The sequence below is a fragment of the Salmo salar genome, chromosome 11, assembly GCF_965601325.2.
Source record: "Salmo salar chromosome 11, fSalSal1, whole genome shotgun sequence".
Taxonomy (NCBI): Eukaryota; Metazoa; Chordata; class Actinopteri; order Salmoniformes; family Salmonidae; genus Salmo; species Salmo salar.
This window is the reverse complement of record NC_138301.1, coordinates 96,513,213-96,657,391: the sequence shown is the minus strand read 5'-3', so window position 1 is coordinate 96,657,391 and position 144,179 is coordinate 96,513,213. Positions and strand designations below refer to the sequence as shown.

Genomic DNA, 144,179 nt, shown 5'->3' with positions numbered 1-144,179 from the left:
TTAAAATCTGATGAATTTCTAAATATTTCTAAAAACATAATTCCACTATGGGGTATTGTGCGTAGGCCAGTGACACAAAATCGCAATTTAATCAATTTCAAACACAACAAATTGTGGAAAAAGTAAAGTGGTGTGAATACTTTTTGAAGGCACTGTATACTGTAAGGCACTGTATACTGTACATGTGTGCACGCATTACTTTGCACACACACATCCCAGGTCTTTCACGTACATCCACACACTCTCCTGGTTCCAACCAGCTGCAAAATCCTCCTGAACCACATGCAATTCACTTAACTATCTTGGGTGGTTTCCACATGGTTTCTTCCCTCAATTTTTTCATCCTCTTCCCCCAGCCATATTTCTTGTGGGTCTAGAGCAGTAAAGATTTACTAGGGGTGCTCCAGCTCTCTCTCTGACCATGCTAGGGTTTCCTGTGGTGTGAGGACACAAGCCACGGGACTGACAGGTGTCAGGCGTGTTACACACACACGCGCACAAACGCGCACATGTACGCCTGTACATGCCCATTCACACACACATGCCTGGACATGCCCACCATCCCTTGCACACACGTGCACACACACACACACACACACACACACATCAGTGGAGGCTGGTTGGAGGAGCTATGGGAGGACGGGCTCATTGTAATGGCTGGAATGGAATAAATGGAACAGTATAAAACACATCAAACATATGGAAGGCACATGTTTGACTCCGTTCCATTTATTCCATTCCAGCCATTACTATTAGCCCATCCTTCTCTAGCTCCTCTCACCAGCCTCCACTGACACACACCAATACATATTCAACCACACATACATGTACACACACTAATGGTATTGGCATTATGCTTGCTTGCATCGACGGGATGTCTGTGGGTGGAGGTTACTTGACTGCCATAAGCTGTCACTTCTGCAGAGACAATGCGCTCACACACACACACACACACACACACACACACACACACACACACACACACACACACACACACACACACACACACACACACACACACACACACACACACACACACACACACACACACACACACAAACAAACAAACACACATGAAGCCAGCTGTTAGGAGCCTGTGATGGACTAGCATCGGCGTGTAAACAGGGGAGTGGAAATCTGCTGCTTGCTAACATGGAGCGCTTCCAATCGGGAAATCAGAGAGAGGTTTACACACAGCACGCAGACAAGCCCAGACATGCCTCTCACACACACTGTAGCCTGTGTGGAGCAATGACTTTGCAAACAGACAGACACACAGACACGTGCGCAGGCGCACACAAGCACGCACACACACACACCGTTCTAGCGCCCGTCTGATCCCGAGCCCAATGAGTCACTGGGCTCATTATTAGCCATGTGCTGTCGGACACCTGCCAAGCTGATCAGATCTCACTGGATTCTACAGACTCTAGCTCTGACCCTGAAAGACTGCAGCATTTTATAATGAGTTCACAACCACAGAATAACAATGGAATAACTTTGAAGCTTGGGGAACTGTGCCATCGTGGCATCTCTATCAACATACCAACACAGTAGGGATCATTTATTCCTTATCAGTTTATTTCTTATCAGAGGACCTAGGAGAGAGTTTTAAGACCTCCGTATCTCTATATTTAGACAAGATTGAATAGACTGATCTAGTCCTGCTGATCTAGTACTGCTCTAGTCCTAATGTACAGGTATTATTAGCTGTGAATTTAGCTTCCACTAGACTTGGTATATGATAATAATGGCAGATTTACTGAGACACAGATACACACACACAGATACACACACAGATACACACACTGAACAATGCTTACTACTGCAGCTGCCAGAACCAGCTAGCGGTCAGAGGTACACAGCTGTGCAGACTATTTATAAAGGCCAAATTCCACCTCCCTAAAATCCACTGCAAGAGCTGGGGGAGAGAGGGGGAGAAAAATACATCCTATTTCGGGAATGCTGCTGATTGAAGCATTAGCTGTCCTCAATTTCCCTGATAACAAATGGGGAAAATTACATTACAGACATGGTCCGAGAAGAGCTCTCCCCAGTTCCCACCATGCCTGTCGCTGTGAGCCCACGTTTGGGATTTCTGGGATACGGAATCTCCATTCCCTTATGAACGCAGGCTCAACTTTCACTCCCTCTGCATCCCTCAGCTCGTGTCAAGGGCTGTGACTCAAATGAATCATTTGCATCTTTGGGGCTCGACTCAGCGACCATATGATTAGCATGTTTGAGAGTTGACTCAGAAGCCAAATAAAGCAAGATACTGGCTTAGAGTGAATAGTGAGATTTGATGATGTGGGGAAGATACTATCAGCTAGAGAAAAAGGAGGGGGGGTGATTTTACAGAAGGAGGATTCATAGGAGGAAGAAGTTCAGGTGTGTTATTGACAGGGTGGGGTTACATTGACAATGTGTGTGGGGTGTGGGAGGTGGGTGGGTTGGTGGGTTGGTGGGCATGCCTTATAAGGCAGGGTGGGTGGTACACAGTAGCTACTGTATGTTCTGGGGTAGGATGGTTAGAATCCAGGCGAGTAAATGTAAATGAATGGGGAAAGTGAGTAAGGAGAAGTACACTGAGATGTGACGTTTACAGAGGTTTTAGTGATGAATGGAGGATGTGAATGAGGTGGGTAAGTTGTTTTGGCCTGTGTGAGACAGAGATGAGAGCCAGTGGGCTACAGTAGGCCCTGAGTTTGTCCAGTCAGTCAGAGAAACAGACAGACCGACATGTGTGGTAATAAATAATCCAGGATATAGTGGTCTTACCTTCTACCAGCTCTCACAATCTCATGTCAGAATTAGACATTCATCCACGTTTCTCAAACATCAAATTTTGAAGTGTTTAAAGTTAAGTTAAGGCATTAACTCTGAATTTTTAAGGTTAGGATTAAGTTCAGGCATTAAATCCAAATTCTTATGGTTAGGCATTAACTCCGAATGGTTAAGGTTTGGGACAGGCTTAAAACAAAAATACACAAAAAAATGTATATCGCTGGATTTGAACTTGCAACCTTTGGAATCAGAGGCATATGCTTACACCCATCCATCATCCCTGTCCACAATGCCCTATCAAAACCAAAATCTACTTGAAGGTAACAGCGCTCACTGTTGCCCCTATTTGCCGGTTTCCACGTCATCTTCTGAAGTCCTCAGACATGGATGGACGTTGAATACTGACTTGTATCACGGATGACCTGGCTGCTTACCTTCGGCCTCGCGGGGGCTCCAGTGTCCAGAGGGGGCGCAGGGTCGTGGGGACGAGGAGTTGGATGCATACTGCATCAGTACCCGGCCCTCTGTGCATTTATCACACACTGATCCCACTTCTCTAGGAAACCAACAGACAGGCACACCAACCAACTTAGATACAGTTTATATGGAAACACACTCACTTAGATACAGTTTATATGGAAACACACTCACTTAGATACAGTTTATATGGAAACACACTCACTTAGATACAGTTTATATGGAAACACACTCACTTAGATACAGTTTATATGGAAACACACTCACTTAGATACAGTTTATATGGAAACACACTCACTTAGATACAGTTTATATGGAAACACACTCAGATACAGTCCAATTGGATTGGCCCTCATTTAAATACAGGCCATATAGACATGCAGGTACTACTCACTTATATACAGTCAAATAGAGAGGTGTTAATTTAGATGTGATCCAAACAGACAGTCAACCCATTTATCCAAAATATCTCCAGGTCCTTTGCAGAGTGGAGGTCAATGCAAAAATATCCCCATTGTGCTGCCTGCCCCATTCGTCAAGCTAATTTCACCTGTTGTAGAAGTGGCTGGAAATAGGCGGGAACCACTCCAGGGTAATGGCGGCATGCTCTTGCTCCACCACTTGGGGTGCCATGGGCACAGGGGGTGGCTTGGACTCAGGCTGCCACGTCTGGTAGATCAGGTCCAGGTAGCAGTGCATCCGGGCAACTTGGTTGGAGGTGAAAGAGTTCGTACAGTCGTCATCTACGTGGAAGAGATCAGATCAGAAACAGTTTAATATGATGGCTTGTAGATTATGTATTAACGTAAACTAAGTGGGATTTAGAATGTATTTTCTTTTAGAGCAGGTTAAAGGTAAAAGGTTGAATTAACCAATAGGGGAAGGTTAGGGAAGCACTAAGAAGTAATGTACATTTATACATACAGTAGATAGAAAAACAGGGCCTGGTATATACATAGTCTGTAGCAATGTTATTAAGAGAAGAGATATTCTTAAAGTCTCTACAGGTCCATGACCTGAACATACATTAGAATATATCGAGTGAGTTTTTCCAATGCAATGTCCTTGCTACATTCCACACCTGCCAAGGCACACATATGTGACACTCGGGTTCGGCATACTGTATGGTTGGACATTCCTACAGATGTAGAATTTCAATTTGAGACAGTTTGCTACAGCAGGAAAATAATCCTGCAGCAACAGGAAATGTGAATGATTATGTGGATAATAGGGGTTGATACATTTCTGAAATTTCAAAGTGGAAATAACAAACTTCAGAATACTTTTAAAACCTCAAATAAACTACAAGTTGTACATTTGCTGCATTGCAGGGAAGTTCTCCTGCAACAGGGTGATCAAATTAAGATCCTACATCTGTTTGTGCTCTGTGTTTATTTCTGATTGAGGGTTATCCCTAGTTACCACAGCCACAAAGTCGCTATATCGTAAACAATCATAAAAACAAAAAGTAGGTTTTTGGTCTTCATTTAAGGTTAGGGGTTAGGCATAAGGTTAACAGTTTGGTTCAGGTTAGTGTTAGGTTCAAAATCAGATTTTAAGAAGAGAAATTGTAGAAATAGGCGAGGTTTAGCGATAATTATGACTTTGTGGCCGTGGTAACTAGTGACAACCCTGAGTTAGGGAGTGCAGCGTGTGATGGGTTTTTGGACGATCTGGACATGTTTGTATGGCGTGTGTGTGTGTGTGTGTGTGTGTGTTTGTGCATGCGTACATCGTGTGTGTGTGCCTGTTCATCTGTGTCATAAAGTGTGCACTTGTTTGTATGTGTGTTTATGAATGTGAGTGCATGAGTATGTGTGCGTGTGTGTGTGCGTGCATGTGCGTGTTTCTGTGCTTGTATGTGAGCTGTGCAATCTCACCTGCATAGCTCATGTAGTTGTTGTACGGTGTGTTTGTGAAGTGTCGACGCCCGCAGGTGTCGTTGCCAGGCTCAGGGTCTCTGCAGTGCTTGTACTTGGGAGTGGGGTTAGTGTCTTCACACAGATCTCCTGTCTCCAATGAGGGCTCAGTCTCCAGACATGCATCGTTACACGACTCAATCTCTGAGATCCCCCGGAACACGTGGTACAGCCCAAGACTGTGGCCGATCTCATGGATCATGGTGTGGTTGTGACCAAATGTGCCGTAGAAGGAGGGGTTCAGAACAATGCCACCTACAAATGGAGAGCAGACACAGACAAACACCTATTCACACTAGAAAGTACTGGAAGCTGGAGTGGGATTGAGACAATGCATTATTCATCGACCCACACAGCTTCATTATCACCTTCCTCCCTGTCAGAGCGGAGGTAGAGAGACTGCAATTACTCCCAATCAACAATGTGAGGCTGTTGAGCAGGAGGTGTGTGTGTGTGTGTGTGTGTGTGTGTGTGTGTGTGTGTGTGTGTGTGTGTGTGTGTGTGTGTGTGTGTGTGTGTGTGTGTGTGTGTGTGTGTGTGTGTGTGTGTGTGTGTGTGTGTGTGTGTGTGTGTGTGTGTGTGTGTGTGTGTGTTTACCCAAATGTGTTAAGGCTTCTTTGTCCCACGGCCAAGTGGCGACTCCAGCCAAGTCTTCATCAGACGAGTTGGCAAAGAAGACGTTCAGGTGAGTAGAGCCATCCAGATTCAGGATCTCTTTCAGCTCCTTTACATCCAGATATGCTCTGGAGACCAGAGAGATAGACAGAAAGAGAGAGATACTTAAACAATGTACTGTAGTTCCTAGGAAAGAGAGCCAGTTCATTTCACATCACAATAGTGCCTGAGAGCAAAGACTTCAGATTTACAATGGGCCCTGGAGCAAAGTTATTTCCTATTTCTGAAGAAGAATTTTAACATTTCTGACAACAATAGACCCTTAAGAAAAGAGGTAGCTAGATCATTCCTGGAGCTGAGACAGGCTTCAGATCAGATTGAAACAGAATTTAGGTAGGTAGTCTAGAGCCCACCTTGAGCAGATCTGATTAAGATGTGTTTACCGTGCTTGGCTAATACTATGCAAGAGGTGGACATGGAATATCATATGAGAACACATAATCCACCCCATGAAACTGTCAGTCCCCTTCTCTCTGCCCATGTCAAAAGCCCTTATTCAATTACCAAGATCTTGGTCTTGGCAAATCCTATTGAGAAGATCAGTGAAGTCTTAAAGGAGAGAGTAATATGTTGCAAATGTGAGTTTTTTCAGTCCATAGTTGTCCGCTGTTTTTGTGAAGACAAGGGCAACTGGAGGTGAAGTAAAAAACATCGCTCTCTGATTTATCATCACGAATCAGATTGACAAACATGCAGTAGAACAAGTTGCATTTCACGTTTTGACCCTTATTTCACCCATGTTTGAGTTTCTTGTTTGTAAGAATCACAAAATATACACCTTCTATAATGTCTGGTTCTAAACCATGGCGTTATAGGCGACCAGCCAAAGAGAAAAACATTTATATCTACAGGGGGAGACGACGGCAGAAAATTGACCTGCTATATTTTATGTAATTACATGAACGATTAATTTGAGAGAGCCCTAGCAGCTTCACATGGCTAGTAAAGCAAGTCTGGAACCAACAGGACCCTGAACAGCTTCTACCCCCAAGCCACAAGACTGCTAAATAGTTAGTTAAACAGTTAACCAATAGCTACCCGGACTATCTGTATTGACCGTTTTTGTACTAACTCTTTTGACTCATCACATTCACTGCTGTTACTGTTTATTATCTATCCTGTTGCCTAGTCACTTTATCTCTACCTATATGTACATATCTACCTCAATTATCTCGTACCCCTGCACATCAACTCTGTACTGGTATCCCATGTATATAGGCAAGTTATCATTACTCATTGTGTATTTATTCCTTGTGCAATTATTTTTCTATTATTTCCCAAAAATTCTCTCCGCATAGTTGGGAAGGACCCAGAAGTAAGCATTTTACACCTGTTGTTTACGAAGCATGTGACAAATTCACAAAGCGAAGAAGAGGAAGGGAGGTCTCAGAATCAGGGAGAGAATCCATGAGTTGGGAAGGAGGGCAACAGAGCACGAGGGTGAAGCAGGCAGCCATAAACGTGAACAACAAACATGACAAATGAGGACATCGTAAAAGGAAGAAGAAGAAAAAAAAGTGCCCGTAAAAAGTTGCAGTAAAAACCATTGGTGTCAGGCCGGCCAAGGTACAGTACAGTATGTCATCCTCCTTAGTGGATAAAAATATAGCCTGAACTACCATCCATAGCACTGGAGGAGTGGAGGACACTGGAGTGTCATAAAGTATAATTGGAGTGACTGATCGTGGCAGATGACATGTTAGGATATGGTTTGTCAAGCGTCGGGACAGAATAATGAAGGCTTTATAGGAGGTTGGGCCAAACCAAGAGGTGCAGATAGGGGAAGTACATGTCGTTATGGCACACCACAGCTGTTAGAGTGTGGTACAGGAGGACAAGCTGTACCCTTCTGCTCCCTTTGACGTCAATGGACATCTTTTACAAAAGATCTGTAGCTACATCTGATTGAGGGTTTCACATATCAATAACTGTACTGTCTACCAGCAATATAAAAAAAAACGAGTTCTTCAGGGGCTGGTCAAGTATGTCAGTATTGTTAATTGAATTACTGTACGCACTTAAACTGTTTCACAACCCCCTGCTGCTGATGATCTGGCTCTTCCAGGACCAGCAGGTGAGGAAGGATAAGGATGCTGTGTTAGTTTAGTTCCTGTCACAGGGGCTGGGCCAGGTATGTTTGGAATAAAGGAGCGGCATAGTGGAAAAGTCCTCCATGGCCTATGGGAGAGCAGAGGCGCGCACAGGGCCCAGACCTACAGAGAGCACATGATATAATGTCCCTCTCCCTAATAATTTCAGGAATTTCATTATTTCCTCTGAAAATATTTGTCCGGCTTTTTGGCCGCCGTGCATGAGGGGGGAAAAGGATCAGGGGGGTTTAATGGGGAGATGAGTAAGTCAGCGACAGATAAAAGCAGTACTACTGTAGATCAGAACCCATCTGATCTGAGTTCAATTAGGTTTAATGCACTGGCTTCGTTACAACAACACAACACACATCAGATGTGGACTGGATGGACGGATGCAGGCTGTGGCCTTGGCTGGCGCACAAACAGCAGGGTTTAGCATGACTGCATAAAAACAGGCCAGGCTGCATGTGTGTCTGTCAGGTTGCATGGATTTGCACTCTTCTGTGTGTATACATATGTGATTAGATTTGTAGGAAAGTAATTGACTGCTTGATGTAGTGGGAGGCTGTTGAGAAAGGGGAGAGAGCAGTGGCTGTCTGACATCACTTTAGCCAGTGTCGTCCCTGGGAGTGAGTATGCCAGTCTTGGACCAGTCATGCGATCGACTTTGTCTCTCTCCCTCTCTAACACGCTCTCTCACTTCCCTGTCTCTCCCCCTCTCTCTTCTGCGTTCTCCCTCCTTCCGGTTCTTCCTCTTTCCATCCGCCTTCCCTGTCTCCATTCCCTGGACTCAAGTCCCTTCTCTAAGGATGTCCTGTCTCTGGTATAACCCAAATTAGGACCTGAGGGTCAGTCTCACCCCCCTCAGCGCTCCTCTCCCCTCATCGCTTACCCTTAACCCTTACCCTTCATCCTCTATCCCTCGCCTCTAGCCCCTCGTCTTGCACTTTCATAAGAGACGAGCCACACAAGAGAGATAGAATTTTCCATTCATTTGAACACTCCACTTTGCATGCATGCCCTGGGAAGAGAATCTAGATTTTAGAAAGAGATGTTGCGAGAAGACCCTCAGAGAGAAGAGGCGAGAGGAGAAAAGAAGGAAAATGTAACTTCACTAAATTCAGACGTCAGCAGGCATCTGTTCCGAGGCAGTCCGGGGTGTGATGAGCGCTCAAACTGCTGTGTTAATGCTTGTATATCTGATACATATTAAATGGAGGATTATGACTTCATCCATTTACACCCATATATAATTCATATAAGCCCATAAATGTGCCTCGTATACATATGTCTGGGGCTGCTGAGTGTGAAACGCTGTGGTGAGTTGGCAGTGTTACAGCCAAGAAATCCTCAGCTCTCCTGTCATCGGCTCGGTCAACACCACAGATCCTAAAGCCATCATTCATCCCTGCCTTTATTACCACACTCATGCTCTTTTTCTCCATCAATATATATATATATATTTTTCACCTTCCAAAGAAGACACAACATACATAAGACCAAGTGTTGACACTCGGATTTCAAAGGTTGGACACCCGAGCTAGACAACTGGGATTTCCACAGTTACAGAGTTACAGTACAGTACTGAGTATATAGGGCCTGAGCCTAGAAACACATTATATAATTTCCAGTGCTTGTAGTTCTTCTGTTTATAACCAACACTCTTAATAGTGTTGGTGGTGTGTCCATACCAACCAATCATGACCATAAACTTGGGTTTCAGAGGTGGTGGGACAGCCTTCAAAATGTGTTGTCATTGTCGGGTAAATTTCAACATGACAGTTTTCCATGTGACTGCCACTGTACGACATTTCTGTACCATCTCAACCATGTAAATTATAATCAACTCCTGATTGGGAGTTTTTCCAAATCAAATCAACTATGGTGGTGATAGCAATAACAGTACTTCAACTGTCTTTCCTAACTCTTCAGTTGAGGTAGATGGAAAAGGCCAATCTTAAACTTTTACTCAACACCTCTCCGCCCCACACCCTGACCCCAATGACCCTATTGACATCCATCACCCCCCTCTGTGGCCCACCCTCCCTACCTCACCCCACCTCAGCATCCCACCCAGTACCGGCTGATGACATGTGGGGACGAACACAGGTGAACTCAGTCTGGGCCGGGGTCAACCAACCAACAGGTGCATTTACAAAGGTGTTACGGCTTTCAAGGGAGAGTGCTAACAGCTAGTTTTATGCCCTGGGGTGAATGGTGAAACCATTAACATGGGCCTGGTTTATGAGCTGCAGGGCTTAGAAGACAGATTGTAAAGCACCCAACTCAATGGTCCTGGGAGAATACACTCATTGAGAAAGACAGGAGGGAGTGGGCTGGGCTGGGGTGAGAGAGTGTGTGTGTGAGTGTGTGTGTGTGTGTGTGTGTGTGTGTGTGTGTGTGTGTGTGTGTGTGTGTGTGTGTGTGTGTGTGTGTGTGTGTGTGTGTGTGTGTGTGTGTGTGTGTGTGTGTAACCATTAACCTGCCACTGTGCCAGGGAGAGAGACAGTGACATGCAGAGAGAGGCCAAGCGGGAACAAATTGTTCTTCATCCCTGACGAAGCTGGGCCAGAGGCATGACGGCTTCCTTTCTCACCCTGTGTAGATCCTGTGCAACAGGTATGTCAGTAAATCTAGATAGAACCATTTACGTGGAAGGAAAGAAATGTCTATAGGATGTAGCATATTGAGATTGTGTGCTGTACATTTTTTTAATTAAACTGAGTTGAGATCGAATGTCTCTTTTTAGTGTTTCAAACACAAACATCCGCTTATTTCTCGAAGAGAGCTGTCAGTGTCCAGACCATGTTGTCCTCTTACTCTCCGCAAAGGATACTTTCTGTTGTTTTACCTCAGAAATTCACATACCGTTAAGCACAGTACCAGACATAAGTAAGAATGTCATCCCATGAAAAATATTGGCATAACCGTAAAACAGCATAACAACAAAGGCCTGTGAAAACAATGAAAAATATTTCCTTCGGCGAGAGGGGAGTGTTAAGTATTATCGCTGGTATTTCCAGAGGAACCTCTGTCTGTGGACTGCAGAGAAGAGTAGCTAGCACAAGCGGCCTACCACAGTCCCCTGCTAGCCAGATTCCTAAACACACTAAGTGGTAACAGGCATGAGGGCTACAAAAATAAACGCAGGACCTCACAGCCATTGTTCCCTTGCGTATGTGGCGCGCTGTTCATCCAGAATTCCACAATTAAAGAGGAATGTTGAATAATGTTTGTAGTGTGGCCCTCCACATACCACAATCAAACCAAAATAAGCAAGCACTTGGGGAGCTTCTCTTTATCAACTTAAGAATTCTCTCTCTCTCTCTCTTACTTAATTTCTCTCAATCTCTCTTATCCCCCCTTTCAACAGCCCATCTTTCATACGTCTGCTGGGATATTTGAATGGTAGGGACTGTAAGCGTGTGCCAATAGCTGATTTCTAAGAGAAGCCGTCTTGGCTGATTGTTGATGAATGACTTTGTAATGATGACTGAAACGGAGGGGAGAGAAGAGATGGCAAACCCACCTGCTTTTGCTTTCTGATGTCACCTCACACAAAGTTGTTTAGCAGCCGTTTTAAATACAGAGAGAGTGCCAGCGAGACAGTGCTTCCAGGCCTGAGCAATGAGAATGATAGAAAACAGCCTAGTGCCTTGATTCTGGCTACATCAGAAAGACACAAATAATCCTCACAATAACCCTATTTGGAGCTTTTTTCAACCCCCCTCTCTTTAGCATGACGGTGTCCAAAATCATTTATGAGCATCTGACATTGGTCGATTTTTTTTCCAGGCAGCAAGAGAACTTCAAGACCACAAGGACCCCCTACAACTGCCACAAAATGTCTCTGGCCTCTGTGCTTGAGTGTCACGCCTGCCAAGAAAAATCCAATCCTTTACTACTGGAGCCCCTCAAGGTCCATGACAAAAAGCAGTTCCAGAGAGAACCAGAGACTGTTTTTCTCAATGCTGCTCAATCATCCTCTGTGGTACAGAGTAGGAATCCTGCAGATACTGGCAGGTACTAGATCAGTGGAGGCCTCTGCATCTCCTCCCAGTAACCCTATCAAACTGTTCATCGCCACAAGCCTGCAGTAATCAAACTTCAAAATGATTTTCTGAGGTAAAAAAAAAATCCTATGATTTTTCTGTAACATTCTTGCAGAGGCTTAAAGAGAAGAGCAGTAACGGTGCAGAGAAGTGTTTCCCCCCTTCCAAGGGAGATGTACTTCCCCTGCAAAAATGTCTCTTGGGTGTTTCCTGGATAGAGTAGTACTACGTTGCAATGAGTCCCTAGTGCTGCTAGCAAAGTGATGCTGGTCATTCTCCTCTGACCTCTAATTACCCCTTCTGGTCTTTCTAGAGTGTAATTGTTTCCAATCTCACTTGTTTCCAATCAATCTAGCTTAATTAGGGCAGCAGAGGATAGACGGAGAGGAGCGAGAGAGAGAGAAAAGAAGTTGAAAAATGAAGAGAGAAAAAAATCCATCTGGGCACTCCCAGGGTCACTACAGTGTGTTTCGTTGGTTTGGCCCCCCAAGTGTAGGATGCAGATTGAGTCTGTCTTAAAGCCAGATTGGACTAGCGTCCCCAGAGGACACCCTGCTGGGCCACACATACCGCCGGGGGTAGAGTTACACTCTGCTCACAGAGGGCCAGCCAGGAGACAGTGGAACTGACAGACTGTGTATCAAAACCTCACATCAGTGTCCTGACTGACTGTGTAATGAGAAGATGTGTGCAGTTATGTGAGTCACTCCAGACAGTGTGTATGTATGACAACATCAAGGACAATGGATCATAGCAGTGAAAAATAACAGCGTTGGTGAGGGTAGCATGCACAGAACGCCATGTCAGGTACATATATATAGTACTTGATAGTACTTATGATTGAACAATTTTCAGACACAAAATTGTTGACTAGACCCTGAAAAACGGGCAAATCCTAACTTGAAGATCAAATGTACAGTACATACAAATCTCCTTTTGACATCATTTCATGGTTTGTGAGAAACCTTGACTCCAACTTTGGAGCCAGGCTATATCTTTGTTTAGGACTCATCAAGCAGCGACAAAGACAAAGACAAAGACAGAGAGCTGACCTGTGTGGAGAGGAGCGGTTGAAGCAGGTCTTGGTCACATCCGTCACATTGGGGTTACAGCAGTCTCCGTTGTCGTAGAAGAAGTTGTCCCAATTACACTCGGGGTCGCACACCCCGTTGCCCTGTTTGGACTGAGGGCAGTGGCTGCGGTGCCTGATACAGTCGCCTGCGTCTAAACCCGTCAGCGTGTGGTTGCACTCTGGGTCGCACGCCTCGTCTCCCACTTTGCTGATGTCACAGTTGGCCAGGACCAGACGGTGGCGCAGCGAGGAGTTGGTGACGTTGTGGACGCTCAGCTCCCAGGTGATGTTGTAGACGGCAAAGGCGTTGTTGAGTTGCTGGTGCTGCAGGTGGATCTGACGAGGCGTGACAGTGGGCTGGCGCCGAGCGTCGTCCCACACGTTGACCACGCGGTAACGCACCGTCTTGGACTTCCGGAAGGTCCAGGTGCGGTTGTAGTTGGTCACCACTTCCACGTTGTCGCAGACAGTTTGACCACAGGGCGGGGGTTCCAGTGTGGTGTCCAGGGACCCTCCAGTTCCACCTTCTCCTACCCCTACTCCAGCCTGACCCACCCTGCTGCTACCCTCCTCTGGCTGGGGGAAGCTCCCATCCTTTACCGTCAGCCACTTCCGGGCAGGGTGTTCAAAGGTCTCCCTGATCACCAGCTGAGGTGCATCTTGAGGATTTTCATGACCCTGCATGTCCCTGATTATCTGCCTCTGTCCCCGGGCCTCCCTCCACAGACTTACCCTCTCCACAGTCCCCCGGTAGTTATGGTTCAGAGCGTTCCCGCCCACCATCAGCACCTTGCACTTCTTGGTCAGATGGCTGAAGACATTGCCCGACTGTTCACGGCTGACGCCCACCTGGGCGCCGTTGACGTAGAGCTTCATGTAGAGGCCGTCGTAGGTGACTGCCAGGTGGGCCCAGGTGTTGGGCAGGTAGCGGGCGTTGGAGTGGACGGAGGTGACCTTGTGGGCACGGTCCGTCTTTAGGGAGAAGAAGAAGCGTGGGTCACGGTTGCCCTGCTCGCTGACTGCCCGGATGCCCAGCAGCCAACCCCGGTCGCTGGAGGCGTAGAAACATTTATCGTACAGACCTGGGAGAGAGCAGAGAGAGCGGGACAGTCAGTTAACATCAGATAGAGAGACAGAGAGATATGGTAAGACAAATAGAGAGACAGAGGAGAGAAAAAGAGACAAAGAAGCTTTGACTTTCAGAAAGGTCCTTACTACATCACCTTAAATTAATTTAAAGAGAACAACACTCAATCAAGATAGAAAGAGAGCGAGAAAGAGTGAGGGTGTTAGATAACTCACTGATCACCTCTAGTACAGCAGAGAGAGAGCAGAGCTCAACACTACAGCAGTCAGTGGTGGAGTGGTGAGTAAAAGTAAAGATACCTTAATAGAAAATGACTCAAGCAAAAGTGAAAGTCACCCAGAAAAATACTACTAGAGTAAAAAGCTAAAAGTATCTGTTTTTAAATATACTTCAGTGTAGTGGTGGAAAAAGTACTCAGTTGTCATACTTGAGTAAAAGCACAACGTAAAAGTAAATGCCATACGTCAAATTTCTTATATTAAGCAAACCAGAAGGCACGATTTTCTTGTTTTTATTTTATTTACAGACAGACAGGGGCAAACTCGTACGCTCAGACATAATTTACAAACTCAGTATTTGTGTTAAGTGAGTCCGCAGGTTAGAGTCAGTAGGGATGACAACTTGTTATATTGATAGTTGTGTGAATTGGACCATATTGCAGTCCTGCCTGAACATTTGAAATGTAATGAGAGGAGGGAAAATGTATGGGAGTAAAAAGTACATATTTTATAAGGAATGCAGTGGAGTAAAAATAAAAGTTGTAAAATATTGAAATAGTAAAGTATAGATGTCACGTCCTGACCAGTAAAGGGGTTATTTGTCATTGTAGTTTGGTCAGGGTGTGGCAGGGGGTGTTTGTTTTGTGTGTTTCGGTGTTTTTTGGTTTGGGTTCTATGTTTTCTATTTCTATGTTTAAATCTAGTTTTCTATTTCTATGTTGGGGTTTTGGTAGGACCTCCAATTAGAGGCAGCTGGTTGTCATTGCCTCTAATTGGAGGCCATATTTAGTTGGGGTTTGTTTCTCTTGTGTTTTGTGGGTGGTTATTTTCCTGTATAGCCTGTGTTGCCTTACGGAACTGTTTTCGTCGTTTGTTTATTTCGTTTAAGTGTTCACGTTACTTCTAATAAAGAAGGCGAGCACTTTACCTGCTGCTCCTTGGTCCTATCCTTACGACGCCCATGACAGAACCACCCACCAAACAAAGACCAAGCAGCAGGGATTGGAGCACCGAGGAGAAGGATGGACGTGGGAGGCAGAACGACCTTTCTGGGAGAGGAAATTAAGGGAGCTACATGAGGCCGAGAGGCATCCCCCCCCAAAAAAATTGGGGGGGCACACGGGGAGTTCGGCAAAGTCAGGATGGAGACCTGAGCCAACTCCCCGTGCTTATTATGGGGAGCGATGGATCAAGCAAGCACCTTGTTATGCGGAGATACGCACTGTGTCGCCCATATGCACGCACAGTCCGGTGCGGTCAATAAGGGCTCCGCAGAGTTGCCGGGCGAGAGTTGGCCGGCAGCCAGGGAGAAGTGTGCCGGCGCAGCGCATCTGGATGCACCAGTGCATCTCCTCGGTCCAGTTTACCCTGTTCCTGCTCCCCGCACTATCCCTGAGGTGCATGTTACTAGTCTGGTGCCTCCAAAGCCAGCCCCACGCACCAGGCCTCCAGTGCGCCTGCCCAGTCCAGTACGTCCTGTTCCTGCTCCCTGCACTCGCCCTCCAGTGCGCCTCCATAACCCGGTACAGCCAGTGCCTGCTGTGAGCACTCGGCCATTAGTACGTCCTGTTCCTGCTCCCTGCACTCACCCTCCAGTGCGCCTCCATAACCCGGTACAGCCAGTGCCTGCTGTGAGCACTCGTTCTCCAGCAACCCTCCTCAGCCCTGAGCCTCCAGCGATGCTCCTCAGCCCTGAGCCTCCAGCGACGCTCCTCAGCCCTGAGCCTCCAGCGACGCTCCTCAGCCCTGAGCCTCCAGCGACGCTCCCCAGCGACGCTCCCCAGCCCGGAGCCTCCAGCGACGCTCCCCAGCCCAGAGCCTCCAGCGACGCTCCCCAGCCCAGAGCCTCCAGCGACGCTCCCCAGCCCGGAGCCTCCAGAGACGCTCCCCAGCCCGGAGCCTCCAGAGACGCTCCCCAGCCCGGAGCCTCCAGCGACGCTCCTCAGCTCGGAGTCTCCAGCGACGCTCCTCAGCCTAGAGTCTTCTGAACGGGAGCTACGCCCAGAGCCAGAGCCACCTGCGTAGTGGGAGGATTGGGAGGGGGGGGGGGGGGGGGGGGTGTAGCACAGGGACCGTTGTTGATGGTGGCCACCCTCCCTTTAAGTTTGGGTTTGTTTTTGTGGGGTTTTTGTTTTTGAGGTGCATTCGGGGTCTGCACCTTTGGGGGGTGGGTACTGTCACGTCCTGACCAGTAAAGGGGTTATTTGTCATTGTAGTTTGGTCAGGGCATGGCAGGGGGTGTTTGTTTTGTGTGTTTCGGTGTTTTTGGTTTAGGTTCAAGGTTTTCTATTTCTATGTTTAAATCTAGTTTTCTATTTCTATGTTGGGGTTTTGGTAGGACCTCCAATTAGAGGCAGCTGGTTGTCATTGCCTCTAATTGGAGGCCATATTTAGTTGGGGTTTGTTTTTCTTGTGTTTTGTGGGTGGTTATTTTCCTGTATAGCCTGTGTTGCCTTACGGAACTGTTTTCGTCGTTTGTTTATTTTGTTTAAGTGTTCACGTTACTTCTAATAAAGAAGATGAGCACTTTACCTGCTGCGCCTTGGTCCTATCCTTACGACACCCATGACAACAGATACCCCAAAAAATTACTTAAGTATTACTTCAAAGTGTTTTTCGTTAGTTACTTTACACCACTATCATTTGTATTCTTAGTTATTAACATTTCAAGTTGTCTCTGGGGCCTCACGGCCCTAGAGCTAGTTTTTCAGGCTGTCTCCTGAACAACATCAACCTAGGAGGTCTGCTTCGAGTCACCCATAGCCAATTCTTAATGTGAATTTTGAACTGTAAAATGCATACGCTGGACTGTCTTATAATTCATCCAACAAAATGTCAAATGCATCTGTGTGTCATGTAATCACATTCTCTCATTCTTCAGATGTAGGCCAGACATTAACAATATGGTACAGATTATGTAGTAGATGTACTGACACGATACATTTGAAGATAGCGTTGAAATAATGTCCTGGAAATTGGGTTAAGGTGCATGCAGTATTTAGCTTGGGAGACCCATAGAAACTCTTACAAGAAAGATTTTATGAGCATTGAGGCCATTTCAACATTTCGGGGGAGCCAGAAAAGGTTGTTTTCTGCAAAAGCCTTGTTATGCTAGACGCACCAAAACAACTTTTTCCTGTTGCACTTGGAAAGCAGGTCAGCTTCAGCATGGTAATGTGCTTTCACTTCTTAGGTGATCTCTGAATGCTGTGTGTGTGTGTGTGTCCTCACAACAAAAAAACACGTACAATTTGCAGTTTTACATGTAAGAAAACTCCAACTGTGAAAATATCACTTTCACATGTGGAATTGCAGATTCAAATGTGGGGTTGAAATAATGTATTCTCCTCACATGTGATAAGATGGAACAGTGGACAGAATACATTTTTGGGGGGCAGGTTAATGGATCACATTCAAATGGCGACATAGTTCTGCTGTATGAAGGTCACTGCCTGTTAAAGGGACAATCCTTAGTTGCTACATTCATTTTTGGACTTATAAATTAATGATATGTACCTACTGATTCTTGAAGAATATATTGTATAAATGCATCATGAGCTTAGTTTAACTGTTGTACCCCATCAGAACCCCAAATTCAAAGTTGTTTTACTCCAATGTTTGTAAACAAATTGTAAATGTAAGCAACTACTGTATAGCCTAAAAAAAAAGTAAACCGAGAATTTTGATGTCATGGATGTCGGTCCTTGCATCTATAGCGTAGTCTATGGATTTGAGAATGATTGAATTTCTCCAGACCCATCCCTCAGCTTTTTACTTAAACTGTGGCGGGGAGTACAATTTGTTAATGTTTAAATGAAGGATTGCCACTTTAAGCACCTTTAATAGAGTAATAGTGTTATTATATGGTACAATCCTCTAGTGATTGAGTTATTTTTGTGACCTTAATATCAAGCAAACTTCTGAAGTCGAGAACAAAGTTCTTAGTATTGTAAACAAAAAGAATGATATTGAAAGCAAAACATAAACCCAAAAGTAAAAAATAGCCAAACAAAATATAGCAAGGAAATAACTTCCAAATGTGAGAACAAATGAATTATAAATGGTTAAGAAAAATATATCATCTGAAAATGTTTTTATAATAATGCAATTTTCCCTGTCTTTCGTTATGTTACCCTATGTTACCCCTTTTGCTGCCTTTTTTCCAGTTGCAAAATTTGGTATGTTAATTCCAGCAACATTACCACCCTACGTCCCACTGCTGGTTTGTCTCTGAAGCTAAGCAGGGTTGGTCCTGGTCTATCCCTGCATGGGAGACCAGATGTACCTGGAAGTGGTGAAAAAAATCTATGTGAAATGTGAAATTTCATGTGTCCGAAAACCACATCTGACTCATGTGAACATTAAAAATCCCATCAGATTTTAAAAAAAATATTATTATTTATTTTTTTAAATGTACCCCTTTTCGTGATATTCATTTAGTCGTTACAGTCTTGTCCCATCGCTGCAACTCCCGAACGGACTCGGGAGAGGCGAAGGTCGAGAGCCATGCGTCCTTCCGAAACACAACCCTGCCAAGCCGCACTGCTTCTTAACACACTGCTTGCATAACCCGGAAGACAGCCGCACCAATGTGTCGGAGGAAACACAATACAACTGGTGACCGTGTCAGCGTGCTAAGCCCGGCCTGCCACAGAAGTCGCTAGAGTGCGATGAGACAAGGACATCCCAGCCGGCCAAACCCTCCCTAACCAGGATGACGCTGGGCCAATTGTGCGTTGCCTCATGGGTCTCCAGTTCGTGGCCAGCTGCGACACAAACCCGGATCTGTAGTGACGCCTCAAGCACTGCGATGCAGTGCCCTAGACCGCTGTGCCACTCAGGAGGCCCCATCAGAATTGTTCACGTAATTTGTTCACACGTGTCCGAAAACACATTATTTTTTTCACATGGGTATGTGTACGTGTGCGTACAGTACGTGTGTGAACACAATGTGTGTGTGCCTATGCACATTCACCAGAGAACTCTGATATGCCTAACACCTAGCTAAGCTCCTCAAGCATGAGGAAGTACAGTACATGTGCTCACAAATAATTTTTGTGGAGAAGCGGGATCCACCCCTGGCAGGAGCATATGTTTCTCACATGTACAAACACGGGGGGAAGCAGTACTCCGAATCCTGCGAGGGGCCCTGTGGAAGTCAGTGCCGACAATTTTTTTTCTCATGAGTATGCCTTATTTTTATGACAGCATCTTGGATGACTCTCATTCATATTCCATTTGCCCAGTTCTCTATATATTTCTCTATTGCTTCTCCTTCCTTTTGGAAGAAATTAAGTCAACTACTCACCACATTTTATATACTGCAGTGCTAGCTAGCTGTAGCTTATGCTTTCAGTACTAGATGAATTCTCTGATCCTTTGATTGGGTGGACAACATGTCAGTTCATGCTGCAAGAGCTCTGATAGGCTGGAGGACGTCCTCCGGAAGTTGTCATAATTACTGTGTAAGTCTATGGAAGGGGGTGAGAACCATGAGCCTCCTAGGTTTTGTATTGAAGTCATTGTACCCAGAGGAGGACGGAAGCTAGCTGTCCTCCGGCCACCCCAGGGTGCTACCCTACAGTGTGCTGTTAAGGCTACTGTAGACCTTATTTGCAAAATAGTGTGTTTTAATCAATTATTTGGTTGTGTGATTATATTTAGTGTAGTTTAACTAAAAATGATAACTTTTTTAATGTTTTACAATTTACATTTTTATGAAATTCACTGAGGAGGATGGTCCTCCCCTTCCTCCTCTGAGGAGCCTCCACTGCCATCCACATAATGAAGTAAAGAGATCTGAGCCGATTTCAGGTATTTTTAAACCAATGTGAACCAAGTAGAAGTGTCTAATGCAAACCAATACAATCCAATGCAACCCAATGCAATCCACAGTATTCACATGGCAATGGGTTGTATGGGTTACCTTCAGACGAGTCCCGGGGCACTAGTGGGAGTCTTTGTGCAAAACGGAGAACACCATCGTGTTCGTGAGAGTCTTCCCTTTCCATAGACTGGTCATGCATGCCAAACCGTTTGGAAGTTACAGACATTTTCGTGAGAAGAACAATTTTGGGGATGTCTCATGGTCTGACAAACACTGCTGTGGCTCGGCCACCTTCCACCAGAACGCCAACATAGGCGGATGCGGTGGATTGAGACGCAGCCCATGCAAAAAGTGTATCTGATATCTCTAGCTTAAACTGGCAGATTTTGATAGGGATTTTTTTATGATCTTACTTAGATTGACGCACCAGTGCTTCAATAGACTCTTAAGGATTTTTCACGTTTTTCATCAGCTGTACATACATACAGTAAGAGTCAGGGGGGATATTCTAATCGCAAAGCCATTCAAATAGCATGGTGGGGTTCAACGTCAAGGTCAGCCGTATTGAGTGTGACGTCCTTACTATTTCCACTACAGTGGAAGGAAAAAAAACCTCCATCTGTCAGCTAGCGCACTCAAGGCTAAAAGGTGTTCTGAAATGTGTGTAAGGCTCCTAGTGTAAACAGCTGTCATAATTCTGCCAACCTCAATTCATCTAATATAGTACACTTTTCCAGACCCAACCTGCTCTGTGGTTGGATAGGGCACACAACCACACACACACACACACACACACACACTCACACACACACACACTGACGCTACGGCTAAAAGCCATTCGTGTCAGGTTCAAAGTCAACCTTGCTTGAACTTGCGATTTGTCTTCCCCCAAAGCAAACACACTCAGATACAGAAAAAAAGAGAGAGAAAACGTCAGAGAAATCTGATGAAAAGCAGGGAGAAAGGGAACAATGGCCTTTGCGTGTGCTTTTGAAATGTTTGGGCTCTGAAAGTCGGGGAAAGGGACTTTGTGTACGGACACAGTGAAGTGAGCGTCACACTGGGTATTTGACATGTTGGAAATTTCCACTGATACTTTAGACTCTAAACACAATAGACATCCCACAGGTGAAAACCCTTTAACCACCAGAAAAATTACAGTCAATTACAAGTCAATTACAATTTGCTCTATAACTAACTTGAGACATCTTTCAACAATGTAATTAACTTGAAACCTTTTCATTACATTTAATGATTAAAAAGAGAATGCAAATGATCTCTTATGTGCCAAAACTATACAGTAACAGACAGCTTGGGGAAAATACCATGGTAATTTCACAGCATTTTCCAGCCTTAGATTACCTCAACAGAAACCCTAAACCTCATCCTTAAGTTTCCTACTACAGTCTGAAATCAAGAGATGAGCGACTACATGTAGCCCTTTGCTGTATGTCCTGTGGCTTTCCTCTAACGTATTATAAAACTATAAATCTAGAGTGAGTATTAAAGTTTAATACTCAACTATCTCATTAACCAAAGTGTTTTTATGTAATCTTAGATGGTATATGTCATTAGTTATATATGATCTAACATCTAAAAGCTGCATAGCACTTAAGTGCCTCTCTGCTTTGTTATCAAATGATGCATCTGCCAACATGGGTATTTATTGTTTACAGCTGGTCATGGAAGAGAAACTCTGATCCAATGTCTTGCTGTTTATTTCCCTTCCTCTGATGTGAGACAGGCCTGCATGACCTGGATAAAAGGGCAGAAAGGTCAGAAGTAAAGTTCATCTCACATTAGGACACGGAACATGACATGCTAATGTGTGACGTGAACTGCCATGAGGATGTAAAGTGCATGGTAGCATTCAGTCAAGTTGAACTGTAATTTAAGGGTCCCCTTCCTCATTAAAGACCATCTTTGAGTAACTTTCAAAAGTGGGACGAATTGTTACAACATGTCAACATGTCACAATAGGGAGAAGACAACGTTACAGATTCTTTGACTGGAGGGTTAGCCCGAAGAGGCTACGCTAAAGCAACAGCACTCATCCTCCTTTGTAAAACGAAAGGCTGCTCAGTGACAGGTGTTGGTGGCGTTTGCGTGTATTTGAACGAGTGCCCAAATCAAATCGGCCAGCCAGTGGAGTTGTAACACTGAGCTATTCCATTATTGCTACCCTGGGATCCTGAGTAAAAAGAATGGTTCTTTTTTTTCCCTTTTTTGATGGTCCTTTCTACTTCCTGTGTGCGCATGCTCATTTTGTCAACGCTGTTCAAGGTCCTGAATCGTGTTGCTCTGCTGGAGTCATTCTCCTGCAGTTCCATCGACCAAATCTGCATTACAAATGACAATGTGTGTGTGTGTGTGTGTGTGTGTGTGATACAGGTCAGTTTTACATGCCCAGCATTCCTGTTTGATACCAGTAAGCAGACTGCAGTGGGTACATCTCCTCATGTCAGTAAGCAGTGAGTTCTTCTGGCAAGTGCCCATCCCATAAATGCCTCTCTGTGTCTCAGAGCCAATGTTACATACTAGCTACCACAAACAAACAGGCATTACTAAATACATTGCATTCTGTAAACACGTCAGCAATGGTGGGCCATACACATGCCAGCAATGCAACATACGTACATGGTGGGCCCTGAGTCTTGGAACTCTTGCTTGCTGTGTAAGTGGTTTGGACTAGGACCTGAGTATTCCACTAGCCCTTGTTTTAGGCCATAGAGTCAATAAATCAAATCAAATGAAATGAAATGAATGTGCCAAATACAACAGGTGTAGACCTTACCATGAAATGCATACTTACAAGCCCTTAACAAACAATGTATAGTTTTTTTTAAGTAAGTAAGACCAGAAAGGAACCACAGATGTATGTTTATCAAACAGGAGTTATCTCTGGTCCTCAAGCTGTCACTTTGTTGGCACTCAGAGGTCTCACTGTGTGTGTTTTACTGTAAACAATAAGTAAATACCCCAGTACTGTACTGTACTACTCATCTCCCCTCACTTATGAAACGGCGAGATGACAAGCTCAATAAAAAAACAACAGCAGTGTCGTGATAAAAAGCGGGGCAAAAACAACAACAAGGCTGAAACAGCTGTAGAAAACAAGCCAGGCCTGGGTCAAAACAACAGGATGGGACTGCTTTAGGCCTGGGATTGTTGGGAGGTCTCAATTGGATTTAAAAGATTAGGCATCACAACATTTGCTCGATAGGGCATTTCTTATTTTCCTTCAAAAGCAAATTTTTCCAACCACACTGATCTTAATGCCACGAGAGCAAACAATAAAACTGAATGTATAAGATAGGCTAAGATGGGTAATACATGTGACATGCCCTGAGCAGACTGCATGTCCTGGTTGGGCTAAGACATTTATCTGAGTCACAGAGCTCTCAATAGATTCCCTGAAGAGTTGAAATGCCTAAAGTGAATTTAATAAGGGGCTGGCTTAAGCAGCCCCCACCACCAGGCCAAACCTAGTACACATATACTGTATACACACATACACACACACACACACAATAAACGTGCACATATGCATGTACGCCCCCCCCCCCACACACACACACACACACACACGGATGGACCAGGAGTATTAGTATTTTATTAGGACCCCCATTAGGTGTTACCAAGGCAGCAGCTACTCTTCCTGGGGCTCAAACAGAGATAAAACATTACATCAAACAAAACATTGTGCATTATACACATTTACATTGCTCCATTTTTACATTACAATACTATATTACATTGCTAAGAATAGTGTGTGAGTGTGTATTTTAGAGTGTGTGAGGTGTTCTTTTATCAATTTTTTTTAAATCAGATTTTTCTGCTAGCTTGAGTTACCTGAGGTGGAAGAGAGTTTCACATAGTCATGGCTCTATAAAGTACCATGCGTTTCCTAGCCTCTGTTCTGGACTTGGGGGCTGTGAAGAGACCTCTGGTATCTTGTTTGGTATGTATGAGTGCTTGAGCTGTGTGTTAACCGAATAAAAAGACAGTTTGATACTTTAAATACGTCAATACCTCTCACAAAGAGCAGTAGTGATGCAGTCAATCTCTCCTCTACTTTGAGCCAGATAAGATTGATTTGCATGTTGTTGATATTAACTGTCCTTGTAGACCTACATTTAAGTGCTGCTCTGTTCTGGGCCAACTGTAATTTCTCTGTGTGTGTGTGTGTGTGTGTGTAAAACCTTTTGGAGATCCCTTCTCAATGGTAAGTGCCTCACAAGGGGTCGCAGACAGTAAGTAGTATGCATCTGCACACATGCAATCAGTTGTGTTTGCAACGCTCCCTGTTGGCAGCCAATGGGATCGAATCTCATACAAATATACATCAGAAGCAGTGGCACAGACACTGAAATATATAAACATTATATACATTGGAAGAAAATGTCGTCTAAGACTTGGCATTGTGGATTTCAGAATGACATGACTGTAACCAGTACGGTGTCTGCTATAGTCTGTTCGGTAGTAGCTCACAACATTCACAGGGTAAGTTGTGCGTGGATGAAGCAGGTCACTGTCTCCCTCCCATCCCTTTACAATGCTAAAACCAGTCTTTAGACTGTTCTGCTAAGACCACCCAATCCAACAGTCGGTTTCATTTTTTATTAATGTAAGAGTCAACTAATGTTATGCGCAAATGTCGAGGTTTGAGGAATCCCAGACGCAGCTAATAGCGCGTCCCTCCGCGCAATGGGGAAAACCCTGGAACTCTATTCCTGTCTCGTAACCTCAGCAGCCAATCCAGAAGTGTCGATTTGGGAGGCACTTTGGATTGCGGCACGGACGGTGCCCTAGACACATCAGAATAAAAATGGATCTCTCTAGCTCTCTCATTTTGCCTGCTGTGACGTTCCCACAGATTCAAAGTTTTGAGCATTACATCATAGTTTAAAATAGCCAGACGTCTCATAAAAAATACAATTTCTACGCACGATGACATCACCTGTCAATCAAGTGATGCGGAATAAATGGAAATATCAAATAACCTTGAAATAAGCTAAAATGGTGATAGACCACCCAATATTTGAGTAATTTTGCTCATGAGAGTTTAAATGAGGAACATTTCGAAAAATATACCAGGTTATTTATATTTATATAAAATGCATTCATTAAGACCGAAAATATTAGCTGAATGATCATACACAAGTAGGCTAATGCGTGCGTCTACACAAAATCTCTCAAAGGCTATTGCACTTTTCAAGGTATTACATCACATTACATTGGCGTGGGTCAGTTGTGAGATGAACTCACTCTCAACTCAGTTACGACTGCATGATGTTTTACTGTGACAACCGTGCATGGTTTGAGCTAAAACAACATGCATGATAAAATAATAGCCTACACAGCTAAATATGGGTCATGCCATTCAATTGGTTTATTAACATATATTAGCCTACTTTACTGCTTAATGTGTACGAGGTAATAACATATATATATTTCACACTTAACTTTGAAATATGCTGTTGAATTTTAGGGCGCATAGACTAGTAAAATCATTCTGATCATTAATTAATTTGTGAACTGAGACAGTTGTTTAGGCTACCTGCAATCACCGTAGGAGATCGTTGACCTCCCTCTGGTTTGATCCACATCTCCAGAGTAAAATTCCCTCTCGGTATCTCCACGCCCGGTTTAAGCCGAAGTTGGTCTCCCCTGCCGGTAAAATAAACAGCTTTCACCCGACTTGGAGAGTTCTCCTCCGCCTGAGAGGAGCGCCGAAGCTGGCGAGGCACCCGTCGTTCCATGCCGGGCAAGGAGCGTTTGCCCCGCGGCAGACGTGTGGCACAAGCCCCTGGGAAGGTGGCTCTCGCCTCCCTGATACGCACCAAGTCCCTTTTGGATCTCCCCTTTCTCCGGACAGTCCCGCACTCTGATCCAAAACATAAGATGAGTATCACCAGGCAAGGCAGCCAGGGAAAAGTCAAAAGTTTCATTTTCAGGAGAAGGGGTGATAAAAATATATAAAGAGCAATGAATAGATATAAATTCGACAAGTATAAAAATCGTAGGTCCACAATGCTCCTCTATAAAAATCTTCCCGAGTTTCTCTTTCTGTTTTTTTTTCTTTACAGCTGCTTGTCAAACCGTAGAATCAGACTAAATAAACCCATGAAGCGATACTGTAATATCCCCCTTATTGGCTAATGTTAAGCCACGACCCCCTTTCCTTGCCCGCGTTTAAGCAAAAGTAAGACTCTTCTGGAGAGATTGAAGGGACACAGGAATATTTGATTCATGCAGGTGTTCTACTGTGCCTTTTCAATGGGTCTCATTAAGCCAAAGGGATGACTAATAAGTAATCAATCAGAGGGGATCCGGTTGATTATGCCCCCCATCACTCCTTGGATTGTAAGAGTTAGCCTAGTCGCAGAAACCCACAGTTGTCCGCCAAACGCTTGTTACACCTTTTTGTTTCCTTATCCCACCAGTAAAGGAAAACAGTATGCAAAATGCCACATATTACATTCTAAATAAAAGTCATAATAAACCGACCTGTCATTATTTTATTAAAGAAAAAATAAACATTCCTTGACTTGTTTTTTGATATTCAAAAGTTGAAATGCACAAAATGATCTTGTAAGGCGAGAGAGAGAGCTGCAAAAGTAAGAAGCATCGCGATCCTCATTCATTTGCCTGAAGCAGAGAGACACTTGGAGAGAGAGACAGCACTGGGCGTCCGCTTTAAAGCACTTTCTCAAGTCTTTTTAAGAGCGTGGAAATCATGTTTCGAACGTTCCGGGCTTTTTTTTTTGTTGCCAAAGTGGGAAGTCAGACCGGTACTCAGTGGCGGCAATTCCATTTCTCCATGGGACACAGTGATGGGACGCTGTTTACGGAGTTTTGAAAGCGTATGTGTATCCCTCTAGCGGCTACAATTTTCTACAATTTTACCTGATTCTGAGACAAAACAGACGTAGACTGGAAAGTGACAGGCCATCCAGCAGTTCCATTGTTGCGGTTGGATCACATTCCGATACGATTTCCTATCTAAAATACATGAACCCAATGTTGATTGTCATGTCTTATTAGCTATTAAATGGTCAGCAGTAATCAATACAATTGTGTAACTAACCAGGATTGGAAAATATAGAGTAGGTTAGGCCAGGGGGCTGAAGTCAGATTTGGCAATACACAGCAAAGGCATAAAAAAACCTAACACTCAGAATTCCATTTGAATATCCCACTTGTAGCCTACAGTAACCTATGTCTGTGGTAAAATATTGTGCATCACTAAAACAAAACTGTTGATGTTCAGCACTCCCACCAGCAAAACTGCATTGTAATGCGTCCCTAGTTGGAAATAGAAATTCTCATCACAAATTTTGACAGAAATGTAATGCTTTACAGCACCCTTTCATGGCTTTTCCCTGAGACAGTCAGGAATATTCATGTTTCCCCTTTTGTCCCCCTGTGGGTTCTTTGGTATAAATGTATGCTTGGAGAACTGGACATTTCCACCTACCATAAAGTAAGAGGGAACAAACATTACATATTTGCCTAGCCCAAGCCATATTGTGTTGTGACTTTGTCGTGGCAAGATGGCCACATATTTCCATTTGTGCCTTAGGAAGGGGAAATAACATATGGTAACGGTAAGAGAGAGCACAACCCTGGGAGAAGGTTTCAAGTGGACCACAAAGTGTTAAGTTGAAACCTCAGCCAAAGAAAAGGGATAATGTTCTACTTTTCCAACCCCCATACAGTAGATACACTCATTCTTCTAAGGTCTGGCTGTCTAGTGACCTCTACTGACCTCATAAATACAGTCTTGTTCTGTGTTGGTCTGGGTCTTGGCCTGCAACACCTAGTCTATCTCTCGGTCAAGTCCCACAAGATTGGCACTTACATTGCACTGCAATTATACCGAGCACACCAACAGTTAGAGTAGTGATGTGTGCATACTACTTCCTCTTATGTCTGGGTCAGGAGATTCAAAACTCTGAGTGATCTTAATTCCTGTACTCAACTCTCCTCTCACAGGTACACTATGTACCAACTGGAGAAAACAGCTGCAGTGTGCATTAAGGTATGACAATTGCTCTCAATTTTACTATAACCTGCACGCTTCTAGTGCAGTGTCACTCACATTCAAATCAGCCAATTGTTTCTACGGCCTGGAGATTATACAGGGATGATAGTGTAACAGTGTAGGTTCCGTCCCCCTCTTCGCCCCAACCCGGGCTCGAACCAGGGACCCTTGCACACATCAACAACTGACACCCACGAAGCATCGTTACCCATCGCGCCACAAAAGCCACGGCCCTTGCAACGCAAGGGGAAACCCTACTTCAAGTCTCAGAGCGAGTGACGTCACTGATTGAAATGCTATTAGCGCGCACCACCGCTAACTAACTAGCCATTTCACATCGGTTACAATAGCATTCCATTTTAACCCATGACCAGTGATGCTGCGTGTCATTGTGCCCACCATTTATTCTAAGTCTTCTGGTAAACTGAAATTAGCAACCCTGGCCTGCAATAACCCTCTTACATGAATGGCAGCTTAGGTCAACCCTGGGTCAGGGTTGGAAATAAGAGCAATGGGGGGGTGGAGGGTGCTGTTCTGGATATTGCCACTACAATGGATATTCTGGATATTGCTCCTACAAAAAAACAGGAGATGCTTTCATGTATCCAGAGCATTATGTCAGAGTGATGAGCATCGTGCCATTTAAAGCAATTGTGTAATGCTGGTTTTATATTGCGTAATCATTTTTGTGTCTTGAAAAAGCATATTAGGAGATCATTTGCAATTTCTGTGTGCCTGCTTTGCCAGAATTCCAGATTATTCATGTCAGCATTGACCATTGGTGCCCTTCACCTTGATGCAATGATCAAAACACACCCGTTTGAATTATACAATGAGAACTGGTGCAGATACAGATGTAGGATCTTCATTCGAGCCAGTTTGCTACAGTAGGAAAACAATCCTGCAGCAACAGGAAATTTGAATTATGTGGATTCTAATTAATGAAAAAAAAAATGTGTAGGGGTTGATTAATTTTTCGTTAGAGAAAATCAAGTCTTACATTTTAAAGTGGAAATTACAAACTTTAGAAGCTTTTTTAAGCCTTGAATACACTACAAGCTTGAATTTCCTGCGGTGCAGGAAAATTCTCAGCAACAGAGGAGTGATCTGTACTGTAGTTTCTCTTCTGTACTGCAACATCCATGAGATGCCAGAATAATAAAAGACGGTTAACTGATGCAGTTAGGATTACCATTTAACTTCCAATGCATGCAAAGGCATTTGGGTTTTTCTCTCTGGCCACTCGTTATGGACAGATTACAGTTTAATACTTGCATGAGCAGAACAATCTGGGAGGGGAGTGACAGCTTGGAGAGAGGCAGCATGAGCAGCGGTATGCATGTGCTTGGAGTGAGGGGAGGACCCTGTTCTCCAACAGCAAAAGTGTGTGTGTCAACTGACTGAAGTCAAACAGAAAAAAAACACTGTCCACTATAATCCATTAATGCACTGGGCTTAATCTGCCACTGTGGTAAAGTGCAAACCTAAATGCTCTCTCCTCTATTTTTTTGTATGATCCAGAAAAGGAAAAAACATACATCACACTGACAACACTAGGGAAAGAAGTGGTGAGAATGTCATTCCATGACATACAGTGCATGCACAGTACATTTGGATAATGTTATGTCAGTTGTAAAATGGTAGTTAGCTATGAAATGAAAACCATCACGCATAGATTATTTCCAGAAAACATTTGGTTATTTCTGGGGAGCAGGTAAATGGCAATTCCGTGCCATAAACTATACTACTGTATGTATTACATAGTAACGAAAATAACAATTTCACATGTACAAAAATACAACCATAAATCATATCTAATATTTTTTCATGCTTATGACATCTCTCAGTTAAGCACGCTTAGCATCTTAGGGGAGACAGTTCAGCAGGGCATTTCAATTTACTACAAATATATGACTTGCCCATGGCATGATATGTGACCATTGGTATGGATTAAATTCTTGGAAGAGTCTTGACACAAGTAAGAGATCATATACATTGCACTGCTACATTAGACTTGATTTGGTGACGCCAATACACCAAAACAGGTGTAAGCAACTAGATTCAGCCGCGGGTCGCTTTATGTCGAAGCGGATGGTCAGGGGGCCGGAACATAATTATAATAATTTTCAGAAGGACAACCATCTCTGCAGCACTCCAATAATCAGGCCTTTATGGTAGAGTGGCTGGACGGAAGCCTCTCCTCAGTAAAAGGCACATGACAGCCCGCTTGAAGTTTGCCAAATGGCACCTAAAATACTCTCAGACCATGAGAAATAATGTTCTCTGGTCTGATGAAACCAAGATTGAACTCTTTGGCCTGAATGTCAAGCGTCACATCTGGAGGAAACCTGGCACCATCCCTACGGTGAAGCATGGTGGTGGCAGCATCATGCTGTGGGGATGTTTTTCAGATGCAGGGACTGGAGACTAGTCAGGATCGAGGGAAAGATGAATGGAGCCAAGTACAGCGAGATCCTTGATGAAAACCTGCTCTAGACCGCTCAGGACCTCAGACTGGGGTGAAGGTTCACCTTCCAACAGGACAACAACCCTAAGCACACAGCCAAGACAACGTAGGAGTGGCTTCGGGACAAGTCTCTGAATGCCCTTGAGTTGCCCAGCCAGAGCCCAGACTTGAACCCAATCGAACGTCCCTGGAGAGACCTGAAAATAGCTGTGCATCCAACCTGACAGAGCTTGAGAGGATCTCAAATACAGGTTTGTCAAGCTTGTAGCGACATACCCAAGAAGACTCAAGGCTGTAATCGCTGCCAAAGGTGCTTCAACAAAGTACTGAGTAAGGGGTTTGAATACTCATGTAAATGTGATTTTTCAACCCCCCAAAATCATACATTTGCTAAAATAAAAAATGTTTTGCTTTGTCATTATGAGGTATTAAAATAATTTCATCCATTTTAGAATAAAGCTGTAACGTAACAAAATGTGGGAAAAGTCATGGGTCTGAAAACTTTCCGAATGAGAGAGCACATGTTTATCTCCAGAGGTTAAATTAATAAAAATTACTATAAAACGTGATCATTAAAGTAACAAGGTTGACCTTAAGAGGGTTGACAATTTCATCTTAAATCAGCCATTACTCCCCTTGTGACAGGGGGAATGGAAGCTTATTGTGTGCAACAGGTAGGAGCAATTCAATGTAAGCTTCCAGTAACAAAATGAAACTTGTTAAAACATTGCTAGCAATCTATCTATGGGTAAGGTGTTATGCCCGACGCACTCAGTTTTCCACCATAAAACACTAGAAAATTGCCAAAATGAGTAGAACCAGCTCACCTGCTTTAATTAACACTATTATTTGACTATTAGTTGTTCAATGTTTCTTTTGAAAAATTATTTAAAAAGGAATAGTTTCACCATATTAAAACAAGAGTTCAGTTCATGTAACAGGGTTGACTTTAAACCTGAGGGACAAATGTAAATGAATCACATGAAATAAATAACAATCTTCAGAAGTGACATTGTCAAAACAACAAAATAACTAGGGCTTTACAATAACGAAGAAAACATGGGATTTTTTGGGGGTTAAGTGAGTTAATATCATCATAGAAGTCGGACAAACATGACGTAGGAAATGCCAAAATGGGGATTTTCAAAGAAAACAACGTATTTCTTTTTATTAAACACACTACTACTGGAAGTTAGTATGGTTTACTTTAGTAAGAAAGTAGATCTATGGGATCCAACTGTTAAATTAAGGGCTCTATTCAATCAGATCCACTTTAGCTCATAGCGGTTGTTTTTGCGGTGTCAGAGGTGGAACTGCATTAGGGCTGTAAAATTCACAAGCGGCTCATGTCATTACAGAATGTTAAACATAGGTGAAATAAATCATAAATGAATAATTCACTTTTGACAAAATTACTCTGCCCAAAAGGCACTCTATTTGTGGAATGACCATCTTGCAGTACAAGAAGTGTTCAGGAAAAGTCACTTTTCAGTGACCGTAATTGTGTCTGGTGTGGAGAAAGTTTTAATACCTAATTTTGTGATTACTCATTCATTACTTTACTTTATCATGACATTTCCTATGACTCTATCACCCTCGTCATACGCCAAGAGTCCTGGGGGATGCCCACCGCAGCCATTTCAACCCTTCACTTGTACCAATTCCTCATTCTTTCCCCGCAAACTCCTCCGGTCCTTTCCTTATATTTCCTTATCCAAGAGCTACATTATTAGCATTAGCCTCCAGCCTCAGAGCGACGTTGATTGCGTTGTCTCTCTCCCTCTCACCTTGGCTGCCACAGAGAGAATCCTTGACATCTACACTCATCACATTACATCTCTCCTATTTCCTGCTCACATCCAAACAAGCCCTTCAATTAACCTTTCGCCAAGCCCCGCCCCCCTTGATTACTGTTGCAACCTTGGACAACATTTCCCGGGAAGCCCAATTCAACCACTGCCGAAATCCCCTCCCAATGATCTCAAACTGTGTTTTTAATACACGTTGGAATTAAACACATACTATCCCTTGCTAAAAAGAAAACTCTTGGTTATGTTGTGGTGGACTGTCATTACAATTGCTTCAATGGAACCTGGTAAAATTATGTTTGTAGTGCGGCTAGCCACTGAATGGCTCTGAATTCACTGTCAGCATGCAGTCAAAGCTATAACCACTTTAGGAGCAAACTAGTGCTCTCAAATAGTATACTGATGTTAACAGCAGATGAGTTATATTCATAACATCGCTAACATACATTGAGAAAACAAGTTATATTAAGTGGCAATCTATCTAGTGTTAGCAACAATTGATGGTTAATCAGATTGAGAGCAGGCGAACCAGATAAGCTTGCAAACAATGTAACAAAAGTATAATTTCAGATTCCGAAAATACTCCAACAGGCCCTGCATTTTAGGAATCACAGTAGCAAATACAGGTAGCCTAGCGGTTGGAGCGTTGGGCCAGTAACCAAACTGTTGCTAGTTTGAATCACTGAGCTGACAAGGTGACAAATTTGTCGATGTGCCCTTGAGCAAGGCACTTAACCCTAATTGCTGTAAAGGCAGACCCTGGCTGTGACCCTACTCTCCAAGGGTGTGTCAGGGGGAGTTGGGATATGCAAAAAATACATTTGTGAAATAGGATAAATAAAAGCACCCACCTAACTATTATCATCATCCTGGTGCATTGTTAAATTATTTAGCTATTCAAGCATTTTTTTTTTTTTTAACACTCAGTTTTTGCCATATCCCTCACTGGCTTTCATACAATTGAAATGTGAACTTGTCCGAGGTGTTGGACTCGAGGACAGTTGCTATTCATTGGAGAGCTGCAGTTGGTTGCCCAAAAGTCTGGGGCGGGGTTTAGCGAAGGATCAGTTGGGCAGCTTTTGGCAGCAAATTGCAACAACTCATCCTAAAGGTTAATGGAAAAATCCACAAAAAAACAATCTTTTGGTATTTTTTTATTAGCCCACAAAATGTTTTCCATGTCAGTAGTCAAGTTTAAGACATTGGACTTTCAAGAAGCAAAGTGTCATTTGCCACAACATGATGATGCGTTTTTCAACATCGGACTAATTAACAAAATACCAAAATATAGTTAAAAAAAATATATATATATTTTCTGCTTAGTCACTCACTAACTCAATTTGACGGAAACAAAATCAGGTTTGACAACATCTTTTACAAACTCAACATTTCCTATTTTGTCCTCTGCTCACCAGATCACAACGCCAGCATAATATGCTGAGGCAAACATTGTTATTATTCCTATACCCAATGTGACTATTTTCTTGTTAGGTTACACTTAATGTTATAGCCTCCACACACACCATCATACTCATTTTGCCATCCCTTAACTTTTGAAATGCACTTTCATTACAAGCACTATTAGATTGCTATGTGCCCCATCATTGGGTACTTACTTAATCAAAACCAATTCTGGAAACTGACCAACCAACACACAAAGTGTCATTTCAGTCCAAATCAACTCTGCAGAAATGAATTGAAGCTGGCAGTTGAAGTGGAGAATCACACCCACTTTGTAACTTCACAATGTGGCCCATATACTTTCCTTTAATCACTCACTGGTACTGAAGCATGACTGATGCATAAAACACTCCTTCACTCCTTTAACTTATAGCAGAGAGAGAGAAAAAGAGAAAACGAGAGAGAGACAGAAAAAGGGACAGATACAAACAGAAAGGGGAGAGGAGAGGGAAAGAGAGGTACCACCAAGGACACACAAGACGTTAAAAGAGAGGCAATGCAGACAGAAAGAGAGAGAGATCCTTCAAAAGATCAGCTGGCGAACGGTTGAGCTCCGCGAGGTGTTTGGGTGCGAAAGGAGGGTGATCACAAGGGTGATCATCTTTTCCCTCCCCAGCCCCAGGTCACCTCTGCTCCTAGACACAATCAACACTGAAACAACAATCTAATCAGGATCACAAGACCCAACAGCTGGCACCCTCACCTCTTGCCAGGCTGCCCTAATATCCAACACATGATAGACACAATCCTATGCAATCCAATGAGCTCCATCAGTTCAGCCATCAGTTATCTCGCAAGCCAGTGCCATGAGAGGACAGATTGAACCCCTATTGCATCAGAAGTGGGGTGGTCTTGACTGGAGGGCAAAGATTAGGCTCAGAATGTAACTGAGAGGAGTAGAGATTCTGGGTTGGAGTACTGGTGTTGTACCCTTGAGGGAAATTGTTTAACCTCAGTAACCAGACATGCAAATTAGATGAATTTATGATTTGTTTAAACTGGTGGCAAAGGACGTTTAGGGATAAACCTAACACCAGGGTCGGGGTCAATTCCACTAATTAAATTATAATTAAATTCTCTCTCCCTGTAAATTCCATTTAATTCAATTCAAATTCCAGGTCAGTCTTTGAATTCAGATGTACAGTAATTCAGTTCCTTTGAATTCCAATGTTAGATAATTCCAATAATTAAATTCCCAATTCAATATTATCCCCAACAATTCAACAAATGCAAATTCAGACTTTCAGGCTGATCTTGTCACTATTCAGACAGACATCCTAGCTATACTGGAAATATAGGAATAGAAATTTAAATAATTCAAAACAAACCCTACCCTTACCGAAAAAACAGGCTTCTGGCAAATAGTTGTGGCAAATTCAGTATGAATATGCAGATTAAAATCAAGTTTCTGGGTATTAACAACATTGACATGTTGTATCTACATGAACCAAATCACATTTAACTTTAAATGAACTTGCTTCTCACAGAGAACTAAACATACTTAATGTACTAAATATACTAAACAACATGTACTGCATTCAATGTCTTATCAGATAAAAAATAAATCCAATACAACTTGAAATCATAAACATTCTTGTGAAGACGAGATTAAAAGTTCATTTACAAAATGTAAATATTTAAAACAACAAAAACTAAATCAAACCCAGTACAGAACTATTGTCTTTTTGAGGGTGGCGGCTCTGTGGAAGTCCTTCGTCCAAAGCTTCTTGGATGCATGCTATGAAACAATCAGAAAACACAAAACAAAAGCAAAATGAGGATACTGAACACATTTTCTATTTTGGCATCTTAAAAGGTTGACTCGGTGACTAATTGGCTTTGGAAAAATGAGGTCAGACTGTTAAAGTTGCCTTGATGTTGCTATACTTCTTACAGAAACTGGCATTCTAGATATTTTTCAGCAAGGGAAACAATGTTTCTGCCTTGTATAAATACTATATAAACAAATGAGGTATATAGCATAAACTGGGACTTAGGCCTACTAAATGTACCTTTAAACTGTTCCTAGAGAGCCATATTATACAAGATGTTTCTCCAGCTTAGTCTCAACACAAATTATGATATTCAATCTAGACTAGGGACTTACCTATTAGACAACTGTCTCCTAATGATTATCTCTTCTTCCTCAGTCAGGTGTATAAGGCCTGGGTGGAAGAAAAGCAACATAACATTGAGTTATGCCTAGTATGGCAATTCATTATTTTTAACTTACATCTCGAAGCCATGCATGCAAGATGCCTTGACCTGGTGCACACACATTTCTCTGTCCTCTGATTGACACCTTCAATCTGTCTTTTTACATTGTAACTGACTGCTTCTAGAAAGACAGAAAGAGCAATACATGATGAAGATGAGCTAGCTATTTGTTTAAAGCAATGAAATATCTAATTCTTACAAAGAATGAATGTATGGGCTACATTTATGAGAATAATACATGCATTTGCTTACTTTATCAAGCTTGAAGAAAATCACTGATTTATCACTCAAAAAGTTTTATGAGCGAGTGCACCACAAACATCTTTCCAGGTTGTTGATGCCATCCTCCTCCCAATACAGCTTCTTCCAACACCACGGGGAGGGAAGGGTATACAACTGCAAAAGTTTTGCTTTTAAGTCAAGTCAGCTCATATTGTTGCTACCTTAGTTGTGCTAACTAACATGCAACTGAACAGTGACACTAGCATATTTACATGCATATTGGTATTAAAAGACTACAACGTATTCACCTAAAAATATAAGTAGCAAATCATTAGTTAGCTAGCTAGCTAGCTATCACATTAATTGTGCAAAAATATGCTAGCTAACGTTAGCCAGCTAGCTAAGCACTAGCCAGTCAGCAGCACTGACAGATTGAAACTGGTATCAACAAAATGTGTTTCACTCTATCCCATAAAACATGACATTGCTAACTTGGCATCAATTAGCTAATAATTTTTAAGTTTGGGTTCCATTTTCTAACAGATTTTTCGAATCCCCCTGATTGGTAGTCAATGGTTACTGGTCTTGGAACTCGTGTTCAGCAGAAACGGCGTCTGGTAAACTGTTTGTCACTCGTGTCAATAAATAGTTGCCATATGTTTGCCATAGATTCAAATACAATCTTGAGAGAATTGTTTGCCAGAAAAGAACCTCTGGTCAATACATATTATTGTTGCCAAATGTTTGCCACACATTCAACACTTGTGGCAAACATTCGAAAACCTCTGGCAACATTTTGTTACACACTATTTAGTTTGCATCAAATTTGCCACATACTTTCGGAATGTTTGCAGCAACAAATTAATTTTTGTAAGGGTACATACAGTACATTTGTTATACTATGTGCATTAATTCTATTAAATCGGAAATGTAAAAATATTGAATTCCAATTCAGTTCCAGAGATGAAATGTTTTTACATTTCCAATACAAAAAGGTTCAAACAGTCTCATTCCAATTCAATTCCAATTTCTTAACTTGAAATTGTATAAATTTGAATTTAATTCAAGGTAAAATCTCCACTTCATGAGTGAATAAAATAATTGAATTGGAATTGACCCCAAGTTGACGGTTATGCTTCAAGATCTTGTGTATCGAATTCTACAAGGAACGTCAAATTATCATTATCACCAACTCTATCCTTGATCAATACTGCTTTGAAGATATCTAAAGTGACATCATCGTCTTCAAATAGAACTAACGTGTTTCTAGTAATCAAACTACAACTTTACCACTGCCGTAGGGCTCTGTGGGATACAATAACTCTTGAGGACTTGCCCTCGGTTTAACATTTTTGGGTAAGGGGCGCAGAGTCAAACTATGGCCCAGTCCACAGCACACACGCATCTGCCACTGCTCCTGCCCCATACTACGTCTCGTCTGGTCAATAGAGCACATCCATATGGAGATGGTTAAAACCCTCATTAGTCGGCTTACTTTAAATACAGTCACAGTAACGCTTGTCCATAAAAGCACAAAGCAAAGTGGTTTCTGCGGCGGCATTAACCAGGTCGAGGCATCAAACCCCTGTTCGCTCGAGTGATGGCTGAAACCTGACTGCATTCCAAGAAATGAGAAGGAAGGTTTCTGGATCTTTTTTGTTGTTGTAGCCTGGGTGAGGAAGGATGGAAAACTTTAAAAAAAAATGTATGATGGTATGGTCCATTGGAAGAATAATGACTTGGTTTTATTAAAAACATACAGTATTGCGAAAGTCTAGCTTGAGGGTATAAACAAGAATGGTAATTTCTGAGTCTGTGCCTAAAAACTAAACGAGGATCCAACATTGTTTTATTGTTTGAGCTTTTTCGTGATATCCAATTGGTCTTGTCCCATCCCGCACTGCTTCTTGACACACTGCTCACTTAACCGGGAAGCCAGCCACACCAATGTGTCGGAGGAAAGGCTGTACTACTAGCAACATGAGTCAGCGTGTGCCCGGCCCACCACAAGGAGTCGCTAGAGTGCAATGAGACATCCCAGCTGGCCAAACCCTCCCCTAACCCGGACGACGCTGGGCCAATTGTGCGCCACCTCATTGGTCTCCCGGTTGCGGCTGGCTGCGACACAGCCTGGGATCGAACCAGGGTCTGTAGAGACGCCACTAGCATTGCGATGCACTGCCTTAGACGGCCGCGCCACTTGGGAGGCCCCAAACAATGGTACATTCTGGAGAAGCCTACAGAGAACACTGGATTATGTTACATGCCAAAACCATCTTCAATGTGACATTTTGCCTGTATTGAACAGGACCCTAACTTGACTCCATTTGAAAATGGTTTTGAAAAATGTATGATGGTATGGTCCATTGGAAGAATAATGACTTGGTTTTATTAAAAACATACAGTATTGCGAAAGTCTAGCTTGAGGGTATAAACAAGAATGGTAATTTCTGAGTCTGTGCCTAAAAACTAAACGAGGATCCAACATTGTTTTATTGTTTGAGCTTTTTCGTGATATCCAATTGGTCTTGTCCCATCCCGCACTGCTTCTTGACACACTGCTCACTTAACCGGGAAGCCAGCCACACCAATGTGTCGGAGGAAAGGCTGTACTACTAGCAACATGAGTCAGCGTGTGCCCGGCCCACCACAAGGAGTCGCTAGAGTGCAATGAGACATCCCAGCTGGCCAAACCCTCCCCTAACCCGGACGACGCTGGGCCAATTGTGCGCCACCTCATTGGTCTCCCGGTTGCGGCTGGCTGCGACACAGCCTGGGATCGAACCAGGGTCTGTAGAGACGCCACTAGCATTGCGATGCACTGCCTTAGACGGCCGCGCCACTTGGGAGGCCCCAAACAATGGTACATTCTGGAGAAGCCTACAGAGAACACTGGATTATGTTACATGCCAAAACCATCTTCAATGTGACATTTTGCCTGTATTGAACAGGACCCTAACTTGACTCCATTTGAAAATGGTTTTGAAGTTAGAGATATGTGTCTACAAGTGAAGCTTTCCAGCTAAAGTATGTTAGTTTGACGGTTGGATAATGGTTCCCAAAAGTGTTTGAGTGACATTTGCTGGGCCTTTTGATTCAGACCTTAAAAGTTCTGATCTGTTTGGTGGGCAGATGATTTGAAAAAGTGGCTTTACCACTCACTTTAAAATATACAATCTGCAAACAGGAGAAAGTTTGCAGAGCTATTGAGAGGCTTTACAATCAAACAGCACTCCTGATTTTAATGGTGTTTGTGAGTGTGCTCTTTGACAGTTCATTTGTCACCTTATTGCCTCTCTTTGGATGTGACCTTTCCTCTTAATAATTCTTGCCAAACCAATATTATACAGCCATAAACGTCGGGAAACTTTACAACATAAAAGATACCAAACTATGTATTTGCATTGATTTGGCAAAAATTACCAATTGCCACTGACATACAGTATGGAACGAGCTGTCCAGGGCTGTTGGAAAAGCTATTGGATAAATCAGGTTAGACAACGGCAACCTGAATATCCTGTCAGAAAACAGATTCATTAAAGTGATCGCTTGGCTTTTTTCTTTTTTCTTTTTCTTGGCGTTAACACAGACAATTGAGAGATGTTTCCACTCTCTGCAGAGGTCAGCCACCTGTGCGCATGTTTCAGTCTATATGTGTGTGTGTCTAGGTGTGTGTGTTCACATGCATTTCCACACATGTGTATGTATATTTGTATGTGTGTGACAGGAAGAAAGAGAGTGCATATGTACAGTATGAACATCTGTCAAAGCAAGCATGTCCATGTGTGCATATGGCAAATGCAATGTGTGACTATCTGTTTGCACAGTCTACCAGCAGTAGTTAGTAAATCAGTCGCTGTCAAAAGTAGAATGAGTTCAACACAGGAACCTACAGTATTAGCAAGTCAATACACATGGATCAAAAGAATCCATTGTGTGTGCATCACAAAGACCAACACTTATCCAAGTGTTCCTTTGAATACATTCAAGGGTTATTTCACAATATCTTTGACAGGCAGGAAATGTTTACCTTCAAACTAACAATTAAAGAGTAATTGAATGTCAACTATTAACAAAGCATCCGATTCTGAGAATGGCGCCAGAGCGAGCGGCATCTGTGTGTTTACGTGGCTGCGTTTGAACAAGTCGTACTACAGAGCCGGCTGTGGGGGTGTGTTTTACCTGTAAGCAATAAATGGAAATACCTAACCAGAGAAGGTAGAAATGGGTAAATGTGCACGGCAGATTGCAGTGTGTGTGTGTGTGTGTGTGTGCGTACAACATCTGCAACATAAAAGAAGAACAGAAAGATTTCCACCAAGCCACCTGAGAGCTCAGAGTATCAAACTAATTCAGTCAAGTCAATCTCCCTGGTTTGTTATGTAAGCCTGTGTATTCTTAATGGTCAGAGGTTTGGAACCAGGCCTAGACCCAGATGCCTGCATCGGTTGTGTACCCACGGTATTCTCGCTAGTAGGCTGTGTTTGTTTATGTGTAAGCATATGCATATTTGGAAGGAGGTGGAACATATAGCATGCAGTGAGAAACACTATCAGAGGGAAGGGTTAAACAGTGAAAACAATGTCTTACTTACTCAGAGGTATTTATTACAGCCTTGCATCCAAACCATGACAAATCATAGGTCTGATACCACTTGAAGTGTTTTGTGACTACAATTTACCTTTGAACAAATTGACAATGGTAATGTTAAAGGCGCTAACCTTAATTTATTTTTCTGTTGTGCCACAGAATGAAATGCACCAATCAATGCCGTACCCAAAACACTAACATACATACAAACATAGTTCCATTTAAGCCAATCAATGTGCAGCGCACTTAGTATGTGTTTGCCTCATTCAGATGCTTTCTCTGGTGAAATAGATTCAGCCTCTTATGAAAAACAGATAGACATGAGTGACAAATCATTTGTATTTTTAGTTTCTTGATTTTTTCATTTTTGGGGGGGAGCCTAGCTTCTTTGACATCCATGAATACGTGCCACTTTGTAGGCTGAATGTATTTACACTTATGTTTTTTGTAATAGATGTCCCTTTCCATTCAAATTGCGGGAGCACAGTGCACTGTTCAGATGCTGAACATATTTTGGAGGAGACAAATGTGTGCCGGTAACATACTTTTTGAAGTGATTTGTTTGACAATAAGATAAAAACATCTTGACTGGTTGTGTTCATGACACATTAAAAGGTAATACATTTTTACAGTGGAATTACAGCGCCTTCAGAAAGTATTCATACCCCTTGACTTATTCCACATTTTGTGTTACAGCCTGAATTAAAAATTGAATAAAAAAAAAAAAGATTCTCACACACATTACCCCAAAGTGACAAAGTGAAGAAAAAAAAAATTATACATTTTTGCACATTTATTGAAAATGAAATACAGAAATATCTAATTTACATAAGTATTCACACCCCTGAGTCAATACTTTGTAGAAGCACCTTTGGCAGTAATTACAGCTGTGAGTTTTTCTGGGTAAGTCTCTAAAAGCTTTCCACACCTGGATTGGGCAACATTTGTCCATTATTCTTTTCAAAATTCTTCAAGCTCTGTCAAATTGGTTGTTGATAATTGCTAAATAACCATTTTCAGGTCTTGCCATAGATTTTCAAGTAGATTTAATTCAAAACTGTAACTCGACTCAAGAACATTCACTGTCTTCTTGGTAAGCATCTCCGGTGTAGATTTGGCCTTGTGTTTTAGGTTATTGTTCTGCTGAAAGGTGAAGACATCTCCCAGTGTCTGGTGGAAAGCAGACTGCAACAGGTTTTCCTAAAGGAATGTGCCTGTGCTTAGCTCCATTATGTTTATTTTTTATCCTAAAAAACTCCCCAGTTATTAACTATTACAAGCATACCCATAACATGATGCAGCCACAACTATGCTTGAAAACATGGAGTGTTACTCAGTAATTTGATTTGCCCTAAATATGTATTCAGGACAAAGTTAATAGTTTTGACACATTTTTTGCAGTATTACTTGTTGCAAACAGGATGAATATTTTGGAATATTTGTACTCTGTACAGGCTTCCTTCTTTTCACTGTGTCAATTAGGTTAGTATTGTGGAGTAACTACAATGGGGTACTCTAACTGTTTTAAAATCACCATTGGTCTCATGATGAAATCCCGAGTGGTGTCCTTCCTCTCTGGCAAATGAGTTAGGAAGGTCACATGTACAGTGGCTTGCAAAAGTATTCACCCCATTTGGTATGTTTCCTATTTTTTTGCCTTACAACCTGGAATTAAAATAGTTTTTTGGGGGGGTTGTATCACTTGATTTACACAACATTACACTACCACTTTGAAGATGCAAAATATTTTTTATTGTGAAACAAACAAGAAATAAGCCACATAAACAGAAAACTTAAGCATGCATACAAAGTCAATACGTTGTAGAGCCACCTTTTGCAGCAATTACAGCTGCAAGTTTCTTGGGGTACATCATGCCACTGGGATTTTTGCCCATTATTCAAGGCAAAATTGCTCCAGCTCTTTCAAGTTGGATGGGTTCTGCTGGTGTACAGCAATCTTTAAGTCATACCACAGATTCTCAATTGGATTGAGGTCTGGGCTTTGACTAGGCCATTCCAAGACATTTAAATGTTTCCCCTTTAACCACGCGAGTGTTGCTTTAGCAGTATGCTTAGGGTCATTGTCCTGCTGAAGGTGAACCTCCGTCCCAGTCTCAAATCTCTGGAAGACTGAAAAAGGTTTCCCTCAAGAATTTCCCCGTATTTAGCGCCATCCATCATTCCTTCAATTCTGACCAGTTTCCCAGTCCCTGCCGATGAAAAACATCCCCACAGCATGAGGCTGCCACCACCATGCTTCACTGTAGGGATAGTGTTCTTGGGGTGATGAGAGGTGTTAGGTTTGCGGCAGGCATTGATTGGTGCATTTTTTTGTTGCCAAAAAAGCTACATTTTAGTCTCATCTGACCAGAGTACCTTCTTCCATATGTTTGGGGAGTCTCCCACATGCCTTTCGGCAAACACCAAACATGTTTGCTAATTTTTTTCTTTAAGCAATGGCTTTTTTTCTGGCCACTCTTCTGTAAAGCCCAGCTCTGTGGAGTGTACGGCTTAAAGTGGTATTATGGACAGATACACCAATCTCTGCTGTGGAGCTTGCAGCTCCTTCAGGGTTATATTTGGTCTCTTTGTTGCCTCTCTGTTCAATGCCCTCCATGCCTGGTCTGTGAGTTTTGGTGGGCGGCCCTCTCATGGCAGGTTTGTTGTGGTGCCATATACTTAAAAAAATGTAATAATGGATTTAATGGTGCTCCGTGGGATGTTAAAAGTTTCTGATATTTTTTTATAACCCAATCCTGATCTGTACTTCTCCACAACTTTGCCCCTGACCTGTTTGGAGAGGTCCTTGGTCTTCATGGTGCCGCTTGCTTGGTGGTGACCCTTGCATAGTGGTGTTGCAGACTCTGGGGCCTTTCAGAACAGGTGTATATAAATACGGAGTTCATTTGACAGATCATGTGACACTTAAATAACGTCCACCTGTATGCAATCTAACTAATTATGTGACTTCTGAAGGTAATTGGTTGCACCAGATCTTATTTAGGAGCTTCATAGCAAAGGGGGTGAATACATACAGTTGAAGTCAGAAGTTTACATACACTTAGGTTGGAGTCATTGAAACTCGTTTCTCAACCACTCCACAAATGTCTTAACAAACTATAGTTTTAGCAAGTCGGTTAGGACATCTACTTTGTGCATGACACAAGTAATTTTTCCAACAATTGTTTACAGACAGATTATTTGACTTATAATTCACTGTATCACAATTCCAGTGGGTCAGAGGTTTACGTACACTAAGTTGACTGTGCCTTTAAACAGCTTGGAAAATTCCAGAAAATGATGTCATGGCTTTAGAATCTTCTGATTGGCTCATTGACACAATTTGAGTCAATTGGAGGTGTACCGTTGGATGTATTTCAAGGCCTACCTTCAGACTCAGTGCCTCTTTGCTTGACATCATGGGAAAATCAAAATAAATCAGCCAAGACCTCAGAAAAAGAATTGGTAGACTTCTACAAGTCTGGTTAATCCTTGGGAGCAATTTCCAAACGCCTGAAGGTACCACGTTCATCTGTACAAGTAATAGTACACAAGTATAAACACCATGGGACCACGCAGCCGTTATACTGCTCAGGAAGGAGACGCGTACGGTCTCCTAGAGATGAACGTACTTTGGTGAGAAAAGTTCGAATCAATCCCAGAACAACAGCAAAGGACCATGTAAAGATGCTTGAGGAAACAGGTACAAAATTATCTATATCCACAGTAAAACGAGTCCGATAGACATAACCTGAAAGGCCGCTCAGCAAGGAAGAAGACACTACTCCAAAACCGCCATAAAAAAGCCAGACTATGGCTTGCAACTGCACATGGGGACAAAGATTGTACTTTTTGGAGAAATGTCCTCTGGTCTGATGAAACAAAAATAGATCTGTTTGGCCATAATGACCATTGTTCTGTTTGGAGGAAAAAGGGGGAGGCTTGCAAGCCGAAGAACATCATCCCAACCGTGAAGCACGGGGGTGACAGCATCATGTTGTGGGGGTGCTTTGCTGCAGAAGGGACTGGTGCACTTCACAAAATAGATGGCATCATGAGGCAGGAAAATTATGTGGATATATTGAAGCAACATCTCAAGACATTAGTCAGGAAGTTAAAGCTTGGTCGCAAATCGATCTTCCAAATGGACAATGACCCCAACCATACTTCCAAAGTTGTGCCAAAATGGCTTAAGGACAACAAAGTCAAGGTATTGGAGTGGCCATCACAAAGTCCTGACCTCAATCCTATAGAAGATTTTGTGGGCACAACTGAAAAAGCTAGTGCGAGCAAGGAGGCCTACAAACCTGACTCAGTTACACCAGCTCTGTCAGGAGGAATGGGGCAAAATTCAGCCAATTTATTGTGGGAAGCTTGTGGAAGGCTACCCGAAGCGTTTGACCCAAGTTAAACAATTTAAAGGCAATGCTACCAAATACGAATTGAGTGTATGTAAACTTCTGACCCACTGGGAATGTGATGAAAGAAATAAAAGCTCAAATAAATCATTCTCTCTGCTATTATTCTGACATTTCACATTCTTAAAATAAAGTGGGGATCCTAACGGACCTAAAACAGGGAATTTTTACCAGGATTAAATGTCAGGAATTGTGAAAAACTTAGTTTAATTGTATTTGGCTAAGGTGTATGTAAACCACCGACTTCAACTGTATACTCATGGTCCTTCGATTCTCTACAACCCTACCTCTATTTTTCATGGTCCTTCGATTCTCTACAACCCTACCTCTATTTTTCATGGTCCTTCAATTCTCTACAACCCTACCCCTATTTTTCATGGTCCTTCGATTCTCTACAACCCTACCCCTATTTTTCATGGTCCTTCGATTCTCTACAACCCTACCCCTATTTTTCAAGGTCCTCCGATTCTCTACAACCCTACCCCTATTTTTCAAGGTCCTCCGATTCTCTACAACCCTACCCCTATTTTTCAAGGTCCTTCGATTCTCTACAACCCTACCCCTATGTTTCAAGGTCCTTCGATTCTCTACAACCCTACCCCTATTTTTCATGGTCCTTCGAGCTGGATCCAGTATCTGCTAATGTCCAAGGATGCCAGTTCAGAGAGAAGATTCTCCACAAGATGTGGTACATCCGCACAGACCTGCTCACCTGTGTAGTGTAGTCCCTCATAGTGGTGCTACAGCTTTCTCCAGGGCCAGAGGAGCTACCAGAACTTATCCTGGCGGAGCACCCTGCCACTGTTCTCCGGCCGACCCCAGCCATGCTCCTCCAGCCTGTTCCGACAATAGAGTGCAAGTTAGTAGTGGGGCCTACTACACCGGCTCCTGTCTTGGAGCTTCAGCTCGCCACTCCCATAGCTCCTGTCGCAGAGTCTCAACAGGTTCCCACAGTTGTGCCATCGCCATCTCCAGTGACACAGGTTCTGCCAACCCCTGTTTTGGGCCCAAGATTTCCTATACCAGTAGGTCCAGAGCTTTCCATCCTGATAGATCTAACATCCCCTAGCTCACAGTCTGTAGCCCAGTCAGGCCCCAAGTCAACAGCTCTGTGCACTCAGTGTCTCCCTCTCTTTCAGGTGTGCCGCTGTCTCCTGTCCTGAGATCGTCACCTGTCGCTGCTGTGGAGATCCAAACGACCCCAAATTCTGTTCCTGGGGCCTCTCGTTGCCGCTGGAGCTCTGCTGCTGTGGACCTGTGGTCACTAATTCTGAGAGCTTCGTTGAGACCTGTGGCCGAACCTCCGCCGTCTGCCGTGCTGAGACCATCGTTGAGCTCTGCTGTTGCAGCCCGACCTCCTGATCCGGAGCCCTCACCTGGTCCCTCTGCTTGGGTCTTGTCCTGTCCGGTGGCCATCGCCCGTTTCTGCTTCATTACTCCATTCTGTAGTAATTACTACCGGCCTTAAGCCAGCACCTAAGGTTTCTTATTATATTCGCGGGCCTTCGATTCTCTACCCCTATTTTTCAGTCTGAATACTTATGTAAATGTCATATCAGTTTTTTTATTTTTAATACATTTGCAAAAATAAAATAAAAAACAACTTTTGCTTTGTCATTATGGAGTATTGTGTGTAGATTGATGAGGGGAAAAAAATAATTTAATCCATTTTAGAATAAGGCTATAAAGTAACACAACTTGGAAAAAGTCAAGGGGTCTGCCTACTTTCCGAATGCACTATAGACAGGTGTGTGCCTTTCCAAATCATGTCCAAATTAATCAATTGAATTTACCACAGGTGGACTCCAATCAAGTTTTAGAAACATCAAGATGATCAATGGAAAGGATGCACCTGAGCTCAATTTCAAGTATCATAGCAAAGGGTCTGAATACTTATGTAAATAAGGTATATCTGTTTTACATTTTTTATAAATTTGCAAACATTTCTAAAAAATAATCAATTTGAGAATAAGGCTGTAACGTAACAAAATGTGGAAAAAGTCAAGGTGTCTAAATACTTTCCGAATGCACTGTATATTCACAAAACTATATGGGCGATTGGAAATGATGCAGACAATTACATTGGACTCTACAATCTGCACTATTAAAGCTGATCTACACCCCAAAAAATGTAATTAAAAAATAAAATAATCTGTTATTCAATGGGCTAACAGCAGTAATGCCAAATTCAGTGTTTCATCAAATAATGTTATAATATATATTTTTGATACCTTAAGTCTTAAAATTCAAAATCAAATAGCTAAATGATCCTTGGTATGACCATCTTAAAACAATTCTATATGTTAACTTAGTAGAAACCCCCCCTCCCCTGGCTTAGACAGGGCTTAAACTCGAGAGGGTTAATCACCTTCACTCTTCTCACGACACGGACGCTACGCTACCACGGAAGCAGACAACTCGCTCTGAGTGAGTGTCTGAGAGTTTTGTTGTCCTATAATGTCCATGTTTTGAATTCTCTGACAGTAGACTTGTGTTATACCACAGGAACTTGTCGGTGGGCTCTTGTCAGATGGATGTCTACACTTCTAAAGAAAAGGAAAAAATACTTTTGTTGTCCATTTTCATTGTTGTGTGTCATAAACTTGACTAACTCATTGATAGCAACTCTCAACATTTCCGTTGACTGTTCTCCATAGAAAGACAGACACTAACACTACAAGCCAAGTGACTGAATTACATAATACATTTGCTACGATTACCTGAAAAAAAAAGACAATTTTGTATCTAGCACCCCCGCCAGTGACATGGGAAGGGAAGAAAATGAGCTAACTTTCAAATGAAATGTTGATGAAGATTAGGGATTTGATCATTGCAGATTTGGCCACAGAGAGTACACCACAGACTGCGCTCACTCGCTGCCCTTCCTTGTCATCTCCATCTTGACATTCTCATTGGTTGTCAGACATCATGCAGGGAGCTGGCCCAAGTCCCCAGATCATGACTATGATTAATAAATAATAATGGAGAGATCACAGCTCTATTTATAGACAGGCAGTTCAACCTTCACCTCACTTCACACACTGACCACGGTCATCCTCCTCAAGCCAAGACCACTACGTCATCCTTTCACACCTTCCTCTCACCACCTTACTATGAAATATTAACACTGGTATACTGTATGTTTGGAGGTTGGGGATGATGGGGAAAGTATCACCTGTGTATTTCATCAGTGGACAGCGATACATCTGTGTGCTTTTTCTCTGAAGTAGACAGTACACTATTTGTAGTTACACCTGCATACTGTGTCTATTAGAAGCACTGTATCTATTAGAAACACACCTGCAAACATGACGGTGATAATTAAATGCTATGTCATTATAGGATAAGACTGCCTAACACACCTAGACACCATCTCTTCTGTACAATGTTCTATAAGTATTGTGTGTAGCCCAGAAGTATAAAGCCTGTATGTGTCTTTAAAAATGACATTAAAGGGAGAGGGAAAGGGGGATACCTAGTCAGTTGTCCAACTGAATGTATTCAACACGCTCACAATCTTTATGCCATACTGTATCATGGGGAATAGCCCCACCGATGTGGCTGGATGTTGAATCCAGTCCAAAGTGTGTGTTTCTATGTGTGCAGGTGTGCAGGGAGGGAGATGCAGTTAGGCAGGCACACTGGGTGCCTGTGAAGTCAGGGGGGGCTAGGTGGAATGTTTCCTGGGGCGACACCTGACAGCGGTGGGGTGGATGCGCCCTGGCACTTCTGTACATCCATGTCACTGCGGATAAAGTCACTGCCTGTGATGAAGAACTACAGCTCTGCTGACACTGTCAGGGACAGGAGTTCTCTATACTTCTATTCTTGTGTCCTCCTCTGTCTCCCTGCGCTCACTGAACAGACAGCTGGGGACAGGTGGGATGCCCACCGTTGTCTGAGGTGGAGGTGCCAGCACCCTTGTCGTTGTCAGGCACATGGTATGAGATGCATGTCCAGAAAGCAAGATGAAGCTGTGGTTCTCTCTCTGCTTGGGTAACAATCAAGAAATCCAATTGGGACTTGGTGCGTGGCCTGAAGTGAGTCGAAAGTGTCTCTCCTCTCCTTTTCTTCAACTGGAGATGCAGGATCTGGCAAACTCTGCTATAAAACGTCAAATGGACACCTATTAGCGTTAGTAAGTCCCGGGGGAATGAGAGAACATGAGACTGAGACACAGCCAAGGTGGAGACAGTGTGAAGGACTAGTAGTGGCTTGTATTGTAGGAGAAGCATGGCACAATGCCCAGTGAGAGTCATCAGATCGGACCTGTGTGTAGGCTGCTTTATTTCATTACATTTCACGTTACCCACTGTCATACGCAGGGCGGGGGGTACACAGGCCCATACGCCGGTCATCGATGTCTTTTTTTTGGTACAATTTATTTGTATTTTAAAACAATACAAAACATAGAAAAGACAAAATACAACGCACTCAAACATCAGTGACATCACACCTGCCCAGACCCACCTGCTCACAACCCCATCTCCAGCGCCCGCATCACTCTCCACCACATGGCCTCAAACTGCATCATTTTGTTTCTCTCCATTGCCCACACACTTTCAACATTTAGATAATAAAGCTTTTGACCTTTCCATTGTGTTAACGATGGAGGATTGGTTGATTTCCAGTTAAGTATACGTTTTTTCAAGATGATAGGTTGGACAACATTTTTCTTGTCTATCTGGTATCTCACTGCACCCTCATATGTCATGTCTTGAAATATGCAGACAGATGGATTAAAAATACATTTATATTGTAATACTTCTGACAGGCAACTTTTTAACTCCGCCCATAACTTTGACTTTCTAGCGTTCCCAGAAGGCATTAATTATTGAGTCATTGTCAGTTTTACATTTAAGACATGACTCTGACATTGTGCAGTCGAATTTGTGCATTTTTCTGTATAATTAAACCTATACATTAGTTTATACTGGATTAAGTCTGCATTTTCGTAAACTGTAACTTCATTAGTTATGTTCCAACATTCCCTCCATCTTGTGCCAATATCAGATATTTCTAAGTCTTGGTTCCAATAGTTTATTTTTTCCCCCCGAAGAGAGTTGGATAGGCTCTCTGCAAGGTTTTGTATATCGTACCCATCTTATAAATATATTTTTCTGAGTCAAATAGGATTCCCCAAAGACTGCTCTGATGTCCAAAAGATTTCAAATCAAAATATTCTGATATGAAACTTTTATGTTGCATGTATTTGAAAATATCTACATTGGTCAGTCCAACATTGCTTTAAATGTTTTTATTTAATACCTCATTTTGACAGTAACCCTCCATAAAGTCATTCATAAACCTTTTAAATTTCCATATGTAGGAAGCTAAGTTTTTTCTTCTTCTTGGGCTTCAGGATTGTGACTGAAAAAGTGCTTCAGGCTATGAATTATTTATAGATTTTTTACTGATTGAAAGAAAGGGGATATTGGTGAACAATTGCCGTGGTCAAGGCTTGGACGGCGCCAGTGCAATGCGTGGAGTTGACTCAGGTGTTCAAAAGAGTATGTCAGACCGAGACCCTAATGCTTCTTAGGTCGTTCTTTATGAGATTTAGTTTAAATAAACGATCTCTCTGCAGAAGCTAGTTACAGGGATGGTAAAAGCTTGATTGCGGTAGCAATGTCATGTGTGCCGAGAGTTCTATTTAGTCCTTTTTCTTTATTCCCTTGTGTGTACTTTATTTTGAATATATTAACCTAGAAGTGCTTTAAATATTTATCCTACCTTGAGCTGTTTTAGTTTATTTCTTATTTGAGTGACTTCCTTTTCTTTGAATTGTTAAACCTTTTGTGAGTTTGTCTCGTTGTGGGAATGAGTGTGTTAATCAGGGACCTGAGCCACCACGCCCCACACACCTGAGGAGCATTGGGGCTAATGAGCAGCCCCTGCACAAAAGGCAGCTCTCAGGTGTAGAATCGAAGGACCATGAGTATACAGTTGAAGTCAGTGGTTTACATACACCTTAGCCAAATACATTTAAACTCAGTTTCCACAATTCCTGACATTTAATCCTGGTAAAAATTCCCTGTCTTAGGTCAGTTAGGATCACCACTTTATTTTAAGAATGTGAAATGTCTGAATAATAGTAGAGAGAATTATTTATTTCAGCTTTTATTTCTTTCATCACATTACCAGTGAGTCAGAAGTTTACATACACTCAATTAGTATTTTGTAGCATTGCCTTTAAGTTGTTTAACTTGGGTCAAATATTTCAGGTAGCCTTCCACAAGCTTGCCACAATAAGTTGGGTGAATTTTGCCCAATTCCTCCTGACAGAGCAGGTGTAACGGAGCCAGGTTTGTAGGCCTCCTTGCTCGCACACGCATTTTCAGTTCTGCCCACAAATTTTCTATAGGATTGAGGTCAGGGCTTTGTGATGACCACTCCAATACCTTGACTCTGTTGTCATTAAGCCATTTTGGCACAACTTTGGAAGTATGCTTGGGGTCATAGTCCATTTGGAAGACCCATTTGCGACCAAGCTTTAACTTCCTGACTGATGTCTTGAGCTGTTGCTTCAATATATCCACATAATTGTCCTTCCTCATGATGATTTCTATTTTGTGAAGTGCACCAGTCCCACCTGCAGCAAAGCACCCCCACAACATGATGCTGCCACCCCCGTGCATCATGGTTGGGATGGTGTTCTTCAGCTTGCAAGCCTCCTCCTTTTCCCCCCAAACGAAACGATGGTCATTTGAGCCAAACAGTTCTACTTTTGTTTCATCAGACCAGAGGACATTTCTCCAAAAAGTATGATCTTTGTCCCCATGTGCAGTTGCAAACCGTAGTCTGGCTTTTGTATGGCGGTTTTGGGGCAGTGGCTTCTTCCTTGCTGAGTGGCCTTTCAGGTTATGTCAATATAGGACTTGTTTTACTGTGGCTATAGATATGTTTGTACCTGTTTCCTCCAGCATCTTTACAAGATCCTTTGCTGTTGTTCTGGGATTGACTTGCACTTTCCGCACCAAAGTACGTTCATCTCTAGGATACAGAACATGTCTCCTTCCTGAGAGGTATGACGGCTGCGTGGTCCCATGGTGTTTATACTTACATACTATTGTTTGTACAGATGAACGTGGTACCTTCAGGTGTTTGGAAATTGCTCCCAAGGATGAACCAGACTTGTGCAGGTCACCATTTTTTTTTCTGAGGTCTTGGCTGATTCATTTTGATTTTCACATGATGTCAAGCAAAGAGGCACAGAGTTTGAAGGTAGGCCTTGAAATATACTGCTCAAAAAAATAAAGGGAACACTTAAACAACACAATGTAACTCCAAGTCAATCACACTTCTGTGAAATCAAACTGTCCATTTAGGAAGCAACACTGATTGACAATAAATTTCACATGCTGTTGTGCAAATGAAATAGACAACAGGTGGAAATTATAGGCAATTAGCAAGACACCCCCAATAAAGGAGTGGTTCTGCAGGTGGTGACCACAGACCACTTCTCAGTTCCTATGCTTCCTGGCTGATGTTTTGGTCACTTTTGAATGCTGGCTCACTCTAGTGGTAGCATGAGACGGAGTCTACAACCCACACAAGTGGCTCAGGTAGTGCAGCTCATCCAGGATGGCACATCAATGCGAGCTGTGGCAAGAAGGTTTGCTGTGTCTGTCAGCGTAGTGTCCAGAGCATGGAGGCGCTACCAGGTGACAGGCCAGTACATCAGGAGACGTGGAGGAGGCCGTAGGAGGGCAACAACCCAGCAGCAGGACCGCTACCTCCGCCTTTGTGCAAGGAGGAGCAGGAAGAGCACTGCCAGAGCCCTGCAAAATGACCTCCAGCAGGCCACAAATGTGCATGTGTCTGCTCAAACGGTCAGAAACAGACTCCATGAGGGTGGTATGAGGGCCCGACGTCCACAGGTGGGGGTTGTGCTTACAGCCCAACACCGTGCAGGACGTTTGGCATTTGCCAGAGAACACCAAGATTGGCAAATTCGCCACTGGCGCCCTATGCTCTTCACAGATGAAAGCAGGTTCACACTGAGCACGTGACAGAGTCTGGGGACGCCGTGGAGAACGTTCTGCTGCCTGCAACATCCTCCAGCATGACCGGTTTGGCGGTGGGTCAGTCATGGTGTGGGTGGCATTTCTTTGGAGGGCCGCACAGCCCTCCATGTGCTCGCCAGAGGTAGCCTGACTGCCATTAGGTACCGAGATGAGATCCTCAGACCCCTTGTGAGACCATATGCTGGTGCGGTTGGCCCTGGGTTCCTCCTAATGCAAGACAATGCTAGACCTCATGTGGCTGGAGTGTGTCAGCAGTTCCTGCAAGAGGAAGGCATTGATGCTATGGACTGGCCTGCCCGTTCCCCAGACCTGAATCCAATTGAGCACATCTGGGACATCATGTCTCGCTCCATCCACCAACGCCACGTTGCCCCATAGACTGTCCAGGACTGGCGGATGCTTTAGTCCAGGTCTGGGAGGAGATCCCTCAGGAGACCATCCGCCACCTCATCAGGAGCATGCCCAGGCGTTGTAGGGAGGTCATACAGGCACGTGGAGGCCACACACACACTACTGAGCCTCATTTTGACTTGTTTTACGGACTTTACATCAAAGTTGGATCAGCCTGTAGTGTGGTTTTCCACTTTAATTTTGAGTGTGATTCCAAATCCAGACCTCCATGGGTTGATAAATTGGATTTCCTTTCATTATTTTTGCGTGATTTTGTTGTCAACACATTAAACTATGTAAAGAAAAAAGTATTTAATAAGATTATTTCATTCATTCAGATCTAGGATGTGTTATTTTAGTGTTCCCTTTATTTTTTTGAGCAGTGTACATCCATAGGTAAACCTCCAATTGACTCAAATGATGTCAATTAGCCTGTCAGAAGCTTCTAAAGCCATGACATAATCTTCTGGAATTTTCCAAGCTGTTTAAAGGCACAGTCAACTTAGTGAATGTAAACTTCTGACCCACTGGAATTGTGATACAGTGAGTTATAAGTGAAATAATCTGTCTGTAAACAATTTCTGGAAAAATTACTTGTGTTTTGCACAAAGTAGATGTCCTAACTGACTTGCCAAAACTATAGTTTGTTATCAGGAAATGTGTGGAGTGGTTGAAAAACGAGTATTTAATGACTCCAACCTAAGCGTATGTAAACTTCCGACTTCAACTGTAGTAGGCTACACTGCATCAGCAGCGATTTAAGCATATAAATCTTGGTTGGGGGGGAAAAGAAGTGGGATGCATGCCAGCAAAGCCACAATGCTAAACAATACATTAATTGTACTATAACGGTGACCACATACTGTTAGGGCCTAACATAAAGCTGTCTCAACAGCAGTCCCAACATCTTACCACTGCTACACAAGGCTATCAGCGGAGCCTTGTCTGGCAGTGAAACAGTTAATTCAGCCTCATTTAATGTCTTTTAAAAAAGCATAGCTGATATGGCTGACTTGCTTAAACAAATGTGGTTTCTAATGACAATTGAGATGTATAAACTATGGCATAAAGGTACGACAAGCGGATAAGAGGCAATCCATCATTTCGATTAAGACATTAATGAGCGAGCTAGGACGGACGTAACGTTAGTCAATATAACTATTTGTTTAGCACTTTTGAAATGTACAGCGACAGAATTCAGAACATGGCCTTTCTTAGTGTTCTCCCTGTACACCAAGTCAGAACCGTAAGATAAATAAAGGTGGCATATAAGCTGACAGTGAAAGCTCTTACAATTTTCAATGATTACATTTCTTTAAAACAGATTATGGGCTGCATGTCCACCACCAAATCAGAACAGTAGGCAAAATTAAGAGGGGTAAATAGACCAAATTATTAGGGTGAGGCACATGGGCTACTAACATCTTACTTCACAACATTCATTTGGTGTTACTTTCTTAGCTACATTATGCATATCTCCCTGGCATATCATATAATTTATGCAGCAGCATACAATACATTTTTGGACTCACCTTGTTGTGCTGTGCTCACTTGAACCAGGAGGTGGTGTGGCGGTCCTTCGTGGGCAAAATACTTGGAAAAGAGCCCCGTAATCCCAGATTTGGGACCACACAGCCACGGGTTCCTTCCAAACCACTCATTGTTGAATTTGCAATTTCCAACTTGTGTAATATTTATGTCCAATGGCCGATGAGCACCGATACATTTTCAATAATTTCTCTTCAAATGACAAGGAATTGCCAGTAGATTGTCGACTTGATTCATGACGATGCAAAGATTTTGAAAAGTATGCTGTTGACATGATCAGTCCAATCAAAGCTACTGTACATATAACGTGATTTGACGTAATTTTATCTGTGGCCAATGACCTTTATCCTTCTTGGATGGACACTTCTAATGCAACTCTATGGCGGCACCCAAGGGGCAAGAATTTGAGGTCTCCCCTTTGACTTGGCGGTAACATAGCATCCCCATTAATGACAGAACACTGAGCAAAAAAGAAAAAGAGACCATGTTTGTATGCGGCTTTATTAACTTGATCATATATTATTTTTTACATTGTTTGCAAACTGATATGGACACGTATTAATGCCAAAATAACATGCAAAACAGGCAAGCCCCCCCCAAAAAAATGGCGGGTCGGCCACTTCACTGCATAATGAAACAATCCCTAGTAAGGCGGTGTTGAGGGTGAACTGATTTATTTGGCATTAAGACTGGTTTTACGCACAACTTTCTGTCCAAGCTGGGAGAGTGCACAAGGATGGCTCAAGTCATGCAGGTTCAGGTGGGCTACAAATCACATTTTATTGGTCGCATACACATATTTAGCAGATGGTATTGCGGGTGTAGCGAAATGCTTGTACGTATACAGGACAGTTCGATTTAAAAACAGAATTAGGGCCCGAATTCCCTTGCAAGTGGTCGAGAGAAACTGTTATGCCAGTGATGGTACCTTGAAATAATCAGTTTCATCTCATTCATCAAAACTCATGGGTTTTCACTTTGGGGTGAGGTGTGCTCTCTGGGAATTCACTACATGCTGCACCTGGACAAAAATATTCTCACATTTACCTTAAGGGCAACACGCTATCGGGTTGCACTCCTGTCTCGATGTATGAATTATAAAAAAACATGCTGCACGTGGGCCACAGAACAAAGCCAAAATAATTGTGATTGGATGGCCCCCTGGTCTTGGCAGCACTTGCCTGTTAAATAAATTTGACTCCCGCTTCCAGTCCTGAAGTATATCAGCCTTTTCCTGCCCCCTAACGCATAGCACGGCATAGCAAAGCCAGAGGTTTCCTGGAGTTGGGCTATCAATGTTTTCGCAGTTCACCCCCCTCTCCAGCTACATTGAGCTAAAGGCTGTACTGCCACCTGCTGGCCCAGAGTGTAAATAGGGGAACCCCCTCACCATCCCAGAGTCCTCTAAAACTAACTTGTCTGCCAATGAAATTAAGCACCAGTCAGGTTAAAGGCGTTATAAAGCTACAGTTTATATAGGTGCTAAAGTGAATGTGAAAACGTGTGTGCACAACATATTTCTATGCTACCCTTAGAAAGAGCTGAGATGCAACTTCTCTTACTAGTGCATAACGGAAGCAATTGTCTAAGGGTGGTGTTTTTTTCTCTCCTCTCTGCTTTCTAAATGACCAAACATTTGAGCTGCCCTAACACTTGTCCTGTAAGCAAAAACAAACTTGGCATCCAACTCTGTGGTTAAACGGTATGGAAAAACTCACCTTCAGCAGTGGGGCGGGGAAATGGAGGCCCGGATGGGCACATGTGCTGTGAATTAGCTTTCGCGGGCAGGCTAGTGGTGGGAGTAACCTTAGAAACCAGCAAGGGTGTTTCTGCATGGCTGCAGCCTGCAGTGCCTCAGGGGCTCAGTGACCCGGGTACGAGGGGAGGAAGAAAGACAGCAGGCCGAAACCCACGCTCCCCCTCGCTCTCTCGCCACACCAGTGGCCCCCAGGGAACCCTCGCACGCACCTCCAACCAACCACCCTCTGTATAGCTTCTCTCTATCCTTCCATGTGAGTCTTCTCTCTCACTCTGCCTTTACGTAAGGCCTCTCACCCTTTTCCATGAACCCTCAGTTTTTCCCTCTCAGCTACTGTGTAAGGCCTTGCTTTCTTTCTCTCCATGTGGAAGCCCTCTGTATGCCACTGAAAAGCAGCCACCTGTCTCAGTATGTTCATATGTGAATATCTGAGGGGTTCTCTCTAACTTGGTCTACGTGTTAAGAGTCCTTTCTGTCTCACAAACACACTCCTCTCAATGCATCAACACTGCACATTATAACGTGGTCAGAGGCTGATGCTCATTTCAGCCAGTTTATTCACACAGCACATACTACAGTGGGTAACGTATTTCAGAACATTCTACAGTGCGGTCACTTCTGACATTCTGAAACAAAATACTTTGTATCCTATCATCAGCAGTATATCAAAATAGTCACTACAAAAGTATAAATTAGACCTACCGATAAGACAAATATGGTGGAATTAAAATAAGTTAAAATAAAAAAATTGCAGTCTAGCAGAGTATAAAAAGTACAAACAATATGACATGTTTCCATAAAATAAGACAAACAACATTGATGCTCAATTAGAATTGAGAATAGTCTACATTTCTGAAGGAGAGGGAAAGAGTATTTGTTAGCCATCTTGTACTTACAGTGAACATTAGCATCTTGTTATACCCACCGGATAAAGACAAGACGTGCGTTTCTGCGAAGCCATTAGTCAGCGACAAAATATATATTTTTTTGTAATCTGAATTTAGTTCTTTATAACAAACAGTATTTATCTTGAGTTGTGTGTATCAAAAACCTTGAAATGCTAGTTTAGAAAAAGAGGTATGGCGTTATCAACTGTACGCCTCATTTCTGCAACTCTTGCTCCCTCTACTGACGTAAAACAGTTATTGTATTAGTATACTGCCACCCCTTGAAAGGAGGATGAAGTTTCCCCTAGACACTGATCTGAGGTCAGGTCTGTGCCTTTGCCCCTAATGGTTCAAGTTGGGATTAGGGGAGGGTATACTGCCTACGAGCAACTTCTGACCCCCTGAAACTGTTCCGTTTTAGAATAAACACTCTGGCTTACATGATAGAATAGACCAGTCCTCTAATATTGATTGCATGCATATCTTTGTTATAAATTCACATCCTACCAACAAAGTGTACGAGGCAATTGTAGTAGTATTGGAGATCACCACATCAACGACTGCATGTCCAGGAGAGTTTACTGCTTGAAATTCCTATGTAAGATCTACAGGTTAAATCCCTTAACTATGGTTGTCTAAAAAAAAATACCACTTCAAAATGAAATCAATTTCAGTGGTATTATCTATATCCTACACTTTCTATTTCATTATATTCATAATGTTGGACAAATCATAGCCTTTAGTCTATGTCCTTGAGTCATAGAACTGGAGGTAAAAAAATAACTCAGATGCTATGGACAGAGGAAAGTTAAGTCAACCATTTATACTGAATAGACATGTTATCAAGATGTGTGTACCTAGGTGTTTGTGACACTCACTTCCAATATAGTACTGGTCTAGCTAGCCAGTTGGGATGTTATGCACATTCCAACTTATTTGTGCAAGTCTTCAAAGGCAACAATAGATTTCACACACTCAACTCCTAAATGAGAAAGTGGAGTGTGTCAATGAATGGAGGACAGACAAAACTCAAGTGCGGGGATGGATCAACCATGCCAAAACATTTAACCCTACAAGAAAATTCAGTGCATGAATTAAAAGCATGAAACCATAATTGCCACACCAGTAAGTTTCTTTGGACTATTTGCTTTTGGATAAATTAATACATGGGTCTATATTCGATGTAAAAAGTACAAAACGACAAAATGAAGACTAAGAAAGACTAATATCAGAAACTGACAAACATTATACATAAAGACGTGGAGTTTGGTGTAGTGAGACTGTCTTTAAAAACAAGGGTTAAGGAAAGAGAAACTGTTTGTAGACCTCATTAAATCTCACAAACCATGTTTCCATCCAGTTTTTATGCGAGTAAAGTCATAGCGTATAAATCCAAAATCCCGACAACTTTGTTTCCATCACAGTTTCGGTAACATTTTATAAATGCTGACAGAAAATTTGTTTGTCCGACATGGATTTTTTTGTGTCTGTAAAATGAATTATGCGAGAAATATTTATAGAACAACCATCATATCGAAGTAAATTTGGAGTCACATGATGATATGGTGTGTGGTCCTCCCACTATGACTCGGGAAACCACGCAGTTTATTAAACTACAGAATAAATTATTTATGATGAACTTCAGTGTGGTGAAAGTGCCGATTCTGGTAACATGATGATCGATGCTTGACTGCTGTTTGACAAACATATTCTAATCCATAATAATCTCATCATGTAGACTAGCCTACCCACACTGTATTTGATAGTTGTTGGCTGGATCGCACGTGCCAAGATCAGAGAAGGCACATTTGCTTTTTAACGCAACAGTTTGTGTGACAAAACTGTAGAGTAGCTAGCTAAAGTTGGCCCTTTCCTACATTAGCCATGATGGAGATCGAGATTTGGACTTGTGGTTTTAATTCTCAGTACTGGTCAATGATTATAATGGCGATTCTGATCCAACCATTAATTCATACATTGTTGTGCCGCTGGCCCGAGAGGATGGAGGTTCAATATGTAGCTAGATGTAGAAGGCTAATGTTAGGCTAGCGAGCAAGCATTTTAGCAAGGTAGCCTAGGACAACAAAAAAGTAGTGTGTACTGTAAGACAGAGTGATAGACCGTTTCGTCAACAATAACGAGAGGATGGCATTGTCGTTTCTCTACAAGTAGGGGGAGTCAACATATTTTTCTGCTTGTATGAACGTGCACACACACACAGAAATCAGAACCATGGACAGCCAAATTATATTTAGCTTACAGTGATTGGACTAAATTGTGAGTGATTGGGCCTCCCGAGTGGCGCAGCAGTCTAAGGACCTGCATCCCTACAGACCTGGGTGCGATCCCAGCCTGTGTCACAACCGGCCATGACCGGGAGTCCCATAGGGCGGTGCATAATTGGCCCAGCGTCGTCCGGGTTAGGCGGTGAGAGCTTTACTTTGCTCATCGCGTTCTAGCGACTCCTTATGGTGGGCAGGGCGCCTGCAGGCTGACTTCAGTCATCAGTTGAACAGCGTTTCCTCCTACACATTGGTGCAGCTGGCTTCCGGGCTAAGCGGGTGGGTGTTAAGAAGCGCGGTTTGGCGAGTCTGGCTTCCCCAGTGATTTTACCACGCACTGCTACTGGAGTTTTATTCTGTACATGAAAACTTGTGTGAAAAAGTACATTTTCTGTGCATAAGACATCACACACTGATTTTTATCTGAAACAAATCTGTTTGGTGGAGACACCACTTGTGGGAAAATGCTCATTCTTTTAATGTATATTTTTGAATAATTGAAAACATAGCTACTGACGGTTAACTAGAGTTAAAATCTATAAAGACGTATCATTTTCATTTGGAAAACAACAAATTGGTTGCCATCCCATTCCACTCTTTCTGGGAAAAGCAGTTTGATACTCCCATTCACTGAACAAAATTACACGCAACACGTAAAGTGTTGGTCCCATGTTTCATGAGCTGAAATAAAAGATCACAGAAAATGTTCCATACGCACCAAAAGCTTATTTCTTGTAAATTGTGTGCACAAATGTCTTTACATCCCTTTTAGTGAGAATTTGTCCTTTGCCAAGATAATCTATCCACCTGACAGGTGTGGCATATCAAGATGTTGATTAAACAGCATGATCATTACACAGGTGCACATTGTACTGGGGACAATAAAAGGCGACTAAAATGTGCAGTTTTGTCAAACAATGCCACAGATGTCTCAAGTTTTGAGGGAGCATGCAATTGGCTGACTGCAGGACGTCCCACCAGAGCTGTTGCAAAGAAAATGTAATGTTAATTTCTCTATCATAAGCCACCTCCGTCGTTTTAGAGAATTTGTCAGTACGTCCAACTGCCCTCACAACCGCCAACCACATGCATGGCGTTGTGTGGGCAAGCAATTTGCTGATGTCAACATTATGAACGCCCCATGTTTGCGGTGGGGTTATGTATGGGCAGGCATAAGCTATGGACAACAAACTGCATTTTATCGATATTTGAATGCACAGAGATAACGTGATGAGATCCTGAGGCTCATTTTTGTGCCATTCATGAGCCGCCATCACCTCATGTTTCAGCATGGTAATGCAAAGCCCCATGTCGCAGGGATCTGTACACAATTCCTGGACACTGAAAATGTTCCAGTTCTTCCCTGGCCTGCATACTCACCATACATGTCACCCATTGAGTACAGTGTGTTCCAGTTCCCACCAATAGCCAGCAACTTCACACAGCCATTGAAGAGGAATGGGACAACATTACACAGGCCACAATCAACAGCCTGATCAACTCTATGCGAAGGAGATGCATCACGCTGTGGTCACCAGATACAAACTGGTTTTCTGATCCACACCCCTACTTTTTTTTAGGTATCAGTGATCAGATGCATATCTGTATTCCCAGTTGTGAAAATCGATAGATTAGGGCCTAATGAATTTATTTCAATTGACAGATTTCCTTATATGAACTGTAACTTAAAATTGTTGCATGTTGCGTTAATATTTTTGTTCAGTATAAAACAAGACTTCACAATCCGAATGTTTCAGTTGAAGATCTTGTACACATTTCTGGCTACTAACAAGATGTTTCAAATATGGGGAATTGAACAATCCCATTTGTGCAATTTTTTTGGTGTAGAAGTGGAGGATTTGTTACATATTTTCTGGCATTGCGCCATAGTTTCCAACTTTTGGGCAAAAGTACAAGTGTTTACTCTCTGTTTTATACTATTGTGTTATATTTCCACAAACAGTTAAATTGTGACTTAAGGGAGAGAATTAAGGGAGAGATGCAACACGATAAAGAATCTCTTGATTCTGCTGGGGAAGGTTTTCATTTTTTAAACTCAAAACAGATATGTTAGTTTCTTTCAAAATAACTGTCAAACAATATTATACACTGGGAGGATTTATTGCAAAAGAAAGTGGGAGGTCAAGATTTTACTGAGAAGTTGGACCAAATAACACGTCAAGAGGGATGGGCCTGATTTCATAGACAAATGAAAGGTGGTCCTGATAGCCAGTTATATTATATGACAATGTGTCCACCACACCGAGGTAGGGGATATTCTGGGGGAGGTGTGGCGGTTATTCTGAGGGACCATGAATCTTTAGCTCCCACTTCCCTAATGTGGGATGGCTACTTGTAACTGCTGTCAATGGTATTACATGCCCACGATTTAAAAAATGAAATAAAAGACAAGGAAAGAAAACCCCCAAATTAAATAATAATTTAAACAAATTACATCCATTAATAATACTTTTTTTATTTTTTATTTTTTTTTATTGTCCACGCTAGCTATTCTCTCTTGGAATTTGAAGGGCCTTAATACTTCTAATAAACGTTCCTGCTGTCTTGATATCCTAGCAAGAAACCATATTAATATAGTAAAGCACCAAGAAACACATCTGCTCAAAAAGGACGCACATAGAAAAGAGAATTTGTAAAAAAAAATAAAAAAAGACTGCTTTTTCATCAGCCCCAAACCAAACTAAAAGGTGTAATTATAATCTTGGGTAAAGGCAAAGACCAAGAAGGCAGAATCACTTTCCTTAAATGTATCCATAATGGAAAAAAATGCCTTTATTAATGTGTATCCTCCAAATTCATATGATCCTACATTTTTTGATTCTCTGAACAACATATTGTTAGAATTAACTGATTTCCATGTTATTATTGGGACAGAAGAATGTTTTATGCCTGTTTGAGTGGAAAGTGTACTCTTTTGCTTTAGGATTATGTGCTCACCATGCATAAATGAGGTTGTAATCAGAGAGTATATGCTGGAGAGACTTGGTTGCGTGTGGATTGTAGTTGGTCTCATTGTACTTGTTTCGCATGTCTATGATTAAATAAGATATCAAAATTGGAAATGTTAACTGCGTTAGTGCGTTCTCAACAAACACTATTTTCAGACCAGGTAGCTATTACTCTTTCCAATGTCAAGACATAAGTTAATTTACAGATAAGACAGAGAGCAGAATGTGCCATCCATCGAGTTAGACTCAACCTTTACTTCCATGGTAATCATCCCAGTCGTCTACTGGCCAAAAAGCTATGGACTAATGATCAATTAGTTGACATAGCGACTATTGAATCTGAAACACGGGAATACCATCAGAACCCAAATGAATCAAATATTTTCCCACTTCTATAAAGAACTGTATACCTCGGATTATAAATCCACACCAACCCAGACTAAGTCCTTTTTAAAATAATTAAGAACTCCTCTTCTCTCAGAGGAAGCCACCTCGCTGGGAGCCCAAATGTCTTTCAGTAAACTCAAAAGGGCATTGGGGCTAGAATGATCACCTGGATGGGAGGGTATTCCTCCTGAGGTTTAGTACAATTCTGGGAATCAATTAGGTCCACTATTGCTCGAAATGATTAACACAAACGTTCACAAAGGTTCATTTGGGAGAGATGTGAATACAGCACTAATTCCGCTTTCATTTTAAAAAAGGTAAGGATGCCTGCCAGTGTTCTTACTATCGCCCCCTATCTTTGATAAACACAAATATTATTTTTTTTCTCCAAAATGCTGTCGTCCCATCTCGAAACTTACCCAAATTGGCCCACATGGGTTTGTTTAAAAACATTTATCTTCGGCTAACCTCCCTCGACTATTACATATCTTAGATGCTCCTTGGGCTGTATTCTCTCTCGGTGCAGAAATAGCTTTTGATAGACCAGACTGGTCATATCTCTAAAATGAACAAACTCACAAAGAGAGAAAGACGTAGGGCAATCCCTACCAAACTTTAAATAGTATTTCCAGGCACTAGCATTTCACACCATCCTAAATTGTTTTAGACAGGATTCTCCTTCCCCTTGGCTGAGTAGAGGGAAATATTGTCTCCTATTGCCCTGGAAGAGGTGGTCTTCACAGATATACCCCTTAAAATGTCAAGTATGCTTTGGTCCTATTATAGCTTACACAATTTCTATTTTGCGCCAATTTTTAAACAACGCAACTGGGATGCTCCAATACATCACAATAATGCCTTGCGATCTGTAGGGCAGCCTTTTGCATCTTCCCCAATGGTCCAAATGTGGAATCCGTACCCTTACCGATATCATGGACAGAAATGGTTTGAGAATATTCCAAGATTTACCAGGCAACTTTTTATTTTTTTTAACTTAAACATTTTTTTTTTTACAGCTATGCTGGCGTAAGAAGTCCCTTGGGAAACCCAACTACCAAACCATCCAATGATGGGATTTATAAATAAATGATCTGGGCTCTGGAAAGGACTGATCTCTATAATATATAAACAACTTAGTAAGCTCATATTCTGAGCTAGCCATTAAAAAAGTATTGTTCGACAGATCTAATTGAATCTGAACAACACTTTAACGAACAGAATATTGAAAAATTTGACCGACACAAACCATCAATTTATACATTTTAAGTTTGTTCACCGACTGTATTTATCACCAAGGATACGTTTCATGATGAAATTGGCGCTAACTCCCAACTGTTCACTGTGTCCCCTAAATCAGGTAGGCACATTTTTCAAATAATGTGGGAGTGCCCTGCAGTTAAATGTGCATCAATGTAAATATTCAATGCTTATTCAATGCATCTATTATGTTACTTAACAATGATAGCTCCTTGAATATTAACTGCTGGCAGGCAGCATTGCCGCAAAAAAAGCTGTTGTCTCTTAGATGGCAATCACCTCACTCTCTCCCAATTCTCCAGTGGATACAGTTACTGTTAGAAGCTCTAACATCAGAATTATCCACAGCGAGAATGAATGGTGCTAATCAAGGAACAATTGAGTCCTGGACAAATATACTTGACTCTAAAGAATAATCTTAGTTAAAGCCTAATACTTACAAAAAAAATGTATAAAGCCCAACACGCATACAAAATAATAAATAATAATAAATTGGATGGATTGTCTGTGTGTGCCATTCAGAGAGTGAATGGGCAAGAAAAAATATTGAAGTGCCTTTGAACGGGGTATGGTAGTAGGTGCCAGGCGAAACGGTTTGAGTGTGTCTAGAATTGCAACGCTGTTGGATTCACGCTCAACAGTTTCCTGTGTGTGTGTGTGTGTGTGTCTCAAGAATGGTCCAACATCCAAAAGACATCCAGCCAACTTGACAACTGTGGAAAGCATTAGAGTCAACATGGGCCAGCATCCCTGTGGAACGCTTTCGACACCTCTGGTCACCTGGAGGGGGAGTGCTGACTGACGAGCAAACCTAATTTCTAGGGGGGTGGGGAAACATGGTTTCCAGGTGTGGGGGTTTGGATGGAAACATGTTGGCTGGGTGGGGTTGGAGGCCCACTTCATTTCAGTTCTCTTTATATTGAATTTATTATTACTAAAATATATATAGCAATCAGGCCGACGAGTTCCTAATCACACCCACCCCAACCATCAAGTCATTCAGTATTGTCACTCAGTAACAGAGTGCACTCCAATGGCACCATTGTCCAGAACGGATCTGATGCCAGGTCATACACAACCACCGAAGGCCAATCTTCCTCCTTTAGTCCTTCAAAGGGCTACTAAAGCCAGACAACTACAAGCCATTGAAGAAATTGTAAAAAGACGGCAGTTTGATAACATTGTAAAGGCATGAAATTTACTTTGACACATAGGGTCAGAAGTGATTCAGTGAATGCGAGATCTTTAAGGGCCAAAGAATAACAGCGGTTACTAGCTAGCACCAGATGCAACACCCCTTGCCATCCTTGTCGTTTATCCTATCAGTTTTAAAAGCCATTCAACCCCTGATAATACATTCTTTTCTTTGTTGCATTTGGCACTAACCACGGTTTGATCAGCATCTTGAGAAGATCGCACTATGGGTTCCGCTATCCCGCTGTAGATAGTCTGTGTAGTCATTGGTGGGTCATTGGTGGGTCGGTCTAGGACAGTCGAGCTATGGTCGTGGTTAGGTCAGCCTTATTGGTCGGACCGTAACATTCAGGCCATGTTGGAGCGCAGGAAGATGAGTTTGTTCATCTCCTCGGCGGTGACCTGCTGCCTCCTCTTCATGGCCAAGCTCTGTTCACAGACGCTCACACACTCGCTGCGAACGCCCACAGCGGGTACGGCCAGCAGCCACAGTGCCAGGCGTGCCAGTCTGGGGTAGCGGTCGCCCACCGTGGTGCTCCAGTAGTGGAAGAGGTCTGGGTTGGTACCCTGGAGGAGCGGTTCAGCCAGATACTGGAACACCTCCTGTCTCACCTGGGTCTGGCTTTCATCTGACGACGCCTCACACGACGACACGGCTACTACCCCTCTGGCATTCACCCCGCCCCTGGGGACATCCACGCGGAGCCGTTTGAGTGTTGAGGGTCCATCCACGTCCTCACCCCCGGACCCTCCACCATCGCGGGTGTCTGTGGCCATCTCGCAGGCGTGGGCGATGATCTCCTCTTGCTGGTAGGCTGGGACAGGACGCAGCTTCAGCTGGGGGTCCAGCACCATGGCTACCTGGTGGGCTTTCTCCACCTTGAAGTTCTCCTTAAGAGCTTCCAGAAAGTAATGGCAGAGCTTGCTGGAGGTCCCCACCTCCCCAGCCTTGGAGGTGAACAGTTTCTCCAAGCGCAGGTAGACAGGTAGCACCTGTTGCAGGGTTGGCCTCCTCTGGCTGCTGAGTTCCAGGGCGGCCAGGCGCAGAGGGGCCAGCAGGCAGGTCAGCGTCCCCAGAAGGTGCTTGTTGAGGCCCTGCAGTGTGGCCTTGCTCCTCCCATACGCCTCGAAGATCTGCTCAGAGTGGGAGTGCACCTGAAGGAGGGCCTCAGCCATGCGGTCCCAGCAGGGAGGAGTAGGGCTGAGCCCAGGGGGAGTGGAGGGGTTAGACATGCCCTCGTCTGTGGCGGCGCTGGTGGACAAGAGGCTGGTGGAGGCAGCGATGTCGTGGCAGGCGGCCAACAGCTCAGCCAGCTCATGGAGCCCCCTTGCCTGTAAGCTGTGCTTCCCCAGCACCGCTTGGACCACAGCACCCAACGAGCACCCGGCGCACCGCAGGCACACCCTCCTCCGCCCGCCTCCACCCAGTGGCAAGCACCCCACTCCCACCCGCGGCTCAGTCACGTACACCGTGCGGATGTCTGACATGACGAACTCCGAGAGCACGTTCTGTGTCCACTGGTGCACCTGCTCTGGCCCCTCCCTCAGGTCTGCCTCCTTGACACCTAGAACATAGCGCTTGAGCCTGGACCCCTCCACCTGGTACGCTGTCAGCACTAGGCAGGCATCAGGTCCCACTGTCTGGGAGTGGCAGGTGACGGCAATGCCCAGGTAGGAGTTGGAGCCCAGGGCGCAAGTCACCTTCACCTTGACCTGGTTGTACATGCGGGGAAGCTGGCGCAGGGCCAGAGAGCTCATGTTGCCCAGGGCGTCGCGGGTGGAGTAGGCACCGTGGCGGGCGCCCGTGTCCACCAGGGTCTGGGCCAGCTTCAGGAAGTCCTTGCTGTTGAGCATGTTGAGCACGCCCAGGTCTGTACACATCACCCTCAGGAGACGCTCGGCTACCTGTTGCCTTTCCTTCTCCGGTAACCCACCACTGTTCTCTGTGGAGAGAGGAATGGGAGAGATGCAGTGAGAGTGAGGAGGAGAGAGGGAAAGGAGATGGGATAAAGAGAAAAATAGAGGAAAACTATGGGAAAGGGAGGTAGAGATAGGAGAAAGAGTTTAAGCAAGAGAGATAAAGTATGTATTCATAGGCAGTGTGGCCTATGTGTGTTTATTAGGGTGTCCAATCAAACATGCATCTTTTGTTTAGTGGATAAAATAATCATGTCTCTATCACAATCCATTCAAAAGGTTATTTGAGATTTGGCCAATATTAAGGTGACTAAATCAATGGAGACCAGAGAAAAAAAGTGGTCATCAATCAGGATTATGGCATTGCGTCAGCTAGGCTGGATGCTGTGCGAGAATGCTAACTGACAGGCTAAACATAGAACATGTCTTCTTTCTTCTGGAATCCGGAGGACATAAAACAATAGAGGAGGTAAGATGGATATTGATTTTGAGACGTCATGCATTTTCATATTTTAGTATACGCTTTTCATATTAAATTCCTGTTCAGAAGATTTCTCCCAAAAACAAGCGTATCGCTGACATGTCAACGGAGCACTGAGCATACGGCAAGCTTTTTATTTGCAAAGCCCTTTACATTTAATTTAGATTGTGTCATGCTAATTGTGATTTTTGCGACCTGCAGAAACAACTGTGCAGAATACCACCACCACATGTAAAATCCTCAAAAGTTTCTGTAAAAAAATGGCACTGCTCTGTCAACAGAGCTTGGTGCACATCATCGGATCTATTAGGTTACGAAATACGACTTTTTGGATATAAATGTTTATATACGTTAGAGAAAGAACCCACTGAACAATTCAGAAGAATCATGTTCTGGTAAAATGTATTTTATAACACAAGTGAAATTTCATCCCCATAGCACATTTTCAAGAGTGGGTGGAAACCCTGTTTATTCATAGGCAGCATGACTATAACAGCGATACTGAATGATTCGTAGCCTACTCACGGTTGATGGAGTGGTTTCTCTGTGCAGCCTGGGATTGAGCCTGTATCTGGACTTGAACTATTTGAGCTTGGGCCTGATGCTGGGGCTGGGGGGACCTCCACAACTGGTCCTGTGAGGCTGGGCCCGGTGATGTCTTTGGAGACTCCCCTTTGGTATGCTTTTCATTATCCGCTGAGGGGAAACAGACAGATAGAAGGTCTGTTAACTGTTAAGCTAGGGTTACAGTATCTAATCGCTATAAGCTACAGAGGGATAGCTAAAGGCTAATAGCTAAAGTGTTATTAATTGGTTAATTGTTATAGGGCCATATACACTAAACCAAAATATAAACGCAACATGTAAAGTATTGGTCCCATGTTTCAGGAGCTGAAATAAAAAATCCCAGAAAAGTTTCATATGCACAAAAAGCTTATTCCTCTCAAATGTATGCACAAATTTGTTTACATCCCTGTTAGTGAGCATTTCTCCTTTGCCAAGATAATTCATCCACCTGACAGGTGTGGCATATCAAGAAGCCGATTAAACAGCATGATCATTACACATGTGCACCTTGTGCTGAGGACAATGTTGGCCACTTTAAAATGAGCAGTTTTGTCACAACACAATGCCACAGACATCTCAAATTTTGAGGGAGCGGGCAATTGGCATGCTGACTGCAGGAATGTCAAACAGAGCTGTTGACAGAAAAGGGAATGTTACTTTTTCTACCATAAGCTGCCTCCAATGTCGTTTTAGAGAATTTGGCAGTACGTCCAACCGGCCTCACAACCGCAGACCACGTGTAACCACGCCAGCCCAGGACCTCCACATCCGGCTTCTTCAACTGCGGGATTGTCTGAGGGGGTGCTGAGGAGTATTTCTGTATGTAATAAAGCCCTTTTGTGGTAAAACTCTTTCAGATTGGCTGGGCCTGGCTTCCCAGTGGGTTGGCCTGGCTGCCAAGTGGGTGGGCCTATGCCGTCCAAGTCCCACCCATGGATTAAGGTCTAATGAATGCATTTCAGTTGACTGATGACCTTTAATGAACTGCAGCTTATACTTCCAGAGGGTTAGCTAAAAGCTGAGGGTTAGCTAGTGGCTAACAGTTAGATGGGGTTAGTAAACAACCAATAATTAACCAAAAGAGTAGATACACATAAAACTACAGGGGTGACAATGGTCATAACACAAATAAAGTGCATAATAAATGTAATATGTAAAACATTTGATGTGTGATATATATCTTAACCTAAGGGTGTGATATACAGCGCTGTTTGTGTCAAGATATTAACTATTCCAAAATGAAGGTGTAGTTCGAAAAAATATCAAAGTACTTTAAGAATCCAAAGTATCAAGCCATTAACAAGCTTAGAATTCAACTTGGACTGAGACCAACTTGATCAGCTGAAAGCCTGCCTCCCAGCCATTTGACGACTACGCTCCATGAGTAGAGCCAGTCGGGTATATCTCCCACTAGGTGCAGGTAACTCACCAGCGTGGGACTGCATGTGCTCCAGCAGGTTGTTGTAGAACTGGAACGGGATGCCACAGGCGCCACATGTGTAGGGTTCTAGAAACACAAGGCCCAGAATAAGGGTTCCCATAGCATAAGAAAGAGCACATCCACTGTAGACCTGTCCAGTCTATTCCCAGAGTGTCGCTAGATCTAGGTCACCGCCGGCAAGTTTCATTTTACCGCATATAAAAACACAGGGACATGTTCAACCTACTTAATTTAATATTTGATTATCTATGTATGCCATTTAAGAGTGATTGAGTCTTCCTACCTAGTGACATTGTCTCTGCCACTGTCGCTTTGTCTTTGGGGTTCTAGCGGCATTAGGTCCTGATTGTTTTGAAGTTCTCATGGCTAATTTATTTGGTAAAAGATGTAGATAAATCTTCATTTGATTGCATAGGTTTTTCATGACATTTTCCCACCTGGCTTGTCAACTGTAACAGGTTATTGTTGAAGGGCACAGAATCATTATGCCCAGCTGGGGTAAAGTATGGGTCAGCAGAAAAGTCCCTCATCTCATGTCATGTTATGACAATACTTAAAACAGTAATACAACACCTAGTTTCTTCCATTCGCCATGGATTAACCTGCCTAAATTCAACCCTTCACATCAAGTACTACAGGGTCTCAAACACTGCCTAAATGGAGGTGCAAGTGTGACAAGCCCAAATGAACAGGGCAAAATGACAAGTGAGTAGGAAAATATCACTGGCAGCAGCTGTTTCTCATTGTGGTCAAAATAAACAAAATGGAGAGGGTGAAATGGTCCCATTTGTTTCTGTTTGCAGGCAGGCAGGTAGAGAGAGGAGTGGACTCACTCTGTGACGCAGGGAATGAACTGGTCACCAGGGGGCTTGGAGTACCTGAGTGAGAGGAAGTGAGTGACGTCAGACTCAGACACACTGCATTGGTTTTCAGATAAAATTCCCTACCCTTTCAGAGTTTGCACTTGCTCTCCTCCCCTTGTGGATTTAAAAGCATTTGATTGATGTAGGCATTGGCTAGACTGAGGATGTTTCCACTACATTTCCTAGACCAATCCATAATTTTTTAATCCACAAGGGGGAGCAAACGAGTGTATACTTCAGGAAGCAGGGTAGAGAATCAGACTATGGCCTTGATTTTAATGTGGTTATATGCTTGGACTCTAAGCCAGTGTTTCCCAACCCTGGTCCTCCAGTACCCCCAACAGTACAGTTTCGTTGAAGCCCTTGACAAACACACCTCATTCAACTCATTGAGGGTTTGATGATTAGTTGACAAGTTGAATCAGGTGTGCATGTCCAGAGTTATAATACAAATGTGTACTGTTGGGGGTACTCGAGGACATGGGTTGGGAAACACTGCACTAAGCCACCAACACTCACATTTCTGCCTGATTCCCTCTCCATCTACCTCCATGTTCTACCCAGGTCTCAGTTAGAACACATTGTCTCCCTATGTATTGACATTCACAGCTAATGATTGGGAGAGTTGCCCAACTGAAAATACACTGCACTGTGCAGAGAGACATTCATAAAATGCACAAGTATACAGCTAATGAGAAGCGCCTCAGTGCTCACCGCTTGAGTTCTGGGAACTGTTGGTGTCCACCAAGCTGGACTGGGTTTTGCTCTCTATTTTCTGACTGAAGGGACTGTCTGTGGAATATATGAAATCAAATTGTATTAGTCACATGCTTGGTAAACAACAGGTGTAGACTAACAGTGAAATGCTTACAGGCCCTTCCCAACAATGCAGAGAGAAAGAAAATAAGGGAAATAATAGAAAAGTAACACACTAAATGAAAAAGTAGGAATAAATACAATGCTTTAACTGACAAGTCCCAAAGAAAACCCATTGTGTGTAAAAACAGTCCAGATACACACCAAAAAAAACGTTATTTTTGAGTGTAGACCTCTGACATGGGTGAAAAACAGGTGGCTACGTAACATATCATACAAAATGGCGGATAATGATGCAATATCTGCTTTCTGATGATTCATTGCTTTTTTTGTCACCGGATTCAATAAAAAAGGAATATTCACCCATAGCATTTGAATACGAGTCCTACTACTCCTGTCCACCATCTCTTTTGACCCATTATTCTGTGCTAGAGGAGTGTGTCAAGCTTTAAATAGCTCTGCATAGACAGACTGATCAGGTGAGAGATATGACAGATAAGATGAGCGAGGAAGCGCTTCGGATCACAGCAGAGAAAGTTGAGACAAAACGATCTGCGGCAGGAGATTGTAGCCTTGCTTTACAGTGATATCAAATGTTACATGATAGTTAGGGTTTGAACCTGCCCACTTTATTATAAACTCTCAGGTCCATTTTAAGGTCTAAAAGTTTACATCTTTAAGTGGTTTAGGACACCTTCTTTTGTTGTCACTCTAGAGTCTATATACATTCACACACAGCCATTGTGCAGGAGTTGGTGTGTGAGCAGATTAAGCAGAGATCCTAGCTCAGTTGTCCATACCGGTTTCTAATTTATTGGCACTGTACTTGTTGACGTCCATGTTTCCACCCACACTTCCACGTGACCGAGGCGATTTCATATTATCGAAGGACCAATCTGTGGGTAGAAAGTTGTGTCAGTACCATCAAATAAATAAATGGCAACTTATCTACCTACTTGAACTGAACTTATGACCTAACACAGGTGACGAGGACTCAGGTGAGTTTGGGAGGCTAGACTACAACAGATGACTAGTCCCTTCCGTAGGCCTGTGAGATGACTTACTCGTTGGTTGGTGAAGAGCCACATGTTCCTGGTATGGGTTGAAGTACTTGTACTGCTTCCCACAGAACTCACACACATAGCTCCCAGTTTCTGTGGGAGAAAATGACAAAAGAGGTTACTCAAAATATCACATTCCTTGCATTCAATAAAAATAACTTCCTGTAATGATAGAAGAACAACACGAGTAGCATCCTTGGTGGTTCACTGAAATGGTTTCCTTCATTTTCAGTACTGGGGAAATTGAGACTGAATTATTCCCCAAATCGAATCATATTGTATTACGCTCATAATGGGATATAATCTACTAATAACTATCCTCAGAGCCAAGTACATTGCATCCATGAGGTAAAGCGCTAAATGCTAAAACTAATAACCTTTCCTTAACACACTGCAAAAGGATGGATTTCAGATACATCAACCACTTTAGAGTACACTGACTGTACAGAACACAGATGATAGACTAACCAGGTGAAAGCTATGATCCCTTATTGATGTCACCTGTTAAATCCACTTCAAATCAGTGTAGATGAAGGGGAGGAGACAGGTAAAAGAAGAATTTGTAGGCCTCGAGACAGTTGAGACATGGAAGGTGTATGTGTGCCATTCAGAGGGTGAATGGGCAAAACAAAATAGTGCCTTTAAACAGGGTATGGTAGTAGGTGCCAGGCGTACCGGTTTGAATGCGTCAAGAACTGTAACCCTGTTTGGTTTTTCTCACGCAACAGTTTCCCATGTGTATCAAGAAGGGTCCACCACCCAAAGGACATCCAGCCAACTTGACACAACTGCTGGTCCACATGGACCAGCATCCCTGTGGACCATTTGACACATTGTAGTCCATGCCCCCGACTAATTGAGGCTGTTCTGAGGGTAAAGGGGGTGCAACTCAATATTAGGAAGGTGTTCCTAATGTTTTGTACACTCAGTGTATATCTCGCACAGTATGGTGTGCCCAATAGCAAAACCAAAATCTGCCTAGCAACAGCAGACCAGCATGCAGCGCAGCCTTACTTGGTCCCATTTTCTGGAATTGTTCCACTGGCGGCTCCTCCTTGAGGTCTTCCACAGGTCCTAGAACCACCTGCTCATATGGGTCTGGGTGAGAGGGGGAGACAGAGAGCGATATGGAGGAAGGTGTGAAGTTAATTCACACAGGGTACTTTCTTTAGAGCAGCAGTAGCCGTGGAAGTGAAAGTTCAATCAAACAGCTTAAGGGCTACAAGTACACTACTCTTACAAATATCAGCCCTGTGACTGGCTAGTTTCCTGTTTTAAGCATTTGAGCTCTTCCTTTTACGAGGGACTTTACATGCTCAACTTCCCAGGAATTCATTCTAACAAAACCACAAACTTTTATGGAACTGCAAGTCAAGTCAACATTGCCACTGAGACAAAACAAGTTCCCATTTGAATTAAAAAACAGACACCGTATAGAAAGGCCTAGAAGGAACAAAATAATGGAAAGTAAAAGGAGGAGAAGAGAGGGTAGGTAAGTAAGTTCATTACCGTCAACAGCATGCAGGTCACGATGCTCCTGGAAGCAGCTGTAGTACTTGTATTTCTTCCCGCAGATGTCACAGGAGTAGCGGAAGCTATCTGCGGCACAGACAATGACGTCACAACCCACTGGTCACTGTCTAGCTCACAGCAGTCATTTCTTTCAGTTATCTCAATAAGGTATTAAAAAAAACTGAATGTTTTTTTTGTGTTGTTGGTCTGTCGACTTTGCTTTTGTACAGTGTGGGATATTCCATGTTGTACAGGAAGAAGATTTTTTTTTTTTTAGATGCACATATTCTCTTACTGGGAGAATTATCAAGGTGGTGTTGTGAAGAGAATGGTGCAGGTCGAAAACATATGGTTTGTAGCTACAGTGCCTTCAGAAAGTATTCACACCCATTACTTTTTCCACATTTTGTTGTCTTACAGCCTGACTTTAAAATAGATTAAAATGCGATTTTGGCGTCACTGGCCTACACACACACTCACAATACTCCATAATGTCAAAGTGGAATAATGTTTTTAGAAATGTTTACAAATTAATAAAACATTTTAAAGCTGAAATGTCTTGAGTCAACAAGTATTACACTCCTTTGTTATGGCTAGCCTAAATGAGTATAAATGTGCTTAACAATTCAAATAATAAGTTGCATGGACTCACTGTGTGTGCAATAAGTGTTTAACATGATATCTGAATGACTACCTCATCTCTGTACCCCTCTGTACCCTACACAGATAATTGTAAGGTCCCTCAGTCGAGTAGTGAATTTCAAACACAGATTCAACCTCAAAGACCAGGGAGGTTTTCTAATGCCAAAGAAGGGCACCTATTGGTGGATGGGTAAAAAAAAAGAAGCAGACATTGAATATTCCTTTAACTTGAAGTTATTAAGTACACTTTGGATGGTGTATCAATACACCCAGTCGCTAGAAAAGATACAGGTGTCCTTCTTAACTCAGTTGTCGAAGAGGAAGAAAACCAATCAGGGATTTAACCATGAGGCCAATGGTGACTTTAAAACAGTTAGAGTAATGGCTGTGATTGGAAGAAATGAGGATGGATCAACATCATTGTAGTTACTCCACAATACTAACCTAACTGACACAGTGAAGGAAGCCTGTAAAGAATATAAATATTTCTAAATATGCATCCTGTTTGCATTAAGGCACTAAAGTAAAACTACCAAAAATGTGGCAAAGAAATTAACTTTATGTCCTGAATACAAAGCGTTGCGTTTGCCACAAACATATCACTGAGGACAACTCTTCATATTGTTGGAAACTGACTAATCGATATGAACACGTTTTACTATGTTTAAAATTATATAAGTGGCCTAGAAGTAGTGATTACAGTGTTATGGGCGGCAGGTAGCCTAGTGGTTAGAGCATTGGGCCAGTAACCGAAAGGTTGCTGATTCGAATCCCTGAGCAGACAAGGTAAAAATCTGTCGTTCTGCCCCTGAATAAGGCAGTTAACCCAGTAGGCCGTCATTGTAAATAAGAATTTGTTCTTAACTGACTTGTGTAGTTATATAAAAGGTTAAAATATTTGTTTTAAATATGGGTTAGAGGGAATGATCTACCCTGAACAAAAATATTAAATTCAACAATTTCAAAGATTTTTACTCAGTTACAGTTCATGAGGAAATCAGTCTATTTAAATAAATTCATTAGGCCCTAATCTATTGATTTCACGACTGGGAATACAGATATGCTTTTGCTGGACAACGATACCTTAAAAAATAGGTAGGGGCATGGATCAGAAAACCAGTCAGTATCTGGTGTGACCACCATTTGCCTCAAGCAGCGCGACATCTCCTTCGCTTAGAGTTGACCACGCTGTTGATTGTGGCCTGTGGAATGTTGTCCCACTCCTCTTCAATGGCTGAGTGGAGTATCAGCCATTAACTGGAACATGCTGTCATACACATCAATCCAGAGCATCCCAAAAATGCTCAATGGATGACATGTCTGGTGAGTATGCAGGCCATGGAAGAACTGTGACATTTACAGCTTCCAGGAATTGTGTACAGATCTTTGCGTGCATTATCATGTTGAAACATGAGGTGATGGATGAATGGCACAACAATGGGCCTCAGGATCTCGTCAAGATATCTCTGTGCATTGAAATTGCCATCAATAAAATGCAATTGTGTTCTTGTCCGTAGCTCATGCCTGCCACCGCCACCATGGGAAACTCTGTTCACAACAAACTGCTCGCCCATACCACGCCACACACAGTCTGACAGCTCTCTGGTACAGTTGAAACCGGGGTTCATCCGTGAAGAGCACACTTCTCCAATAAGCCAGTGGCCATGGAAGGTGAGCATTTGCCCACCGAAGTCGGTTAAGACCCTGGTGAGGACGACGAGCATGCAGATGAGCTTCCCAGAGATGGTTTCTGACAGTTTGTGCAGAAATTCTTTGGTTGTGCAAACTAGGCTTGTCCCCAACTTGCTTTGTTCTTTCAACTAATCAATTGGTTGAAATTTTAATTGTGTATTTTTCCCCTATATAGACACACCCCATGTGTTTTAATAAAATCAACTATATGTAGGCTACTGAGCTTGTCTGAGGCTTCCAGCACATGTTGATTAAATAATTAGACACACAAATGACATGAGGGTGCCAGAGATCAAGATAGCCTAACCGGAAGAAAAGAAGAAAAAAAAAGGTTCCTGACCCTCTTCCTCCCGCTGCTGCTGGCCTTCGCAGGTTCTGCTGTTACGCTGCTAAAAGGCTACACCAGGGGTCAGCAACCTTTTTTTCCTTTTTCTTCCATGATATCATGGCGGTCCTTCTCCTCTTCCATGATATCATGGCGGTCCTTCTCCTCTTCCATGATATCATGGCGGTCCTTCTCCTCTTCCATGATATGCGTAACACAATCGTTTAAGTGCATGCCACCACCTACTGTGCTGGAATGGCAATTCTGTACTACCATGAAAATAAAAACCAAATAAATTCCTACTACTTCTACCACATCCTCCCCAACCCCCCATACACCATTACACTTTATCTATATGATGCTGAAACACTCCACCCTTAGGATTGTTCAGCATGTCAACAACCATTTCAACAGTAACGTCTGTTAGCCACAATATCTCTTTTGCCATATCCACAATAACCTTCAACCTGGCATTTCTGCTTTCCACAACCCAAGTCAAAATCAAATAACATTTACTTGTCACATGCGCCAAATACAACAAATGTAGACCTTTTAAGAAGTTAAGAAAAAGAAAAAAGTGTTAATTAAATTTTTTACCTAACTAAATTAAAACAGCAGCAGTAAAATAACAAGCCAATGTGCGGGGGCACTGGTTAGTTGAGGTAATATGTACATGTAAGTAGAGTTAGTGACAATGCAAAGATTATAAACAGAGAGCAGCAGTAGCGTAAAAGAGGGGTCTGGGTAGCCCTTTGATTAGCTGTTCAGGAGTCTTATTACTTGGCGCTCCGGTAACGCTTGCCGTGCGGTAGCAGAGAGAACAGTCTATGACTAGGGTGGCTGGAGTCTGACAATTTTTAGGGCCTTCCTCTGACGCCGTCTGATATAGAGGTCCTGGATGGCAGGAAGCTTGGCCCCAATGATGTACTGGACCGTACGCACTACCCTCTGTAGTGCCTTGCGGTGGGAGGCCGAGCAGTTGCCATACCAGGCACTGTGCTCAGCCCCCTCTCCTGAGGAGCCCCCATATGTTGAGGATCAGCATGGCGGATGTGTTGTTACCTACTCTTACCACCTGGGGGCAGCCCGTCAGGAATTCCAGGATGCAGTTGCAGAGGGAAGTGTTTAATCCCAGGGTCCTTAGCTTATTGATGAGCTTTGAGGGCACTATGGTGTTGAACGCTGAGCTGTAGTCAATGAATAGCATTCTCACATAGGTGTTCCTTCTGTCCAGGTGGGAAAGGGCAGTGTGGAGTACAATAGAGATTGCATCATCTATGGATCTGTTGGGGTGGTATGCAAATTGGAGTGGGTCTAGGGTTTCTGGGATGATGGTGTTAATGTGAGCCACGGCCAGCCTTTCAAAGCTCTTCATGGCTACAGAGGTGAGTGCTACGGGTCGGTAGTTATTTAGGCAGGTTACCTTAGTGTTCTTGGGCACAGGCACTATGGTGGTCTGCTTAAAACATGTTGGTATTACAGACTCGGACAGGGAGAGGTTGAAAATGTCAGTGAAGACACTTGCCAGTTGGTCAGCGCATGGTCGCAGTACATGGCCTGGTAATCTGTCTGGCCCTGCGGCCTTGTGAATGTTGACCTGTCTAAAGGTCTTACATTGGCTGCGGAGAGTGTGATCACACAGTCTTCCAGTACAGCTGGTGCTTTCATGCACGTTTCAGTGTTATTTGCCTCGAAGCGAGCATAGAAGTAGTTTAGCTCATCTGGTAAGCTCGTGTCACTGGGCAGCTCTCGGCTGTGCTTCCCTTTGTAGTCTAATGGTTTGCAGGCCCTGCCACATCCGACGAGCGTCAGAGCCGGTGTAGTATACTCGATCTTAGTCCTGTATTGGCCTGTTTGATGGTTTGTCGGAGGGCATAGCGAGATTTCTTATAATCTTCCGGGCTAGAGTCCCGCTCCTTGAAAGCGGCAGCTCTAGCCTTTAGCTCAGTGCGGATGCTGCCTGTAATCCATGGTTTCTGGTTGGGGTATGTGCGTACGGTCACTGTGGGGACGACGTCGTCGATGAGCTTATTGATGAAGCCATTGACAGATGTGGTGTAATCCTCAACGCCATTGGAGGAATCCCGGAACATATTCCAGTCTGTGCTAGCAAAACAGTCCTGTAGCTTAGCATCTACTTCATCTGACCACTTTTTTCTTGATCTAGTCACTGGTGTTTCCTGCTTTAATTTTAGCTTGTAAGCAGGAATCAGGAGGATAGAATTATGGTCAGATTTGCCAAAGGGAGGGCAAGGGAGAGCTTTGTATGCATCTCTGTGTGTGGAGTATAGGTGGTCCAGAGTTCTATTCCCTCTGGTTGCACATTTAACATGTTGATAGAAATTTGGTAAAACTGATTTAAGTTTCCCTGCATTAAAGTCCCCAGCTACTAGGAGCGCCGCCTCTGGGTGAGCGTTTTCTTGTTTGCTTATGGCGGAATACAGCTCATCCAATGCTATCTTAGTGCCAACCACTGAGGTGGTATGTAAACAGCTACGAAGAATACAGATGAGAACTCTCGGTAGGTAGCGTGGTCTGCAGCTTATCATGAGAAACTCTACCTCAGGTGAGCAATGGCTCGAGACTTCCTTAGATATCATGCACCAGCTGTTATTTACAAAAATACATAGACCGCCGCCTCATCTTACCAGACGCCGTTCTATCCTGCCGGTACATCGTATAACCAGCCAGCTGTATGTTGATATTGTCGTCTTTCAGCCACGACTCCATGAAGCATAAGATGTTACCGATTTTAATGTCCGTTGGTAGTTTAAACTTCCCAATTACTTGTCCATTTTTCTGTCCAAAGATTGCATGTTTGCGAGTAGAATTGAGGGAAGTGGGGGTTTATTCGATCGCCGCCTATTCCTCAGAATGCAGCCCGCCCTCCGGCCTCTCTTTCTCCGCCTCCTCTTCACGCAGATCACTGGGGTCGGGGCCTGTTCCCGAGGGAGCCGTATATCCTCCGCCTCGTCAGAGTCGTGAAAGAAAAAGGATTACGCTCGTCCGTGGTGAGTAATCGCAGTCCTGAAGTCTATAAGTTATTTTCGGTCATAAGAGACGGCAGCGGCAACATTATTGACAAAAATAGTAAAAAACAAAACAAACAAACAACGCAGATAAACGAACAAAAAAATTATCGTTGGGGGCACATAAAATGTCTGCCTTCTGCGCCGGCGCCTCTGCAAGCAGTCCTGTAGCTTAGCATCTGCTTCATCTGACCAGATTCTTATTGACTGAGTGACTGGGGCTTTCTGCTTTAGTTTTCGCTTGTAAGCACAAAATCAGGAGGATAAAATTATGGTCAGACTTGCCAAATGGGGGGCAAGGGAGAGCTTTGTACGCATCTCTGTGTGTGGACTAAAGGTGGTCTGTAGTTTTTTTCCCTCTGGTTGCAAATTTAACATGCTGATAGAATTTTTGTTGGGTAAAACTGATTTGAGTTTCCCTGCATTAAAAGACCCCGGCCACTAGCAGCGCCACCTCTGGATGAACGTTTCCATGTTTGCTTATGGCCGTATACAGCTCATTGAGTGTGGTCTTAGTGCCAGCGGTGGTATATAAACAGCTACGAAAATATAGATGTAAACTCTCTTGGGTAAATAGTGTTTTCTACAGCTTATCATGAGATACTCTACCTCAGGCAGGCAAAATCTTGAGACTTCCTTTAATTTCGTGCCCCAGCTGTTGTTTACAAATATGCATAGGCCACCGCCCCTTGTCTTACCAGAGGCCGCTGTTCTATCCTGCCGAAAAATATTAAAACCCACCAGCTGTATGTTAATCATGTCGTCGTTCAGCCACGACTCTGTCAAACATAAGATTACAGTTTTTAATGTCCCGTTGGTCGGATATACATGCTCGTAGTTCGTCTATTTTATTATTGATTGATTAAACGTTGGCTAATAGGACAGATGGTAAAGGTAGATTACCCTCTCGGCAATGGATCCTTATAAGGCACCCGGAAAGTTGTCCATGATACCTCCGTCGTTTCCTTCTGCGAATGAGGGGGATGTGGGCCCTGTCTGGATTAAAGTCGTACTGACAACCTTACCAATAAAAGTTTTCAAGTCAACTTTATTCATTTTCAAAGTGTCCTTTGACAATGCACATTCATGAGCGCAATATTTCTGAGCAGGCCTTCAAACCAAGCCAGGACCAGCAGAAACACAAGCCCTGACATTAGGTCCACTTACTACATGAGCAGCCATGGAAGCTCCATTATTCCACACTGTAGTTCCCCCAATCAGTTTTACAGCCTCTGCATACATCATGACTAATTCTATACAGTGCATTCAGAAAGTATTCAGACCCCTTCCTTTTTTCCACATTTTGTTACGTTACAGCCTTAAAAAAAAATCTCAATCTACACATACTGGCAAAGCAAAAACAGGTTAAGATATCTTTGCAAGTGTATACAAATAAAAAACTGAAATACCTTATTTACCTAAGCATTCAGACCCTTTGCTATGAGACTCGAAATTGAGCTCGGGAGCATCCTGTTGTTTCCATCTTGAGATGATTCACCAAATTGATTGGAGTCCACCTGTGGTAAATTCAATTGATTTGACAAGACACACACAAAAGTTTGGGGTCACTAAGAAATGTCCTTGTTTTTGAACGAAAAAGCACATTGTTTTGTCCATTAAAATATCAAATTGATCAACAGTGAAGACCCGACTCCGGGATGCTGGCCTTCTAGGCATAGTTGCAAAGAAAAAGCAATATCTCAGACTGGCCAATAAAAAACTAAAGAAAAGATTAAGATGGACAAAAGATCACAGACACTGGACAAAGGAACTCTGCCTAGAAGGCCAGCATCCCGGAGTCGCTTATGGCCGAATACTGTTGACGTTGAGACTGGTGTTTTGACGGTACCATTTAGTGTAGCTGCCAGTTGAGGACTTGAGGCGTCGGTTTCTCAAACTAGACACTAATGTACTTGTCCCCTTGCTCAGTTGTGCACCGGGGCCTCCCACTCTATTCTGGTTAGGTTTGTGCTGTTCTGTGAAGGGAGTAGTACACAGCGTTGTGAGATCTTCAGTTTCTTGGCAATTTCTCACATGGAATAGCCTTCATTTCTCAGAACAAGAATAGACTGACGAGTTTCAGAAGAAAGTACTTTGTTTCTCGCCATTTTGAGCCTGTAATCGAATCCACAAATGCTAATGCTCCAGATACTCAACTAGTCTAAAGAAGGCCAGTTTTATTGCTTCTTTAAATCAGAACAGTTTTCAGCTGTGCTAACATAATTGCAAAAAGGTTTTCTAATGATCAATTAGCCTTTTAATATGATAAACTTGGATTAGCTAACACAACGTGCCATTGGAACATAGGAGTGATGGTTGCTGATAATGGGCCTCTGTATGCCTATGTAGATATTCCATTTAGCAGTTTCCAGCTACAATAGTCATTTACAACAACATTAACAACGTCTACACTGTATTTCTGATCAATTTCATGTTATAAAAAAATATATATATATATTATTTTCTTTCAAAAACAATGACATTTCTAAGTGACCCCAAACTTTTGAACGGTAGTGTCTATTTGTAACTTTTTTTAACTAGGCAAGTCAGTTAAGAACAAATTCTTATTTACAATGACGGCCTACACCGGCCAAACCCGGACGACGCTGGGCCAATTGTGTGCCGCCATATGGGACTCCCAATCACGGCCGGTTGTGATACAGCCTGGATTTGAAACAGGGTGTCTGTGGTGACGCCTCAAGCACTGAGATGCAGTGCCTTAAACCACTGCGCCACTCCGGAGCATATATGGTCCCACAGTTAACAGTGCATATCAGAGCAAAAACCAAGCAATGAGCTCGAAATAATTGTTTATAGAACTCCGAAACAGCACTGTGTCGAGGCACAGACCTGGGGAAGGGTACCAAAACCTTTCTGCAGCATTGAAGGTCCAAGAACACAGTGACCCCCATCATTCTTAAAAATGGAAGAAGTTTGGAACCACCAAGACTCATCCTAGAGCTGGCGGCCCGGCCAAACTGAGCAATCGGGGGAGAAGGGCCTTGGTCAGGGGGGTGACCAAGAACCCGATGGTCACTCTGACAGAGCTCCAGAGTTCCTCTGTGGAGATGGGAGAATCTTCCAGAAGGACAACCATCTCTGCAGCACTCCAACAATCAGATCTTTATGGTAGAGTGACCGGATGGAAGCCACTCCTCTGTAAAAGACACATGACAGCCTGCTTGGAGTTCGCCAAAAGGCAGCTAAAGGACTCTCAGACCATGAGGAACAAGATTCTCTGGTCTGATGAAACCAAGATTGAAGTCTCTGGCCTGAAAGCGTCACATCTGGAGGAAACCTGGCACTATCCCTACGGTGAAGCATGGTGGCAGCATCATGCTGTGGGGATGTTTTTCAGTGGCAGGGACTGGGAGACTAGTCAGAATAGAGGGAAAGAGGAATGGAGCCAAGATCCTTACAGACTCAAGGCTGTAATCGTTGCCGAAGGTGCTTCAACAAAGTCCTGAGTAAAGGGTCTGAATACTTATGTGCTATCAGTTTTTTAAATTTTTAATACATTTGTAAACATTTCTAAAAACCTGTTGTTTTTAATTCATTTTAGAATAAGGCTGTAACATAACAAAACGTGAGAAGAAAAAAAAAAAAAAAAAAAAAAGGGATCTGAATACTTTCCTAAGGCACTGTTTCGCTGAGCCTCTCTCTGCACCTGGCATCCACCAAATGCTGCACCATGCCCCCCTCCCCCCACAATTACAACACAACCTTCACATTGCTCCCCTCCACACCTGGCACATCTTTTCTTTCCTTTACATTGAGCAGCTACATGTCCCATTCTTTGGCATTTAAAACACCTCAATGGGGATAGGACAAAGTCTCTGACATTGAAACTAAGGAATCCTATCTGTACTTTCCCAGGCATAACCTTCTCAAACCTCAGCAGCACTGATAGGTCAAAGAAGTGAAAGCCTTCTTTCCTACTGATCGACCTTTTGGCCTCAATCACTCTTCCTCCCTTTACATTTTCTTTAATATCGTCTATGGACATAGATATTGGGACCCCGGTGATGACTCCTCTCAATCTAGCATAAGCACCAGGGACATGACTTTATCTTCTTCCCATTAAAGCTTTTCTATTGATAGAATTCTCTTTCTGAGCCTGGCTACCACAAAATATTAACAAAATCTACCATTTCCAATGAACTAATTTCACTTCACCTACCTCTTTCTCTACAGCATTAGTTAGTTGGATAGGGTGTGACGCCCTGTGGTCTCATCAAACACCATCACCACTTTCCATTGCAACACATTACTCTTACTTCCTACCTTGGCCCTCTTTATTAGATGATCCACTGCTTTCTGTATTATGAGCTCTTCTTCCTATGTCTTTCCACTACCGACCATACCGGTCCAAGACCCTCATCCTTCCGCTCCATACCATCAGAACTGACACCCATATTGTTCGCATTCCAGGACAGCTGTTGCTTCACCAACGTTTTCTCCATTTTGTCAGCAATACTCACCGCCATTTCCGACTCCTCCTAGACTCGTCTCTCTGGCCCTCTGCAACATTTTCCATTTGGAGTGCCAATTTATCTTACCATTTCTAACAATCTGTGTGCCAGTTAAGATTTTTAGATTCACATTTTCGTGGAACAGTTTCATTTAATTTATAATAGGTCTTCGTATCTCAAAATCATTATCATGTGCTTATTAAAAAAAATCTAAAAGTAACTTCTATTGCCATTGCCAACTATGTAGAAATAGCACACATAAAGCCAACAAATAAACATTTCAGCCTGCAGGTAGAAAATATCCCGTTAAAAATAAATATCCCATAAATCACATTGGCTATGCATGGTCTGTCTGCAAGGAACTTGAAACATTGTATCAACTATTAACTTGGGCAGGCCTGAAGCTTGAGCTAGCAAACTTGCAACATTGTATAAAATAAGTGTCCAGGACACAGACATACTGTATCTGTACACTATTTGCGCAAAGGATTAGTAGTAATCAGGTAGGCCTATTTTCTGACGTTTCCACCGGATCTGAGCATGACATTTTGTCCCCCTTTCACGCCGAGTGGTTATCGAAAGAGAGCTGGAAAGATTTTTCAAATAGGCTACGTTGAGGAACTAGTCAGGATAGAGGGAAAGATGTAAAAACAGACATAAGTTTAACATTATTAACAGAAATTACCATAACCAAACAAACACTGTAGACTAGAAACGGGAATTAACAGTAAATGTACTACTGGTGATACTGGTGTGCCATCCCCAGAGCGGATTAGTCCACTGAGAGACAGGCGTGAATCAGACTGGCGTCTCGTGCCATAATATATATTTTAGACTGCTCGACTAAAAACACATCTTTAGTCGAATTTCTCCCATTCTTCTCTGCAGATCCTCTCAAGCTCTGTCAGGTAGGATGGGGAGCGTCGCTGCAAAGCTAAACTCAGCAAAAAAAGAAACGTCTTCTCACTGTCAACTGCGTTTATTTTCAGCAAACTTAACATGTGTAAATATTTATATGATCATAACAAGATTCAACAACAGACAAACTGAACAAGTTCCACAACCATGTGACTAACAGAAATGGAATAATGTGTCCCTGAACAAAGAGGGGGGGGGGGGGTCAAAATCAAAAGTAACAGTCAGTATCTTGTGTGGCCACCAGCTGCATTAGGTACTGCAGTGCATCTCCTCCTCATGGACTGCACCAGATTTGCCAGTTCTTGCTGTGAGATGTTACCCCACTCTTCCACCAAGGTACCTGCAAATTCCCTGACATTTATGGGGGGAATGGCCCTAGCCCTCACCCTACGATCCAACAGGTCCCAGACGTGCTCAATGGGATTGAGGTCCGGGCTCGTCGCTGGCCATGGCAGAACACTGACATTCCTGTCTTGCAGGAAATCACACACAGAACGAGCAGTATGGCTGGTGGCATTGTCACGCTGGAGAGTTATGTCAGAATAAGCCTTCAGAAAGGGTACCACATGAGGGAGGAGGATGTCTTCCCTGCAGGGGCGAAAATCTGATATCAACTTTGGGGGGGACAATTACGTGAAATTTTCTCAAGAGCAATTCCTGAGGGGGACACCAAAAGTAGTGCTGTAACACATAGCCTACATTGTAATATGGTAAATGTATATTGAGGAACCAAAGAAATAAGGTGTTTGCCGTACTCCTAACTACCGGTACCCAAAACTACACAACTACTCACAACAGCAATACCATTGCCTTTAACAAATCTTAGTTCAGTCACCAGTTTAAGTTGAGAGTGGGGGTATCCATGGCATTTTCCAATTATGTTCCTATTTTACAAGTTAAAAAAAATGGAGAACCTTTCATAATGTTGCCAAACAAAGACTCAACAAACTTACCTGAGACTCCCTGTCCCTGCATATCTGTCCCCAACTCTGCTGTCTGTGTGCCATCTGTTGCCTGCTCTGCCTAATGACATCATTGTGAAACATTTCCATTAGAATTTCATTTCTTTCTTATGAACATTTTATCAACTAGTCTTTGAGATATTAGGCTACTAGGGTTCTTACTTTGCGTTTTGGTGTACTGAAAAATACTCTGATGTCCGTCTTTTATTTTTCTGCCATTTTTCTACCTGGCTGGCTGGCTACACACACACACACAGTGTGTAGGTTATTTACAGTAGGAGATGGGCTTCTACAATCTTATCTTTTATCATTCTATTTGGGCTTCGATCTAAAAGGTAGCTAGCAAATGTGAAACGGATTAAAATGACGAGTTGACAGCTGTATGAGTTCACCATTTACACAACATATGCTGCAACCTTTTGTAATTTTAATCGTTTGTTTCAAATTGGCTGGCTTCCAACAATAGCTGAATTTGCAAAGCTAGCGAGCACCAATTCAGTTTCAGTGGTGTTTGCTATAATCTTTTCTACCCGGGTTAAATAAAATAAAGAAATAAAAGTTCCCTTGCGACAATTTAGCTTTTGCAACGAGACCATTAAATATATTTAAGACAATGGTAGAAGAGAGTGTAGTTCTGTTCAGTTTGGACTTCAGTTTATCGCTAACCTTATCACAGGGACTTTGAAGCACTAACTTACATCATCTGCATGCTGATCTCGGAATAAATTGACGATAGCAAAGATTCCATCTTTGACGAGGCCACATAAATGGAATAGGTACTAGCTAGCTTAATAGTTCATATTTGCGCGCTAGCTCTGCATATTCAGCTAGTGTGTGTGCGCGATTGACTGGATTAACCTCACGTCAGTTACGTTCATTGAGTGCCTTTCAGACAGTTGCTACGACCCCTCTGTTACCTTGCCAGTGGATCAAACCATTGTGAGGAAAAGGGTGGGGGGGTCGCAATCTTTTGAAACTTAAAAACGCGCTATTAAGTGTCTATAATCAGCACAATTGCTTTCATTGCGTATTATTAATATTATTTAAATGACATAGTTATGTTTCAGTGATATATTGGGGGGGACAAATCATATTTTTCCCAGGATGGGGGGGTCGTGTCCCCCCCGTGATTTCCGCCCCTGCGTCCCTGTAACGCAGTGTTGAGATTGCCTGCAATGACAACAAGCTCAGTCCGATGATGCTGTGACACACCGCCCCAGACCATGACGGACCATCCACCTCCAAATTGATCCTGCTCCAGAGTACAGGCCTCGGTGTAACGCACATTCCTTCGACGATAAACGCGAATCCGAACATCACCCCTGGTGAGACAAAACCGCAACTCATCAGTGAAGTGCACTTCTTGCCAGTCCTGTCTGGTCCAGCGACAGTGGGTTTGTGCCCATAGACGATGTTGTTGCTGGTGATGTAAGGCAGATCCTCACCAGACAACAGGCCTACAAGCCCTCAGTCCAGGCTCTCTCAGCCCATTGCGGACAGTCTGAGCACTGATGGAGGGATTGTGCGCTCCTGGTGTAACTCGGGCAATTGTTGCCATCCTGTACCTTTCCAGCAGGTGTGATGTTCGGATGTACCGATCTTGTGCAGGTGTTGTTACACGTGGTCTGCCACTGCGCGGACGATCAGCTGTCCGTCCTGTCTCCCTGTAGCGCTGTCTTTGGCGTCTCACAGTACGGACATTGCAATTAATTTCCCTGGCCACATCTGCAGTCCACATGCCTCCTTACAGCATGCCTAAGGCACGTTCACGCAGATGAGCAGGGACTCTGGGCATCTTTCTTTTGGTGTTTTTCAGAGTCAGTAGAAAGGCCTCTTTAGTGTCCTAAGTTTTCATAACTGTGACCTTAATTGCCTAGCGTCTGTAAGCTGTTAGTGTCTTAACGACCGTTCCACAGATGCATGTTCATTAATTGTTTATGGTTCATTGAACAAGGATGGGAAACAGTGTTTAAACCCTTTCCAATGAAGATCTGTGAAGTTATTTGGATTTTTACAAATTATCTTTGTAAGACAGGGTCTTTTTTTGCTGAGTTTATTTTCAGGTCTCTCCAGAGATGTTCGATCAGGTTCAATTCTGGGATCTGGCTGGGCCACTCAAGAACATTCAGAGACTTGTCCCGAAGCCACTTGTGCATTGTCTTGGCTGTGTGCTTAGGGTCGTTGTCCTGCTGGAAGGTGAACCTTCACCCCAGTCTGAGGTCCTGAGTGCTCTGGAGCATGTTTTCATCAAGGATCTCTGTACTTTGATCCGTTCATCTTTCCCTCGATCCTGACAAGTCTCCCAGTCTCTGACCTGAAAAACATCCCCACAGCATGATGCTGCCACTGCCATGCTTCACCGTAGGGATGGTGCCAGGTTTCTCCAGACGTGATGCTTGGTAATCAGGCCAAAGAGTTCAATCTTGGTTTCATCAGACCAAAGAATCTTGATTCTCATAGTCAGAGTCGTTAGGGGCCTTTTGGCAAACTCCAAGCGGGTTGTTATGTGCGTTTTACTGGCTTCCGTCTGGCCACTTTACCATAAAGGCCTGAGTGCTGGAGAGAAGGTTGTCCTTCTGGAAGGTTCTCCCATCTCCAGAGGAACTCTAGAGCTCTGTTGGGTTCTTGGTCACCTCCTTAACCAAGGCCCTTCTCCCCCGATTGCTCAGTTTGGCCTGTGCAGTCAGCTATAGGAAGAGTCTTGGTGGTTCCAAACTTCTTCCATTTAAGAATGATGGAGGCCACTGTGTTCTTGGGGACCTTCAAAGCTGCAGAAATGTTTTGGTAACCTTCCCTAGATCTGTTCCTCGACACAATCCTGTCTCGGAATTGTTCCTTCGACCTCATGGCTTGGTTTTTGCTCTGACATACATTATATAGACATGTGTGTGCCTTTCCAAATCATGTCCAATCAATAGAATTTACCACAGGTGAACTCCAATCAAAGTTGTAGAAACATCTTAAGGATGATCAATGGAAACAGGATGCACCTGAGCTCAATTTCAAGTCTCATAGCAAAGGTTCTGAATACTTATGTAAATAAGGTATTTGTTTTTATTTTTAATACACCTGCAACAATGTCTAAAAACCTGTTTTCACGGGGTATTGTGTGTAGATTGATGAGGGTAGAAATATACTTTTTTTAGAATAAGGCTGTAACACAACAAAATGTGGAAAAAGTCAAGGGGTCTGAATACTTTCTGAATGTACTGTATTAGTGTTTGTTCACATTTTTCTTCCAAGTTTTTGTTGTTCATGGGGGGGGGGGGGTCTAAACTGACATATGGTATTGTTTTAAGATGTTCAAACTATGAATTATTTAGCTATTTGATTATACATTTTAGGACCACTTTAGGCATAAAAAATATATATTTTTATAAAAATATTGAATTTGGCCTTTACTACTATAGCCCAGAGAAACAAACAACACTACCTTCACACTTCCATAATATTTTTTAAATCGGTAGCGGTTACATTCAGATGAGTCCTGTGACACTTTTGGGAGACGTAAAGCAAAAAGGAGAACACCATCGTGTTCATGAAAATGTCCCCTTTCCACCGTGTGATCACATTAGTTTATAGCCCAAGTGGTTCGGACACTACAAACAGAAGTTGGCAAATCAACTGTTTCGACTTCAGACGAGTCCCCTGACACTTGTGGGGGTCGTAGAACAAAACGGAGGCCACCACAGTGTTCGTGAAAGTCTCATGTCGGTTAACTAAACTGTTCAGACGCTACAGACGTTTTCGAGAAAAGAACGATTTTCTGGATGTCTTTCCAATGCAAAACAACAGATGTCTCTAGTTTAAAAAGACAGATTTTTATGTGGATTTCTGTATTGTTACTTACACACTTAGTGTCGTCAATCGCCTCTAGGGGGTTAAATCCATTTTAATCCCACTTTGTAACAACAAAATGTGGAAAAATTCAACAGGTGTGAACACTTTCTGAAGGCACTGTAGATGTGTGCCTGTGTATGCATGTACACACCTGTGTGTATGCTCATGCGTGAGCGCGTGCGTGTTTGTGCATGTGAATGCGTGTGCATACACATCCGTGTACTCACTGTTGGGAGCTGGTGGTGCACCCTCCCCTGGCATGCTGTCGGACTCTGCGGGGGGGGGGAAAAGACCGACACATTCATAAGAGATCTGCTGTTGGCGTGACGCCTACGCTTATAACAACAGCTTGACTCACTCGGATCTCAGACAACATTTGGCATCGCTCACATTAAAAATGATGGATGTCAGGAAGGAGAGGGGAAGAAAAGAGTACTTCAAAAGTATTAGCGGATGAATGCAGCTGACAAGTTAATGATAAGAAATGAGCCCCAAACATAACATTACGCCGCAAATCCAATTTTACGTCCCCAAAATTGGATTCATGTGACTTTCGGATCAGGGCTTGCATTATCATGCCATATATATATATATATTTATCAGGAGGAAGGGGGGGGGGTTTATCAAAAATTAAGTGCTATTAAATCATGTCTGTAGTGACTTGAGTTGATTATTTTAATCTTATCAAACATTTCCAATGTCATCACACAAAGAAGCCTTAGTGTTTCAGGGCAGGCCTTCCTTACCTCTGTGGGCACGGACGTGCGTCTGAAAGCAGTTGTAGTACTTGTATTTCTTCCCACATATCCCACAAACATAGGAGCCTGTGTGACAGTGGAAAAGCAATACAGAGATGGCTGAAAATGTTACAATAGTTGAGTGCATCGATATCATTGGTCTGTAACATAGAATATACTCAGTGGCCAGTTTATTAGGTACACCCCATTCACAAAAATGGTTCCCACCTACAGACAGTGAGTAACGATGAGGCAGAGGCATTGTTACAGTTCGATTGAACGTTAGAATGGGCAAAATAAGTGACCTAAGTGACTGAGCGTGGTATGATCGTCGGTGCAAGGCACGCCGGTTCCAGTATCTGGGAAACTGCCGGCCTCCTGGGCTTTCCACGCACAACAGTGTCTAGAGTTTACCGAGAACGGTGCGACAAACAAACAAACAAAAAACTTCCAGTCAGCGGCAGTCCTGTGGGCGAAAACAGCTTGTTGATGAGAGGATGAAGGAGAATGGCAAGAATGGTTCCTGTTGGATCATGCTGATGGCAGAGCCAGGATTTGGCGTAAGCAGCCCCATCCTGCCTGGTGTCTCATGGCCCCATCCTGCCTGGTGTCAACTATACAGGCTGGTGGTGTAATGGCGTGGAGAATATTTTCCTGGCACACATTAGGTCTATTGAAACCAATTGAGCAACATTTCCACACCCCAAAGAATCCGAGCGGTTCTGGAGGCAAAGGGGGGGGGTCCAACCCAGTACTAGATGTCTGCACCTAAAAAACATGGCCAATGAATGTAGATCTCTGTGTGTAACAACATCGTACCTAAACACTTTGGGTGATTTTCCAGACACAGATTAAGCCTAGTCCTGGACTTAAAATAATTTTCCATGGAGATTCGCCATTGAGTTTCCTTTTTAGTCCAGGACTAGACTTAATTTGTGTCCGGGAAACCTCCCCTTGGGGACCTAAGTAAAAGACTAAAGACTAAAATACATTTCCCATCTTGTTTCACAGACAAATTACCTGTTAAAAACAGATATTACATGAGAATTGACTGGGCACAGAAATTATTTATTTCTCAGTAAATAGATGGTGCCTTCAGAAAGTATTCATACCCCTCCACTTTTCCCACATTGTTTTTACAGCCCGAATTCAAAATTGCTTAAATATATGTTTTTCTCCTCACCCATCTAGACACAATACCCCATAATGACAAAGTGAAATGTTTCGACATTTGTGTCTATATAAGGTCCTACAGTTGACAGTGCATGTCAGAGCAGAAACTATACCATGAAGTCCAAGGAACTATCCGTAGAGCTCCAAGAAAGAATTGTGATGAGGCATATATCTGGGGAAGGGTCTAAAACTATTTCTGGAGTGTTGAAAGTTTTCAAGAGCACAGAGGTCTCCATCATTGGGAAATGGAAAAAAAATATTGAACTACCCAGCCTAGAGCTGGCCGTCCAACCAAACTGAGCAACCGGCTAAGAAGGTCCTTGGTCAGGGAGGTGACCAAGAACTCAATGACCACTCTGACAGAAATACAGAGTTCCTTGGCAGAGATGGGAGAACCTGCCAGAAGGACAACAGTCTCTACAGCACTTCACCAATCTGGGCTTATGGGAGAGTGGCCACTCCAGAGAAAAAGGCACATGACTGCACTCATGGAGTTTGCAAAAAGGCACGAGATTCTGTGGTCTGATGAGACAAAAATATGACCATTTGGCCTGAATGCAAAACTATGTTTGGAGAAACCAGGCGCAGCTCATTCCCCGTTTAACAGCAATGGTGGAAAAAGTACCCAATTGTCATACTGGAGTAAAGGTAAAGATACCTTAATAGACAATTACTCAAATAAAAGTCAAAGTCACCAAGTAAAATACTAGAGTAAAAGTCTACTATACCTAAGTATCAAAAATACATGTAATTTCTCAAATACAGTATCAGTCAAAAGATTGGACACACCTACTGTACTCATTCAAGTTTTTTTTTTGTTTTTTAAGACATCAACACATATGGAATCATGTAGTAACCAAAAAAAAGTTAAATCAAAATATATTTTATATTTGACATTCTTCAAAGTGGCCACATTTTGCCTTGATGACAGCTCTGCACACTCTCGGCATTCTCTGAACCAGCTTCATGAGGTAGTCACCTGGAATGCATTTCAATTAACAGGTGTGTCTTGTTAAAAGTTCATGTGTGGAATTTATTTTCTTCTTATTGCATTTGAGCCAATCAGTTTTGTTGTGACAAGGTAGGGGTGGTATACAGAATACAGCCCTATTTGGTAAAAGACCAAGTCCATATTATGGCAAGAACAGCTCAAATAAGTAAAGATAAACTACAGTACAACAATACATTAAGGTCAGTCAATACGGAAAATGTCAAGAACTTTGAACGTTTCTTCAAGTGCAGTCGATAAACAATCAAGCGCTATAATGAAACTGACTCTCATAAAGACCACCACAGGAAAGGAAGACCCTTCTGCAGAGGACAAGTTAGAGTTAACTACATTTCAGATTGCTGCCCAAATAAATGCTTCACAGAGTTCAAGTAACAGACATCTCAACATCAACTGTTCAGAGGACACTGCATGAATCAGTTCTTCATGGTCTAATTGCAGCAAAGAAACCACTACTAAAGGATACCAATAAGAAGAAAATACTTGCTTGGGCCAAGAAACATGAACAATGGACATTAGACCAGTGGAAATCTGTTCGTTGGTCTGACGACTCCAAATTTGAGATTTTTGGTTCCAACCGCCCAGTCTTTGTGAAAAGTGGAGTAGGTGAACGGATGATATCTGCATGTGTGGTTCCCACCCTGAAGCATGGAGGAGGTGGTGTGATAGAGCTTAGCTGGCAACATTGTCAGTGATTTATTTAGAATTCAAGGCACACTTAACCAGCATGGCTACCACAGCATTCTGCAGCGATACGCCGTCCCATCTGGTTTGAGCTTAGTGGTACTATCATTTGTTTTTCAACAGGGCAATGAACCAAAACACAACTCCAGGCTGTTTAACTTCACTGGGGTAGGGGGCAGCATTCAGAATTCTGGATGAAAAGCGTGCCCAAATTACACTGCCTGGTACTCGGGCCCAGAAGGTAGGATATGCACAGTATTAGTAGATTTGTATAGACAACACTCTGAAGTTTCTACAACTGTTTGAATGATGTCTGTGAGTATAACAGAACTCATATATGGCAGGCAAAAACCTGAGAAAAATCCAACCAGGAAGTGGGAAATCTGAGGCTTGTAGTTTTTTCAAGTGATTGCCTTTACAGTATACAGTGACTTAGGGTTCATTTTGCACTTCCTAAGGCTTCCACTAGATGTCAACAGTCTTTTTAGAGCATTGTTTCAGGCTTCTACAGTTAACCTGTTATGGCTAGGGGGCAGTATTTTCACGGCCGGATAAAAAAAACGTACCCGATTTAATCTGATTATTACTCCTGCCCAGAAACTACAATATGCATATAATTATTAGCTTTGGATAGAAAACACTCCAAAGTTTCTAAAACTGTTTGAATGGTGACTGTGAGTATAACAGAACTCATTTGGCAGGCCAAAACCTGAGAAGATTCCATGCAGGAAGTGCCCTGTCTGACAATTTCTTGGCCTTCTTGATTATCTCTATCCATTACAGGGGATCTCTGCTGTTACGTGACACTTCCTACGGCTCCCATGGGCTCTCAGAAGGCGACAAAAAGCTGAATCGTGGCTTTGCATGCTCTGGCTGAAAAACATTAGCACGTTTGGATAGTGGCCAGTCACAGTACTATGAAACTGAGGCGCGTGCACGAGTCGACTCCATTGTTTATTTTCTCTCTCTTTGAACGAAAACCACCACTCCCGGTCGGAATATTATCGCTTTTTTACGAGAAAAATGGCATAAAAATGTATTTTAAACAGCGGTTGACATGCTTCGAAGTACGGTAATGTAATATTTAGAATTTTTTTGTCACGAAATGCGTCGTGCGCGTGACCCTTATTTACACTTCGGATAGTGTCTTGAACGCACGAACAAAACGCCGCTATTTGGATATAACTATGGATTATTTTGAACCAAACCAACATTTGTTATTGAAGTAGCAGTCCTGGGAGTGCATTCTGACGAAGAACACCAAAGGTAATCAAACTTTTCTAATAGTAAATCGGAGTTTGGTGAAGGCTAAACTTGCTGGGTGTCTAAATAGCTAGCCCTGTGATGCCGGGCTATGTACTCAGAATATTGCAAAATGTGCTTTCACCGAAAAGCTATTTTAAAATCGGACACCTCGATTGCACAAAGGAGTTCTGTATCTATAATTCTTAAAATAATTGTTATGTTTTTTGTGAACGTTTATCGTGAGTAATTTAGTAAATTCACCGGAAGTGTTCAGTGGGAATGCTAGTTCTGAACGTCACATGCTAATGTAAAAAGCTGGTTTTTGATATAAATATGAACTTGATTGAACAAAACATGCATGTATTGTATAACATAATGTCCTTCGGATAGTGATGACCTGGCCTCCACAATCACCCGACCTCTACCCAATTGAGATGGTTTGGGATGAGTTGGACCGCAGAGTGAAGGAAAAGCAGCCAACAAGTGCTCAGCATATGTGGGAACTCCTACAACACTGTTGGAAAAGCATTCCTCATGAAGCTGAATGCCAAGAGTGTGAAAAGCTGTCCTCAAGGCAAAGGGTGGCTACTTTGAAGAATCTAAAATATTAAATATATTTTGATTTGTTGAACACTTTTTTGGTTACTAAATGATTCCATGTGTTATTTCATAGTTTTGATGTCTTCACTACTATTCTACAATGTAGGAAATAGTAAAACATTTATTAAAACCCTTGAATGAGTAGGTGTCCAAACTTTTGACTGGTACTGCATACTTAAGTATTAAAATGTATAAATAAAGTTCAAATTCCTTATATTAAGCAAACAAGACAGCACAATGTGTTTCATTTACGGATAGCCAGGGACACACTCTGCCATCATTTACAAACGAAGCATGCGTGTTTAGTGAATAAGCCAGATCACAGGCAGTAGAGATGACCAGGGATGTTCTCTTGATAAGTGTGAATTGGACCATTTTCACGTAACCAAGTTTTTGGCTGTCAGGAGTAAAAAGTACATTATTTCCTTCAGGAATGTAGTAAAGTAAAAGTTGTCAAAAATAGTAAAGTACAGATACCCCAAAAAAACAATTTTATTTAAATATTTTACACCACTGGTGGTGGCATCATCATGCTATGGGGATGCTTGTCAGTGGCAGGGACTGGGAGACTGGTAAGGATAGAGGGAACAATGTATGGAGCCAAATACAGACAAAACCTTTGAGAACCTGCTTCAGAGTGCAAACAACCTCAGAATGGGGCCTCAGATTTACGTTCCAACAAGCATACAGCCAAAGCAACGCTGGAATGGCTTCAGAACAAGAATGTGGAAGTCCTCGAGTGGCCCAGACAAAGACCAGACTTTAATTCCATAGACAATCTGTGGAAAGACTTGAAGATTACTGTTCACCGCAGTTCTCCATCTAATTTAAGAGCTTGAGAAAATCTGCGAGGAAAAATGGGAGAATAATCCCCAAATCCAGATGTGCAAAGCTGTAATCGTCACCAAAGGTGCTTCTACAAAGTATTGACTCAGGGGTGTGAATACTTAGGTCATTTCTGTATTTCATTTTCAATACATTTGCAAAAAAAAAAACATTTTAAACATGTTTTCGCTGTCATTACTGTGTGTTGTGTGAAGATGTATATATATAAAAAAAGTATCCATTTTGAATTCAGGCTGTAACAACAAAATGTGGAATAAGTCAAAGGGTATGAATACTTTCTGACACTGTACATTCCATCTGAGATGGTTAATGTGGAAGAGCGCAGATATAGAGGGAGAAGGTAAAATGACAGGAACATGGGTGTTGAAAGGAGGTCCTCTTTCCTAGAGTGTGGGTTCGTTCGTTTTGGGTCAGCCCTTTTACATCAAGGTTTAAAATGTGCAAACTCATTTTGCATCACAGAGGGTGGTGCAAACTCATTTTGCGTTACAGAGGGTGATGCAAAATGATCCTGAGCATTGTGTGTGGAGTGGAAGGTGATGTGTTAAGGGGTCATACCCTGGGTCTGGTCATTGCGAGACTTTCCTCCTCCACCACCGAGGACCACGCAGATCTCGGCAGGCACATCTTTCCCGTTACTGGCCCCCTGCGTGCCAGGCTCCTTCTTTATTGTGACCGGGACAGTGAGGGTGGCGGTCGTCGGGGTAGCGGTGGGGCCATCTGGAACTCCATCCCCCGTGTCAACCTGCTCCTGCGCAGGATTGGTAGGCACCTCCTGAGCACTCATGTCTCCTACTACTCAGGGCCAGCGTTCCTAGGGCTGTGTGTGTGTGTGTGTGTGTGTGTGTGTGTGTGTGTGTGTGTGTGTGTGTGTGTGTGTGTGTGTGAGAGAGTGAGTGAGAATATGTGTGAGAGCAACAGACAACCAGGAGAGAGGAGAAACAAACAATACAGAATTACTAAACCGACCTCTCCAAAAACAGCTGCTTTTCTTTGAAACAGGTGCAGTTCAAATACAACATCAAGGGACAACATCAAGGCAACCGAGCACTGAAAAACCTATTTTTAGACAGCTAAGGCAAGGCACTTGACACTCAGTAACACCCACAAACTGGGATTGCCATATGCCTGACCAACTTACTTCTGAGAGAGAGCTGTAGTCTAGTGTACCAATAACAGAAAGGGACATTTTATGACTCTCAAAATTGTCTCCATATGGGCATTATTGTTATTGAGATGAATAAAGGTCTATTCTAACCAAGGGGGCTACCAAATCTGGCATCTATAAAAAAAAAAGTTTTTTAAAAAAGGTGACTCACGACAATGGAGTTTGCCAAAAATACCAGGGGAATAGATGGGAGAGATATGCATGATCATTATGTATAATTAGCCCTACAGCACAGTGCTTCATTGTGTATGGGTGACCTATGATGACAATACATCCATAGTGCCCAGGTGCTCTAATTTCAGAAACATCCAAATTACCCAGCCTTCTACTGTAAGTACCAGGGGACTCCAGTCAAGAGGGGACACATAAAATGCAACCAAACAAAACAGAGTTATAACCGGGATGAGATTTTTTTGTGTGGAAAGATAAGAATTTCACTAATAATATTAAAACACACCTTTTCTTGGAAGCGATAACTGACCGACATTGGCGCTAATTATTAAAACAGATCATAGTTACGTGTGCAGCTGCTGTTTGTCACCCTAAATATGAATAATTGTGCAGAACTTTCAATTTAGATAACCAAGCTGTGGAGGGAGTATTTCTGGATGGCAATTGGTTAATCAAGTGCTCCTTCAAAACAGAGCCAGCCATATTGAAAAGGGCATTGGTTCAATACAACAATGTCATAAAAAAAATAAAAAAATAAAAAATACTTTCTGTTAAACAAATATTAGGCCTAATTGAAATGTGTTTCATGCTCCATTGTTTCATGCCGCACTTCCCTAATTTTGAAATCTAGTCTACATTGCTTGGTCATGGTGCTCCTGATCTGGTAGAGAAATGGACAATGGGAGAACCTCCATGTTTTTTATATCTGCATGGGTTCAACAGTTTAATGGGCTGGGGCTGTACTAATCTCATACAGCATTAGAATAAATGTAAAATGACTAACCGCCCCTGACATCTAGCCTACTCAATAAAATGATGCCTGCAAAGAAAAGTAGCTAGCCGACAATGGAAACATTGGAAATTCTAATCTCCCTCAAAAGAGGCCAATTCAATTCAACACGCCTGGGCAGATTGGAGGTTGTAAAAGCTCATTTGGGAAGCAAAGGGAACGGCTGAGTGTTCATTTCAGCAGCAGCCGTGTCGCGGCTGTTGGAAATGTTGTGTTGGAAATTATGACGAGAGCTTTATTTCAAACAAAAACACAGCCCTATCTGGAACAAGTGGATGCAGGAAGCTACATGGAGGGGAATATCAGCCAAGAAGAAAAAGACAAAATGTGAAATTCCTCTCAGAGCTGGACATGTTTGGATTTCATACCATAATGGCAGAATGTGATACATTTTTTTCACAAAATTAGAACACGTAGGCATTAAATCTGTGCTGCTTTGTCGGCAGCGATGCAATTGTGAATTAGTTATTGATAAATAGACTGGGCTAGTTGAGACTAGTTTGCGTCTGCGCTGGAATCATCATCATGCAATTAATCTGGTCAAACTTGTGAAATCTCATGGTGGAAAAAAAACAACCATGGATGAAATAGGATCAACTGAAGATATATCTTGCAGCCTCTGAGAAACGAGCTACATTTTAGAAAATATGCCATTTCATGGACTTTCTCTCATAAGGTCACACAGACACGTTTCCATCCACAGTTTTTATGCGAGTAAAGTCATACAGTATCACCACGACAGCTGTGACGGAAACAGGACGTTTCTGGAGATTTTTATAAATGCAGATAGTTCGATATGGTGGGATCTTTTTGTGTTAAATTAATTATGCAACAAATGGCAGAGGAAACACCTTTATGAACAAATATTGATATAATAACCATCATAAAGTAATCTTGAAGTCCCACGATTATATGGTGTGTGGTCCTCCCACTAAGGCTGCCGATGAAATAAGTTATGATGAACTTCACAGGGTGGTGAAAGTGCACAGTGATGAGCTTGATGCTCCTTTCCAATAAATATTGAGGGTCTTATTCTGGTTACATGATGATCGATGCTTGACCAACATTTGACAAATTAAAATATTCCTCGCTCTTATCCATAATAATCTCATCATGTATAGTAGCCTACCTGCACTGTATGTGCAAGCTGCTGGCTAGAGGGCAAGTCCCAAAACCAGAGTAGGCCCATTTGTCACAAAAACTGTTGCGTTAAATAGCAAAACTATCAGTAAAGTTGAGAATGCGATGTAAAACACATTGAACTTTAAGATTTTCATTTGGGCAAAAAACTACATTGTGTGCAGTACAGCGTTACGTACTGATTTTTCTTCAAGCTGATTTTAGAATATTCGCATGAAAATCTGTCACCGATTGGATGGAAAGCTAGCTACTGATACAGATATTTTCACTTGTATTGTTGTCTCTACCTTCTTGCCCTTTGTGCTGTTATCTGTGCCCAATAATGTTTGTACCATGCTTTGTGCTGCTACCATGTTGTTGTCATGTTGTGTTGCTGCCATGCTGTGTTGTCATGTGTTGCTGCCGTGCTGTGTTGTCATGTGTTGCTGCCGTGCTGTGTTGTCGTCTTAGGTCTCTATGTCGTGATGCGTGTTTTGTTGTTCTATATTTTTATTTTAAATCCCGCAGGAGGTCTTTTGGTAGGCCATCATTGTAAATAAGAACTTGTTCTTATCTGACTTGCCTAGTTAAAATAAGGGTTAAATAAATAAAAATGTATTAATTAAGTGAAAGGCCTAAGTTGTAGGCCTCGTGTAGGGGCTAATTTAGTTTTCATACCCTCACTGTTTAAATAATTACATCACATAACTACAGCGGCATGATAGTCCAAACATCTGACATTTTTCCATCTCCTTTTTTTATTTTTATGATGATTTAAACATCTTGCTATTCACATTATGGAATTTGACCATTCTCAGAGTCAATTGAGATCAGGAACAAAAACACAGAATGTGTCCAAATAATCCAATGCTCTGAAACTGAAATGGGCCTACTTCCAATCTGTCAAAAACATGGTGTCACAACACTTCAAAAACAGCCTGGAAATAGCATGTATGGACATTGACTAAAGAACAACTGAATTCTGGGAAGGCATCATTGATCTCCACTCCCCTCTTATGGTTTAAATGGATGAAAATCAATCAATGAGCAAATGGTTGTATATTGAGCACATTTCTCATGCATTAATGCAGCCCATTACAATAGGTTTTACTAAAATGTAGACAAAAGGTAAATTCAACATTAGAAGAGAAAAGGGGAAGCAACCGAATATATAAGTCTGAAGAATTTACCTATTTCAATTCTTGAACAAATGCTTTGCGCTTCTAAATAGGCTGAATTCTTTCAGAATCTTGATGAATCGTTTTGGCACCCATATTACGCTTCCATTTTGTATAGCCTAACCTTAATATATTTCCCTGCAAACAAAATGGTTTGCTGTATTCTTTCTATCAAATTGAAAATGTGAAAATTGCCATCTGTCATTTTTATTGATCCCAAAAGCCTTACCTCTTGCAACTTCGGGTAATTGAAGCACAACAACTAAAACATTTTTCCCATCAATGTTTCTTAACCTTGTTTCACACAACTGGTTCAACCAACAAAGGAAAACAGCCGATGATTTTCCCATTTCATAAATTATTCAAATGACTGTTTCATGGTTAAAATGTTCCGATTTCATTGCTGACATGACATTTTCCAAAGGATCTGGTCGAATATACTATACCAGATCCATTTGTCATATCAACCATGAAATAGGAAAATACTCCACCAGATCTTTCTGAAAATGTGTCATATCAAATCGGATCAAAGCGGCATCAATTCAATATGAAGGCTTTTTTAGGCAATAGGCAGTGTGTGTATGCGAGACTGCACGTTATGAAACTGGTTTAGCATGAAATTTCCCCATTTAAATAGATGCCTGCTTCCTCAAGATTGAGGGCAGCTGTTAAATGTCATTGCATGGATATTAAACATAATATTTGTGCTGGACTACATTAAAAAGCTAATCAGTCTCATTGCTAATGATGTCGGAAAGGTCAACATTGGAGGAAAAATAAATGAAACATTCCATCAAGATGGGTCAAGATACTTGAAATACTAGGCTAAATGTGGACAGGCATGATGGGCTAATAACAGAACAAATGATGCACTACTAAACCAATTCTGACACAAAATAAGAAAAAAGGTGACAAGAGTATAGAAATTGGTTGAATATATATGAATAAAACAAACATTTAAAATCAGTGGAGGCTGCTGAGGGGAGGACAGCTCATAATAACGGCTAGAACCGAGAGAATGGAATAGCATGAAACACAGCAACCATGCACCCCAGTAAGAGTATCTGCTGCCTTGGCAGGAACTAATGGGGATCCATAATAAATACAAATACATTCATTCCGCTCCAGCCATTACCACAAGCCCGTCCTCCCCAATTAAGGTGCCACCAACCTCCTGTGATTGAAATCAATACATTGGTTCCCTATATTCCTGCTATGCAGAGAGGAGTATCAGTGGTGAGTAGAATATTGTCAGCCACAGGGATGACCAAAACCTATTTCAGTCTGAATGCTTTCCCTCGCTCCTTAATCAGAAGCACATTTTCCTAGCCCCCTCGGTGTAATAAATTTCTCTCAAGATGGCTTCCAACCAACTATAAAAAAAAAGCAATAATGCAGAGAAATGGGAAAATCGTTTTTTCCCCCCCCTACATTTCCTTCTATTAGCCGGAATGGTCTGGAAACAGAACTGCATCAACTCGTAAAATTCCATCCACATGCGCTCCGAAACCCCATAAAAACTTTTCAATTTATATGTTAATGCTGTGAATTAAAATTTAATAACTAGAGATTTTGAAAAGCGGACTTGAATTATACAAAAATAAATCCTGAAAGAGCAGCCCTAAAATTAGAAATTCAGGGCGGCATCCGGTCTGCCGCTAAGCCCTTGTACGCTGGCAGATTACATTTTTTATGAAAATTTAAATTGCAGTGCAGGCTGAGGCAAGTCTGGTAAACCTGCTCCATTGTGATTTATAGATTCATTAGAGCAAGAGGAGACTTTCCCGCTGTTCCACAGAAATTAAATTATCTTTAGAAAATAGTATTTTTAGAAAGGCAACCTGAGCCCTGAAACCGTTAGAAACCTGACACAAAAAGCACACACTTCCTATGTGCATATAACCACAGTACAGACTGGCCTTAATTCATCTTTGCTGCAGCAATTGAGTGTCCTTGTGAATTATTCATAAGACCAATAAGGTTCATTTTAAGTAGAGGGGGAAATATGCACAGAATACACAAACTCCCAAAATGCCAAAAGCGCTTTCATGTAGTCGTCCAAACCTGAAATACTATCCTGCTGGCCCTAACTCGAGTGATGTCATTTTCAGAGATTTATCAGGACAACTATGCTCATAAAAGGTAGGTAACTGCTGATGCGTTTGGCAGATTTGGACAGATGCCAACATTTACCTGGCCAACAACAAAGAAGAAAAAAGAAAAAAAAAAAACAGTTACTAGCAACTGTAATTGCTAAGCTTTCGTAGCTCTCAGCAAGAACATCCAAATGCTCGGAAGGATTACATATACCTACAATGCAACAAGGCCTCCTAAAAACACAGGTATGCCTACATAAAGTTTGGACTGCACTCTAGACAAAAGTCAATGACACCAAGTTCTAGCTAGTGAAAGATCGTCAAGCCTTCATTAATTGTTATGATCTGACAACAGGGTTTGCTCTCTCTTGCTCTCCATCTCTCTACAGACCTATTGAGTTGTTTTAATTGGGGCAGCAGATATTTTGGGGTTCACAAGCAGACCATTACACCCTACAGCACCTCTTGGTGCCTAAAAAGGTGCAAACAGCTGTCTTGCACAGTCCTGTTTCTCCCTTCTACCAAGGTCCCACAAGCCACAGTGTCTGTCACCTTGGTGGGTAAATAGTTTAGGTCTATTAGTTAAAACATTTGAGAATACGTTCCACAAACTAATATGTATTAGCCTATACTATATATAAAGCACAGAACACCATCAAAATGTACAATTCAAGTTGCATGTTGTGGGTCTATAAAAAGGTGCCTTTCACTTTAATGCAACCTCACACCAAAACAAATCCTAAATGACTTTCATTACCTGGCTGCTCTGACATTTAATAATAATATTCATGTCATTCATACATTCATTCTCTTCAATTAAAAACCTGGAATTTCCTGATGTAATTCTTAGCCAGCAATTTTTTTAGATTGAATGTTGAGGGAAAAGGTCAGGGTTCAGGTTCAGCATGCAAAGCACAACATTTCCACCAACACTTCAAATTCACAGTACAGTTCTGAAGGTCAGCGCCAAAATGGCCAAACTAAAATGGCTCCCTCAGATCTACTTGCATAGACAAACCATCCTATACGGGAAATTGTTTAGTGTCTACAAGATTAATGTAAACAGCAGAGAAATTGGTTATGATTGTATTTCCTGTTCCTAAAATGTGCCGACTGTCCTCTGCATTGGTCCTCCTTTCTATACTGCTTCCTTTTGTTTGGCCAGTGTTTGTTTTATTTCCAAAGTTTAGACAACAAGTCCGGTGTATTTCTTGTTTCCCATATTTCATCATTCGAGCAGACCATGCCATGAATTTGCTTTATATACACCTTCTCAAAACACATAAAACAAATTCAAGATGGGCAACCTTGACCTTTCAATTGTATATTGCAAAGGGAATTCTTATATAAGAATGGGTGACATCCAGAAGCTCTTACATTAGTGTTGTTGCCACATCTCTTTACCCTTTCTTCCAATCTACATCTAGGACCTTAGATATGTCATTACTTCTTTAATACTATGGAAAGGCACACCCAGCCTAAAGATTAGGCTGATTGTTATTATGTCGTAGCCTACAAAACACACTTTCTCACAATTACCATCAACATCAGAGAAGATGTTAGTAGTATCAAAGCCACAATCTACCCTTTCAACAGCTAGACCCTGCCTGCCACTTTGTTAAAGCTTGATTGGGCTGGGTAAATATGACCACTCAAATGCATCTAAACTGTGGAAACAAAGATTAACAGTCTACTTTTAGATTGACATTAGTTCTAAACAAATTGTGAAGCTAAAGCCTACATTGTTTGTTGTCAAATTACAAAAACATCAACAATGGATTAATACAGCCAAGACCTTGGGTTGATGGACTAAGACAGTTGCACTGTAAACTAAGGCAGTAATATGGTCTCATTTTAAGTTTGATGGTGCGAATTGGTAAGCTATTTAAATTAAGGACATAGTCACTATTGAAATATACAAAAACTGTATAGTAGTTCAAACTTTTTGTTTAAACGTCATGAGAGTTGACACACCCTGATTCAAACTGTGGCATAGGCTACTACTAGTTTCTCATATTCAACATCAAAGAGCGCATAATGATAGAACGAATCTGGTTCAAGACTGAGGCAATATTGCAATCAATACAAGTATCAAACAGTTCCTTTTTTTACATGCACTCAAACAGCAGCTCGTGCAATCTACCAATTATCCTCTACAGTAAAAAAAGAAGAGCGTTCATACTGTAAACGTTCATACAGTCAAGGGCCGTAATCACAGGCTACCAATGCAGCTTCCTTTTCAAAAATTGCTTCGAAATTAAAAACTAAAATGAATGTCACAAAATGTTTAAAAAACGAAGGTTAAAATAAAATGTTTAAAACGACAAATTGGAATTTCTTAATTTCACAAAATAACTACCGACAGGTGTCGCCAATTTCAGAATGAAATGAATTAAAATCCTACCCCGTTTTCGAAAACAGAAGTAGAAATTATATTCGAATTTGGAAACATTGTCTTCATGTCGACCGATTGAACCAAATAGCCTACGCTTTATCACAACAAACACTGTCACGACACAATTAATGCGATTGTGGAATGTTAGAGAAAATTGAAGCAAATTTCACAAAACATGGCTGGCTGCAAGGTTGTTTTCAGACTGTTCCTCCTCGTCCTTCACTGCTTTAACTTCCAACACGCTTCCAAAGCTACAATGCATAAACTACAATCGATCACTGTGTTAATTAGCCAGTACAGACAGCTGAGTTTTACTCGAAAACTTTATTCGAAATCGCTGTCTAAAATCAACAGATTATCTGTGACTGAAACTAAAGCCAAGCACACCATTGCTTTTGATAATGCTCACCAAACATGCATTAGCTTGAAAACAGACACCCTCACTCATTATGAAGAGCGAGTCGAGTGAACTATCAGCAACTGCGGCCTGTACACATTTTTTTAATTTAGGATTTCTAAATCAGAAAAAGAATGGTTTGACTACCTCCCAAAATGATGCAGCTCATGCGAGTAGGCTTGCTCGAGCTCCAAAATCCTCCTCATCCACAAGAGGTGACTGTACAAACAACGCTTTGAAATAAAATGAGTTGCCGGTATTCATTCTCAAATGATCAAAATTAAAACTGCTTTATTTCCGAGCTTGCAACCTTGCCATCTTCCGGAATGAGCCCGGTTGTATGATTGTTTTGACGAAGGTGTAGGCTACAGTCTGTCCGGGCTCGGTTTATTAGTTTTATTTTTTCATTTTTTCCCGTATTCAGGGTAGGCTATGCGTTGCGGTTTCTCCAGTGGAAATTTTCGTCCGCCATCATACAAGGACAGATTCCGAAATTGCAACGCCTGCTAGTTATATCAAAATTATTCTGGGCACAGTGAAAAAAAAAAAAGGTCGAACGACAGTAAAGTTGCGCAGGGAAATTAATAAACTATAAATCATACAGAATAAAATTCCCGGATCTAATAATATGGAAGTTATATAGGAGTTGAAACAAAGTAACAACTTCATGATGACACAAATTATTAGAAACGATGTTGACCATTATAAACGTTATGTAATTTGTACCCTTTGTCCATGTATTTCCAAATAATATATAAATCAATCCAACAACACAGATGATATTATGTTGTATATTTTCCCCACTCACATATGTATACATATATTGTATACTGAACAAAAATATAAATGCAACAATTTCAAAGATTTTACTGAGTTACAGTTCATAGAAGGAAATCAGTCAATTGAAAGAAATGAATTAGGCCCTAATCTATGGAGTTCACATGACTGGAAGAGGTGCAACCATGGGTGGGCCTGGTAAGGCACAGGCCCACCCACTTGTGAGCCAGGTCCACCCACTGTGGAGCCAGGCCCAGACAATCTGAATGAGTTTTTCCCCATAAAAGGGCTTTATTACAGACAGAAATGCTCACTAACAGGGACGTAAACAAATTTGAGCACAACATTTGAGCGGAATCAGCGTTTTGTGCATATGAAAAATATTTTATTTCAGCTCATGAAAAATGGGACCAACACTACATGTTGAATTTATATTTTTGTTCAGTATAATATATTTTATTTCAATAAATGTTTTTGCTATGTCTGAATTATAGATACACTGAGTGTACAAAACATTAAGAACCGCTTCAATTTGTTGTGGCATGGACTCAACAAGGTGTCGAAGGCGTTCCACAGGGATGCTAATCCATGTTGACTCCAATGCTTCCCACAGTTGTGTCAAGTTGGCTGAATGTCCTTTGGGTGGTGGACAATTCTTGATACACAAAGGAAACCATTGAGGGTGAAAAACCCAGCAGTGTTGCAGTTCTTGACACAAAATGGTGCGCCTGGCACCTTCTACCATACCCCGTTCAAAGGCACTTAAATATTTTGTCTTGTCCATTCACATTCTGAATGGCACACATACACAATCCATGTCTTAATTGTTTCAAAGCTTAAAAATCATTATTTAACCTGTCTCCTCCCCTTCATCTACACTGCTTGAAGTGGATTTAACAAGTGACATCAATAAGGGATCATAGATTTCACCTGGTCAATCTATGTCATGGAAAGGGCAGGTGTCCATAATGTTTTGTACACTCTGTATATAGGCCAATATGCATATATATGTTGGGCCCGGCTCCATGAGGGGGCAAAAGGCAGCTTAGCCCCTTCAGTTTTAGTTTTATGTCCCTATACAAATATGATTGTTTGAATGATTGAGTGACAGGTTGGAGCAAAATCTGTATCTCCGCTTCACTGTGTCAGCACAATGGACAGAGAGCACCGCAGTGTGTGTAGGGGGGCTATGAAAAGCCAATGGGGTGGTTAGGTATGACTCCTTTGGGTTTCCATAAAAAGCAGTAAAAAATGTTTCTCGTCTGTGGTAGGCTAAGTAAATAATGTGATACACCTCAACCTTTAATATTTGATTTTGATTTATAAAGCCAGGGTCAAGTTTACCGTTGCTTCACTCATCCCCCTCCTCACACCCCACCACTAAAGAGTTTAGTTAGCTTTTTAGCTAGCTGTAAAAAGTGTTAATGTTGTTAGCCTTAGCCTATTTAGCTAGCTCGAACCAGCTAATCTGCCACTGCCACGATGGATATTATACATTTGCTTTGCCAAAGTACCCAAATAAAGCCAAAGCATAAGGAGAGTGATGAGCAGTAGCAGCATCAAACCACCGAGGACCAGTGGTGGAAAAAGTACCCAATTGTCATACTTGAGTAAAAGTAAAGATACCTTAATAGAAAATGAATCAAGTAAAAGTGAAAGTCAACCAGTAAAATCCTGCTTGAGTAAAAGTCAAAAAGTATTTGGCTTTAAATATACAGTTGAAGTTGGAAGTTTACATACACCTTAGCCAAATACCTTTTTACTACGTTTTTCACAATTCCTGACATTTAATCCTAGTAAAAAATTCCCTGTCTTAGGTCAGTTAGGATCACCACTTTCTTTTAAGAATGTGAAATGTTAAAATAATAGTGGAGAGAATGATATATTTCAGCTTTTATTTCTTTCATCACATTCCCAGTGGGTCAGAAGTTTACATACACTCAATTCGTATTCAGTAGCATTGCCTTTAAATTGTTTAACTTGGGTCAAATGTTTCAGGTAGCCCTCCACAAGCTTCCCACAATAAGTTGGGTGAATTTTGGCCCATTCCTCCTGACAGAGCTGGTGTAACTGAGTCAGGTTTCTAGGCCTCCTTGCCCACACACGCCTTTTCAGTTCTGCCCACAAATATTCTATAGGATTGAGGTCAGGGCTTTGTGACGGCAACTCCAGTACCTTGACTTTGTTGTCCTTAAGCCATTTTGCCACAACTTTGGAAGTATGCTTGGGGTCATTGTCCATTTGGAAGACCCATTTGTAACCAAGCTTTAACTTTCTCACTAATGTCTTGAGATGTTGCTTCAATATATCCACATAATTGTCTTTCCTCATGATGCCATCTATTTTGTGAAGTGCACCAGTCCCTCCTGCAGCAAAGCACCACCACAACATGATGCTGCCACCTTCGTTCTTCACGGTTGGGATGGTGTTCTTCGGCTTGCAAGCATCCCTCTTTTTCCTCCAAACATAACGATGGTCATTATGGCCAAACAGTTCTATTTTGTTTCATCAGACCAGAGGACATTTCTCCAAAGAGTACAATCTTTGTCCCCATGTGCAGTTGCAAACCGTAGTCTGGCTTTTTTATGGCGGTTTTGGAGCAGTGGCTTCTTCCTTGCTGAGCGGCCTTTCAGGTTATGACAATATAGGACTCGTTTTACTGTGGATATAGATACTTTTGTACCTGTTTCCTCCAGCATCTTCAAGGTCCTTTGCTGTTGTTCTGGGATTGATTTGCACTTTTCACACCGAAGTACGTTCATCTCTTAGAGACAGAACGCGTCTCCTTCCTGAGTAGTACGACGGCTGCGTGGTCCCATGATGTTTAAACTTGCGTACTATTGTTTGTACAGATGAGCATGGTACCTTCAGGCGTTTGTAAATTGCTCCCAAGGATGAACCAGACTTGTAGAAGTCAACAATGTTTTTCTGAGGTCTTGGCTGATTTATTTTGATTTTCCCATGATGTCAAGCAAAGAGGCACTGAGTCTGAAGGTAGGCCTTGAAATACATCCACAGGTACCCTCCAATTGACTCAAAATGTGTCAATTAGCCTATCAGAAGCTTCTAAAGCCATGACATCATTTTCTGGAATTTTCCAAGCTGTTCAAAGGCACAGTCAACTTAGTGTATGTAAACTTCTGACCCACTGGAATTGTGATACAGTGAATTATAAGTGAAATAATCTGTCTGTAAACAATTATTGGACAAATTACTTATGTCATGCACAAAGTAGATGTCCTAACCGACTTGCCAAAACTATAGTTTGTTAACAAAACATTTGTGAAGTGGTTGAAAAACGAGTTTCAATGACTCCAACCTAAGTGTATGTAAACTGTACATAGACTTAGGCTAATTGACATCATTTGAGTCAGTTGGAGGTGTACCTGTGGATGTATTTCAAGGGGGAGGATTGCAAGCCGAAGAAAACCATCCCAACCATGAAGCACGAGGGTGGCAGCATCATGTTGTGGGGGTGCTTTGCTGCAGGAGGGACTGGTGCACTTCACAAAATAGATGGCATCATGAGGTAGGAAATTTATGTGGATATATTGAAGCAACATCTCAAGACATCAGTTGGGAAGTCAAAGCTTGGTCGCAAATGGGTCTTCCAAATGGGTCTTCCAAATGGACAATGACCCCAAGCATACTTCCAAAGTTGTGGCAAAATGGCTTAAGGACAACACAATCAAGGTATTTTAGTGGCCATCACAAAGCCCCGACCTCAATCCTATAGAAAATTTGTGGGCAGAACTAAAAAAGTGTGTGCGAGCAAGGAGGCCGACAAACCTGATTCAGTTACACCAGCTCTGTCAGGAGGAATGGGCTAAAATTCACCCAACTTATTGTGGGGAGCTTGTGGAAGGCTACCCAAAACGTTTGACCTCAGTTAAACAATTTAAAGGCAATGCTACCAAATACGAATTGAGTGTATGTAAACTTCTGACCCACTGGGAATGTGATAAAATAAATAAAAGCTGAAATAAATCATTCTCTCTACTATTATTCTGACATTTCACATTGTTAAAATAAAGTGGTGATCCTAACTGACCAAAGACAGGGTATTCTTACTAGGATTAAATGTCAGGAATTGTGAAAAACTGAGTTTAAATGTATTTGGCTAAGGTGTACATAAACTTCGAACTTCAGCTGTAAGTATCAAAAGTAAATGTAATTTCTAAAATATACTTAAGTATTAAAAGTAGAAGTATAAATCATTTCAAATTCCTTATATTAAGCAATCAGATGGCACAATTTTTTTGTTTTTAAATTTACCGATAGTCAGGGGCACACTCCAATACTCAGACATAATTTACAAACAAAGCATTTATGTTTATTCAGTCAGCCAGATCAGATGCAGTAGGTATGACCAGGGATTTACTTTTTAAGTGTGTGAATTAGACCGTTTTGTCACGACTTCCACCAAAGTCAGCTCCTCTCCTTGTTCGAGCGGCGTTCGGCGGTCGACGTCACCAGCTTTCTAGTCATCGCCGCTCCATTTTTCATGTAGCAATTTGTTAAGTCTTGTTCCCTGCACACCTGGTTTTCATTCCCCAATCAATTCATATGTATTTATTCATCTGTTCCCCATCATGTCTTTGTGTAGGATTGTGTGTTACGTGTATTTTGATATTGTGGATATTGTTACGCGCAATACTTTTTGTCTATGTTCCGTGTTTTTGGCACATTTTATGTTATTTTTGTGCTGTCATTATGACCGGAATAAAAAGTGCGCCTGTTCACTACACTCTGCTCTCCTGCATCTGACTTCGGCTCCGATACACACTCCTAACACGTTTCCTGTTCTGCTAAGCAATCAAAATGTAAAAAGTACTTTTGGGTGTCAGGGAAAATTATTTTCTTTAGGAATGTACTGGAGTAAAATTTAAAGTTGTAAAAAATAGAAATAGTAAAGTACAGATACCCCAAAAACTACTTAAGTAGTACTTTAAAGTATTTTTATTTTAGTACTTTACACCACTGCTGAGTCCACCACCAAGTCCAGTGCCACCAGGATAATGGCTCCACAGCCCCCTCCACCTCCAACTGTTCTTGATGATCTTGGAACAGAGGAGCCAGCCCAGGTTAGCCTAGAATCCTACCCCAGCTGGTTCAGAGGAAGAGAATGGCTCGAACACTCGGTTACTGCAGATGCAGCAATTTATTTCTCATGTCGAAATTTCTGTGTTAGGTCCAATGCTAATGCAGACAAGGCTTGCACCCAAGATGGGTATTCTAACTGGAAGCATGCTATTGATAGTATCAAACATTTTGCAAGGCACGCATCAAGCAAAGAGCATTTGAAATGCATTGCACTGTGGAAATAAAAACAAGTTCAAAGTGCTATGGGAACATTGGTGTGTCAGCCTTTGTGGACATTATTGAGTTCCTTGTTTCAAACCAGCAACCAGAGGGGGACATTGGGCGCAATAGAGTCAGTGGACTTTTTCTGTCTATGATGAAATATACTCTCCGAAAAGACAAAGAACTTGCCAATGTGTTTAGCACCATACCCCACAATGCCACATACACGATATTCAGAATGAAATCATAGGACTCATGAGTGGGGCGTCCACAGCTACATGTGAGGACTAATTTTCCAGTTTGACAAACTTGTTCAATCAGCACAGAAGAAGCATGCTACAGTACACCTGAGGAAAGCTCAACTAATCCAACTGGCATTTGAGGGGATCTTACAAGAAGATTATGGGGAGAATGGAACTATCGATTAATCAAGTAGTTCCATATAGCATTAATAAGGAGGCTGCAACTCTTCTGGAAATGTAAAAAACAATCTAGCTGGTTGGTTTTTATCCAAATATTGGTGGTATAGCTAGTGGCGTCATTTCAGCAAAAATCTAGGGTATGGAATGGCAAAATGACTTCCTTACTTTGCCGTTTTCAACGGCCTTGCTTTAGTGTGTAGGAAACTGTCTATGGTGCTGATAGAGCGCAGTGGAGATATCGCGACAACCTGTCACTTCTTGGTCAAAAGCACACAATGGTGTTGGCATTTTAACTTTTATGTTTATTGCGGTATAGAGTGATATAAGCAGAATTCTATATAATTCCAATGCAAGTACCCAAATGACACCCCTGGGTATTGCTACATATTGGGGTCGAATTTGATCCACAGAAGTGTATTGTGCCATATCACAGCGTGTTGCTGTATTAATGAGCGGCATGATTTTCCATGTTTGAAGTGGGCCTTTAGCCGTGTTTGTTTGGCAAGACAGCTGTGCATAGCTGCATATCTGTCACATCTTCTCCTGCCACGCTCTCTAGTGCTCATCCGGTGTCTCCTTGACCTGCCACCACTCCCCCAGTGCTCTCTCCCAGGTGTGATGGAGTCAGAGCAGATCCCCACCAGCTGCAACCTGTTCCATAATCAAGACCTCTACAAATACTCAGTCCTGCCACTTCCACACTGCCAGATTGTAATCTCTGCCCAGTCAGTCCATGGTTCTAGCTGTTTGTTCCTGTTTTCCCTTGCCTGATGCTGTTTTCCTCTCCGCTACTGTTCTGCCCACTCTGACTCTGGTCCCTTTCTCCAGTCCGACTTCTCGTCAGTCCTGCTACTCTGTCCTGGATTCCCCACTCTACGCTCCATTGGATTCCCCTCTGGACCTGCTTACCCTGTCCCCCCACCTCTCCCTCTCGCTCCAGCCTCCGCACCTGGTTTCCAGCAACCCGCCCGAGCTTCCCCTGGCCTGCACTCCGTGTTTCAATAAATACCTTGGTTACCTCATCCCAGTCTCCTTGTCTGAGTCTGCTCTTGGGTTCACCTGTTCCGCTCCACGTGACAATCTCACTGTAGTAGGTTAAGTTTTGTTTACTGGATCTCCATTCACCTTTTGTTTACTGTTATTAATGTAACTAGCCTAAATATAGACGGTGCCATGCCCCTATCAATCTGATTTGTTTGTTTACTAGGCCTAGTTGGTACCGCTGTTTTGTTCTGTTTGCATTTGCAGTTGTGTCTGTATTCTAAGCCAAACTGCTATTCATTATTTTTGTTTGCATGCATGAATAACTAGGCTACTACTTTCAGCATTTAGTTAGCATTATTTTGGTAAGACAGCTGTGCGTATGGCTGCATTCGCATAGGCTGTTTGTAATAGATGAATTACCCTATTGATCTTGTAGCCTACATTCATCAAAATGGCCTTGTTTAGGGCATGGTCCATTGTGCTGATGCAGCGCAGATAGGCTACAGATTTTGCGCCAACCTGTTACTTCAAAAGCACTCAATCAATGCTCTCGGAGTCTCTGCATTTGAACTTTATGTTTATAGTTGTATAGCGTGATATAATCAGAATTCAATATAATTCTAATGCAAGAACCCACCCAAAATTATGCCCCCTCACCGATTTCCAACTGCCCCCTTAGTCACTTTATCCTGGTGCCAGGTCAGATATTTTTGGTGAAGTATTTTTTCAGACTGCTGTTGAAAAAAAACACTACCACAAACCCAAAATGTGTATATTAGCAAGCTAAAAGTCATCACATCAAAGCTAAAAGTGGTAGGCTTATGAAACTGGATAACAATTACTGACTTCTTGGGTGGCCAACAGATTTCAAATTAGAACAGTATGCTGATTTTCAGTCCAAATTATCATACTACATCCTAGGCTAAGTGTACAATAATAGTAGGCTATTGGCTGTTTATTGGCCTGTTATTATTACACATTTTAAACCACAACATTGTTCAATATTTGATTCAGCGACCAAAGATGATTACATGTCTGTGATAGACAGAGGTTGATATGAAGAAAAAACGTAATAAAACATTAAAAAAATCAGACACAAGTTGTGTAACTAGCAGTGGAGGCTCCTCAGAGGAAGGGGAGGACCATCCTACTCAGTGAATTTCTGAAAAATGTAAATCGTGAAACGATACTAAATATATTCACGTCACCAAATAACTGATTAAAACCCACTGTTTTACAATGGTCTACGTAGCCTCAACACCCCTCTTTAGACAAGCTAAATGCCTTCTATGCTCGCTTCGAGGCAAGCTACAATGAACCATGCGTGAGAGCACCAGCTGTTACTGACAACTGTGTGATCACGCACTCCGTAACCGATGTAAGACCTTTAAACAGGTAAATATTCACAAGACCGCAGGGCCAGACAGATTACCAGGGTGCGTACTCAGAGCATGTGCTGACCAGATGGCAAGTATCTTCATTGACATTTTCAACCTCTCCCTGACCCAGTCTGTAATAGCTATATGTTTCAAGCAGACCATCATAGTCCCTGTACCCAAGAACACAAAGGGAATCTCTCTAAATGACTGTTGCCCCGTAACACCCACATCTGTAGCCAGGAAATGCTTTAAAAGGCTGGTCACCCTGGACTCACTCAAATTCGCATTTTGCCTCAACAGATCCACACTGCCCTCCCCCACCTGGACAAGAGGAACCCTTACAGTGCCTTGTAAAACTATTCATTCCCTTGGCGTTTTTCCTATTTTGTTGCATTACAACCTGTAATTTAAGTGGATTTTTATTTGGATTTCATGGAATGGACATACATAAAATAGTTGTAAATTGGTGAGTGAAATGAAAAAAATTACTTGTTTCAAGAAATTCAAAGAAATGGAAAAGTGGTATGTGCTTATGTATTCACCCCCTTTGCTACGAATCACCTAAATCTGGTGCAACCAATTACCTTCAGAAGTCACATAATTAGTTAAATAAAGTCCACCTGTGTGCCATCTAAGTGTCAGGTGATCTGTCACATGATCTGTATATATACACCTGTTCTGAAACACTACTAAGCAAGGGGCACCACCAAGCCAGCGGCACAATGATGACCAAGGAACCCTCCAAACAGGTCAGGGACAAAGTTATGGAGAAGTACAGATCAGGGTTGGGTTATATTTATTTTTTTTAAACTTTGAACATCCCACAGAGCACCATTAAATCCATTATTAAAAAATGGAAAGAATATGGCACCACAACAAACCTGCCAAGAGAGGGCCGCCCACCAAAACTTATAGACCAGGCAAGGAGGGCATTAATCAGAGGTAACAAAGAACCCAAAGATAACCCTGAAGTAGCTGCAAAGCTCCACAGTGGAGATTGGAGTATCTGTCCATGGGACCACTTTAAGCCGTACACTCCACAGAGCTGGGCTTTACAGAAGAGTGGCCAGAAAAAAAGCCATTGCTTATAGATAAACTTCTCCTTAATGCAACCGCTGTGTCAGATTTCAAAAAAGCTTTACGGTGAAAGCACACCATGCGATAATCTGAGTACAGCGCTCAGCCACCAAAACAAGCCATACAGATACCCGCCATGTTGTGGAGTCAACAAAAGTCAGAAATAGTGTTATAAATATTAACTTACCTTTGATGATCTTCATCGGAATGCACTCCCAGGAATCCCAGTTCCACAATAAATGTTTGTTTTGTTCGATAAAGTTAATCTTTATGTCCAAATACCTCCTTTTTGTTTGCGCGTTTAGTTCACTATTCCAAATGCGCAGGCACTAAGTCCAGACGAAAAGTTGAAAAAGTTCCATTACAGTTTGTAGAAACATGTCAAACGATGTATAGAATCAATCTTTCACATATGCTGCTGCTACTGTTTATCATCTATCCTGTTGCATAGTCACTTTATTCCTAGTTATACAGTGCATCCGGAAAGTATTCAGACCCCTTGACTTTTTCCACATTTTGTTACGTTACAGCCTTATTCTAAAATGTATTAAATTGTTTTCCCCCCCATCATCAATCTACACACAATACCCAATAATGACAAAGCAAAATCCGGTTTTTAGAAATCTATTTGCAAATTTACTTAAAAAATATATAATTAAATAACCCATTTACATAAGTACTCAGACCCTTTACTCAGTACTTTGCAGAAGCTCCTTTGGCAGCGATTACAGCCTCGAGTCTTCTTGGGTATGACTCTGGAAACTTGGCACACTTGTATTTGGGGAGTCTCTCCAGAGATCGGGTTCAAGTCCAGGCTCTGGCTGTGCCACTCAAGGATTTTCAGAGACTTGTCCCAAAGCCACTAGTGCATTGTCTTGGCTGTGTGCTTAGGGTTGATGTCCTGTTGGAAGGTGAAACTTCGCCCCGGACTGAGGTCCTAAGCGCTCTGGAGCCGGTTTTCATCAATGATCTCTATTCTTTGCTCCATTCATCTTTACCTCGATCCTGACTAGTCTCCCATTCCCTGCTTCTGAAAAACATCCCCACAGCAGGATGCTGCCACCACCATACTTCACCGTAGTGATGGTGCCAGGTTTCATCCAGACGTGACGCTTGGCATGCAGGCCAAAGAGTTCAATCTTGGTTTCATCAGAACAGAGAATCTTGTTTCTCATGTTCTGAGAGTCTTTAGGTGCCTTTTGGCAAACTCCAAGCTGTCTGTCATGTGCCTTTTACTGAGTAGTGGATTCTGTCTGGCCATTCTACAATAAAGGCTTGATTGGTGGAGTGCTGCAGAGATGGATGTCCTTCTGGAAGGTTCTTCCATCTCCACAGAGGAACGCTAGAACTCTGTCAGAGTGACCATCGGGTTCTTGGTTACCTCACCGACCAAGGCCCTTCTCCCCCTGTTTCTCAGTTTGGCCAGGCGGCCAGCTCTAGGAAAAGTCTTGGTGGTTCCAAACTTCTTCCATTTAAGAATGATGGAGGCCACTGTGTTTTTGGGGACCCTCAATTTCAGAATAAGGCTGTAACATAACAAAAGGTGGAAAAAGTTGAGGCGTATAAATACTTTCCAACGGCACTGTATGTACATCTACCTCAATTACCTCTTACCCCTGCACATCGACTCGGTACTGGTACCCTGTGTACATAGCATGATATTGTTACTCACTGTGTATTTATTATTACATGTTATTACTTTTCTATTATTTCTCTATTTTCTTTCCCTCTGCATCGTTGGGAAGAGCCCATCAGTAAACATTTCACTGTTAGTCTACACCCTTTGTTTATGAAGCGTGTGAAAAATAACATTTTATTTGATTTTAGGGTAGCACCAGGTGTAGCCGGAGGACAGCTAAACCCTAGGCGGCTCATGGTTCTCACCCCCTTCCATGGACTTACACAGTAATTATGACTTCCAGAGGACATCCTCCAACCTATCAGAGCTCTTGCAGCTTGAACTAACATGTTGTCCAGCCAATCAAATGATCAGAGAATGAATCTAGTACTAAAGCATAAGCTACAGCTTGCGAGCACTGCAGTGCATAAAGTGTGGTGAGTAGTTTACTCTAAAGATAGAGAAAGACGAAAACATGTATTTCTTTACAAATGAAGGAGAAGCAGCAGAGAGAAGGGGATAGCTAAATGTCATTATATGTTCTTCTCCTTCTTAGTTTCCCTTCCACTTACTTAGCTACATAATGCAGCAAATTTAGCCTACTCAACAACCTGACACAAACAAAGAGGAATGCTATTTATGTTAATTAGCTGGCTAAGGCTATCCAACACTGCAACTCTTCCAACTCAAGGTAAGCATTTGATTTTATAATTTTTTTGCCACCAGGGCCCACCAGTGTAACTGCTAAACTGCTTGCTGAATACTGTACTGCGTGATTGAACACATGGATTGGATTGTAGGTTTACTGACACATTAGTTCAAGTAACATGGTGTTTGCAATGTTTCTCTCCAAAACTCTTGAACGTGCCGTCCTTGGCCAGCTCTCCTGCTATCTCTCTCAGAATGACCTTCTTGATCCTAATCAGTCAGGTTTCAAGACTGGGCATTCAACTGAGACTGCTCTTCTCTGTGTCACGGAGGCTCTCCGCACTGCTAAAGCTAACTCTCTCTCCTCTGCTCTCATACTTCTAGACCTATCTGCTGCCTTTGATACTGTGAACCATCAGATCCTCCTCTCCACCCTCTCCGAGTTGGGCATCTCCGGCGCGGCCCACGCTTGGATTGCGTCCTACCTGACAGGTCGCTCCTACCAGGTGGCGTGGCGAGAATCTGTCTCCGCACCATGCGCTCTCACCACTGGTGTCCCCCAGGGCTCTGTTCTAGGCCCTCTCCTATTCTCGCTATACACCAAGTCACTTGGCTCTGTCATATCCTCACATGGTCTATCCTATCATTGCTATGCAGACGACACACAATTAATCTTCTCCTTTCCCCCTTCTGATAACCAGGCGGCGAATCGCATCTCTGCATGTCTGTCAGACATATCAGTGTGGATGACGGATCACCACCTCAAGCTGAACCTCGGCAAGACGGAGCTGCTCTTCCTCCCGGGGAAGGACTGCCCGTTCCATGATCTCGCCATCACGGTTGACAACTCCCTTGTGTCCTCCTCCCAGAGTGCTAAGAACCTTGGCGTGATCCTGGACAACACCCTGTCGTTCTCCACTAACATCAAGGCGGTGACCCAATCCTGTAGGTTCATGCTCTACAACATTCGCAGAGTACGACCCTGCCTCACACAGGAAGCGGCGCAGGTCCTAATCCAGGCACTTGTCATCTCCCGTCTGGATTACTGCAACTCGCTGTTGGCTGGGCTCCCTGCCTGTGCCATTAAACCCCTACAACTCATCCAGAACGCCGCAGCCCGTCTGGTGTTCAACCTTCCCAAGTTCTCTCACGTCACCCCGCTCCTCCGCTCTCTCCACTGGCTTCCAGTTGAAGCTCGCATCCGCTACAAGACCATGGTGATTGCCTACGGAGCTGTGAAGGGAACGGCACCTCCATACCTTCAGGCTCTGATCAGGCCCTACACCCAAACAAGGGCACTGCGTTCATCCACCTCTGGCCTGCTGGCCCCCCTACCTCTGAGGAAGCACAGTTCCCGCTCAGCCCAGTCAAAACTGTTCGCTGCTCTGGCACCCCAATGGTGGAACAAGCTCCCTCACGACGCCAGGACAGCGGAGTCAATCACCACCTTCCGGAGACACCTGAAACCCCACCTCTTTAAGGAATACCTAGGATAGGATAACCCCCCCCCCCCCTTAAAAGATTTAGATGCACTATTGTAAAGTGGTTTTTCCACTGGATATCATAAGGTGAATGCACCAATTTGTAAGTCGCTCTGGATAAGAGCGTCTGCTAAATGACTTAAATGTAAATGTAATGTAAAGCTATGTTGACTATGACGTTAGCTAATATGGTGACAATGATGTAGGCTGTGTAGCGGTTAGCAGTTATGGTATGAAGGTTTGGCTTGGAGAGTTTTTTTCGCCTGGTCACAGACAGCTGTTGTGTTTTGCACTGAAGTCCACAAGTGAAGGGAAAAGGTGAGAGGACAAGAGCGTGTAGATGCAAAAAGTATTTATACAACTAGCAAAGTGATGATGCTGTACTCTATGTGGCTGCTAAGACAGTGCTTAAATTCTTAAACAAAACAGGCATGGACCTACCTAAAATTGTCCAATAGAAATTCTTGTTTTAGTTACTGTTTGGAATAATGATTACACCCCAGATCAGCTACTGTATATGTAGGCAAGAGTGTGCAAGGAGGTATTGAATGTGCCACTTTCTGACACCTTGATTACTTCAATTTGTCTCATGACCTGTACACCTACATTATAAACTTTCATTTGTAGGATAGGTTGTAGCAACCTCATGATGGGTTTAGGGAAAATTCGAGTTTCATGTAGTAGCCTAAATCTATGGATGTTACATTGAGCTGGGTCAATGGAATATGAATGACAGTCATCCAAAATGCTGTAATAAAAAAATAAGGCCTTGCTCATAAAAATAAAAATTGGCCTCTTTAATCTTAAATAGCACTGGTAACTACTGTAGTAGTCCTGGGATGTATTCATTTTTGAAACCATACAGAAAGATGCTTGATGAAAACCTGCTCCAGAGCACTTAGGACCTGGGGCGAATGTTGACCTTCCAAAAGGACAATGACCCAAAGCACACAGCCAAGACAATGCAGGAGTGGATTTGGGACAAGTCTCTGTACATCCTTGAGTGGCCCAGCCAGAGCCTGGACTTGAACATGATCGAACATCTCTGGAGAGACCTGAAATAGCTGTGCAGCACTGCTCCCCATCCAACCTGACAGAACTTGAGAGGATCTGCAGAGAAGAATGGGAGAAATTCCACAAATACAGGTGTGCCAAGCTTGTAGCGTCATACCCAAGAAGACACAATGCTGTAATCGCTGCCAAAGGTGCTTCAAGAAAGTACTGAGTAAATGGTCAGAATATTTATGTAAATTTAATATTTTTTTATTTTTGCTATTCATTATTGTGTATTGTGTGTAGATTGATGAGGGAAAAAAACTATTTCATAAATTTTATATTAAGGCTGTAACGTAACAAAATGTGGAAAAAGTCAAGGGGTCTGAAGGCACTGTATATGCATGAAATGTACATTATGGAAAACATGTCTTACACTCAGTCATAGTTAGTAGAATAATGAATGGGTTGGCACGATTTTGGCACCATCAACTTTTAGGTCAGTAGGAAAGTTAGTAATTTAAACCACTTAAATATACCCACATTTACTGAACATTTAGTATTTGAAACTCAAACATTCATTTCCCAACTGCTTTTTCTATAATCTATATGCTCTTTATTGTTCTGCATACTTTATATTCCAATGCATCCAACATTATGCATGCCCACCATAGTATGGTCCTGTGTGGCTCAGTTGGTAGAACATGGTGTTTGCAATGCCAGGGTTGTGGGTTCAATTCCCATGGGGGACCAGTATGGAAAAAAGTAAAATGTATGAAATGTATGCATTCACTACTGTATGTCGCTCTGGATAAGAGCATCTGCTAAATGACTAAAATGTAAATGTAGTGTTGGGCAGCTGCTGTATGAGAACTCATCATACTCTGGTTATCTTTTTTTTGAGAAGATTGTATTGCACGGTATGCTATATGTGTAGGCTATGCCATATGTATTGGCTAATATGCATATGTAGCTGTCATTTTTAAACCTCCATTCTAGCAAACATCACACACAATCTTTCTATCTACATGCTTTTATTTGGGTTTCTATGAAAAGTATATGAGTGAATGTCTTTTTAAGCATGCAGCTAGTTACTAGAAATAACACATAATCATGCCAAAACATGATTCAAAAATGTAATTCACTGACAGAGAGGTTGTTAATGAATCACAAATTGATATTTGCAGTTGCTGGCTAGGCTAGACAAACTGTAACATTGGCTAGCTTTTAATAAATTGTCTAAATGGTCAACGGAGTTAGTTACCTCTTCATACGATCAAGACAATTCATACCGCATGCTGCATATTTTAAGAAAACATATATGTATTTTATTTCAGTCTTTGGGAGCTAGCTATATCTGTTCCTCTTCATCAGACAGCAGCTCGCGTTTTCACAAGACGCTGTGTTTACATCATAGATAGAAGCAGGCCATTGCCTGCCTTCATCACGAAGGGTACAGTATGTACGGGAGTGCAATTGGTTCCAAATTTAGCAATTCAGGCAAATTTTCCTGAGCAGACAGTGTTGAAATATACTTTATATGAGTAAATGTGAAAGAATTGAAGTCGCCAACAATTGTTATAGTCATCATATGAATGTTTTACTGTCATTTACAACAAATCAGCTTCTCCCCTGGCGGGGATCAATCAATTTCACGTTTCTTGGCTTCGGCCCTATTGGGATTAGAAACACTGTGATTTCAATACTTTGTTCTTTGGTGGGGTTTTACGGCAGACTACATCCTTTAATGGTGCATTGCCACCACCTACTGGGTGGGGTGAAAACTGGAACTTTAAAGCAAAACGGAAATAGGGGGAAGAGTGAAAAACATACAAAGAAAACCCCTCAAAATCTCAGACACAGGCTCTGGGGAAAATATACATACTTTCTTTATGAAACACCATTTTTGACCACCATGCTACAGTGGCTAAGCGTAGTCCCGGATGTTGCGTATTGTGTTCATTCAATCAGACCAGGGGTGAAAAAACAGACTGCTGCAAAATAATTGCCTAATGCGATACAGTCATATGAAAAAGTTTGGGCACCCCTCTGAGGCTGCATAATAATTTACTCTGTCGTCACAGAAAATGATCACAGTGGCATGCCATTCATTTTCTAATAAAAGCTGAGTCCTGGGGTATTGTCCAGACCAAGTTTTTTAGTGTAGCAATATTAAGTTGTATGAAATTAAATCAGATGTGAAAAATAGGCTATGCAAAAATTTGGGCACCCTTGTCATTCTGTTGATTTGAATACCTGTAACTACTTAGCACTGATTAATTGGAACACACAATTGGTTTGGTGAGCTCATTAAGCCTTGAACTCATAGACAAGTGCATCCAAATCATGAGAAAAGGTATTTAAGGTGACCAATTGCAAGTTGTTGTTCTCTTTGACTCTCCTCTGAAGAGTGGCAACATGGGGGCCTCAAAACAACTCTCAAATGACCTGAAAACAAAGATTGTTCAACATTATGGTTTAGAGGAAGGCTACAAAAAGCTATCGCAGAGATTTAAGCTGTCAGTGTCCACTGTGAGGAACATAATGAGGAAATGGAAGACCACAGGCAGAGTTCTTGTTAAGGCCAGAAGTGGCAGGCCAAGTAAAATATCGGAGAGGCAAAGGCGAAGGATGGTGAGAACGGTCAAAAACAGCCCACAGACCACCTCCAAAGACCTACAACATCATCTTGCTGCAGATGGTGTCACTGTGCATCGTTCAACAATTCAGCGCACTTTGCACAAGGAGAAGCTGTATGGGAGAGTGATGCGGAAGAAGCCTTTTCTGCACACACGCCACAAACAGAGTCGCTTGAGGTATGCAAACGCAAATTTGGACAAACCAGCTTCATTTTGGAATAAGGTGCTGTGGACTGATGAAACAAAGATTGAGTTATTTGGTCATAACAAGGGACGTTATGCATGGCGGCAAAAGAACACAGCGTTCCAAGAAAAACACTTGCTACACACAGTAAAATTTGGTGGGGGTTCCATCATGCTGTGGGGCTGTGTGGCCAGTGCCGGTGCTGGGAATCTTGTTAAAGTTGAGGGTCGCATGGATTCCACTCAATATCAGCAGATTCTTGGGAATAATGTTGAAGAATCAGTCACAAAGTTGAAGTTACGCCGGGGCTGGATATTTCAACAAGACAACGACCCAAAACACTGCTCAAAATCTACCCGGGCATTTATGCTGAGGAACTAGTACAATGTTCTGGAATGGCCATCCCAGTCCCCAGACCTGAATATCATTGAGAATCTGTGGGATGATTTGAAGCGGGCTGTCCATGCTCGGCAACCATCAAACCTAACTGAACTGGAGATGTTTTGGAAGGAGGAATGGTCCAAAATACCTTCATCCAGAATCCACACACTCATTAGAGGCTATAGGAAGCGTCTAGAGGCTGTTATTTTAGCAAAAGGACGCTCTACTAAATATTGATGTGATTTTTCTATTGGGGTGCCCAAATTTATGCACCAGTCTAATTTTGTTTTGATGCATATTACACATTTTCTGTTAATCCAATAAACCTCATTTCACTACTGAAATATTACTGTGTCCATCAGTTATTTGATAGATCAAAATGAAATTGCTGATCCAAATACCCAATTATTTATAAATGGAAATCATGGAAATTGTCAGGGGTGCCCAAACTTTTTCATACGACTGTATGCAACATCCAGAAATTAATCGCCGTGCGACCACATATACATTCTTACTTTTCTAGAATTAATAAGGCACGGAGATCAGACACGGACCAAATATAAACTTTAGACTGTTTTACGTAATACAATATGGGACAGTTTTCTAGACACAAGGATTTTAGCCCAAATAAATGCTTCATTGAAAGCGCTTTTTAGTCCAGGACTAATCTGTGTCTGGGAAACCACCTCTAGCCTATAAGTAAATAGTTTTGTCAAAACTATTTAATTAATTTAAACAAATACTCTAATCACTGTTGTTGTAGGTCTACTCGAGGCCAGGGGTGTATTCATTCAGACTAAGACTTTAGCAAACAGTTGCAAAACTTATTTCCCTCATTAAAATGGAAATAATTTTATAACATTTTTGACATGCGTTTTTCAGGATTGTTTGGTTGTTATTCTGTCTCTCACTGTTCATATAAACCTACCATTAAAATTATAGACTGATCATTTCTTTGTAAGTGGGCAAACGTACAAAATCAGCAGGGGATCAAATACTTTTTTCCCCCACTGTACACTCAATTAGTATTTTGTAGCATTGCCTTTAAACAGTTTAACTTGGGTCAAACGTTTCGGGTAGCCTTCCACAAGTTTCCCACAATAAGTTGTGTGAATTTTGGCCCATTTCTCCTGACAGAGCTGGTGTAACTGAGTCAGGTTTGTAGGCCTTCTTGCTCGCACATGCTTTTTTTTTTTACAGCTATCAACATCATCAAGCTATGCACATCTGATGTGCTGCCCTTTGTCTATGGTCGCAGGTACTTGCACATGTTGTCATGTTTTTGTCATTGTTATAATTGTAAATTCTTCCCAGTCTGATATTGACATGCAAGCGAATCTACAGCCATCAACATCATTGAGCTGTGCACATCTGATGTGGTGCCCTTTGTCTATTGTCGCAAATGAAACTACAGATCAACTGGGACCATTGGCTGGCCTTCTTTTCTTTATGCCTTGTGGTTAGAGCGTCGGGCCAGTAACCGAAAGGTTGCTGGATCTAATCCCCTAGCTGACAGGGTAAAAATCTGTCATTCTGCCCTTGAGCAAGGCAGTTAACCCATTGTTCCCCGGGGGCCAAAGACGTGGATGTCAGAGGGGTTGGGTTAAATGCTGAAGACACGTTTCAGTTGAATGCATTCAGTTGTACAACTGACTGGATAGCCCCCTTTCCCTAAAGATCACATCTGTTACATTAGCTACTGTTGATAGCTAGCTAGACAGTTGCATACAGGTAATGTTATAGGCAGTTAGCTAGCTGAGCTGGGGACGGTTTCCTGATAGAGCTGGAATGTAGGCTTACCAGTGTTTTAACAATACATCTTTGCTACTGTGGCCGACAAGGCAACATATATTTCCCAAGAACACCACACAGAGAGATGCTTTCTTGGAGCATATTCTAAGGCTACCCAATAAAAATGTAATCACCGATTTGGCACACAATTGCACACACATCATAACATATATTGAGACAAATTACACACAGTAGCCTACAAGTAGCAAAATATAACTAAATTTTTGAACATGAAATGAATTTATCTCGGTTTTCATTTGAAGTGTATTTTTATACGTCACTAGTTTGTATCAATTGCAAATTCTTTAAGTGATGGGTGGGTCTAAGGCGTAAGAGGGTGTGAACGATGCTAAATGGGTGTATCTTTATTATACAACAATAGGCAATTTAATACTGCTAATGATTTTCCCAATGGAGGACATTTCCAGCAATATTGCCTCTGTCTGCTTGGCGTGTTCATTGGTTTATCACGCCTTGTAGCCAGTTAGCGATGCTAATGATAACAGTCTTGTGGGTACACAGAAAGACTTTCCCCAATAACCTTCTCAATTAAATATTATCCTCAAAAGTTTTAGGACAAGAGTTTTAGGACACTTGTAGGTTTTTCTTGTAGAATAATAGTGAAGACATCAAAACTATGAAATAACACATGGAATCTTGTAACAACCAAAAAAGCGTTAAACAAATCAAAATATATTATTTAAATTTGTCTTGATGACAGCTTTGCACACTCTTGGCATTCTCTCAACCAGTTTCACCTGGAATGCTTTTCCAACAGTCTTAAAGAAGTTCCCACATATGCTGAGCACTTGTTGGCTGCTTTTCCTTCACTCTGCGGTCCAACTCATCCCAAACCATCTCAATTGGGTTGAGGTTGGGGGATTGTGGAGGCCAGATAATCTAATGCAGCAATCCATCACTCCCATTCTTAGTAAAATAGCCCTTACACAGCCTGGAGGTGTGTAGGGTCATTGTCCTGTTGAAAAACAAATGATAGTCCCACTAAGCGCAAACCAGATGGGATGGCGTATCGCTGCAGAATGCTGTGGTAGCCATGCTGGTTAAGTGTGGCTTGAATTCTAAATAAATCACAGACCATGTCACCAGCAAAGCACCCCCACACCATAACAGCTCCTCCTCCATGGTAAACGGTGGGAAATACACATGCGGAGATCATCAGTTCACCCGCGCCGTGTCTCACAAAGACACGGCTGTTGGAACCAAAATTCTCCAATTTGGACTACAGACCAAAGATCAAATTTCCACCGGTCTAAAGTTATTTGCTCATGTTTCTTGGCACAAACAAGTCTCTTCTTCTTATTGATGTCCTTTAGTAGTGGTTTCTTTGCAGCAATTCTACCATGAAGGCCTGCTTCACACGGTCTCCACTGAACAGTTGATGTTGAGATGTGTCTGTTACTTGAACTCTATGAAGCATTTATTTGGGCTGCAATTTTTGAGGCTGGTAACTCTAAAGAACTTATCCTCTGTAGCAGATGTAACTCTGGGTCATGCATTCCTGTGGCGGTCCTCATGAGAGCCAGTTTCATCATAGCGCTTGATGGTTTTTGTGACTGCACTTGAAGAAACTTTCAAAGTTCTTGAAATTTTCCGTATTGACTGACCGTCATTTCTCTTTGCTTATTTTAGCTGTTCTTGCCATAATATGAACTTGGGCTTTTACCAAATCCGGCTATCTTCTGTATACCACCACTACCTAGTCACAACACAGCTGATTGGCTCAAACACATTAAGAAGGAAATAAATTCCACAAATGACCTTTTAACAAAGTACACCTGTTAATTGAAATGCATTCCAGGTGACTACCTCATGAAGCTGGTTGAGCGAATGCCAAGAGTGTGCAAAGCTGTCATCAAGGCAAAGGGTGGCTATTTGAAGAATTTCATTTTTAAAATATTATTTGATTTGTTGTCACGTCCTGGCCAGTATAAGGGTTAATTGTTATTGTAATTTGGTCAGGACGTGGCAGAGGGTATTTGTTTTATGTGGTCCGGGGTGGTGTTTTGGTAAAAGGGTGTTTGATTTAGTATTTCCGGGTTTTTGGTTTATGGTCTATGTTTATGTATTTCTATGTGTAGTCTAGTAAGTGTGTTTCTATGTAGAGTTAATTGGGGTGGACTTCCAATTGAAGGCAGCTGTGTGGTGTTGCCTTTGATTGGAAGTCCTATATTAGTTGGGTGTGTTTGTCTGTGTGTTTGTGGGAGATTGTTCTGTTTAGCTTTGTGCCTTGCCAGACTGTCTGTGGATCGTTCGTTCTCTTGTTTGTTGTTTTTGTGTTCATTTTGATTTAATAAATGTTCAAAATGAACAAACACAGTCCTGCTGCATTTTGGTCCTCCTTCACCGACGATAACCGTGACATTTGTTTTACTTTTCTGGTTACTACATGATTCCATATGTGTTATTTCATAGTCTTGATGTCTTCACTATTATTCTACAATCTAGAAAATAGTAAAAATTAAGAAAAACCCTTGAATGAGTAGGTATCTATGTATAGTAACTTTAATAACTCTACCTATGTCACGCCCTGACCATAGAGAGCCCTTGGTTCTCTATGGTGTTTAAGGTCAGAGGGTGACTAGGGGGGTGTTCTAGTCTTTCAATTTCTATGTTGGTGCTCTTAGTATGGTTCTCAATTAGAGACAGCTGATGTTGGTTGTCTCTAATTGGGGATCATACTTAAGGGTTCCCTGTTCCCACCTGCTTTGTGGGATATTGTTTTGAGTGAGTGCATGTAGCACTACGGTACTTCACGGTCGCTGTTTGTTTCTTGGTTTGTTTAAGTTTCACTAAAATAAAGATGTGGAACTCCAATCACGCTGCGCCTTGGTCTGTCCTTTCCGACGAGCGTGACAACCTTCATGTACATATTACCTCAATTATATCAACTAACCGGTGCCCCTACACATTGACTCTCTACCGGTACCCGCTGTATATAGTCTTGCTATTGTTATTTTACTGCTACTCTTTCATTATTTGTTCCTTTTATTTCTAATTCATATTTTTAAACTGCATTGTTGGTTAGGGGCTTGTAAGTAATCATTTCACTGTATTCGGCGCATGTGACTAATACGATTTGATTTGTTCTAAAACTTTTGACCGGTAGTGTATATCATGATTATTTGTGTCAATTGGGTGGCCATTGTTTTACATACTCTTGAGAGATGCACAATTACAGCCAAAAATCAAAAAATGTTTAGATTTTTTTCCAGACCTAAAAAATTCAGAACATCTATTTGTTTTTTTTTCTATGAATAATTGTGACTCGTTTCAGGACACTAGGCATATGTCATGGGTAACTACTTTACAGGAGAGCCATTTGGAACATGTAAACTTTCATGTGCCTTAATAGCAAACTTGTATGCCATCTGTAAATATGAATACATTTGTTAAATTACGACCCTAGTTGGTTTAGCCACAGAAAAAGACAGCAACCGCTAGCCATGATTGGCTGAGATAATGAGTGGGCTGGACATGCCCGAGAGGAGTTCTGCTCAGTGTTGCCAACTTAGTGACTTTGTCGCTATATTTAGCGAATATTCAGACCCCTCTAGCGACACATTTTCAAAAAATCGACTAGCGACAAATCTAGCGACTTTTTCTGGTGTTATTGGAGACTTTTGGAGACTCTAACGTGAAAGCACGTATCGTTCTTACTCTTCTCAATGAGCAGCGGGTGCTGCCTCACAGGAGGCCCAGTCCTCACGCAGCTGTCCCGCCCAGCTGCAGACAGAGCAGGAGATGTTCACCCCTCCCCTCCGCTTCCAGACTGCAAATGAATCGCGCATGCGGGAAGCCGCCGCTGGCTGATCCCGCCCTGGCTTACATTCAGGGCAGGATGTAAATGTAAAATGTTCTTTGTCTAAAATAAATCACTGCACAAAAATAAATCACTGCATTTGACTCACACAGCCTCAGTCACTTACTCACCTTGTCCACTGTGTGTGCCTTTCTGTGACATAAGCTAAACATCTAGCTGGCTAGCTCATGTCTCAGTCTAAACTGTACACTCAAAAATACAGAAAGGATTGGGAATCAAACCCTGAATTCAAAGGCTGGTTGAAGCCGTTTATTGGAGATGATACACGGGCATACTGCCTGTATTGTAAGGCTGATTTCTACGCCAAACGTAGTGATGTACAAAAACATACTCAAAAGGCAAAGCCTTATAACAGTTCCACCCAAAACAAGCTGCCATTTATGGTTAAAATAATTGACTCTGCTAAAAAGGCTGAGGCCACCATGGCCTGTTCCATGCTGGCATGTGATCACATTGGAGAAGCATGTAGAGCTGCTTTCTCAGACTCCACTGCTGCTAGCCACTTCAAAATGCACAGGACAAAGTGCACAGAAATGATTAATGGTGTTCTAGCACCATACTTTCTGAAAAAGTTGGTCGCAGATGTGGGTGACCAGCGTTTCAGCTTCCTCTTCGATGAGTCCACGGATGTAAGTGTTTCTAAGTACCTGGGGGTTGTGATAAGGTATTTTAGTGACACCAAGCAGACAACTGTATCAACATTTCTGGGGCTTGTTGAGTTGGAGAGAGGAGATGCCAAATCTATAGCCCGTGCTGTTGTGGCTTTCCTCGAGAAGTGTTGTCTTAAAAAAGAGAAACTCCTGGGGATAGGGACTGACAATGCCTCTGTTATGATGGAGATTAACAATGGGGTCCATAAAGTGCTGAAGGAGGAGTATGGCCTAAAATATCTGGTTCTTATTCGCTGTGTGTGCCACTGCAGCTTGCTGTAAGTCATGCTTCCAATGACACCATCCCCCGTAGTGTGGAGTACTTGGTACGAGAGACTTATAACTGCTTTTCAGTGTCTCCAAAGCGCAGGGAGGCCTACAAGGCCATATATGAGACCATCAACTGTGGGGAGAAACCTTTACAGATAACCAAGTTGTGTGCCACACGTTGGCTCTCCATTGAACCCGCGGTTTCACGCATTTTGGACCAGTGGGAGGAGCTTAGGCTGCATTTCGCAGTCACCAAGTACAGTAAACACTGCTAGGTTTTATACTCCATGTACAGTGATCTTCAAAACATATTGTATCTGAGTTTTTTGAAGTCAGTGCTGGGTGAGGTACAGTTGGCCATCAAGGCTTTTGAGGGAGAGCAAGTAGATCCTCTTAAGCTACTTGACAGCTTGGTTAGCCTGATCAAGTCTGTGAGCAGCAGGGTGCTGAATCCACTGGCAAATGTTGATGTACTCAAAGGGCCAATAGATGGATACATCAGTCCCAAACCGTACCTTGGTGACCATTTTGAGATCAAGGCAGCTGAGCTCCACCTTGCACCTGAGGATGAAAACAATGTCCGGAAGCGGTGTGTAGCCTTCACCATCTCCCCCACTAATGAGTTGAGGGTGAGTCTGCCGGACAACATCGAAGCATTGCAGTACATGTCAGTTTTCAATGTGGAGGAAACTCTAAAGCACAATAAGAGCCCTGGAGAAATAAAAAAAATAGCCAAGCTCCTTGGCTACTCCCCTGCAGAGATAGACAAGATTGTCCAGCAATTGCGTGCCATCCATCTTAGTAAATGGAATGAGACAAAAAACACACTGGGCTTCTGGAGTGAGATTTGGAAGTTCAGGGATGCAGCTGATATCAACCCGTTTCAAGAACTTGCCATGGCTGCTGTGTCTGTGTTGTCCTTGCCACACTCAAATGCTGAAGTCGAGAGAGTATTCAGCCAGATGAGTGTAGTAAAAAGCAAACTTAGAAATCGGATGTCCTTGCAGACCCTTAACTCTATCCTGTACATTCGATATGGACTGAAGCTGTCTGGTGAGGCTTGCTATGAGCACCAGCTGCCTGATAATGTTTTGCAGCTTTTTGGCACATCAGCTGCTTACTAATTTAAGTCAGCTCCCTCAGTTGCTGAACCTGCCATAGAAAGCCTTGACCAAAATGACGATGACCCACTCTTTCTGTGAGCAAGCACAGCCTGTGTGTGTTTGGAGGGGGGTCTGGAAAATAAAAACAATTAACCTGAATTAGGGCCAGACTAGTTACCATAATTTTCTCACATCGCCATTGACAGCTTTTTCTATTGTCTATTTTTGGTCCATCAAGATTGTTCATGTAGATTGTATAGTAAAAAATGTTATGGTTAAAAATGTTCATGTTTTACTGTGACTTGTTGTAGGCTCCTAAGTGGACCATAAGGTTAAAAACCAAACCAAAGTAAGAAAACTAAACAAAAAACAAAAATATAAAATAAAATAAAATAAAAAACTAAGTAACTCTGCCTGAGTGTCTCTTTTGGGTCACTTTTGCCGGTCCCGAGCCCGGATAAAAGAGGGTTGGAATTGTGACATAAAAAAAACAAGAATCGACAGAAGAAAGTTCATTTGTAGTTCTAAACATATTTAGGGTGTTTTTACTCACTTTTTGTCTCTCCCACGACGTTATTCCTCTCTCCTACAGCGTCCATCACAGCTCTCCATTGTTCCTCAAATGCAGTGTATTATATACCATTTTGTAGCTCTGTGTCTCTGCTTTTATCCAATGTAAAAAACACTATTTCAAATTTTGCCTATTAAGACCAAATCAAGGCGGTTGGCTAGAATTGTACTATTGAGAGTAAAAAATAAACAGGAGAAAACAGAATTTGGGAAATTACAAAATAGCATTTTATGGGGACTGTCATGCTGAATACTGTTTATTTACCATTATTTGACCAGGTATATTGACATCTCTTCTACACCAAGGACCCGGGGATGAGTTGCAGGATAGAGAAGAGAAGAATGTGCCTATTTAAAAGCTATAAAAAATAGGTAGCTTGGCACGTTTCATTTAGCTAGGAAAAATTAAAACTAGTAATAAATCAATTGAATATACACCATCACAAAGAAATACATTATTTTCATTGAGGTAGGCATTATGAAACAAATAAAATGTTTTTCAAAAGAACAGAATAGCATATTTTAAGTTAAATTATGTTACTATGCTTAGTAGCCTAGGATGCTATTTGGCTATGCGCCATGCAATGAAGTCAACTATAGTCTAGTTCAGTTGTTTGTTTAAAAGACAGTACACACTTATATTCCATTGCCCTTCACAGTCACAGTCACATACAGTTGAAGTCGGAAGCTTACATAGACCTTAGCCAGTTACATTTAAACTTAGTTTTTCACAATTCCTGACATTTAATCCTAGAAAATAATCCCTGTTTTAGGTCAGTTAAGATCACCTCTTTATTTTAAGAATGTGAAATGTCAGAATAATAGTAGAGAGAATGATTTATTTCAGATTTTATTTCTTTCATCACATTCCCAGTGGGTCAGAAGTTTACATACACTCAATTTGTTTTTGGTAGCATTGCCTTTAAATTGTTTAACTTAGGTGAAATGTTTTGGGTAGCCTTCCACAAGCTTCCCACAATAGGTTGGGTGAATTTTGTCCCATTCCTCCTGACAGAGCTGGTGTAACTGAGTCAGGTTTATAGGCCTCCTTGCTCGCACACACTTTTTCAGTTCTGCCTGCAAATTTTCTATAGGATTGAGGTCAGGGCTTTGTGATGGCCACTCCAATACCTTGACTTTGTTGTCCTTAAGCCATTTTGCCACAACTTTGGAAGTATGCGTGGGGTCATTGTCCATTTGGAAGACCCATTTGCGACCAAGCTTTAACTTCCTGAATGATATCTTGAGATGTTGCTTCAATATATCGACATAAATTTCCTTCCTCATGCTGCAACAAAGCACCCCCACAACATGATGCTGCCACCCCAGTGCTTCACGGTTGGGATGGTGGTCTTCGGCTTGCAAGCCTCCCCCTTCTTCCTCCAAACATAATGATGGTCATTATAGCCAAACATTTATATTTTTGTTTCATCAGACCAGAGGACATTTCTCCAAAAAGTACGATCTTTGTCCCCATGTGCAGTTGCAAACCGTAGTCTGTTTTTTTTATGGCGGTTTTGGAGCAGTGGCTTCATCCTTGCTGAGCGGCCTTTCAGGTTATGTTGATAAAGGACTCGTTTTACTGTGGATATAGATACTTTTGTACCTGTTTCCTCCAGCATCTTCACAAGGTCCTGGGATTGATTTGCACTTTTCGCACAAAAGTACGTTCGTCTCTAGGAGACAGAATGTGTCTCCTTCCTGAGCGGTATGACGGCCTCGTGGTCCCGTGGTGTTTATACTTGTGTACTATTGTTTGTACAGATGAACGTGGTACCTTCAGGCGTTTGGAAATTGCTCCCAAGGATGAACCAGACTTGTGGAGGTCTACAATTCTTTTCTGAGATCTTGGCTGATTTCTTTTGATTTTCCAATGATGTCAAGCAAAGAAGCACTGAGTTTGAAGGTAGGCCTTGAAGTACATCCACAGGTACACCTCCAATTGACTCAAATGATGTCAATTAGCCTAACAGAAGCTTCTAAAGCCATGACATCATTTTCTGGAATTTTCCAAGCTGTTTAAAGGCACAGTCAACTTAGTGTATGTAAACTTCTGACCCACCGGAATTGTGATACAGTGAATAATTAGTGAAATAATCTGTCTGTAAACAATTATTGGAAAAATGACTTGTGTCATGCACAAAGTAGATGTCCTAACCGACTTGCCAAAACTGTAGTTTGTTAACAAGAAATTTGTGGAGTGGTTGAAAACAAGTTTTAATGTCTCCAACCTAAATGTATGTAAACTTCCGACTTCAACTGTATATAGTAATAATATAATAGAAAAAAATCGAAAGACAATATATTGTTCCCAAACTCTCTTGAGGAACGGATGGATTCGCGGTTATTCTCCAACAAAGATAATGCAGTTTGTGTATTCTGATCATAGAGTTCCGAACACATTATGCGTCTACACCTACATTTAAATGTGTTCACATTGTGTCCAGATTCCCTTGTCCTGCGCTATATTCAATTTTAAGCATGCATTCTGAAAACGGTGGAATAGGCTAAATATGATAACACAACAACAACTTGATGGCAGTAGCTAACCTATGTAGCTAGCCAGCAAACACGTTCCCCACACATATTTCCTCCAACCTTATAATGAAAAGGTGCCTCTCGGTCCCAAAACTACACACATTTTCTGGAGACTTGTGGGCGGAGTGCTTGTGACATCACCAACTGTATGCACTTTTGGTAGCCTGATTGCGTCTAGACAGAGGAGAATTTGACGCACAATGCATCCCTGACCATCTCCTGAGGTGGTCAGGATTTAGCCTCCTGAGGTGGTCGGCCATATCTGAACACAATCAGAACACAATGCAACCTGTCTTTTCAATGTGATCTTCCTATTCGGATAGCAGAAGTTGCATGTAAGTGTCAAGTGTAGAACCGGCCTATATTATGACATATCATGAGATTCAGGTTTATGTTATTACTCATACTCCTGACATATAAATAGTTCAAACCTGTCCTGTATTTGGTTTAAACATGTTTCCAAAGTGTCTTGGGTTAGGGAAAAAGTTTGTATCTGGTCGAGATTTTGGCTGTAGGAATATCCACCAACATAATTTCTCGAAATTGAAGCTAATTGATTGCATCCAAATTGGCAATTTTTTATTAATAGGATTCTCATTCTATTCAATAAATATAGTACCCAACATCTGATTTGGTACACATTTCTTCCTATTCCATTGAGTAAGGCATGAGGAAACCAATTAAATTGTCAAAAGCCACGCTCGGATCCCCCCACACCGAACACCAATCCCACCCCAACAGTATACAATATCAGTTATCTATGTCTGACAAGTAGTATGGAGCTGTGTCTTGGAATATTGATTCTTCATTCTTTATAACGTATTCCCTGTGAATCTGGTGGTGTTTTCTCCCTCCTGTTCAGAGAAATTTGTAATTGAAGTGGCTAGGTTTATGGCCCATCATACAACCTGATATTACCAGATTCTGACAACCTGATGGTGCTGCTCCTGCCATTAGGTGAAAAGTGTGAATCATTTTCCCTCCCTCAATGTTATTTCAAAACTTAATCTGATTTATGCATATAGAGTGAAGAATGAAAGCTAGAAACATTTTCAGAGAAAAATAATATGAAAAGAAAACTGCACTGAGAACTACTCATTCTCCATTTTATTATTTCACTTTCTTTTCTTTCTTTAGGTCATCTTCTATTCATCACCCACAGCATCCACAATTCAAATCCAGTAATCATCATCATGGCAGAAAACTACAAAAGCAGATGCTTGCCCATTCACCATATTAAGCTCATCTATGGGTTTCTCAAGGACCCATCAAGGGTAGACACGGCTTATATCATGACATATTATGGCATTGAGGTAAATGTCAAACTTATTGGCATAATCTGTGTCGCTCTTTGCACCTATGAGGCTTTTGGAAAGTGGAGCAAAGTGATAGAAGCTGTGGGTTCCTGGCAGTTCTTGTGTTCGCATATTCTTCACTCAGTGGCTACGCCAATTCTCCCTGTCCGGTGTCCTATGAATAACACTTTGAAGAATTTGATTTTGCAGAGGTTGTTGGAGGCTTGGTCTTCCTGTAAAATGTGTCATTGTTTCTCCTATCCCATCACATGGGGATTTTCCATGGCTTGTAGCATAAAAAGAGCAGAGGCACTTCACTCCAAAATCACTCTAACGGTGGCACAAATTGATTCAATCTTTACAATTATTGTACTGTCTAGCACAGCCATCACTGAAATAGTGAACATTTGTAGAATCCCATTAATTTCCACATTCTTCTCAACATAGTCCATAACCATAGTCATGCCAGAGGTATACAAAACTTACATGATGAGAAAGGTCGTCAGAAACAAAACCGTGAATCTTAATTGATCTGGTGATTTAACCTCTAGTACAGAGGGCTACCTGTACCAACAAGTGCTCAGCATATGTGGGAACTCCTTCAAGGCATTGAAAAAGCATTCCAGGTGAAGCTGGTTGAGAGAATGCCCAGAGTGTGCAAAGCTGTCATCAACATTTACATTTTAGTCATTTAGCAGACACTCTTATCCAGAGCGACTTACAGTAGTAGTGAATGCATACATTTCATTTCATGCATTTTATTATTATTTTTTTTGTTTTTTGTTTTTTTTGTACTGGCCCCCCGTAGGAATCAAACCCACAACCCTGGCATTGCACACACCATCCTGGCATTGCAAGCATCATGCTCTACCAACTGAGCCACAGGGAAGACTGGCAAAGAATGCCTACTTTTAAGATTCTAAAAAATATTTGGATTTGTTTAACACACTACATGATTCCATATGTGTTATTTCATAATTTTGATGTCTTCACTATTATTCTACAATGTAGAAAATAGTACAAATAATGAAAAACGCATGAATGAGTAGGTGTGTCCAAACTTTTGACTTGTACTGTATAGACCTCACATGCCACTCGTAATAAGACTAAGAAATTAACCTATTAAAATGTTCACCTGACTCCATTAAGATAATTAACATTTACAAGCAAGCATTAGGCAATGAGCTGATGTTGACTAGCAATTATTGGTCTGAGAATTGCCTATATCAAAGGCAGATAACATTGTACAATGAATGGATTCACATTCAATGCGTAGACCTTAAGTTACAAGCATTACAAAGCATTATTCCAGGCATATAGATCCTAAGGTTAACTTAGAAGACAAAGCATGAACAAAGAGATGCCCTTTATGCCTAGAAGCCTAGGAAATGAGAATTGATCATATAACCTTTCTCCAAGGATTGGATACAGGATAAAAGAGAGAACAAAGGCATTTCATTCCGTTTACAACATCTGAAGGTATAACCTTCTCAATCCAAAACCAACCACCATTGACCAATCAAACGGTACAAAGTTTACAGTGTAACCTGACCACCAAGATCCAATCTCTGCAAGGTGTCACAGCGTCTAAGAGCTTGTGTGGGGGATGAGACCAATGTAAATAAGACAGAATTCCTGAGAAGACAATAAAACACCTTTGCAAAGAGTAATTCAGAGTGCACCCTGTACAGATACAAGTAATCACATAGATAAGTTTCAGATAGAATAATACTATATTTTCCATGTTTGGTTTCTATCATTCATTCAGTAGTCAGTCCTCCGCATACTTTAACAGAGAAATACATTTTGGCCCCTCAGAGGGGGAAGGGCTGGCTAGTCCTTGGGCATTGTCCTTTCTGCCTTATGTTCCTGGACCATTTGTCATGCAACTCCATGTGACAGATAGCACATAAATTAGGGCTGAGCCTAAACTACGATTACATGAATCATCGGCTATAATATTGAAAGGATTACATCAAAACCTATGAAAACTTGTCAATGGTGTGACAATAAAAATCATATTTAATGCTAGTGTAAATGGTGGGGAATTATTAAGACCTCAGAGCTGACAACTTGTCCCTTGCACTGTAACAAGTCACTCCATCTTTGTCCAGCAGAGAGCAGCAAATCTCCATGAAATTCCTAGCTTTCTTATCAGCTCTCCGGCCAAAAGCCTGTAGCTCTGATGTGTTAGCTGAAGAGATCCAAGTGAACTCCTATAGAGCTCCAATGGGTTACCTCGTTTTATTTCTTAATTGTCATTTCATACTTGTGTTTGATACAAGCCTGTGTTTGATTATCATCACTCCTGGGACTCCTTACATCTCATCATTGGCCCAGTGCTGTGCATGCACACAGTATGTACTAGTGAAACAGAGAGTTTTTACTGTATGTCATCTGTCACCCATGAAACCCCTGCAGTTTCACTAATTTCACTGCTGGACTAGGGTAAAGGATGAGCTCAGCACACTCACTCAATCTAGCCTGTTTTGAAACATGAGTCCTCCTGATCTGCTAATCTGTTCTGATCTGATCTGATCTGCTGGAGCAGAGGTAGGTAGCCTAGTGGTTAAGAGTGTTGACCCAGTAACTAAAAGGCAGCTGGTTTGAATCCCTGAGCCGACTAGGTGAAAAATCTGTAGATGAGCTCTTGAGCAAGGCACAACCCAAATTTTTCCTGTAAGAATGTCTTCTAAATGACTAATTTCATTTATATACAGTACCAGTCAAAAGTTTGGACATACCTACTCATTCAAGGGTTGTTCTTTATTTCTACTATTTTCTACATTGTAGAATAAAAGTGAAGACAATAAAACTATGAAATAACACATATGGAATCATGTAGTGTGTTAAACAAATCAAAATATATTTTAGATTTTAGATTCTTAAAATTAGCCCCTCTTTGCCTTGATAACACTATTGGCATTCTCTCAACCAGATTCACCTGTTGGATGCTTTTTCTTCACTCTGCGGTCCGACTAATCCCAAACCATCTCAATTGGGTTGAGGTCGGGTGATTGTGGGGGCCAGGTCATCTGATGTAGCACTCTATCACTCTTCTTCTTAGTAAAATAGCCCTTACACAGCCTGGAGGTGTGTAGGGTCATTGTCCTGTTGAAAAACAAATGATAGTCCCACTAAGCGCAAACCAGATGGGATGGCGTATCGCTGCAGAATGCTGTGGTAGCCATGCTGGTTAAGTGTGCCTTGAATTTTAAATAAATCACAGACAGTGTCACCAGCAAAGCACCCCCACACCATCACACCTCCACGCTTCACGGAGGGAACCACACATTGGGAGATCATCCGTTCACCTACTCTGCGTCTCACAAAGACACGACGGATGGAACCCAAAATGTCAAATTTGGGCTCGTCAGACGTAAGGACAGATTTCCATCGGTCTAATGTCCATTGCGCATGTTTCTTGGCCCAAGCAAGTCTCTTCTTGTTATTGGTTTCCTTTAATAGTGATTTGTTTGCAGCAATTCGACCATGAAAGTCTGATTCACGCAGTCTCCTCTGAACAGTTGATGTTGAGATGTGTCTGTCACTTGAACTCTGTGAAGCATTTATTTGGGCTTCAATTTCTGAGGCTTGTAACTCTAATGAACTTATCCTCTGCAGCAGATGTAACTCTGGGTCTTCCTTTCCTGTGGCGATCCTCATGAAAGCCAGGTTCATCATAGCGCTTCATGGTTTTTGCGAGTGCACTTGAAGAAACTTTCAAAGTTATTGAATTTTTGTCTTAGAGTAATGATGGACTGTCACGCCCTGACCTTAGAGAGACGTTTTATTTCCTCTAGTTCGGTTAGGTCAGGGTGTGATGTGGGGTGGGCAATCTAGTTTTTGTATTTCTTTGTTTTGGCCGAGTGTGGTTTCCAATCAGAGGCAGCTCTTTTTCCCTCCTTCAGTTGTGGGATCTTGTTTTTGTACAGCTCAGTGAAAGCCTGCAGAACGTGACGTTCGTTTTCCTTTGTTTGTTGTTTTGTTTAGTGTTCTGAGTTATAATAAAATGTATCATGACCACTTACCACGCTGCACCTTGGTCTCCTCCCTAAGACGATCGTCACATGGACTGTCATTTCTCTTTGCTTATTTGAACTTTATACAGTGCAAGAAAAAGCCATATCTCAGACTGGCCAATAAAAATAAACGACCTAGAAAGCCAGCATCCCGGATTCGCCTCTTCACCTGTGATGTTGAGACTGGTGTTTTGCGGGTACTATTTAATGAAGCTTTCAGCTTTTCAAGACTTGTGAGGCGTCTGTTTCTCAAACTAGACACTCCAATGTACTTATCCTCTTACTCAGTTGTGAACCGAGGCCTCCCACTCCTCTTTCTATTCTGGTTAGAGCCAGTTTGCGCTGTTCTGTGAAGGGAGTAGTACACAGCGTTGTACGAGATCTTCAGTTTCTTGGCAATTTTTCGCATGGAATAACCTTAATTTCTCAGAACAAGAATAGACTGACGGGTTTCAGAAGAAAGTGCTTTGTTTCTGGCCAATTTGAGCCTGCAATCGAACCCACAAATGCTGATGCTCCAGATACTCAACTAGTCTAAAGAAGGCCAGTTTTATTTCTTCTTTAATCAGAACTACAGTTTTCAGCTGTGCTAACATAATTGCAAAAGGGTTTTCTAATGATCAATTAGCCTTTTAAAATGCTAAACTTGGATTAGCTAACACAACGTGCCATTGGAACACAGGAGTGATGGTTGCTGATAATGGGCCTCTGTACGCCTATGTAGATATTCCATAATAAATCAGCCATTTCCAGCTACGATAGTCATTTACAACATTAACAATGTCTACACTGTATTTCTGATCAATTTTATGTTATTTTAGTGGACCAAAAAATTGCATTTCTTTAAAAAACAAGGACATTTCTAAGTGATCCCAAACTTTTGAACGGTATTGTAAATATTTTTACAAAATCCTGTTTATCTTCCATAATTAGCCATTAATTAATATTTATAGTAATGTAGGACATTTATGCAAAGGATTTTTACCTCTTACCAGTATTGCCATTACCAAAATTACATTATGGCAAGCAATTATTATTTTAGCAAACAATTATTGTGATTCATCCTATATTGTCCCTAACATCTTTTACTCCCTCGCAACAGTTGTGGGATACACACACACACAAACATAAACACTCATACACACTCAACCCCTTTCCCCCACAACAACCATAGACTCAGATTCTCAACAGTTGCACCATCCCAGAGCCTAACTCAAGAAAGGTCTTGATTTACAAGTGCGTATACAGTTGCAGCTGTATGAGAAGGCCTGCAAAAATGAGCAGAAATTGAGAGATTTAATTAACCATAGTCATGTCCTAGATGATGGAGGTCAGATATACCTCCTTCGCCTGAAACACCCACACATTGTCCCCTGTTGTGACCATATTCCGAAGCATCTCTGTGCAGTCAGACCTTTGATTTTGTGCCACCAGGGCCACAATAATATGCCCCCTCTCTGAATGTCAGAGTGTGACCCCCTCCCCATGGGTTACTGCAGCTAGTGTTGCCAGCACTGCCACTGCCTGGGTTGGGGTACCCACCGGAATCTCCACCAGCTAGGTACAAGGTCATCAAGGTTCTCATTAGCAGACTTGAGAATTTTCTTGTATATTATGTTTCCCATCAGGGGGCTCTGGCTTTGCAGGACCAACGCTGCCAGGTAGGCTCAGAATCTTGAGGGGGGCGGTGCTGCTCTAGAAGGTCTCTGACTGCATTTTGGCTGCATACAGGCAGCTTACAGCTGGCCCATAAAACATATAGGGACTTCTCTTTAGTGTCTGGGTCATTCAGGTGGGTGTCTAGGGTATAGGGTTGTGGACTGTTCCATCAAGATAGGACCATAAATAAATAAATTAGATGTATAATTTATTTAAAAAATGTAGTTCCCAATGATAGGATAATAAATCAATTAGATGTATAATTTATTTTAAAATGCAGTTCCACCATGATAGGACAATAAATAAATAAATAAATAAATAAATAAGATGTAGAATTCATTTTAAAATGTATATCCCCCATCTACACAAAATTTAACGCTCTCTCACAACCCCTGCTCACAGACATACATTGGTTCTGGGATATGCAACCATTTCCTTTCTCACTCACTTAACGCCACACTTACCCAAACACCAAAAAACACACACCACACCATCCATCTCAATACATCCACTCGTACTCTGCCTTCAGTGTCCTGTGTTTTTATCTCCACCATGTTGAATTAGTACTTTTGTGTTCCAATTACTTATATTTGAAGATAGATAGCAAAGCATTTTTTTTGTTGGTATTATTACAATCCATACCATGGCTAGTATTGTGTTTTTCATTATTTGCCTCCTCTATGAGAACTTTGTAATTTTTAGAATAGCCATGGAGTAGTCTTTGTGTCTCTGAACAATTGGTTATCAATATGCAGTTTATCGACAACGAGAGCTAAGCGTTTCCCTTTCAATCTATTTTCCTTGAAGATTGGATATAGAACTTTGCGCCGTTCCGCAATTTCCTTCGGGAACTGATCATTCATGCCTATTTTCGTGCCAGCAAGTCTTTTACCCAGGCTTTTAACCATTATTTTATCTTTAAAGAAAGCAAATTTGGCAATGATTGGGCGTTCACACCTCTGCCCTCTCTGTCCGAAACAGTGTACATGTTCAAGTTCTATTTTGTCGATAGCTTCGCGTGGGATATGAAAAAAAAAAAAAAAATGGAAATGTAAGAGCTGTAAGGAGGAATTCTCTAACTACACATTCAGGAACTTCTCCTTCTTTCTCTTGGATACCTGTAAGTACCAGATTATCTCTCATGGATCTAGTCTGTATGTCAAGTAAGGCTTCTCTCAGAACGATGTTCTCCTTTTTAAGTTCATTAACTTCGGTTTCAATCTTATTGACTGTCCCTTTTAGATTGTTTGTGTCTTTCGACCAATCGCATCTTTTTTGTCACTAATCTCAAGGCTTGCCTTCAACTCTTTTATAGCCTTACTGACTAGTTCAAGTATGCCCAGTTTGTCATTTATTGATTTTAACAGATCGGTTTTGACCTTAACCATTCCCAGTGGTGAAAAGATTAAATTGTATGTGTCTGTAGAAGAGTCACGTTTTCATTTTGAGATAGGTTCCCCTGTCTAACTCTCCGTCATGTTTGGTTGTTGTTTGTTTTCGTAATATTTGTCGATACATTTCTCTAGTCTTATGATTTGTTTTGTGTTGTTATCCAGATTGAAGGTTATTACCCACCAGATTGTGTGGTGCTAATATTTAGTCTAACTTACCAATATTGAATATTACGTTTTTATCTTGAGGTGATCTACATGGCTGTGTTCAGTCTGCCATCTTGTTTCTCTTTTCGAGACTTAGTGTTTGTTGTTTTTTCCAGTGTACTGTGATCCTGCGGCTACTGTTTATCAGTAAAATATTTATGTTGATCCTTAACCTGTTGGGGCTAGGGGGCAGTATTTGCACGGCTGGGTAAAAAACGTACCCGATTTAAACTGGTAACTACTCTTGCCCAGAGAATATGCATATAATTAGTATATTTGGATAGAAAACACTCTAAAGTTTCTAAAACTGTTTGAATGGTGTCTGTGAGTATAACAGAACTCATATGGCAGGCCAAAACCTGAGAAGATTCCATACAGGAAGTGCCCTGTCTGACAATTTGTTGTCCTTCTGTTGCATCTCTATCGAAAATACAGCATCTGTGCTGTAACGTGACATTTTCTAAGGCTTCCATTGGCTCTCTAAAGCCGCCATAAAGTGGAATGGGGTGTCTGCTGTCTCTGGGCGAAGAACAGCAGGTGAGTTTGTAAGTGGTCAGCCTGGGGACAGTGAGACTGAGAGGCGCGTTCACGAGACTACTCCATTTTTTTCTTTCAGCCTTTGAATGAATACAACGTTGCCCGGTTGGAATATTATCGCTATTTTACGAGAAAATA

General features: G+C 42.1%; 2 protein-coding genes and 1 long non-coding RNA gene across 5 annotated transcripts in view; all 3 read right to left on the bottom strand.

Moving 5' to 3' along the window:
- Positions 1 to 27,001, bottom strand: part of LOC106563270 (pappalysin-1) — a 126,945-nt gene extending 99,944 nt beyond the window's left edge. For all 3 annotated transcript variants that reach the window (XM_014128709.3, XM_014128710.3, XM_014128712.3), the window contains exons 1-6: positions 25,765 to 27,001; positions 13,053 to 14,154; positions 5,781 to 5,926; positions 5,145 to 5,438; positions 3,815 to 4,007; positions 3,222 to 3,343 (exon numbers count right to left, since the gene is read on the bottom strand). In XM_014128709.3, coding sequence (XP_013984184.2) covers positions 3,222 to 3,343; positions 3,815 to 4,007; positions 5,145 to 5,438; positions 5,781 to 5,926; positions 13,053 to 14,154; positions 25,765 to 26,155 — 2,248 coding nt within the window. In that variant the 5' untranslated portion in view covers positions 26,156 to 27,001. The remainder of the gene's footprint in view (positions 1 to 3,221; positions 3,344 to 3,814; positions 4,008 to 5,144; positions 5,439 to 5,780; positions 5,927 to 13,052; positions 14,155 to 25,764) is intronic.
- A 6,585-nt stretch (positions 27,002 to 33,586) lies between these two features.
- On the bottom strand, positions 33,587 to 37,156 carry LOC106563363 (uncharacterized). Its single transcript, XR_014379321.1, has 3 exons — positions 36,457 to 37,156; positions 36,095 to 36,152; positions 33,587 to 35,725 (listed from the first exon to the last, which is right to left on the bottom strand). It is a non-coding gene; the product is annotated as an uncharacterized LOC106563363 (long non-coding RNA).
- A 20,517-nt stretch (positions 37,157 to 57,673) lies between these two features.
- Positions 57,674 to 106,816, bottom strand: LOC106563271 (zinc finger protein 618). Its single transcript, XM_014128713.3, has 13 exons — positions 106,428 to 106,816; positions 97,525 to 97,786; positions 91,419 to 91,496; positions 90,900 to 90,944; positions 74,790 to 74,879; positions 74,295 to 74,378; positions 73,284 to 73,373; positions 73,020 to 73,115; positions 72,118 to 72,195; positions 71,374 to 71,418; positions 70,529 to 70,606; positions 69,058 to 69,228; positions 57,674 to 68,077 (listed from the first exon to the last, which is right to left on the bottom strand). The coding sequence occupies exons 2-13, from the start codon at positions 97,751 to 97,753 to the stop codon at positions 66,483 to 66,485; spliced, it is 2,679 nt and encodes an 892-aa protein (XP_013984188.3). The 5' UTR covers positions 97,754 to 97,786; positions 106,428 to 106,816; the 3' UTR covers positions 57,674 to 66,482.
- Between the last annotated feature and the right edge of the window lie 37,363 nt (positions 106,817 to 144,179).

Bases quoted from the DNA above. Each gene is read 5' to 3' on its own strand.
- LOC106563271 (XM_014128713.3), bottom strand. From the start codon at position 97,753: ATGAGTGCTCAGGAGGTGCCTACCAATCCTGCGCAGGAGCAGGTTGAC. The intron at 91,497-97,524 runs GTATGACCCCTT...ACTGTCACACAG, and splicing joins TCGCAATGACCAGACCCAGG to GCTCCTATGTTTGTGGGATA. The intron at 74,379-74,789 runs GTAATGAACTTA...CCTCTCACCCAG, and splicing joins TGACCTGCATGCTGTTGACG to ACCCATATGAGCAGGTGGTT.